The following is a 144,179-nucleotide window of genomic DNA, read 5'->3' as shown; positions in this document are numbered from 1 at the left end:
TAAACCTAGGAAACCCTAATTTAACTAGTCTGACCTCTACAATGCAAGGAATGTAAATGCAACTTCTACCAATGCTGTCACTACCTCTAACAACTGAAAATGCATGGATCTAAACTGCTTGCATCATGAAAGTTATGTTTTTGTATTTTTCTTTTAAGTGTGTGGAATGATGGTGATCTTGTGCTAACTAGGGTTTGGTTGTGCAGATGGGATGGAGAAGGAAGGAAAGCGTGGGATAGGTTGGGGAGGCTAGGAGAGGTCCCTAGGGATCCTTGGCATCCATCCACAGAGGTTCCTCGCATTCAGATGCTCAGCAACCGAGAGAGTGGCCTCCTACAGGATGGCTGTGGAGGATCCTACAGGATACTCTGTTTTCTACAGGATAGTCCTGTAGGTCTTCTACAGGATGTTCTGTAATTCTTCTACAGGATGTTTTCGAATTGGATTTTTGAGGATGGATGGTTGATGGAGGATGCATGGATGGTTATAGGGGTAGGATGGGGGTCTGAAGTGACCTAGGAACTGATGGATGGAGTGATGAGATGATATGTGGAAGGCTAATTTGGCTTTAAGGTAGTTGAGGCAACAATGGAGAAGAAGGTAAGGTTACTTTGGCAAAAGAGAAGATGGGAGATGAGCGAACAGACTTGGTGATGGAGGAGCTGATCTGAACGAGGCTCAGATGAACGAGGAGGTGATGAAGGTGATAGAGATGCCCTACACAATGCTTATTCAAACAAATCAATGAATTCTTGCAAACAAACCAAGTCCTAGCTAACTCAATCCAACGGTTAATGAATGAATAAACAACAGCCTTGTTTGAAAAGAGAACCATATACATCACATGAGAAAGAACATGCCAAAAGATCTAAATGCATACAAACTCCTACCAATCTATTATAAACATGAGAAGCTACTTGAACCATCAAAAGAAACCTAAGTAACAAAGCACGAATTAAATCTAAAGAGCAGATTTTATTTCAAGAACACAGCAAAGACACATAAATATAAACAAGGGAGGTACTGGGCGCTTGAGATGGGCCCAACCCCAAGAACTACAGCCTCCCAAGAGAGAGTTAGAGCTGGTGCAAAGCTGGATCCATCTTTATTAATCAAGAAATGAAAAGTTACATCAAAACTGTCCACAAGGAGAGCTTGAACATGAGCTGAAAGCAAAGCTACTCTATTGCATAAAAATCGAACTACAAACTAGCTGACTAATGGCTAAAACGAAATGACTAACTAGCTACAAAATGACTACCCACTAGCTAACCAAAATGAGGCCCCAAGCCCTCTTATTTATACAATTTGAGGACCCAACAGTCCTCCTAAAAGTTAGGGACTTGGCTGCCCAAGACTTGTAGTTAACAGCAGTCCTACTTGACTTGCTTGGCTGCCCTTGTGCTCATTGATTTGGTGGCCTTTGAACTCCGAGCTGATGGTGGAGAATTCGAGGTAAGGGCCCATAAATGAGGGGGACACCTTCCTACAAATCCTCTAGCTTGTTCTCCCACGAATTTGGCTGCCAAGTGCTCATTAAGACCTTCCATTTTGTCTCCAAGTTGACCAAAAAGGCTACACAAAGCACCCATTAGACTTGTTGGCATAATGACTAACCAAATTCACTCTATTAACACAAATATAATCAAAAACATGCAATAAACTAATGAGAATGGTGGATTAAGTCAAATTAGGAAGTTGAATGAGCCCAAATAATTGTACATTGTTGGGGCTCATCATCACCCCCCTACTGAAAGTGTTGCTCATCCTCTGAGCAACCAAATCTCTCCCCTTGTCTTTGATGGCCCTGGTGGCTTCCTTGGCTAGCATCTCGGCCGATTTCTCCTTTGGCTTCCCTCTTCTCAAACTTTCCTGTAGAAACTGTTCGCTGGCTTCCTGTAGAAACAGTCCTCTGTCTTCCTGTAGAACAATCTCTGTCTTCCTGTAGAAACAGACAGCACCACTATATCCTGCTTGGTTGTGGGCGATTCTCCTTTCAGCTGGGCTGTGGCAGCCTTCCTCTTCTCCTCCTTCCTACTCTTCTTCCTCACTGTTAGAAGGACTGATATATTTGGCCAAAATTCTTCATTTATTTTTGTGGCACATTCACTTAATGACTGTAGAAGAAAATAGGAAATGCTTAACTTCTTTTATGGAGGTGAATCAACTCCATGCCTACGTGCACACAACAACCTAAAATGATAACCATGGATAATGATGAGTTATGAATTCCCTTGGCATGGTGAGAGTGCTTCCTTTCCTTATGCTTTGGTTAGAAAAGGAAATGTTGTTGATGGTTTCCCCTTGGACTCAAGGAAGAATTCCTGGGCTGTGTGATATTAATGAACAACAATTCCTTGGCTTCAAGACTTTTGCTGCCCAAATACTCGGCTGTCCGTGTATAAAAACAAGACTTAGGTTTCCATAGAAAAGGTACAGAGCTCAATTCTCATCCCCAGTGATCATACAGTCAGCTCGGAAAACCAGATCTGCCTTAATTCCAGGAAAATTCATTTTTCTGGGGTCAGCAGTTCCTTCAGAATTGTCAGTTTCTTCATTACCAGCACAGTTGCTTCCCCGCAATGCTATAGAGCTCTGTCTAACCAACGCCAGGAGACCTTTCAAACAAGTCAAAGCCACAAATGGAAGTCTTTTAGCACATCATCCAATTGCAGAGACTGCATCTGCGGCAAACTTTCTATCTAGATCCCTAATATAGTCCTGAAACTCTAGCAATATTGTATGAATAAATGATTTCGTTGCAATGAGAGACAAGATCTCCAGCTTGATTGCTTGCATATGGCATGTATCAAAAGATTGCACGAATAAATCTTCAAAGAATGGCTCGAATAAGGAGGGCATTGCTGCAACAAATGCCAGATTTGATAGTACCACATACTGTGAGTCGTAAGAGGACCTGGGAAGGAACAAAAGAAGCTTCACAATTCTTCTCACATCCTTAACTGGAGCCATAAGCCAATGGAATCCAACAGCAGCAACAACGACCCCACTGTTTTGGATCCATAACAAAGGCAACGTGCATTGCAATAGAAGTTTCAAATCACTATGTAGCTCAATAGTAGGAATAGCATCATCTGACTCCGATGAATCACTGCTCAAGGAAGTCGTCCTTGATAACTTACGATGATCATTTCTCAAGCAGCTTGAAGCCAGGCCCTTTCCTTCCATTTTTTTTACCTTCCTCTACGTGAGAGGCACTGCTTCTGCCATATCCGTGGTTCATAAAACCCTCTGATGAACTATCAGAATTTTCTGTTTCAATGTTTAGTCTCTTTGAATAACCTGAATTGAATGTGGCAGACATTTTTGAAATTCCATGCGCTCATTAATTTCTGCGTGATTGTTGGTGGAGTGAGGTGGAAAAGACGTGCTGGCCCATGCAACTGTTCATGAACTGCAGTGGTCACTGATTGTTTTCTGCTTGAAATTACATCCATCAATCATGCTGCAGTTTAAACGGTCACCACTACCTGATTTCAATTTTCTTCTTGAGACACGTGTGCTCAGCCACCCACCGAGTGCTATGGAACTGGATGACGGTGGTCAGTCAGCTAGCCACCAATTCCTTTAATCCCGACCATCTCATTGTTCATGCAGTTTACGAATTACATTCATGAAACAGAGGAATTAAGTTAGTCACGTACCTGCAAGTCGACTGGCTGCGGTGAAGATTTTTGCTGCATGCATGTGTTGATCTTCATTTGCTGCATGTATGGTGGCTTGACTGATGATTTATGGCTGGTTTCCTTGTGCAGGTGTCCTCTGGCCAGATGCATGCAACAAGAGTTCATTTCCACGTTCAGATCTGCACCATGAAACTGCTGCCATTGACTTTCCACAGGACCAGAACTTCTTTTTGCCATTTCTCCCAAACGGAAAACCGGATTGAGCTGAAACTTGGTGGGCATGTTCCTACCATCATGATGCATCTCCCATAGCAAATTCGTGATCAATGGATGCACGGATTTCGAGAAAATTGGAAAATGGCTGAAGATTTCAGAGCTCGATTTCTCGGAAACCGTGCATCGGAATTGGCTGAAACTGCTTGGGTAGGCTACTATCACCCACGTACATCTCCCCATGAAACAGGTTTTGAAACGGATCCACGGTTATGGAGAAAATGCAAAAATGGTTGATGGTGATGGAGGTTGATTTCTTGGAAACCGTGCACCGGAATTGCATGAAACTGCTCAGGCATGTTGTCATCGACCTTGTGCAATCCCCCATAAAATGGTTTGTCAAATGGATGCATGGTTCTCAAGTTATGGCAAAAACAAATTCTGCTCTATGTGTTTTTGGCTTCAAGGCATTTTGCATGTGTTTGCATGGTATGACAAAATGAATTTTTGCTGTGATGCAGGTATGGAGATGATGGAGGATGAGTTGGAAGACTGCAGGAGGACTCTTGAACCTTTGAGGAAGCTACCATGCTTGCAAAACCACTTTTTGAAATGCATGCCTAGTTTCCCACAATTTCTACAGGAAGATCCTGTAGAAGCACAATGAGAGGCACAAGGAGGTGGAAAAAATGATGGATGAAGGCAAGGGATGGACACACAAGTGCTTGTAGGCCTAATCAATAGATTCCCACCATTAGATTCATTTTTGAGATTGAATTTGGCTCGTCCAAAGGTTCTACAGGATGTTCCCTGTAGAAATGTAGAGCATCCTGTAGAAAACACAGTTTTGAGGAAAGAAGCATAATGACATGAAAAGAATGATGGAAAAGGGGTGAGGAGTGGAAACATAGATTAGTGTAGGCCTCATGGACATATTCCAAGCCTTCAGGTCCTCTTTGGAGATCAATTTGGATTTTTTGTAAGCTTCCTGTAGAAGATACGAAATTTCCTGTAGAAGGCACAAAACTCCTTTGTCTTTGTTTTGAGTGATCCACCTGATCTACAATGTCCTTCTTGCAACCTGCAATGTCACTGCTGCAACATGAAATGGAGATTAGCTTTATTTTTCTTTTCTTTTTCTCTTTTTTTTTGAAAAACAACTAGGGCGCCTCATGGAGGTTTTCACCCTAATTGCCTGCCTTGGGCGCCTCCAAGGGAGGTTTTCACCCAAAGATCTTTTTCTCTTTTCTCTTTTTTCCAACCCATTGACCGCCTCATGGAGGTTTTCAATCAATGAGCCAATCTAAGGCGCCTCCGAGGAGGTTTTCACCTTAGATTTCTATTTTCCTCTTTTTTCATTTTTTTCTTTTTCTTTTTTTCTCTTTTTTTTCTTTTTCTTTTTTTTTTCTACCCTACCCTACTTGAAAAAAACAAAATCATTTTCAAGTATAAGAATACTTCCAATGGAGCCATGTGCACATCAAGATTAGAGACACAATGATGTGGAGGCTCGAAATGCATGCTCTGACAGGTATCCAGATCTCAAAGACCAAATGATCTGACTTTGAAGGGATCAAACATAGTTGAGGAAGAGAGTACTGCTGCAACTTAGTGACTGTCTGGAACCATGTCTCAATATAGCTTTGATATCCTTGGTCCCTTTGCTGATCTGTATCATTCTTCATGTCACTTTCTATCATGACTTTCTCATCTTCCTCCTTTTGCTGATCTTTCTCTTGAGTACATGGAGGATTTGATGGTAACCATGAAGGAACTCTCTCGATCTCTGATTCTGATCTCCTCTCTTCATCAAGTGCAATCAATGGTTCTTTGATCTCCTCTTTTGAATCTTCTTTTGCTGGGTGTGATCCTTCAATGCTTTCAAATGATCTCTTTTTTGCAACACTCTTCCTGAGCTTTGGTGAAGATCATTGGGCTCAAGAGGAGTTGTTTGGATATGTTGTGCCTCAGATTTGCAATGGGGTTGAGCTGCTCCATTGCATGGTTTTGGAAATGGAGGTACGGGTAGTTGAGTGGAGGTGTGAAATTGAGATGAAGATGGATGGCATTGTGGTTGGGTAGGCATTTGGGGTTGCCTTGGTGGAGGAGGAGGCGATGGTTGTGGATGAGCAGGTGGTGGAGGAAAATGAACGGGATGAGAGTTGTACTGGGGCCTCCACTCCTGATAAGGTGTATTCCACTGAGGCTGTGGCTGAGCATAAGAGTGAAATGAATGAGCAACTGGTTGGGCATAGTATGGATCTGTGAAGGAACAAGGAGAATATGACCAAGGAGGAGGTGTAGACCAGGAAGGATGAGCAGGGGGATCCCAAGAAGGCATGAAAGTGGCTTGATAAGGGTCATAATAGGTCTCGGGTGTCCCTCGTAGTTCCTGCTGGTAGGGTATGGGTCCATGTGGCCTCCTTTGGTTCATATGACAGAGTGATTCAGTGGCTCCCTTGGCTCTTTGATATGTAGCTTTGATTCTGGGCAAGGAAGGGCACTGATCTGTAGGATGGTATTCTTCACAGATGAAACACACTTCTAGAGAGTTCATTGGACATTCGTTCCAAGGATGCTTTCTAGTGCACCTAGGACAAAAAATGGCCAAAGCCCTCTTGGCTTCTTCTTGCTTCTTTTGGATCCGCAAGGTATCCAATTGCATGGCAAGGAACTGCCTCATATCACTCTTGAAATCTTTGATCTGATTTTCAAATTCATCTTTGGACAAGATGTTGCTCCCAACATCTCTGCTTGTAGCCATTTGCTTCAGAGGAATGTTTCTTCTTCTTCTCCCCTAGAGGTTCTTCAGATATGTCTTGATGTCCACCCAGGGGTCCTTTCATCACAGCCATCGAAGAAGAACGTTGGCTGTGTGAAGCAGTGGGGGTGTTGTGCAATCATTTTTCTAACTTATCTCTACTCCTACAAAGCATGAAATAGATTGAACTGCAACTAACTATCTTGCGAAATTGAAAGGACTAATCTATTTTGCTCAAATGAAATTGCAAGAATGAAATGCTAGTCTACGCTTGCGGAATTGAAATGCTAATCTACGCTTGCAGAATTGAAATGCGGAATTGAAAGGCTATTCTAGGAAAGCAGGAAATGCTAATCTATGAAAGCAAGAAATGCTAATCTAGGAAAGCAAGAAAGGCTAATCTACTTTTGCATAAATGAAATTGCATAAGGGAAATGAAGTAAACTACTTAGAAGAAGGTTGTAGTAGAAAATAGAAGAATAGCAACAATCACCAATACTCTGCCGCTTCCCCGGCAACGGCGCCAAAAAGATGGTGAGCTCCAGTATTGTAGCAATAATGCTACAACTCTTGGGGCTTCCTGTCTCTCATTTTATCAACCCGGTAGTTCGTACAAACTTGGAAGCGACGGTGCTATATGCACAAGTACTAGCTCTTGTCGCAGCTGTCACTTGGTCAGCTGGCACAAGTCCGCTAGGGCTCAAGCCAACTTCTATAGGTTCTCAGAAGAAGCTTGCTAATTGATGGACGAAAGCTAATCTCAAAGGAAAGCTACTTTACTTGACAAAAATGAACTGAAAGCAAATCAAAGCATGTAAACCTAGGAAACCCTAATTTAACTAGTCTGACCTCTACAATGCAAGGAATGTAAATGCAACTTCTACCAATGCTGTCACTACCTCTAACAACTGAAAATGCATGGATCTAAATTGCTTGCATCATGAAAGTTATGTTTTTGTATTTTTCTTTTAAGTGTGTGGAATGATGGTGATCTTGTGCTAACTAGGGTTTGGTTGTGCAGATGGGATGGAGAAGGAAGGAAAGCATGGGATAGGTTGGGGAGGCTAGGAGAGGTCCCTACGGATCCTTGGCATCCATCCACAGAGGTTCCTCGCATTCAGATGCTCAGCAACCGAGAGAGTGGCCTCCTACAGGATGGCTGTGGAGGATCCTACAGGATACTCTGTTTTCTACAGGATAGTCCTGTAGGTCTTCTATAGGATGTTCTGTAATTCTTCTACAGGATGTTTTCGAATTGGATTTTTGAGGATGGATGGTTGATGGAAGATGCATGGATGGTTATAGGGGTAGGATGGGGGTCTGAAGTGACCTAGGAACTGATGGATGGAGTGATGAGATGATATGTGGAAGGCTGATTTGGCTTTAAGGTAGTTGAGGCAACAATGGAGAAGAAGGTAAGGTTACTTTGGCAAAAGAGAAGATGGGAGATGAGCGAACAGACTTGGTGATGGAGGAGCTGATCTGAACGAGGCTCAGATGAACGAGGAGGTGATGAAGGTGATAGAGATGCCCTACACAATGCTTATTCAAACAAATCAATGAATTCTTGCAAACAAACCAAGTCCTAGCTAACTCAATCCAACGGTTAATGAATGAATAAACAACAGCCTTGTTTGAAAAGAGAACCATATACATCACATGAGAAAGAACATGCCAAAAGATCTAAATGCATACAAACTCCTACCAATCTATTATAAACATGAGAAGCTACTTGAACCATCAAAAGAAACCTAAGTAACAAAGCACGAATTAAATCTAAAGAGCAGATTTTATTTCAAGAACGCAGCAAAGACACATAAATATAAACAAGGGAGGTACTGGGCGCTTGAGATGGGCCCAACCCCAAGAACTACAGCCTCCCAAGAGAGAGTTAGAGCTGGTGCAAAGCTGGATCCATATTTATTAATCAAGAAATGAAAAGTTACATCAAAACTGTCCACAAGGAGAGCTTGAACATGAGCTGAAAGCAAAGCTACTCTATTGCATAAAAATCGAACTACAAACTAGCTGACTAATGGCTAAAACGAAATGACTAACTAGCTACAAAATGACTACCCACTAGCTAACCAAAATGAGGCCCCAAGCCCTCTTATTTATACAATTTGAGGACCCAACAGTCCTCCTAAAAGTTAGGGACTTGGCTGCCCAAGACTTGTAGTTAACAACAGTCCTACTTGACTTGCTTGGCTGCCCTTGTGCTCATTGATTTGGTGACCTTTGAACTCCGAGCTGATGGTGGAGAATTCGAGGTAAGGGCCCATAAATGAGGGGGACACCTTCCTACAAATCCTCTAGCTTGTTCTCCCACGAATTTGGCTGCCAAGTGCTCATTAAGACCTTCCATTTTGTCTCCAAGTTGACCAAAAAGGCTACACAAAGCACCCATTAGACTTGTTGGCATAATGACTAACCAAATTCACTCTATTAACACAAATATAATAAAAAACATGCAATAAACTAATGAGAATGGTGGATTAAGTCAAATTAGGAAGTTGAATGAGCCCAAATAATTGTACATTGTTGGGGCTCATCAGTAACACAAAAAGTAAACTAAGTATGGAATGTTAGGTGTAGTCTATAATCGTAAGTATTGGTGAAAAGAAAATGGTTGGTAGTGCCGCACCTCACTGTAATGCGGTTGGAAGAGTACCGCCAATGTAGGGGCGTGACACCACCCATGCTATAAAAATAACATAACCATCTCCAAATCTGAATTTTGGATTTGATGATCTCTCTGATAGAATTACCAGCCTGCAAAATCGCGCTTTAGTTGGAAAATGATATTTTTCTGAGATGGATGATTCGACCATGAGAGTTTGGCTGCATTCTAAATGGCATGTTCTTCTAGATTACATGCCTATGGTGGTCAAGCTGCTAAACGGTTGGTATAGTTTTCACTTCTTATGTCAAGATGACCTGGAGAAGATTCGAGCCACTCCTTGGGTAAATGGTCACAATTTCCTTGTCCTATACTCCTGGTACATCAGATTTAATCCTTTAAGAGAAACACCTCAGAAAAATCTAATTTGGGTTAAATTACTAGGGCTCCCCATAGAATTTTGGTTGTCGAAGACACTACAAGATATCGAGGACGCCATTGGTAAATTTGTATATGTGGATCACCACTGTCTGGGAGCTCCCGACAAGCGAGTTTCTTGGATCCTCATTGAAAAAAACTACAGGGGTGGATTTCCAGACCACATCTCTATATGCTGGAATGATTCATTGCTTACCTAATGTCTGGACTATTGGAGTGTACCCTTCCGTAGCTTGAATTTTCACCGGACTGGTCACCTATTGGCACACTGCCCCTACCAATGGTGTGCTCACCCAACTGCTGCAAATAGGCCACAACAAAACATCTGGAAAAGGAATATCTTCCAGAATTCTGGCTGCTCGTCACGTGGTGGCTCAGAGACTCCCTCCGGTGGGAAAAGTCCTCCACATCACTCAAGTAATCCGACCCACTCCCTTCTTGAAATCTCCAATCATCTCTCTATGAAAAAACAATCTAAATCCACGCATATTCTCACTTCATCCTCCCCTCCATCGGATGACGTGAACCTACACACTGCCACCACCCCTATAGAACAGACTAACCTCTATCTCGATTTTCCATCCCCTCCCACCAAATGCTCCACCCCAGCCTACCATAAATGAACCCCTATAAACGACACATATTTTCATTGTCCGGGCTATATCCCCACCCCTATTTCTCCTACAAATCCGACCTCATACAAGCCAAACCTCTCCTCCCCTATCACCCCGATTACAACACCCAAAAATTCGGTGGATAGAAATTTAGAATTTTTGCTGTAGAAAAAAAACCTAGACCTCTGATCCCTTACTATCCACAAACCCTCGAACCCCACATCACCACATATTAGCCCAACATCCAGTATGAATATTACAGTTTGGAAAAAAAGCCTAGGGACAGCCGACACTTCCGTGGCCACCTCCGTAATCCTATTGTCCCATGCCAATCGGAGGTACCCTCCCTCATTGACATCCCCATTGCAGAATCATCTTCTCGGGCCCTTGGAGCATGATAGCCTGCCAAATGGCCCAAATGACTTTTATACTTTCCCTGAATATGCGGGGGCTTGGGGCAGCTCCCAACTTTCTAGCCCTGAAGGAATTATTCACCACATACCATCCATACATCATCCTTCTTCAAGAAACAATGCACCCCACTATCCATTCAATTGCATACTTTTGTCGAATGTTTCCAACTTGGCACATGGCTGCCAGAGATGCTTTTGGGATATCTAGGGGATAGATTTCCATCTGGGACCCTAACCGTGCCCGGCTTTTGGCATTCTCATGTTTTGCCGACATTTTTCTTGCTGGAAATATTCACGGCTTTTTGGGTCGTATTCATATTCTCAATATCTATGCTCCTTTTCGAGACAGAGAACATTTTTGGCTTTAGTTGGTGGATTCGGATCTCATACATCTGCCATCTCTCATCCTAGCTGGGGACTTAAATTGTACTATTGGGGACACAAATGGTGCGGAGACCCCATGGTAGATTCTCTAAAATCCATCATCTTGGATCATAATATGGTTGATATCACCCCATCGTACATTGCCGCCACCTGGGATAATGGAAGATTGGGGGACTCATATATTGCAACAAGATTGGACAGTTTTCTCATACATGATATGCTTATTGAAAGACTTAGATTGGTATCTGTTGGAAATACTAGGAGGGGGGGTGAATTAGTATTTCTTTTTCAACTATTATTTTACGAGTTAAAACATTTATATTCATAACACAATATGAACAACAAGTATCAATGCTTTTATTAATATAATATTTGTAATAAAATAGATACAATATATAAGTGGTTGCATTCAATTGCCAAGCACAAACTTGGACTTTTGTGAGGCTCCAACCTCCAGAGCACCAAGTCTGTTTTTCCAAGGCAATAGTTATGCACTTAGGAGCACCAACTCCCAAGGATTCCAATCCTTTCAGTTTTGAGTCTCCAACCCTAACCTGGTTTAAACAATTTTGTTGTAGTTTTATGCTCCCAAGCCTGCTGAGCTTCTACTTCACTCCTATTATCCTACTTCTACTGCCTCTTCCTGAACTTCGGCTTCCTCTCACTTTGATTATACACACTTCAAAAAAACATTTCCTTGTTTTTCCTATTTCCGATGCCTCTGACTATTGGTTTCTGCATTCCGCTGGCTCTTCGACTTTCTCAATGCTCGCTTCAGATTCCTTTGTGTTGGCTTGTCCTTTGGCTTCCCGAATTTTCGGTTTCCTCTACGTTGGCTTGTCCTTCGGCTTCTTGAATTTTCAGCTTCCTCTGTCTCTTCGTGTTCACCAACACTTCAGGGACACGTTGATTCAACAACGAGGACCGAAAATACTCAGAGAAGACTATTGCACATTAAAAAAACTGTAACAGAGGCCCTTTTTAATAATAATGTGCATCCAGCGGACTTTATTATTTACAAAGAGATTTTATTGGAGGGATAATACCAACGAGGAGGCCCCACCTACCACGTCACCATCGCAATCACAATCGATTTTGTTCAGGTCTGCTGAACTATCGGAACCCCAATTATAAGCTTTTTGGCCTAAAAACCCCGAGCAACACAAATACTGAAATACACAGGAAATATATAAAAATCCTGACCAAAATGCTTAAGGGCGAACTTCAAAGAACTTTACACTTGCATCTATAACTGATTCGGGTCCAATCTTTATCGCTTCAGGGCTTTTCCTTTGTATTTCAATTTTTACACAGAAACCCGCCAATACACAGAAAAAGCCTTTATGCGCAGAACTTAAAATTTATAAAGTCTGGTTTATAAAACCCATCGGGTCTGCTTGTGTAATCGCAATCGGCAGTAGCATGTGTTATTGGCCCCGCTCCTTTGCATCGTGGCAATGCGATATTGTGATTGCTGATAATCGCAATCGCATGTTGCATGGCCCCGAGGGTCTTTCCCTTGCCTCGTGGCATCGCCAACACCGATTCGCCGATATATATGTATTTGCCACCTCCGATAGTGTATTCCAAAATATGCGCTATTGTCCGCCTCCAATAGTGATATTGCATATATATATATATATATATATATATATATATATATATATATATATATATATATGTATGTATATATGTATATATATATATATATTTTCAGCCTCTTTTAACTCTTCTGCCTCCTTTAACTCTTTTGTGGCATATATTGATCTCGATAGTGTATTCTTTGGCATACGTTGCTCCCGATATGGCTCCTCCTAAGCTTCGATAGCTCTGTTTTTCTCCTCTGATAGGTTATTCTTAGGCATATATGTATGACATATATATATTGCTCCTCCTGTAGCTCCGATAGCTCTGCTTGGCTTCCTCTGGCTCCTAGAATATTGCCATATTGACATCAATGACAATCTATGTCAACAATCTCCCCCTTTGTTATTGATGGCAATATTCTTCTTCTCTCCCCCTTTGACATCAATGGAAAAGGAATGCATACAGACTCCCCTTGTCGAATTGCTCCCCCTGTAGAACTGCTCCCCCTGTCCTGCAAGATTTTTATGAATGAACTTAAGTGATGCTAAAGAGATAACCCCCATATTTTGACGAAGATGTTCAAATTCTTCTAGAGGAAGAGGTTTTGTGAAAATATCAGCTATTTGTTCCTTGGTATTGATATATTCCAAGATGATGTTTTGTTCAGCTACTTGTTCACGAAGGAAATGATACTTGATTGGTATATGTTTGGTCTTTGAGTGCATCACTGGATTTTTGCTGAGACTGATAGCACTTGCGTTATCACAATAGATGGTAATTGGTCGATCTGTACGTATGTTGACATCTTTTAGAGCTTCCTTCATCTATAGTATTTGAGTACAATAGTCTGCAATAGATATATGCTCGGCTTCGACTGTGGATAATGATATAGATGTCTGTTTTTTACTGAGCCAAGATACTAAACAGTCTCCCAGGAAGAATGCATTTACACTAGTGCTTTTTCGATCATCTACACTTCTGGCTCAATCAACATCGGTGTATGTAGTTACAATCAATGTTAAGCTCTTAGGGTACCAAAGACTGGAATCAGGAGTTCCTTTCAGATATCTGAGAATTCTTTTTAGAGCTAACAAATGGGATTTTTTAGGAGCAGATTGAAATCTTCCCACCATTCCTACTGCCTGCATTATGTCGGGTCTCATAGCAGGTAAGTACAGAAGGGCTCCAATTATTGACCTGTAATGAGTTGCATCTACTGGAGGGGAGTCATTATTTTTTCTCAATTTTCAATTTGTGGTCATAGGTGTGCTCATGGGTGCACAGTCTTCCATTCCATATATTTTAAGCATGTATTTAATATATTTGGCTTGAGATATAAACTATCCTGCTCTGGTTTGAGATACTTGTAGTCCAAGAAAGTGAGATAACTCTCCTATCATAGACGTCTCGAACTCTTTTGACATGCTTTGAGAAAATTCGTGGCTCATCTCATCATTATTTCTATCAAAAATCATATCATCAACATAAACAAGTGTGACTAGTAACTTACCTTCATCCATCTTTATGTAGAGATTACTTCCTGCCACTCCCTTCTTGAAGCCTTGTTGTTGTAGATAATGATACAATCTTGCATACCAAGCTCTGGGAGCTTGCTTCAACCCATATAATGCCTTTTTCAACTTACAGACTAAGTCTTTTCCTTTTGTTAGATCAAGCCCTTTTGGTTGCTCCATGTAGACTTCTTCCTTGAGTTCCCCATTTAGAAATGCTGATTTTACATCCATTTGATAGATTTTGAATCCTTTTGAGCAAGAAAATACCAAGAACATCCTGATAGCTTCCATACGAGCTACTGGTGCAAATGTTTCTTCAAAGTCAATTCCTTCAATTTGTGAATAGACTTTGCAAAAAAGCCTTGCCTTGTTTCTGATGATTTGTTCATCTTCATTCATTTTGTTTTTGAATACCCACTTGGTTCCTATAATGTTTGTGTCCTTTGAATGAGGTACTAGCTCCCATGTCTCATTCTTCTCAATTTGGGACATTTCTTCTTCCATGGCTTTTACCCAATGAGGATCCTTACTTGCTTGAGTATATGTTTCTGGTTCTATTATGGATAGAAGAGAAATATAGTTTTTCTTTGGTGTACTTATCATCCTTCTTCGGGTTTGCATCCCTTCATCTCTATTGCCAATAATCTGCTCTTCTGGATGATATTTCTGGAGAAACTTCATCTTTGAAGGGGTATGAGGTCATTCTTTTTCCTCTTCTTCTTCTTCTTGATATAATTTCTTCTTTTTCAGATTCTTCTTCTTCAATGAGAGGATCAAGTTCATGTTCTTCAATTTCTTTTTCTGGAAGGTCTTCATCAATCTTTACATCAATGCTTTCTACTATTTTCCTTAGTTGATTATTGTAGCACTTGTAGGCTTTGCTTCGTGTAGAGTATCCAAGGAAGATCCCTTCATCAACCCGAGAATCAAACTTTCTTGGTGAGCCATCGTTGATTTTTATGAAGCACTTGCTTCCAAAGATATTGAAGTACTTTATTGAAGCAGGTCTTCCTTTCCATAGTTCATAAGGAGTTTTTTGATAATTTGGTCTTAATTGAGTTCGATTCAAGGTATAGACAGTTGTTTTGACTGCTTCTCTCTAGAATTTTGGCTGCAAATCTGTTGCTAATAACATTGTTCTTGCCATTTCTTGAACTGTTCGGTTTCTTCTTTCAACTACCCCATTTTGTTGGGGTGTTCTGGCAGCAGAGAATTCTCTTTTAATTCCATGTATTTTGCAGAATTCATTAAATTCTTTTGATGTGAATTCTCCCCCTCTATCTGTTTTGAGGAATTTAATCTTTGAGTCCTTTTCATTTTCTACGAGAGCTTTAAGATTCTTAAAACACTCAAATGTTTCAGACTTATATTTATAAAATATATCCACATCATTCTAGTATAGTCATCAACAAATAAAACAAAGTACCTTTCTCCTTGGAGTGCTTGATTTCTAGTTGGTCCACATAAATCAACATGAATGATCTCCAAAGGCTTTGATGTAGAGAACTCCTTGGTCTTGTGGCTGGTTCTGGTTTGCTTTCCATGTTGACATGGACCACATACTCCTTGATTTGGTTTGAATAGCTTTGGGATGTCTCGTATAGATTTAAGCTTGCTGATATTGATCAAGTTCTCGAAGCTTGTATGTCCAAGTCGCTTGTGCCACAGCCAACTTTCATCTGTTTGACTTAGGTAGCATTTATCTTCTTGAATCTTGTTTAGAATGTAAATGTTGTCTGGTGTTCTAACCCCTTTTTCTACAAGTTCCCTTGAGGAAGAGTTCCTTATTTTACAGCCTTTGGTGCTAAAGACAACATTATGTCCTTGATCACAGATCTAGCTAACACTCAGGAGGTTGTGCTTGAGCCCATTTACTAGCTGAGCATTTTGTGCTTTTCCTTTTCCATTGATAAGAGTAACAGTTCCCTTTCCAGCAATTCTGGCAGATCCACTTCCAAAGGATACGTTTCCTTCCTTCTTGCTCAATGAGACAAACTTCCTTTTGTCCCCTGTCATGTGTCTAGAGCACCCACTATCCACAAACCAATGATTTTCATTATTTTGAACATATAGAGCCAGGCCAAATTTATCCATGTTGGGATTCTCACTACTTGCTTTTCCTCTTTTGAGTGGGAAATTTTGTTCTTGGTTTCCATTATTGTATCATCATGAACAAATCATATCAAATTTGGTCAAGGGATCAAACGAATGGAAGGTTTTGATTTGTCCCAGCCTTTTGGGGCAATATGGTTTGATTATTTGATCCTTTAGCTTTGGTGTTTCACTCTTGCGAGCCATGCAATGTTTGGTTTGATGACCAAAGTTTCTATAATGAAAAAAATGTCCAAGAAAGATAGTTTTGTACCTGTTGTAGTAGCCACAATTTGAGTCAACTTCCTTCCTTGGAATTACTCCCGCTTCATTCTTTGGATTTGAGATGGGCCTTTGATGGAATACTGGTTTGTATCTGCTGTAATATCCATGATTCAAATCCACATTCTTCTTTGGAGTTATTCTCTCTTCATTCTTTGGATCTGGGATGCGCCTTTGATGGCATACTTTTTCTTCTTTTGGATTGCTGGAAAGTGCATTGGCATAACTTTTCACATTATTCTTAGTGCTTGATGATTCTCCTTTAAAACCTATTCCAGACTTTTCATGTTGAGGTTTTTTACTTTTTAGGATAGTCTCAAGTATTTGAGAGCTTTTCCAACCCTTTTTAACTTGCTCCAACTCATTCCTCAGAGATACTATTTCGGCTTCACGTTTTTCGCAAGTTTCTTATTTTTCTTTTAGCTTTGTTTCCAAGAGATCTTCTCTTCTTGTTTCCTCATTTTCTACCTTGAGAGAAATGATTTTATTCCGTAATTTCTAATTTTCTTCAATGGCACTTATTAATAGTTCATCTACATTTCCTTCTAGCCCAGAGTCATCATCATTTGTGAATGCCATGAATAATGTTTCTTGGCTTTCAACATGGTCACTTTCCTCATCTAATTTATTTTTGATGACTACAAATTCATCCTCATCAGACTCATCTTGCTTAGAGAAGAATTTCTTCTTATTGACCCCTTTCTTTTTGTATACCATTCTTTTAGAATTTCCTTCATCATGACTATCATGTTTATGAGGACATTTTGCAGCGTAATGACCTATTTTTCCACATTTGAAACAGATAAGAGGGTACTTAACTTTTAGCTTAGATCCTTTCTTCAGATTTCATACAAATTGAGCCAATTCAGATTCCACATCGGATTCATCACTACAGTCATTCCTTTCTTCCCCTTCTTTGATTTTGAAGCCTTGAATGTTGCATCTTTGGAGATTGGCCCACCTTTTCTCATATCATAGGTAGTGAAGATTCCATGGAGTTCATCCATCTTGAGAGTATCTAGATCCTTTATTTCTTTTATGGTGCTTATTTTGGAGTCAAATCTGTCTGGAAGAGATCTTAATACCTTTTGAACGATGGTACTTTCTTCAATGTTTTCGTCAATCCTTTAAGAGAGTTGACCACTTTAGCTAGTAGGAGAAAGTATGCTGCAATATCTTCTTCATCTTCCATTTTCAGACTTTCAAATTACCTTCTATGAGTTTGAAGCTTTACCTTCTTAACTTTTGAGTCCCCATTGTAAGCTAATTAGCTTATCGCACATTTCTTTGGCAGAGTTACAGTTCATGACTTTTGTAAACTCGGAATCAATGATTCTACTAGTGATGGAGTTCAAGGCTTTTGCATTTGCAATGTAGGCTTTCCTTTTGTCTTGATTTGTTGGAAGAGTGGAAGGAATTGGGTACTCATTTAGAATTGAATGTCAGACTTCAGGTCTAAGGGACATTAAGTAATAGGTCATTCTCTTTTTCTAGAAACCAAAATTAGTGTCATCGAACAGAGGAGGTCTTCCTGATGCTTCGTGATTTCTCATCATGGCTATGAATCCTTCTTCAAGCTGTTAGGCTAATATGAAGAAGCCCGCTTTGATACCAATTGTTGGAAATACTAAGAGGGGGGTGAATCAATATTTCTTTTTCAACTATTATTTTACCAGTTAAAACATTTATATTCAAAACACAATATGAACAACAAGTATCAATGAATTTATTAATATAATCTTTGCAATAAAATAGATACAATATATAAGTGGTTGCATTGAGTTGCCAAGCGCCAACTTGGACTTTTGTGAGGCTCCAACCTCCAAGCACCAACTTTATTTTTCCAAGGCAATAGTTCTACACTTAGGAGCACCAACTCCCAATGATTCCAATCCTTTCAGTTCTGAGGCTCCAGCCTTGTGGGCTCCAACCCTAACCTGGTAAAAACTGTTTTGTTGTAGTTCTCTGCTCCCAAGCCTGCTGAGCTTCTACATCACTCTCGTTCTCCTGCTTCTCCTGCCTCTGCCTGAACTTCGGCTTCCTCTCCCTTTGATTATACGCACTTCAAAAAAAACCTTTCCTTGTTTTTCCTGTCTTATTTGTTCTTGATGCCTCTGACTGTTGGTTTCCGCGTTCCGCTGGCTCTTCGGCTTCCTCAACGCTCACTTCAGCTTCCTCTGTGTTGGCTTGTCCTTTGGCTTCCCGAATTTTCGGTTTCCTCTGCGCTGTCTTGTCCTTCGGCTTCCTTCGTCTCTTCGTGTTCACCAACACTTCAGGGACACGTTGATTCAACAACGAGGACCGAAAATACTCAGAGAAGACTGTTGCACATTAAAAACACTGTAACAGAGGCCCTTTTTAATAATAATGTGCATCCAACGGAATTTATTATTTACAGAGAGATTTTATTGGAGGGATAATACCAATGAGGAGGCCCCACTTGTCACGTCACCATCGTAATCGCAATCGGCTTTTTTCAGGTCCAAAGAACTTTACACTCGCATCTATAACTGCTTCGGGTTCGATCTTTATCGCTTCGGGGCTTTTCCTTTGTATTTCGGTTTTTACACCCTTTATGCGCGGAGCTTAAAATTTATAAAGTCGGGTTTATAAAACCCATCGGGTCTGCCTATGTAATCACAATCAACAATAGCATGTGCTATTGGCCCCGCTCCTTTGCATCGCGGCAATGCGATATTGTGATCGTCGATCATCGCAATCACATGTCGCATGGCCCCGGGGGTCTTTCCCTTGCCTCGTGGCATCGCCGATATATATGTATTTGCCACCTCCGATAGTGTATTTCGAAATACGCACTCTTTTCTGCCTCCGATAGTGATATTGCATATATATATATATATATATATATATATATATATATATATATATATGTTTTTCGTCCTCTTTTAACTCTTCTGTCTCCTTTAACTCTTTTGTGGCATATATTTCTCCCAATAGTGTATTCTTTGGCATACCTTACTCCTAATATAGCTCCTCCTGAGCTCTGATAGCTTTGTTTTGCTCCTCCGATAAGTTATTCTTCGACATATATGTATGACATATATATATTGCTCCTCTTGTAGCTCCAATAGCTCTGCTTGTCTTCCTCTGGCTCCTAGAATATTGCCATATTGACATCAATGACAATCTATGTCAATAGTATCATCCGAAATTATCAGCAACTATATTTCAGACCATCGCCCTATCATTATCCATTGGCGACAACAAGACTAGAGGAGCAGACTTCCCTTCAAATTCAACAGAATCTGGTTAGAAGATCCTTCCTATGCCAACCTGGTAAAAAACACTTGGCTCTCTGTGGAAAATAACTCCACATCACATATGGGTTTGTTCTTAGACAAACTGAAAGCTCTTTGACTTGCAACAAAAAAGTGGGAACAGGAAAAAAAATTCACCTCAGAAGAGAACTCAGTGATATTGAATGAGAGTTGGACTTTATTAGCCACTCTATGTCTGCCCATATTCTCCATTCGAACACTAGATCCATAATTCAGTTCCTTGAAAAAGAAGAACACAAATCTTGCTAATAAAGGAGACGACATGGAAGCTAAAAAGCCGTGTCACATGGCTGAAGGAGGGGGACCGAAACACAATTTTGTTTCATAGATATGCAAATTATCGTTGTAAAAAGAACTTCATATGGGAGATTTTTTACTCTGATGATACAAAATTTCAAACGCAAGACGAGATAAGCAGGGCTGCTATGTCATTCTTCAAATTGGTCTTCACCCAGACTCCATCGAGAGGCCCAGAATATTTATTATGGGAGGTATCATGCTACCCTTTGATGTTTGGGGAAGAAACTAATAGAGAACTCTACAAGTTGGTCACTTCTGATGAAATTTATGGAGTCATTATTTCTTTCTAGGGTGATAAAAGTCCGGGACTTGACGGTTGGACTGTGGAAATATTTTCTCACTTCTATGATCTGTTTAAGTTTGACCTGGTAAACCTTGTTGAAGAATCCCGAAATATTGGATCGGTCTACCCTCACCTAAACTCTATGTACATCGCCCTTATCCCTAAAAAGAAAACCCCACACACATTCTCTGATTTTCAGCCCATATCGCTGTGCAACCTAGTCTACAAAATCATATCCAAATCCATTGCAAACTGTCTGAAGCCAATTTTGTCCAAATTCATCTCTCCACAACAATATGGCTTTCTAAAACACATGCAAATTCATAATGTTTTTGCTACAGCACAAGAATTTTTACATTCCATCCAGTCGAAACACGTTGATGCTGCTATTATGAAAGTTGATCTTAAAAAAGCATTTGACTATTTGGATTGGGGATACCTGAGACTGGTTCTCCACAAGATTGGTATTCAAGCACCAGCTATACACTGGATCATGGCTTGTGTCACTTCTGTCCAGTTTGAAGTTATTATCAATGGATACCCGACTTCATTCTTTAGAGTTGGTAGGGGTCTTAGGCAGGGCTGTTCATTATCGCCCCTTTTATTCATACTTGCAGTAGATGGACTTAGTCTGCACATTTCCGATGCAGTGGCCACGGGTCTCTTCTCTCCTTTGAAGATTGGAAGAAACATTCAGATATCTCATAGCTTTTTTTTGGATGATGTGCTCATCATGGGGCTTCTTAACGGGTTTGCTTGGCTACATTTATTTCAAATCTTTTATAGATTTGGAAATGCTTCGGGTCTCAAAATGAATCAAACCAAATTAGTGATAATGTATGCTCTAGAAATTTCTAAAACCATCACATATATTTCTAACTTATTTGGTATTCCTTCTTATTGCTTTTCATCTGGTTTGAAATATCTTGGCTCTCACTTAAAATCATGTAAGTAGAGAAATATGGACTGGCAATGGTTAGTTGACAGATACTTCCTGAAAATTTCCGGTTGGGAGAATAGATGCCTTTCTATGGGAGGACGCTTCACTCTGGTCCAAGCAGTGACAACACAACTCAATGTTTATTGGGCGCATTTGTTCCAACTTCCTACTGCCATCATCAAGAAATTAGACAGAATCACATCAAATTTTATTTGGTCCGATATGAAGCAGCGAAAGAAGTTTCATTTAACAAAGTTGCAACACATCACACTTCTAAAGAATATGGATGGATGGGGCATCCTCAATCTCCGCCGCTTTGGACAAGCTCTCCTTCTTAAATCCATATGGCGTTGGATTTTTGGAAACTGTATTTGGAGCCATATCATAAAAAAAAATATCTGAGGAACATAGACTTTAAAGTCTGGATGAGAAATGGCCATATCGGGAAAGCTGTTGGCTCTGCTATCTGGCACAGTTTCAAAAAAATTGAAAACACTTTTATTAATATGTTGGCTTCGAAAATTGGCACTGGCATCATATAATTATAGGTAGTGACCACATTCAAGGACTGTTAGACATCGATCCACTCCCAGACCACATCATAGAAACTCTTCATCGAAATGGAATCTTCTTCTAGCACCAAGTTATTTCTGCTTGGGAAAATGACTGCCCAATCTGGAAAAATGAAGCTCAACTAAATTTTTCGGGCTCTGTTGCGGATGAATTGGAAGCACATCTACATTCAATTGAGACTGGTGGGTCTCTACAGAGAAGCGACAACTGACTCAATTACCTCGAATGGTAAATTGTCGGAAAATAATATTGTGGTTGCTAATGCATACTATCAATTATGCTTTCTACAAACAAATCACCCAGGGGATGGATGGTTTGCTAAATTTTGGAGCCGTCTTCTTCCCATAAAAATAACAATCTTTCTCTGGCTTGTTTAGAAGAATAAGAATTTGACCTGGGAAAACCTCCAAGTGAGGAACTGGTCTGGCCCAGGTTACTGTGTACTATGTGGAAATGATGCTGAGGATAATACTCATCTCTTCAGAACTTGTAATGAGGTCTCCATTCTATGGAATCATTTGGAGCACAAAATTGGCCACCTGGGGCTGTACATTTGTGATATAAAGCTTTGGTTGACATGGTGGAGCAATCAAACTAGCCCACGAAGGCTCATCCTTGCCATTTTCATTTGGGAAATATGGAAATGGCACAACAACATCATATTCAACAATCATAGGGACCTGGAGTCGATTGTGCTGACGAGAATTATTCAAAAGTCAGAATCTGTTTTACAATCCACCCCAAAACAACAACCCACTCACCCATTGGAAATTCTGGAGATGGTATATCTGACCGATTACTTCGATAGGGCTTCACAAGATCACAAATGTGGATGTGGATTCATCATCCATATACATTCTGAGTTATCATACCATGTTCACTAGGGAGCTGGCACTAGAACCAACACAAAGGCGGAAGTGATGGATTTGTGGGGACTGTTATGGTTCACTAAATTTCTGGACATTCAAAACTTACATGTTTTGGGTGACTCCAAGATTGTCATTGACTACGTTGGTTCACATGCTAATATCCATAAATCCTCTCTACAAGGTTGGCTAAAGCAAATCAAGAAAATTTGGAGTTCCCTCAATAATCCCTCAATACAACACATTAGCAGGAAATTAAATTCTGAGGCAGAGATTATCAAAACTTGGTTTGAATACAGAACTTGATGGTTTTCATGTGATCATTAAAATGCAGGAGACATGGCACGAAGCTGGGATTTTCCCAATTCCTGGATAATACTTGGGTAACCCTATGCTGCTCCTAAAATTTTCCCTTTTTTTGAAGATAGGAAGATGAACAATTTACATACTATCTCTTTTTTTTGGTGAATTCTGTGGGAACACCTGAACAACTCAGATGGCTGTTTCAGCAATATTTTTGTATGATGATAGAAAACTCTATTTTGTATGATGTCTGAAAAATCTATTTGTAGTCTTGGAATCTGAAGACTTGTAATGAATTACTCCATGATTGAATATATAACTGCTTTTTTCATCTGGGAAAAAAAAAAAAAAAAACAAAAACAAAAACAAAAACAAAAAAAAAACAAAAAACAAAAAACAAAAAACAAAAAACAAAAAACAAAAAACAAAAAACAAAAAACAAAAAACAAAACAAAAAACAAAAAACAAAACAAAAAACAAAAACAAAAACAAAAACTTTGCATTTAATTGTGGATAGCAAAGATGAAAAACTCTGCATTTAATTGTGGATAACAAAGATGAAATGTTGATTTTTGAAAGGCCAATACTTGGCAAAGAAGCGCCAATAAAAAATAAAAAATCCAAATAAAATTCCAAAAACTGCACTAAGAATAAACCTCAGAGTCTCATTTGGCTTCATCACAACTCCATTGCGATTGATGGATGCCATTATGGCTGTCATTTTTGAACAACTAAACAAGTATGCTGATGATACAAAATAATTCATCCATTTTAAATTTATTGCAGTTAGCATGGTTGTTTTTGCAACTAGAAATCACTTCATAATATGCTTGCATGTCGACATTTGTATTCCCCGGAGTGTTATCAATATCTTTCATTTTTCAATGCTGCCCCTCACACATATTGCATAAATCTCCTTTGCTTTGAAAATAAATGAAACTACTCTCTTTGCCTTCAATTTTGAGTCTTCTGTTGTAAATAATACAAACACAAGGTTTTCTGCCCATAAATCTGAATGAAGAGGAGAAAAATGTTGGCCGTGTAAAGACCCAAAACACACAAGAAAAACCTTCATTGTAAATATCTTCGTTTTTCTACAATTTGGTTTTTAATTCTCTTTGTTTTGCAAATTTCATTTTTTCAAAGTACGAGAAAGAAAGGGAAATTATGCTTTCTGTAACTTTCACTCTACAAAACGTTTGTTAAATTGTGGATGAGGAAATCAAGAATTGATACTTGAAGTGGAAGAGGACTCTTGAAAAACTCCGTGTTAATTATGCCTCTTCCTATTATTCATATAGTTCCATTAAAACTACTTCTCTGGCATTTCGCGGAGTTGTTGATTCTTACAAGTGGCAGAGGATTTTAAGCAAAATAAATATGGAACTAGAGTCTTATTTCAACAAATCCTGGGGTTTGATTTTCAAAATCGTTCTTTTTTTAGATTGATGGGGATCGATGCTTTCCTTCACTAGAGTTTATTGTGCAATTCAAGGGATTTGATGTGTAATTTATGGGTTTTGCTGGAGCTTAGCACAAAATCCTTCACTTTTAAATATTTCTTCAACTTCCCACGCTGATCACTACTTCTTTTCTTCTTTACATAGCACAGAGCCTTACGTTCCTTCCTACGCAATTTTCTCACAGCTATTTCCTCATGGTTTTTTTTACGACTTTTATATGGCTGAGTAGTTCTGTGTTTTATTTCTCTGACCAAGGCTTCCTCAGTTCAGGTTCTTGTTTATGCAACTCTTTCTCCTATATTTATGTTTTCCTGCTTATTTTCTCCCTCTACGAGGGTGCTATACACATGCATATAAGTGCACATCGTTCTCCTCTTCTTTCTGAGCTTTAATCTAGCTGTGATGGTGGAAGAAAGACTTAACACAGAGCTTGGTTGGAGTTGGAATGGTGAATGAAGGAAATAACATTACATAGAGTTTGTTTGAATGCATTTTTTTTACCATTCCAACTCATATGTCACCCTGTGCACCTGTGCTACCCATGTGTCTCTACTGCGACTGCATTCATTCATTGCATGCCCATTTTTTTATATATATGCAATGATATATACGTCTTCATTCTTTGGTTATGACTTCACTCATTTCGTTGCATGCCCACCTTTGTTTATATATGCAATTATACATATGTCCTTTCATCCTCTCTGCTTTTATATATTGCATATATAGTTTTGCATTAGTCCTTGTCATTTTTTATATGCTCACTTCTTAATTTGTTTTTTAAATGACCATAGGATAGGTCATTTTAAAATCAAATTTCTTACAATGACATTAACTCTTTGTGGTTTTGTAGGAAAACTAAAATTCTTATGGCAAATATTAAGTCCTTAATCTTTGATAAAAAATGCTTATAGGATGATGTATATGGAATTATGGTAGGAAACTTATATGGGTTAATTTAGGATTATGGAAAAAAAAAAAAAAAATTAATGTAGGATGTTTGGTAGGGTAATGGATATAAATAGGATTATGATGAGAGTAGGATGTAGTTAATGGATTATAGATAGGAAAAATATAAGATTATGAATGTAGGTAGGTTAAATGTAAAGGATGCATATCCAAGTTAAATTAGTTCTAACAATTCTAGAATTTTTTTGAAAAATCAAAGGTTCTAAGAGAAATTTTTACACTTACCGTACTTATACTTCCATAATAGCTTGATGTCAATGCTAACTGATGATGTCATTTGCTGGTTCATTTTTGACTCATGATGATGGTTCTTCTAAGATAGATTGCAATGTAGACTTATTTCTGCTTCATGTTTTCGCATCCATCATTGATTCAAGATCTTTGAATGTTGTTGTTGTTCAGGTCCCTTCTGCAATTTGTACTTGGTGATTCAGGTCCCTTCTGACATGTATTTTTATATGTAGCATTTGTCATATAATACATGTTTCTTTTGAAATTTTAGGTCCCTAATATTTTCAATGATATTTTCAGGTCCCTTTTGACATATATTTCAAGTTCCTTCTTCAATTCAGCTGCTCAAGCTGAGTTCCTTTTGCAACTCCCCCATTGCTTATGTGAAGACTTATCCTCAAGTCTTGTATTGTTTTGGAGGGTTAATTCTGCAAAAGAAAACTACCGTAAGAGTAAAACAAAATAGAGAATTCACACATGCCAAACTAGTTGGTTTTCCTCTATGAATTCGAGTTTGTATTGTGCCACTTTCATGGATTTTCACAACCAAACTCCTTTATTATTTTTTTATCTTTGATGTGACTTGACATGTTACAAACTTGACTTCTTCTTCTGATTATTAACTTCATGTCTTTTGCCTCGACCTCGATCATGTCGTAGAGTGTGGGGTTGTTGGTCACTAACTAAAGAAAAGCTTCAAGAGTTTGAGTTTCGTTGGATGAACTCAACATCAGGTGAATTTTCACTTTGCTTTGACTTGAACATTTGTATTCATATTCTGAAATATGAATTTAAAATTGACTTTGAAAAGTACTTCATCCATGGAGTTCACTCCTTCATTCTTCCTATGACCTGTAAAAGCATAGCACTTGCCTGAAATACAATATTAAATGATGGAAGAAGAGAAGTGTATAGTCTATCTTCTTCCAAGAAATATGTAAATAATTACAAGCATTGTTTAGAAAACAAGTCCAAATATGATATACAAAGAAAATGCATTTGTTTACCCCTTGAGGAATGGTGGCCAACCTAGACCTCCTAGCGGTACTTTGCTCACAAAATCTTAGTTTTATGTCCAATTAGAGTGATTCCAAAGCCAAGTTGAATTGAATTCATATGGATACCTCCAGTATAAACAAGTTTTCAAAATGGTTTAAAATGATATGGTAAAAATTATAAGGAGTACCATGTTTGATAGAGCTGCTTGTGAATTGTTTACTAGACCAACAATTACTATTTGAAGTGTAACTTTTTCCTTAAATATAGGATTGATGTGATTCCACTTAGAGATTAAATTAGATTCTTTTTTTTCTTTTCTTTTTTTTATTTCCAGTAGAAACATATTTTAAAAATAATTAGGTTTGATATCAAAAAATTGGTGATGAACAGACCTAGGAGGTAGAGTTTTACTATGCTGATTTGAAGATATGCAATCACTAAATGTGGCATAAATTTTTTCATTTGACCTCCAAATGAGATGATTCAAATTGTTTATTGATCTAGACTTGAATATATATCTCCCATATAAACAGGTTTTGAAAGTAATATGATTTGGTATGTTAATTATGCCAATGACAAGTCAAGACCTAAAATTGTCACCATGCAGATTTTTTGAGAAGTAGTTAGTATTTTAAGAATAACTTTTTCATATAATAACCAATTGAGGTGATTCAAATTTATTTGGAAACTATATTCCAAGGGCTATCTTCCATATGAATTTCAAGTAAAAATGTTTCCATTAGACACCTCAAATTAAGGTTGTACTAACTCTGCCCTCAACATTTCACTTGAGACCTAGTTTTGATTTTGATCACATTTTTAGTATATTTATAAATATCATTGCTCTGCGGCTCACTACGGCTCTACAGCTCGGTGGTCTCTGTGGCTCACGTCTTGGTGGTCTCTGTGGCTCGGTGGTTTCTAATTGTGGTCTCTTCGGCTCAATACATCTCTGCGGCTCTATTCGTGGGGTTTTTCATTTCTCTATGGCTCAATTGTTCAAATACGTTATATCTCAATTGATAAATATCCCTGCAACTCAACATTCCCTGCGGCTCAATATATCTTCGCGGCTCAATCAAAGCTTGATCTAATCTTTTATTTCTACGGCTCATCTTTGCGACAACTTAGTCATAAACGATTGTTTTTTGCCATATTTTCTTGCCGCAACCACGACCGCAAGTTCTTTGGAGGGTAATTTGTACGCTGTCGTGAGCCTGGAAGCATAATATCAATGACATGCCATCCATGCATAAGGTTAATGGGTTAATAAAGTTAGTAAGGTTTGAAGTTACTTTAAATTTTGGCTGGGTTCTATATCTAACTTTCTGCGACTAGATCTAATCTTCTGCCTTATTTCTACGGGAAAATATGGCTCCCAGCTTTGCGAAAATAGCTGCTATCTCAGTTTCGTCTGCTTCTAGAGGGCAAGCTCCTGCCCATATCGTCAGTGAAGCCCCAGCTCCCACTGTCTAGGTGGTCCAGGCCTCACTCGATGAGGCTTTGAAGTTTTCAGAAAGTGCCCTAATCTGCCGGTTCAATGGTTTTTGGCCACGGTTGACAGCTCTCCACAATTGGATGTCGAAGGTATGGAAGCCTGTCATTTCTGATGAAATTAATATCTACCCCTGTGCTAGGGGTTTCTTTATAGTAGATTTTGAAAATCCTAAAAGTAGACAATGTATTCTAGATTTCGGCCCTTGGTTTTGGGAAAACTCAGGCCTATTCATGAAGCCATGGAACCCATTGTTCGACCCCTCAACAACGGTCATACCCTCAGCACCAGTTTGGGTGAGATTGCCAAGCCTACCCTTGCATCTCTGGAATCTCTCCTCGCTAAAAGCCATTGGAAATGCAATTGGGAAATTTTACTGCAGGTGCCCAGAAACAAAGGAATATGCTAGAACCACCTATGCACGCATCTGTGTGGAAATGGAATTCAGCGCCGGATTCCCAGCTGAAATAAACCTAACAAGTAAAGACTATGTGTGGAACCAGAAACTTGATTATGAAAGTGTCCTCTTCAGATGACGATCCTGCTTTGAGACAGGCCATCTAGCCAAAAATTGCCCAAAAGCATCACAGAAAAATTCTACTAGAAAAGACCACCACAGATCTACATGGTGGGAAGGAGCACAAAAAGAACACTACACTGTCATCAAAGAAGAATTCTCTAAAGAAAACTCTGAATCACAAGAAATCGGGCAAGAAAGAAACAACTCTCAAGGCAAGCATGGAGAAAGCCCCGTCCTCTCAAGCATCAACAATTATGAGGATTCGAATATCACACAAAATATATCTTCATTTAACAGCAAAGCAGATCTCCTAGACCAAACTTCTTCTCCAACTATCTTCAAAAGGACGAACACAATATATCGCGAAGCTAAGACACCAATGTCGCAAGAAAAAGAAGAGACGCAAGATGAAGGAAGTTGGAAGACCGTAGAGAAAAAAAAAGAAAGCTACAACATCAATCTCGCCAAGAAAGACGAGGAGCCAGACAATTAAAAACTAAGAAAAGTATAGGTCCGATAGACCATTTTGGTCTCAGTGGACGGTAACCGTTATCATTATCATTATTTGTGATATAAATTGAAAATTTCAAAATGGATTCAAAAACTAGATTTCAAGAGATATGTTAAAAAAAACATTAATTCAAAATGATCCTTTATGGTTACCCAAAATAGGATTGTTCTTACTACATTTTTCCATGTAATCCTTTCATGAGAATTTAAACCAAAAGTCTTATTGTGAAATCATTCTACCTATTTATTTATTTATGTTATTCTATTCTACTCTATTGCAGAAAAATAAATCATTCTTTCGAGTATAAGAGAATTTCCAATGCATCCATTTTCGTAACAAGATCATGAGTAAACTCACATCCAAATTCGAAAAATATACTTTAATAAATGTTTAGACATGAAAAATTATTTGATCATAAAGATTTGATGCTAGAGAATGTTGAAAAATGGAGTAGTGACCTAAAGATTAGTTGAAACCAATATTTAAGATGATCTTTGTTTGTTTGGCTCTCGTTAATTGTCATAACACAAAACTCTTCTTATGGTACTTGTTCAAAATCTTGTATGCACAAGGGATCTTGTGATATACATGCTAAAAATTCGTTAATTTCTAGCTCTAATGTTTGATCTTCATTGCATGTGATCCATGACTCATTCACTTCCTCACAAAGGTAGCTAGAAGAAAGTTCTAGATTCTCTTATTGAGGATCATCTTCATGGATGATTTGTTCCTCTTCTATATGTTGAAAAAAAGATTCTTTCCTAGTGACCATTCTAAATTGTGGACAAGGGTTTAAGAATATCCTTGTGGTGGCATACCCTCCTCTAAATGACTTATTTAACATCATTTTTTTAGATCTTGTCTTGCAAATGGATTTTGTAGTTATTTTTTTTTTTGTTGGAGGTTTTGTTTTGGAAATCTACTTTTCTAATTTCTATGTCTAAACATAAATAACCATAATAAAAAGTGTTTTTGTTTTTTTTTGTTTTGTTTTTTGTTTTTTGTTTTTTTTTTTTTTTTTTTTTTTTTTTTGTAAACAATCTTCCTAATTGACTATATTGAAGTATGCTTCCCTAGCAACGATGCCAAAATGTTGGATCAATTTACTATGCAAATTAACACAAGTATTTAATTATTAATTCATGTTTGTAGAACTTAGAAGAATGTCCAAAGTCTATGGATTCCAATGGTAGCCAATGTTAGAAGATGAAATATAAAGATTGAAAGAAATGCATATTACAAATATAAAATCTAATTAAGTAATTTCTGATTTACTTATGTAATATGTGAGGGATGGAGCTCCTAACTTAGGAAACTAGGTTGTCATTCCATACAATACTACTTTCATGAAGAGAAATCCAAAAGAACTAATTAACAATGGTTTATGATGCAAAAGATGTAAAATAAGAGGCTCCTAACTAAGGAGGATCAGGTTGTCCTTATTCATAATTCTTGCTTCAATCCAGAAATGTAGAAATAACTTCAAATAAGAAAAGGAGAATGAAATTCAGTTTTAGTTCAAGATCAAATAGAAGGGGAATTTAACTTAAATCTTGTGTGTCCCTTCATATGTAGATTAGAATTAAACCAATATCCATTTAGCAATCATCACACATCTAAATACATTTGAAACAAGAACTAATTTATGAAAACTATGAAAATTTAACCAAGAAGTGCACTTAACTTGGTGTGGGGGGCCTCCACCCTTGCCTTGCACACTTGAAGAAATATCAGCTACAACAACTTCAGTAAATTAACCAAGCATGAAAAACAAATTTAAATGAATCAGGTTCTTCAATTAACTTTCAGTCTTCAAAGAGTCTCAAAATCAAATTACATAAATTCTACATCCTTAAGCCTTCAATAGTCTTCGCTTAAATAGATAAATAATAAACAAAATTGACTAAAAAGTCTCTAACAACCTTCTCTATCCTAATTGCATCTGGTCGAATCCACCCATTCAGTTCCACAAAATTTGGAAAAATCCCAAAAATCACTAAAACTGCCCTATTTCCTAGGGATTTCATGAATCACTGGTTTTGTTTGACCAACTTTGACTGGGTCTGTTTAAGCTTGGTTTGACTGAACCAATAGGAGTTAGTTCAATCCTAGTTCCCAACCTTTCTAGAAATGTATTCATCTCATACCCAAGTGTCCTGCAAATATGACATCCATGAAGCCATTACAGGAATTTCTGATTCCGTCCAAAAATATTCTTAAAACCCAATTTTTGCAAAAATATCTAAAAATTGAAAAACATAATTTATTTGCTTGAATATGCATAATAAGGTCAAAATAAGGTGTATATGGATGGTATATGGTGGAAAATGATGTAAATTAGGTGGATTTTAATAAACAAAATTTGATAAAAAAAACAAGGGCCAATTGGCTTCAAGATCAACTATACTAGTCGCTGTTAAATTTTTGAACCATTTTCTTACCTCTCCACCCAAACTTTGGGCAAAAAGTCTCATCTTTACATCACTTTCATCCACTTCTTGAAGATCAAAGAAATCAATCATTTTGTCTACATGTTGTTGTGCAGTGATGGCACCACTGGCATCAAATTGAGGAATTTGGTTTGATAATCTTGGGGCATAGGATGCAATTGCCCAGGTAAGACCAAGGGAGCATAACAAGTTGCCATGTTGGGTTGAATAATATGTGAGCTTATGGGAGGTACAGATGTAGGAGTTCTTAAAATAGGTTGGGTCACTATCTGTAATACTATTGGAGAAGTAGTGGAGATTATGGAAGAAGTGGGACTAATTGATGCAGAATGGATAGATTGAGAGGAAATAGCAGATGTTGCAACAGTTAGGGCAGAAAATTCAATAGATTGTTGAACATAGGCTTCATGTACATCTTGATCAAATACTAATATTAGGTCTTGTAACTTGTTGAAGTTTTGGATGACTTGCTGATCTAAATCTGGTTCCACAAATTGACCATCAGAGATATAGGGTTGTAACATAGATTGATCAAGCATTGTTTCATCCACAAAACTTTCAGACTTAACCCTAAATAGACTATGTTCAAATGGTAAGTCAAACTGAATATCCTGTATAGTGACAAATTTCTCTAGGAGAGAGTTTTCCCTAGGTAGGGGACTATTACTTCCTTGACTTTCAGCTAATTTTTTTTTTCTAATCAATTTTTTAGGATCATCTAAAATATTGGGGGGGTTCTGGATCAAGATGTGATCTAGTGTGAACTCTTTTTGGAGCCAGATCTTAAATGTTAAACACACAACTCAATTATTTACACAACATACAGCCTCTGAACATTTATTTATGAAATTTGAACATTACTTTTCCTGAAATAAAGTTTTTTGAACTAGGGAAATGAATCTTTAGAAATGAAAGTTTGTTTGCTCCCCAGTATGGTCGCCACTATGTTATCACTTTGTAATTTATGAGGTTGTTAGAGAAATCACAAAGGTAACCACAAAACCACTTTGGAAGCTGGGATCTAGCACTACCAGCGTCAGAGAGGGATCTCTCTATCATATTTAGATTGGTTTTTTTTTTTCGGATATTAGGCTAGTTATTAAAGTTCAAGGTTTGATGTAATATTGGTTTGAATTGTATGGTTGATTCATGTATAGATTACCATTGGGCTATGGAGTCTGTGACTTAAAAGATGGATATGTTTCAATATTTTGCAGATAGATTTCACAGGGCAAGGTAACCAAAATAATTGGATTCTTTAATTTTAAATGAAGTGAATAAGAAGAAGAGAAAGAGTTTCCATTAATTAAAGAGCAATTAAGAATTCATTTACTTAATATCAGTTGAAAATATTAAAATTATTCAAAGCCAGAATCAAAGTGTACATCAAAACAAATTTCATTCTTCAACTTTCTATTGAATAATTTAGATTATGAAACACATAAGTATGGTAAACAAAGAATAATAAACACATCGATAGAGGCACTTCACCAATAATCTGACACAAGAATCTTGTGAAAGAGCTTTATGTATTACTAATAAGTCCACTAAAGTTCGAAAACGTACAATAGCTTTCTCAGATGCATAAACCAACCCATAATACTTCAAAAGGAGAAGTATTTATAAGTTTATTTACAAAATATCCTCTCATAAATGAATAGGATGTAATTTAGGAATTTATAAACTAAATATATCTCTAATTCACAAAATATAGGAAAACTTAAACTACTTGGGTTGTTGTCACTGTAGTTGTGGAATTTGTTTTTGATGTGGCCTTTGACACCATTCTCTAGAACTTGACACTTTTTCTTCAGTTGTAACGTAAAATTTCTTTTGGTCAAGAATTTCTTGATTTCTAATATGGTCTAGGTTCTATCTTTAATTTCCAGTTCTTACAACTCGTATCTGTTTTTAGAATTTACAAAGTTGATGAGGTATGTGGCTTCAGTTGGCTTGTCCCCAACTTTCCTCTAATTTCTTGAATGGCTTCTTTGGATTTTTGAATCAACTCCTTCTAAAAAATAATCTGTATTAATGGCCAGATCTCTGTGATTGATTTGTTAATGTCTACCCATATATTTTCCTTAGCCTAAGCTAAGGTATGATCCATGACATATTCCTTTTCCAATTACTATAACCTTTGCACCAATCTATGGGATTTCTGTACTTCTGCCAATTGAGAATTCTCAATTCTTTCTTTCTGTTCCTGTAGCATCCTCACCTGTCCTTGTAGTTTCTTGATTTCCTCCCCTTGTAAAGACATGTCTTCCATGGATTTTACCAGTTTATTTGGGTCATCAGAAGTTTGTGCAGGGGGTACTGTAGGTGTAGAAACTCTTACTGTAGCTGTTGTATTCATTGCTACTGTAGTCGATTTAGAATCTCCTGTTTGCACTATTGTTGCAAGAGGTACTGCATAAAGTGGGATTATAGCTAGTTGTGTACTATGTTCTTTCTCTTTGATCAGCTTGTCCATTTCTACTTCCATAATTAATCTGAGCATATCTTATTTTTGGCTCTCTGTCTCCCCTACTTATTTTTCTTATGGATCCTCGGTTTCTGACATTTTTAATTATTTTCTGAGTGTTGCTATGTTAGCATTCTTCTTCTTGACTATTTATTCTGTTGCCTTAACATTACTTGGGTCATATCCTATCTTAATGACCAAGTGATCCAAGGATTTTATATTATTTTCTTTTGCTATAGAAGAAGCCTTTTCAAGCTTTAATTGGGATTGAATATTAGTAAGGGACACCTGAAATTTCGAAGCAGTCATTGCAATACTTGGAAATGTAGAATAGATCATCTCCCCAGTCTACCTGTGCATGTCCATCTCATCTACAAGTTGGAAATCCTTTGTATCAAACTCAAATGTAGTTTTCTTATAGTCTGCTGCAGATTTAGGGTGGAGGACTTGTGCCTGCAAGAATTCCATCTACATTCTTCCCTTCTCAATGTTGAAGGCTGACAAGAGCCTATGCTGTGTAGAGGAAGTTTGTTTATGAAATTGGTCATAAGTGTTGACCTTGAGAAGCTCATTCCTATGTTTTATTTCCTTAAACTTGTTAAAGATACTTGTTTCCCTTTTCCCTTGGATCAATTCTGATGTCTGAGTTGTATCTGGAATTTCTTGTGAAATTGAAGAGAAGGAAGATCCTGTAAAGATGTTATCCCTTGCTAGAAACTATGGAGTCTTGAGTACTATAGGAGCTTTCCCTACTCCTTCTTTTGTAAAATCTATCTTAGGATTAGTTCTTGCCTTCTTAGTATACATTTTGAATTCTTTGGCCGAAACCTCTATGATTGAAGGAGAGTCTTCATCCCAAGGCCTTTTCTTTGTTTTTTCCCAAGGTGTGGGAGTTTGTGAAGTAGTGGGGGTCAACAATTGCTCCTTTGCCTCCTGTAGAGTATTTTCTTCCCACTCATCTTGGTTCATGTATTTCTCAATTTCAGGCCTCTAAGTGTGAACATATGGAGTGGTTTTTTGTTCCACTCTTAGTTTAGAGATCATACCAAATGGGTCATATGACCAAGTGAAACTCAAGGGAAAATTCATCTATTTTAGGAGGATATCTGCCTCCTCTCCTGCTTTCCTGTTGTTACAAATAAATGGTCCTATCTGAGCCTTTATCCTGAACTGTGATTTCTTTTTTGTTGATACAAAGTGGACCTCATCTGAGTATATAATTTGACTGATGTATTCTAAAGAAAATATCCTCATTAGGAGATACCTAGGCAATTTATAAGGTGGAAGCTCGCACCCATATACTCTTATTTCGGTGTAATTCTAGTATAAATACTAGTCACTTGTTCTAACCCGCTCACTTAGGTATAAAACCTTCTTAATCTCTACATTGATCCTAGGTAATATCTTACTACTCAACAAACATGTAGTTGGATGTATAAACCATCAATAAAGTCTTTGAAGTTGTATTCTTCTGAATTTATTCTGGGTATGGAAGTCCAAAAGATGACTGAGTATGGCTCTCCTTGTTCATTCAGCTTCTATACTACAAATGAGAATTTGTCTGCTTGAACAAATAAAAACATATACACAATAATAGAGGCATATCTGAACATTCCTTCAATTGGAAGCTTAAGGAATTGTTCATGAATGTTGTTAGCAAGGAAATGGTTGAAATTGAAAATTACTAAGGGTTTTTCTTCAGTGGAGAAAATGGAAAAAAAAAACCTAAAATAGGTTCATCTACCCATTCATCTAAATAATACCCTAGTAAACATGAGAGCATAGAAATAATTTGTTTAGTTTTGTCTGGAAAAATGGAGGGATAAGGTGGATTCTTTTTGGGGAGTTGGGCATCTTTAGGTAGGAAGATTTTGAAAATCGCAAATCTATGAGAAAAGGTTAATTTCTGATATAGTTCATTCAAGGATTCCACTAAGAAAGAAATAGAGGAATCATTCCGAGGGATTTGAAAAATCTGGTTAATTGACTGAGTGGTAATTGTGAATAGAAGTTCACCATTGTGGGCCACAATGGCTCTCTAGTTTGGTCAGTAGAAATATTGGCATTTGAGGAAAAATTCAGGGAAGTGATGGGTTTGGGGAAACATGTAGAGAGGTAAATTGGATTCCCAGAGGCCAATTTCGTCACTCTGGTCAAGGAAGATGTCCTTGAGCCAGATGTGTAATTCAAATAAATCGAATTCACATTTGGGCTCTAAGACTTTATAGTCTGTGTCTTCCAACAGGATATGATCAAGGTCAACTGCTGGGGGAACCATAAGATTTTCAGTATTGACAATGTTTTTTCTCTTGGGAGCCATATTCGAAATTTTGAAAGAATCTGGAAAAGTTGATGAGTTATGCAATTTACCCAAGAAAGCTTGTAACTGGTGGTTGGTGACGACGGGAAACTGGTGCTATGTCATCCTGGTTTCTTGTTAAGGTTCTGGAGAATTTACCTATATGAAGTGAATCAAGTTAATCGAAAGAAGATCCGGGAGATCAAACTGAGAAAAAGGCATAACCATAACGGATGACAAGTTGTTTTAAGCTCATGGAATAGTTCGTTGAAGGCGCAAGGCCATTGGTGGGTTTAAACGGCAATTTAGCGAGGAATTTAATGTATAACAGGTAGGGGAAACTATCAGACAGGTGTCGGGGAGGGATTAACGATGTAGGCATGGGGAACCGTTGGCGGGAAGGAGAGGATTATGCTATTTTCGAAGTGGGGGGAGGGTGGTATGCAATATTGAGGGGGGTGGGGTGCAAAAGAACGTGGGAATGGCACATTAGGTGGGGTCAGGGAGAGGAAACCACGTTTTCAGACCCCACCTTTGCCAATAAAGATAGGAAGGGCTAGGGGGACCGAAAGGTATTATAGACCATCAATCACAATCATGATTCAACACATATCATGGCTCGGTCCCGCCCTTTATCTGCTACATGACAAAACGTATTGTTGTTGTGATTTTTGGTTTTATAAGTGCCAAACTTAGGCCAAAACTTATATGGCTTTAAAACATTCATAATACCATTTTGATACTTTTTTTCTAAATTTTGAAATCAAGGAGTATCTTCTACCAACTAAGGGTGCATTTAAATGTGCAAACCTGTCTTATTATCATTTGAAGGAAATTTTTTATCGTAATCTAAGTTCTAACCCAAAACTTTAATTATTGATCCAACTTAAACAATTGGATGAATTTCTTCACCTATCTACCTAATTTTAACCAAGTTTAAACGATTTGGTTAAATTATTCTCTAGTTCTAACAACAAAAATTCAAATGTGTTTGACCATGATTATATTGTATGATTAAAACAAAGATCTATGATTGTGGCATTTAAAACAAGTTGCACACAAACCCTAATATATTAAGTCAAACAAAACTATTTTTCTTCTAGTGGCATTTGAATTTGCATCACTTTCACTCTTTTTTCTTTTCAAGGGGGTTGTTTTCATCTCTTTTTTTTATTCTTTTATTATTTTTATATACCCTCTTTTCATTTTTTATTTATATTTATATTTTTTTGGAAATCATTTTCAACATGCAATATTATTTACAATTTAATACATTGAAAGAAAATATTCAATCATCATTTGATCCTATGAATCATAGGACCCTAACACACATGTCAAGAACAAGTCATCAACATATAATACCAAAATGAGAGGCATACCTTGGATCATTTTTAAGTTCAAGTTTGGATCAACACTGCTTCTTGTAAATCCCAGCTTCATCAAGTAATCGTCGATGCGATCATACCAAGCACGAGGGGCTTGCTTCAATCCATAGAGATATTTCTTTAATTGACATACATGGGTCTTCTTGTCATGAACTTCAAATTGTGGAGGTTGTTCAACATACACTTCTTCTTGAAGAAAACCATGTAAGAAAGCAGTGTTCACATCCATTTGATGAAGAGTCCATCCCTGATTGGAAATAAGGGAAACTATTGAACAAATGGTTGTATATCGAGCCATTTTGAGGTCACCACAGATCTTCCCTTAGGTCTCGACACAATATCCCATACGTCATTTTTCACAATATAATCATATTCTTCGACCATAGTTCCTTCACGACTTCTTCAAAGGTATGAGGATAAGCTTGAATCATATTGCTTATAGCAACAACATATTCTTGGTACCTACATGGATTCTTGTTTTCCTTAAATGTTCCACAAGCAACAACATGTTTCTTGACATCTTGTAATGTGTACTTGAGTCAAAGTGGTTTCTTTCTTGTAGGCGGATTGTATGGAGGAGGATCCAAGGGGTCCATAGGATCCATGGGATCATTAACGATATCCTTCTCAAATTAAGGCACATATGGACCTTCTAGAATATCCATATCATCACTCTTGTCTTCAGGAGGAGGAGGCAGAGGGAAGTCCCTTGTTTTTCCGAGGGAAACATCTTCATCAAATGTTATAGCCCTGTTAATTTTAACCTTCCTTTGACTGGAAATATATATTCTAAATGCTTTAGAATCTTCACTATATCCAACAAATGTACCTTTTCTTCCTTTGGATTCTAGCTTGTTTCTTTTGTCTTTTGGCACGTGGAAGTACATGGGGCATCCAAAATCCAAAGATGACCAATATCGGGCTTAACACCTGTGAATACTTCCTCGGGGGTCTTGTTGTCCAAAGATTGATGCGACACCATATTTTGAACATATACTACTATGTTTGTTGCTTCAACCCAAAGGAACTTTGACAACTTTTGATCATGGAGCATGGCTTGGACAACTTCCATAATGGACTTGTTCTTTCTCTCAAGTACTCCATTTTGCTTAGGATTGCAAGGAACAATAGTCTCTTTCTTAATTCTTTCTTTCTTGTAAAAGTATATAAATTCATTTGAGATGTATTCGCCACAGTTGTAAGACCTAAATATTTTTATTTTCTTCCCTGTATGATTTTCAACCAACGCCTTGAATTCCTTGAACATTTCGAATGCCTCATCCTTGTGCTTCAAATAATATATCCATGTATTTCTTGAGAAATATTCGATGAAGGTGATGTAATAGATATGACCACCAAGTGAATGTACAATCATCATACCACATATATTATAATGAATGAGATTAAGGATGTCTTTCGTCTTGTTCTCACTGGAGGAGAATGGTCTTGTTGTCTTCTTTCCACTAACACACCCAGGGCATACTCCATCATGTTGATCTTGAAAATCGGGGATCCCATATACCAAAATTTTCAATTTTGGAAGAGCATCATAACATAGATGGGCCCATCTTCTGTGCCATAGATCGCTTCGATGATTTGTATTATGGACCATATCTAGAAGAGGTCTTCCAGTGACTCTATAGAGTCCTTCAAATATGGATCCCAATGTCAAGGCATTTTTCATATAGGATCCATCAATCCAAGTACTTTTCCTTGGATGAATGCAACCCTCATTTTTTATCCTCCAAAGTAGATATTGATACTAAATTCTTCTTCAATCCTAACACATACATCACAACATGAAGCAAAATAGATTCCCCAAAGTTCAAATGAAATTTGACAAAACCAAAGCCCTTAATGGGATGAGTGGTTTTGTCTCCAAGGATAATCTTCAAATAGGTATCCTTCTCTACCAAAATAGAGAGAACATCCTTATATCCATAGAAGTGATGAGAGGCTCCACTATCAACCAACCAAACTATCTCAAGTATACAGAGGAGATGAACTAGATAATGTGGAAATAAGAATATATTCAGAATGATTTGTAGCATTACTTTCATACTTGGAATTTCTTGACCTCTTTTGTGGATGATAGTTATCTTCATGATCATCGAGAGCGTCTATTCTTAATTTATTCCTTCTTCCATCTCTTCTTTCATATGACCTGTTGTTGTTAAAGCCACAATTATTATTGTAAGACCTTAAGGAGTTTATTCTTTGAGCATCTCCCTTTACGGGACTTCGGGACAATCTCAAGCATAATGACCCTTTCGATGAAAATTGTAGCATTCAAAATCTCTATCTTGCCTTCTTGAATCCTTGGAGTATCGATTGGATTGAGAAGGTATTCTTGATTTAGATGGCTTTCCCTTTCATTTCTTCACATTATTCTTATTACCTTGAGAAACGAAGGCAGTGGACTCACCTTCATTCGGTCTTTGAATTCTTCCTCTAGATCTCATCAATGTGTCCTCTTGATTGCATAGGTAAAGTAGCTCTTCAAAAGAAGGGATCCCTTCCCTATTGTTGATATAAGGGATGCACATGTCCCATGAAGAAGGAAGGCCACTAAGGGTAGTCATCACCAATTCATTGTAAGGTATAATTTCTTGAGCAGTCCGGAGTTGGTCCCTGATCTCAGTTATTCTTAGGAAGAATGATTGCACAGTTTCCCCCTTATGCAACTTAGACTCCTTAAGTTGATTTTTCAATTCCATTATGTGGCTCAAATTGTTCACTTCATATATTCCTACAATATTATCGTACATTTCTTTGGAAGTATTCAAGGATGAAATATAAACAAGTAGATGATCTCTTAAAGAATCAATAATAACCTTCTTAGCTTTAATCTCATATTTCTTATACTTGGATTTGGCAGCTTGAGGAACATTTTCTGGTGGTGATGAAATCTTGCTCTATGTATCTCGGGCTCGTCTTCACCTCAACTTTGATTCCATGCTAATTTGTCATCAATTGTTCTATGTTGCAACTATTACTTCAACAATATCGTATAACATCCAATTTAATAATTTCACTTCTTCAATTAACCAATGATAGTAGAGCAATGATAGATAGAACAATTATATAAATGCACAATGAAAGCTAACCAAGAGACAAGAGACACAATATTTGTTCCATGACCAAGGAAAAACCCCATTAGGGGGGAACCCTTTGCAAATCTTCTTCTAGTAGATTGTCTTCAAATGTTCAACAGAGAGAGTACATCATCCAAGATTCAGAGTCAAACTTTGACTAGCCAATATCCAACATTCAAGAATGCCAACCAAAGATCAAAATATCATGCAATAAACAAATATGGTCAAAGTCAACAATAGCGATAGAAGTCAATTGTCAAATGTCCTCTAATTGAGCTCGGTCAACAATCAAAAGATGCAACCTGATGAGTTGGTCAAAATTACTTGAAAACAATCCAAAAATTCCTCCTCAAACTTGGTCAAAGTCAAAGTTAAAAATTTCTACAAAACCCTAGTTGTAGGTCTGAAGTCAAAGTAGTCAAAATAAATAGATTGCCTCGGTTTGTGTGCCAAAAAACTTTAGCTGCCCAAAAAAATTGCCTAGCAAGTCAAAGTAAATGCATGTCAATGCTTGGTCAAAGTGTAGAAAAATTGCAGATTTCGACCTCCTGAAATTCATCCTCTTTTCAGCCCACATGTGTGAAAAAGACCCTACAATTATGAGTTGTACGAACTAATCAAATGAAGAGAGAGAATGATATGTGATGAGTTGATGAGGTACCAAATGAGGACTTGAATTGTATTTATATGAGATGGAGGAGGGCTCAATTTGTCTAATTGACCCTAAGCTGACCTTGACAGATTGTGCAATTGTGGGTTGACTTCAAAAATCCACTTTCCCTTATCTGAATCAAGTGCTTCAAAAGTCAAAATTGGTCTGCTCGAAGAGAGGAATCTAGACCAGTGGTTGGAATTTGTCACTAAGCTATCAAATTAACACAAAATCCTCCCAAAATGGGGAGATGTTATTAATATTGGATCATTATATAAGTTGTCATCTATCTTGATGCTTTTAGAGTGGAAACATTGGAAGAATCAACGTGTAGGAGTAGTTTTATCAACAAAACCTAATTTGTAGAATTGGGGTTTGAAAATATTCTAATGCCATTTTGAGGCCCTAAATGATGTTTTTTAGGGTGAAAATTTCTTGCTTAAGCATAGGACCTTATGATGTTGTTTTGATCTCATAAATCCTTCCAATTGTGCAAGAATCATGTCAATTAGAGTTTGTATGCAAAAGTTATGCTTCCTAAAAGTTGACCTACTTTGTTTGACCTCCGTGGTACGATTGGATGCCATGCTAGCCACCATTACTCATAGAAAAGGGGCTAGCCACATGAGGACTACAAACAATCAAACCTGACTCCTAGTTGGATATTAGGCCATGTTAAAACCACACCACTAGGAGGAAAAGGGGTTCTATTCTATTCGATTATATCTTGTTCCATAGTAGAGGAAAGCGAGTGGGAGTGAGACTGAGATAGCATAATAGAGGTAATTTGTGTTCTATAATATCCTATTATGCCATAAGTCGCAAGTGATTCCATAAACAATGCCTTCTCCTTTATACAGATATTTTTCTCTACAAAGAGAGGAGAGTATACCAACCTCGACTTCCAGTTGGGTTTTCTCCTGTAAGGGTTTCCCATAACAAATTCTTATGTTCATGGTGATTGGTGTGTGATTGTATTTTTTTTCTCTCTATTTTCTACATTTAGCTACTTAATACATAAGCAAAAAATCAGTGATTAACAAATCTAGAATTTATAGTAATTTAACCTTCATAGTATATATTTTAGTGTATTTTTATCATATATATTATGAAAAATTGTCTAATGGAATATCCGTGGTAGTCTACAGATTAATTCATTATGAAAATATCTCCATGTTTAAGTTTATTGGGGCCCACAGTAAAATATTCGTAAAATTTTTAACCATATTTAAGTTTGTATGAGTCCCCAATTTTGAAATGGTCCATTATGATCTTCATTAAATTTTTATAAGTCACAATCATAGCTTTTGATACAACCAAAAATTCACAAGAGTCCTCAGGTTTAAATGGTTCATTATGGTTTTCATCAAAATTTTATAATTGATCCAACTAAAAGTTTAGAGTTCAAATTGTTATAAAGGACAATCATAACTTTTGATCCAACCAAAATTTATGATTCAACCAAAATTTCACAAGAGTCCCCATATTTAAAATGGGTTGTTATGGTCTTTGTCAAAATTTTATAATTGATAATTATAGCTATTGGTCTAACCAATAGTTCAAATTTTAAGGGGGAATAATGATTATTGAAAATTACTTTTAATGGGACAAAATTTAGTGGTCCCATAAGGGGCATGGTATATTATAGAAGCGTTTCACTTTTAAAATGGTCCCTTTATGTTGGCCTTTGTGTTTAAAAGTGTTCATTATGGGTATTTCACATTTAAAACGTTTTATTATTGTATTTTTTGAATTTTAATAATTAATGGTTCTACTTTTTGAAGTATCGTTATTTAAAATCGCTCATTATAATTTTTGTCGGATTTTTATAATTGGTCATAGCTTTTGATCCAACCAAAAGTTCATAGAGGTCCCCATGCTTAAAATGGCCTACTATAATTTTTGTCAATTTGTTATAATTAATGGGGAGGCAAGAGCAGGAGGGGTGTTGTCTAATTTTCATGGAAAAAATGTTTTATAAGTCGCTTGGGGTCTTAACAACCCCTCGACAAATAATCAAGCTGAGTTCTTTGCACTATGGAAAGGTCTAGAATTAAAACCATCCAAGAAAATATATAAGTTATTAGTTTTCGACGGCTCGTTGATTGTTATTCAACAAACCATCAAAATTAAGGAAGCAATGTGCCAAGAGCATATCCCCACTCTACAAAGGATCTCCATAATTGCTCCACAATTTGAGTGCCTAGAGTTTATTAATGTGTATCGTCATTTAAATTTGGTGGTGTTGAGAAATATAGGGCATTAGCATTAGGTGATTTATCTTCAATTAGTGTTTGTTTGTGAATGCCTTTTATTTCTTTAGATTAGGATCTTCTTCTTGTTAGTTTATTAATGTTCTTCTTCATCAAACAATAACCATTGCATGAACATAAATAGACAAGAGACACATAATGTAGGCTATCAACCAGGGCCAAAACCTCTCACTCTTTGAGAGGAAAACCCGCACAAATTTTTCTTATAGAGATTCCAATTGACGAATACCAAGAACAAGACCCTTGACCTATTCGCCACTCCAAGACCAAGACACTAGTTCTCTGTCTTATGCTCTTTTATTGTTCTTAACTCCTATTACTCTTCGACTTTCTTAACATTGATATCATCTCTTCAACGAACTTTATATATACTAGGTATGGCACCAAAACATGTCAATGTATTGTTACCAAAATATGACCACTACAATAACACCGAATTACAATGATGCATCACTGAATAATAGCTCCTTCAAAGCATTGAACTGTGGCCTCTATATACCACCGAACTATGGTTTCTTGACCAACTTGTGATATTCTATTGTGGCACCAAGATTCTCCATATGAAGTTCGAATTTATGTTCCTTTGCTTGTCACTACCACTATGATCCGAATTACGTAAGTGAACAAAAATCGTTGAATACTCACCAAACTATGTTTCTTTGTTTAGAGCACTGAAACTTATGCTCTAAAAAAAAACATCTGAATCTCAAAGATAATCCACAATTCTTACTATTCCTATACGCTCTAAATCTCATTGATATCCGAACTTGACTTCCTGTGGAGATTTGAACTTGTTCACTGTAGTTACCATCCAAAAATCTCAGAGGAATCTGAACTCTGAACTGTGATTTATGCGAAGTGCCTTCACCCTATATATAGTGGTTGGTCAACATAAATAAGCTAACATGAGCCATGTGAACCAATGTGTCTCCATAAGGTAATGCTGGCATGAGCCATGTGAACCAATGTGTCTCCATATGGTAATGCTGACATGAGATCTTTACTTCATTTGGAGGCTGAATTCAAGAGAGGACTAGTGCTTGTTGTTGGAGGGCTTCTAGACAATTTCATAGACTCATACACATTGTTATATCCCCAAGAAGGGTTTTTCATACATGAATGGACTCTTTGACTTTAATGACAAATCCTAAGGCTTTCAATGGGAGCCATCTAGATAAAAAATCTTGCTCATGAAACCCATGAAGCAAGGCATTAAGAAAATAATTTTATTCTTTTCTTTTCAACATTTACAAATATCATAATTACATGTCATTATGAAGACCGAACCTAGTTACACTCTAAAACACTCCCTCTTAAATAGGGAGATATTCATAATGGTACTTGGTCATTCTCAATCTGAAGAATTTCTCATAGAATAATTCGTTTGGTAACCCATCTATCTAGCATCATATCAACTAGCATTGCCACATAGCAAGGCCTTGACAAACATCTCTCTCCACATGATTAGAGCACAATGTTGACGAGACCAATGATTCATAAACACCATAATCATTGTCTCTTAGGGTACATACTCCACCCGGGTGTTCAAAGAATATGAGCTTCTTTGGAATATTCTTATCTTGGATAGCCAATCCTCAAAGAGTATTGATCCATGACTACTCTTATATTGGATTCCCTATCTCATCCTCAAGAGTATCGAATGCCAAATGATTACCCAATCCTCCATTCTATCTTCCCAGGGGAAGACCAGAATGATGTATCTATCTCTCCCTCTCAGTTTGGGAGGACATATCAATTCCAATAAAGAAATGTACTAATTCCTACAAATGGAATGTACCTAAGCTCCCTCTTGGCTTAGGAATTTCCAAGTTTCTTCCAAGTAAAAAACTTGTTTTTAGGCTCCCTCTTAATTAGGGACCTACATCAGCTCCAACCAACTAGTTGAAGAGATCCTTCCTTCGATTTCCTGAATTTATTTGTCAAGGAGTCTTCATCTTTTGTGTCTTCTTCATAAGGAACATACCATCCATCATTTCATCCATGGGCCAGTCATGTCATTATTCCTTTCATCAGAAAGTGATCCATTAGTCTTCATCTAGCCTTGCTTCATGTCATGCTGCCTTCTTCATGCCATATTTTCTAGAAGGATCTTACATCCTTCTATATGGTCCTCTTGGAAGAGATCCACAACTCTTCCTTTGGCAGACCTGCATAACCCATCCAAATATTTGTTCAAAAATAAGAAATGAACACTTAAATCAAAATTACCTTTGTGATGGTCTTTCATCATGCAATCTTCCTGTTTGCATCAACATCCTGCATATATGTCGACATATCTCCCAAATATATCCATTTTCAAGGGTATCCATCTTTTTCAAACTTCCATCAGAGTCTTCATATCTTTTTGGGAGATTTCCTAGTCAATTCTTCTTGGTCTTCCAGATGTTGATTACTTTTACCATTGTAGCATTATCTCATGATCTCTTCCTTCCTTTATTCACACATTTCATTTTATTCCTAGGAGCTTCCAATAAGAGTTCCTCAATTTTAGTTAACCACCTCATACTTCATATGAGGACATATTATGTTGATTTCATCTAGTGTGACCCATTCCTCCTGACAACCTTTCAATGGAGGAGATTCCTTTCCTTTAATCATGCTTCTCAAGATCGAGCATTGATCCATGTTACCTACAACTATACAACATGACTTTATAATATTGAATACAAGCATACATATCTCATTTACCTTTAGGTCACCTAGGTTTCTTTCAGCAACTTCCTTGATTGAAAAGAGCTTCAACCCCTTGTTCTACTTCATCTCTTATGTCATCATACCATCATATCATGAATTCCACAAGTTGGAGTTCCTAATGAAACACTTGCTTCCACTCTAGATGGGTGAACCTTTTGATGAAGATTCCACCAACGAGTCTTGAGGATATTGCATATCCTTACCAAGCAGATATTACATTTTGATGTATGATGAGCCTTGTCCTTAATGACTTCTTCCTTTTCTTTAGTTTCCATTGAGGTTCTCAAGAGATATATTCTTCATAGTTTACTATCATACATCCTTCATGTTTCCTATGATGTCACAAGCTCTTACTTCTAATGCTTTTCCTCTTCCTTGGACTTCCTTCTTTTAGCTTTCTCCACTTCTTCGATGAAATGGAATTCTTCTCTATCTTTATTGTTATTGCCCTTCTTGAGTTTAGGGCAATCTTTCCTGTAATTCTCATAGCATTGAATCTTAGCTATGTTCTTCTTTTCTTTCGGCAAATGTCTAAATACTTCTTGCCCTCAAGCTATCTTATTCTATCTTGCATAGAAACCACAAGTTGTTGAATGGGATAGCCTTCTTATCCTCATAGACATTTGTTACCTTGTTCATCAGTTAGTTGTATGAAGATTATTTCATCCCCTTGCAATTGAGATCTTATGAAGATAACCCTTTATCCTTTGATACCTTCAATTTGTGTAGATCAAATCTAAGTGATGTGACCTTCTTTATCATATCTTCAGAGAATAGTTCTGCCAACTTATCATATATATCTCTTTGATATCTCCAATACTGCTATATGAGGGGACCTTTCATAAGAATCCCTTCCCATGTATTTTAAGGAGACCTTTCATTGATATGACTTCACTTTTGTTGAGGACTATGTCGATCCTCTTTTTCCATGCAAGGAATTTTGATGACCCAACCATCTTATAGATCTCCTTGCAAAACGAAGTCATTTTACCAAATTTGATTATAGAATGAAAGATAATTACTTGAAAAGTGAAGATGAATTCTCCAACTTGATCACTTTGATGGTGGTTGAAGAAGATGTATTAGTGCTCCTTTTGGATTATGTTCTTCCAAATGAAAAATCCATTCTTCAATAAAGGAGATTGCTTCTTTTATGATGTCAACACCTTTTAGATCTAGCTTCCTTTGTTGATGGTGATTGATGAGGATGTTTTGGTGCTTCCTTGGATGATATTCTTCAAGGATAAGGAGGGGATCCTTGCTGCAATGATAGGGAGATTTCCTTATAGTTTTGAAGATGATGATAATTCCTTCTTTCTTTCAAGATAATTCGACTTCTTTGGTAGTGAATGAGTGCATATCTGAAATGTTTCTAGGGTTTCAACTTTCTCCAAGATGATGTGATCTTCGTCTTTAAAGCACTTTGAGCTACCTTGCTTTGTAGATAACTTGATGAGGGTCTTTGTGGTCTTTTGATGATGACATTAGGATCCAACATTTTTGTTGGTGTAGACTTCTAGCTGCTTTGATTTATAGATCTATTTGCCTCGAGTAGAAATAAGGCTTTGGCCTTAATTATTTTGATTGATGATCGCAAGAATTCTTTTGAAGTAGACCTTCTTCTTTGATCTAAGGTTTGAATCTTCAATGTAGATCTTTGAACTTTCACTTTGATATCCTTCAATTTTTGCTTTGATACCTTTCTCGAGATTCGATCCTTGAGTGTCCCCTGATAAGATGCCCTTCCTTGAATTTGACATGTTAGCTCTGATACCATGTTGAGAAGTCTAGGGAATTAGCATTAGGCGATTTCGCTTCAATTAGTGACTGCTTGTGAATGCCTTTTACTTATTTAGATTATGATCTTCTTCTTGTTAGTTTATTAGTGTTCTTCTTCATCAAACAATGACCAATGCATGAACATAAATAGACAAGAGACACAGAATGTAGGCTATCAGCCGGGCCAAACCCTCTCACTCTTTGAGAGGGAAACCCACACAAATTCTTCTTATAGAGATTCCGATTGACGAATACCAAGACCCAGACCCTTGACCTATTAGCCACTCCAAGACCAAGAAACTAGTTCTATGTCTTCTGCTCTTTTCTCCTTCTTGACTCCTCTTCCTCTTCGACCTTTTTAACACTGAGATCATCTCTTCAACGAACTATATATATACTAGGCATGGCACCGAAAGATGTCAATGTAATGTCACCAAAATATGACCACTGCAGCAACATCGAAACACACTGACACATCATTGAATAATATCTACTTTAGAGCACTGAACTATGGCCTCTATATACCACTGAACTGTGGTTTCTTGACCAACCTGTGATATTCTATTGCGGCACCAAGATTCTCCTTCTGAAGTCCAAACTGTTGTTCCTTTGCTTGTCACTACCACTGTGATCTGAATTACATAGGTGAACATAACTCCTTGAATACTCACCGAACTGTGTTTCTATTTTTAGAGCACTGAAACTTCTACTCTAAAACATACATCCGAATCTTAGAGATAATCCACACTTCTTACTATTCCTTTACACCCAAATCTCAATGATATCTGAACTTGACTTCCTGTGGAGATCTGAACTTGTTGAATGTAATTACCCTTCGAAAATCTTAGAGGAATCCAAATTTTGAACTATGATTTATGCGATGTGTCGTCACCCTATATATAGTGGTTGGTCTTCATAAATAAGATGACATGAACCATGTGAACTGATGTGTCTCCATAAGGTAAGGCCGACATGAGATCTTTACTTCGTTTGGAGGTCAACTTCAAGAGAGGACTAGTGCTTGTCATTGGAGGGCTTCTAGACATTTTCATAGAATCATATACATTGTTATATCCCCAAGAAGGGTTCTTCATACATGACATGGACTCTTTGATTTTAATGAAAAATCCTAAAGCTCTCAATGGGAGCCATTTAGATAAAAACTCTTGCTCATGAAACTCATGAAGCAAAAAATTACAAAAATAATTTTATTCTCTTATTTTCATCATTTACAAATATCATAATTACATGTCATTATGAAGACCGAACCTGGTTACACTTTACAACATGTGGTTGATGGATTGGAAAAAAATGGTTCCTCGGGTAGGGAAGAATAGAAAAAAATCATGGTTTAATAAAATTCAACCCCATACCTTAAACATGCTCAGTTTCCTAATTTCCTTGAATGACATCCAGTCGAGGGTTGGTACTATAGTCATAATTCTCCTCGGGTTGTGCTCCCTTGTCACTCTTCATGATCTGTTATTGGCGTGTTTATTGAGATTGAAGTCGTTGAGCACCGACAAAAATTCAAATCTTGGCCACATTATTTCAAATTCCCTTCTAAGTGGTGCCTTCCTTGTAACAACTGACTTGAATTCACATCTATCCTCTGTCTGAAGTACTCATATTTATTTTGTTGTGGGTTGGAGTAGGTGGAATTTACCATGGAAAAGACTTTCTATCCATCGAACAAAGGTCTAGAGTTAATTTTGTCACACTATTTCTATTGTCAACAATCTTTCCATTCAACGAGCAAAGGTCTCGAGTTAATATCGCCACCCTATTTCTATTGTCATCATTCTACTCTTTTCCTTTTCAAGGATATGTGTATAGATTTGGATTTCAAGTCTCAGTTCCACTCGTGTTAACAACCCTATGTGGTTTATTTATTTCTAACTCAAATTCCCTTTGGAATCTATGGAGTGCAATTTTTTCCTAATTATAAATACTGGTTTAGTTCGTTCTATGTGTTTGTTTCCTATGTTGAAATTCGTTTGCAAGGTAGAATTTCATATCATGATAATTACTTGTCAATATTTTTAGTGTTCTTCTTAGTTATTCTTTATTATTCATCAAGCAATTACCATTCAAATACAAGAAAATAGAGATCATAGTGCATGATAAACAAGAGACATTAGAGATTAGGCAAGAGGCTAGGGAAAAATCCACAAGAGGAAAACCTGTCAATCCTTTCCTTATAGATTCTTCGTCAACAAGAGAAATCCAAGTCAAACTAATTAGTGATCCAAGTGCCAGGTCAGCCTTCCAAACTCTCCCAAGTTTTGTCCACAGAAATAGTTAACCAATCTGCCATATGCCTGTCATTTAGATGCCTTGTCCCACAAAGATATGTAGCTCATATTTCACATAAATTCTACCCTCCTTGTAGCTCGTATTATACAAAGAAAGTAGCCTTATTGTAGCTTCTATTACAGAGGAAGAGAGTAGCTTTTCTGCAGCTCACATTATACACTGAGATTAGCCTTCTTGTAGCTTACATCATACACAAATAGTATCCTTCCTTTAGCTCGCATCACAGAGAATAACCTTTATTTAGCTCGCATCACACACAAAGATAATATTCCTCAGATGTCCGAATTTTTCTTCCACAGATGAAGTACTGAATTGGTTGCCAAATGGTGGAGGATAGATGCCAATATATAGCTATTCATTCATGTGAAGAGACATGTCCTTTGGGTAGGCCAACTTGTCTCTCTGGAGGGCAGACTTGGCAACTTGGAGAGGCAAATGATACTTACAAAATTCAAATGTTCCTCTTTTCACAAGGGTCACGAAGAACATGCCCTTTTACATTTATTTTGACCAAGACAAAAAATGAAGAACTTGCTTGAAAATAATAATGATAATGATAATAATAATAATAATAAAATAATTTTTCTTCTTTTTGTTTTTACATGAAATACATATTGGTACAATGACAATTATGAAGACCGAACCTAGTTACAATTTCAACATCTTATCCATAGTGGAATACTCTGGCCATGACAAACTCTTCCAAGCCTTCAGCGCCTGATAACGATGGTATGGTTTTTGATAAAATTATGGACTCAAACAAGGCCTTGTTGGACGTTAGGCAAAGACAAGATGATATGGCAGAGAAGCATCGCTAGTCTTTCCAATTCTTTCTAGAAGCAAAATTGCTTCAACACCTCAACAGCATGGAACTCTCGTTGAATGGGTTTCACGAGGGGCTTTCTTCCCTCAATGCTCGAGTCACATTAATGAAAACTTTCACTGGTAGCACTGAATGTGGTCAAGGTGGTATTGGTTCCAGTTCAACTCAGGAGAAGAAGAAAGCCCATTGTCATTGAGGAGCCGATCCTCCCGACAATGGTCGAAGTTGAGGATGGACATTGAAGTTGTTTTTTTATGGTTCTCTCGTTTGTTTAAATTGTCTTATGTTTCCATGCAAGTATTGCTTGATCCTCAGCGCCTTTTGTCAAGTTATCAGTGACAACTTTTTTTGTATGTGAAAAAACTATAGTGCCAGGAACGGTTTTTTGGTTGTATGGGTAGATGAATGCTTTCATGTTCGACCCTCATAATATAGTTGTAAAGGTTCCAGTCCTTTGTTAATACAAAATCCATAACAGTTCCTTTATTTATTTTTTTATAATTAGTGATTATAACTTTTAAATCAACCAAATGTTTAAGGTATAGGTCAATAATACATAACTATTGTGAATTGTTTTTAATTGTCTTCAAGGGTCCCCACATTTAACATTTAAGTTCATCGTGTCTCTAGGTGTTTAAAATGGCTCATTATGGTTTTTGTCAAATTTGTATAATTGATGGTCCTCAACCAATTGAACTAACCCTTTGGGCTTCTTATAATTGATAGTTATAACATTTGATCCAACAAAAAATTCAAAATGTAAGGGAAATAATGCATACATATTGATAATTATTATTAGTGGAACAAATTTAGTGGTCCCATGAGGGGCATGGTATGAACACAATATGAAGGGCATGGCTAATTCTTTTTAGTGGTTACATTCAATTCGAGACAAATTGTTGATGGCGAATTCATTTAGTCAAAAGATGTTATAAGGTTGTCATCATGTTATTAAGAGTTCAAGTCATAAACAATGGTGGAAAATTGTAATTATAGCTAAATTGAGTATTGTTGAAATTTGTAGAAGGCCAAGTTTTGGTGTTAGTGAAAATCAAGACATTAACTTTGCACAAGTTAAGTTGTTATTGTCATCACATTAAGTTTAATCAACTAATGCCATTAGTACAAATGTGTTTAAATTGAACATATCGACATTAGACAAACTTTATATGTAGGAACAATTGAGTATAGAGAGAGGGTGAAAGAAGACACCAAAAGAAAATGAAAGATGGAGATGAAGATACCATAATCATGGTCCCTTGAGTGTGCAATGCAAAACAAAAGTGAAAATAGGTGACCCAAAATCATGGTTTGTAGTTAAAACAAAAGCCACATGTGAAAGTTGTTAATGATTAGTGATAAACCAAAAACCACATGTTCAAATGTTTGGTTCATGGTCATCCAAAAACTACCTTGTAAAATGAATGGATAGTGTTAAACTAGAAACCACTTTTAAAATTGAATGGTTCATGGCCCACTTGTTAAATTCATAGTTCATAGTACTCCAAAAACCATTTGTAATGGTTAAGGGTAAATCACTACCCATGATAATGTCGAATGGTCAAAGGTGAACCCAAACCCATGATGATGACAACAAACTAGGAAAAAAAACAAGATGTTTAAACACAATTTAAGGGGGAGTGATAAAAGAGCATAATATGCAGAAAAGAAGAAGAAGACCAAAGATGAATATGATGAAAGAACATTGAAGACAAAAGAGATGCACATATATTGAGAATGAAAAAGGATAATAATTCATAGTAGTAAGTTTTTGTTTTGGAGTGTTGGGGAGTAACTTACACTAGTTGTAATGTGAACACCTATATACCCTATTGTGTAGTAGTTGAAAAAATAAGATTGAGTTGTCTTTGCCTCAAGGAGGTGGCTTAAAATCATCATCAATGTCATTAGAGACATTAAAATCCTAAAATATGCATCATATAAAGAAGCAAGATGTGAGAAATATAATACAAATATTATGTGAAAAGTTAAATAGTACAACATATGTATTTTGTATGCATATCATTTTTCTCTCTCTATACATTTCATAATAATAAGTTGTTTTTGATTTTATATACATAGTGTAATATACAAACCCCTTGGTGGGACCAGTCACAAAAGATATATTGCTCCTATTTCTTCATACTGACATCTCTTTTAGGTGAACAATGAACCTACCTACTTTAACTTACCTCCATCATGAAAAGAATTGTGGAGTAATGTGCCCTCTCCCATCCTTAATCTAGACCAATACAAAAATATAAGTTTACAAATAGAGCAAACCCAACACCTTCAACGAACCCCCTAATCCTCGCTCTATGAATAATTACATAATATAATTGCATATCCAAGCTTTATAGATCTTTTGGCATCCTATTATTTTCTTGATTGAAATTGTTTTAGGAAGAGGGTGCTTCATCTTTTTGCCATTTTAATAAAAATGGCAAATAATGAGGATCTTCTTTTTAGCTCTTTTCGAAAGACTTGATTATTCGCTAATGAATGAAAATTTTAGCTACATGGGTGCCTTTTAAGGGTTAGTTGAAAAAATAATAAGTTTTTAATTATGTTATCTTCTAGTTATTTTAAAATCTCCCTCGTAGAACTGTTATTATTTCACTAACAACAACAAATGATCAAGATAACATTGTTTCTCTAGATAAATAATCATTGTTTCTTCGGTCATTTTCATGTTCTCAAATAATATTAAACAACCCAAGAAATGGCCTCAATATGTTCTAATGAACAATCATGAAATTTTAACTGTTTTCTAAATGAAATTATGCTGGTTCGAGATACTATTCTCATCCCATTGCCATTTCTTGGGTACCTTAGGTAAAAGCAACCCCAGGTCGTACCATTTCTACACACAAGAAGCATCAATGGTTCTCTTTCAGATATAGGGGAAGGGAGCAACCTTGACCAACTTAAATCTTTTTCCTAAATCTTATAACATCATTACTCATCATCCATATAAATATCAATCTTTCATCACATTTAGGATAATTGTATTTAGTCCATTGGGACGTTAATGGTCATTCAATTCCATTGTGGTTGCAAGCATTACATTAATAATAGTTTGTGACAATCCTCCTTGCTACAAGGGCATTACCATAACACGTTTCCCTGCCTGATCATACTTTTTTTTATTATTCTAATCATGATGTCACCAATGTTATCATAACCGAACTGGTAGACCCCCAAACCAGAAAGTGGCCAGAACTGGACTGGAACTAGTAAAAAAATTGGGCCAAAAAACCAGTCAACAAAAAAAACATAAAATATTCAAATTTTAGAGAAAATCATATATATTTATGTGCATCCATATGAATTCAAACCATTTATACACAAATATGAAAAAGATCTCATTTATATAGCATGTAAGGCTGCATGTAACCAAAATAACACTGAGTGCAATCCATGTCTGAACCAAAAATACATCAACAAACAAACTCTAGATGGCCTCCAACATCCAAAAAAATCATGCTACAACAAATACCTACATATCATCAAAATCATTGCCAATATTGGGATCGTCTTCAATATCACCTTCTAAAGATTAAAATGAGACAGAAAAAGCTTAACATGTCAAGTCAAGATTTTTTTTGAGTAATGGGTACATTTTTACTAGGTTCGTGACAAAGGAGTTTAACAATCAATGACACAAACATCAAGGTATATAGAGAGCTTGGTGCTCTTGATTAAATGCTAAGTCATATCCTTGTACATGAAAAAATCCAATGGAAACGTTGCAATCCCCCTAATCCTGAAATCCTAAAAATTGGTGAGTCTGATGTATTTTGATTGAGATCTAAAATTCTACTTTCTCCAAATGAAATCCAATGAGATCGGAACCACTCTCAAACATCCTGAAACAATTTATGATAATGTTAAAATTTTAAATAAAAGCATTATTTTAAAAATTTAACATTATCATTAATTGCATTGCAATAGTTGGTCCCTAGGCTTGAATATTAGGTTGCCCCACTCAACAATTATTGTTTTCTTTAAAAAAAAATTGCATTTGGAATCTCCTTAGTCCAATTGTATAAAACCGGTCAATTCAGCACAAAACTGGCCAGTTCGGTGAAAAAATGGTGGTTTGGTACCGAACTGGCCTTTTCCAGTTCCAAACCTCTAACCAAATCAGTTTGGGGGTCAAACTGGTTGGTTCTGCCAGTTCTGGGTCCAATTCTGATAACACGTGAAGTCACTAATTCAACACTCAAGGATAGGACATATTTATGCTTGCATGAGCTACAACTGCATTTTTATGTGGTTGACGATGAGATGTCTATTCTCTACTCCTATTTGAGTCATTATTTTGTGTTGCACGTAGATCTGATACAGGTTTCAGAGGGATACATGATAACAAACTTGTCCTCTCTTTTAATGCAAGTTTAGCAGTGTTTCACCAACAACATTCCTATGACATATTATTGTTCTTTTTCGGATGTGTCTCCTACGGTCGCAGATTATACGGTTATTCATCAATAGTACCTGTGTATCTCGATTCTTATTAGCCTTTTCAATTATCATTTTGGTCTATCCTTTACAAGGACATACGACTTTCCAGCATTCTGTTTTTATAGAGGGAATTAGGTTTCACGCAAAATAAAACTATTGCATTTATGGGTTATTTTCAATCCTGATCGCATTAGCAGCAATAGATGGTCAAAATTATGGTTAAAAAGTAGAAGATAAGAATATCAAATTAAGAAAAATGAACATATTTATAATTCTAGATAGCCCTAACAGGTTTCCCAAAATGTCTAAAGAAAATGAAACCATAACAAATTGGTTGCCCACCATCTACTCAGGCATTATGATCGAAAAGCATGATGAGCACTAACTTATAAGATGAATTCTTTAACAAATTTGAAGAAATTCAACTGTGACGAGACAAGTCAATCATTGAATCATCTACTATCTTCCATATGTTAAGATTTCTCTCCATTTCAATACTCTCATCAGTCCAACAATTTTTTTCATAAATTGAGGATTGTAACTCCAGGATATAAGGTTGACCCTCTGATCAGATCCGTTCTTCCACTGGAGTGGCCCTCCATTCTTTCCTTTCAAATATAGTTCCCCTCATGTTAAGAGTTGTCTTGGAGATTATCCAAGTCTTGAAGTGGAGGAAGGAAGAGTTGACTATGCATCCATTTACCCTTCTTAATACTTGTCAGATTGAGTCTTAGCAAGTGCATTGAAGTAATAAATTTCACTATGGTTTATCCTCTTATTCTACTTGTTGCATTTCATTCAGTTCTACTACTTTTCTGTCGTACGAGATCCACAGTGTTGAATCCCCATTGCGCCCTTCTAGAATCCTTGGAAACTTGCAATATTTGTTCAAGATCCATTTCCCTACCAGATCCCATGACGGGAAATCCTTTAAGACAAACCTGTGAACCTGCACCTACATACAACAGAGCATATATTGCAAACTCCAAATCACCAGGAATCAAACAAGAGGATGAAAGAAAGATGACATAAAACATTCACTATATTAGTACTATTTGAATTTCATTATATTTTATAAACTATATTAATTTATGCAGGTCTATATACTTTGAAAACCACTATTTTGTGATCCTAAAATCTTATTGCTTTGGCCCACATTTCACAAATGTTCTGTAATTTTTACTGCTGCGGTTGGAATGGAAGAGAACAAAAGTAAAGGAACAAAGGAATATAGTCATCGCAAGCAAAAGAATATAAGAACTCAAAACATCGGGTTGGATCAAAGGATCAGAATAATTTTTCTTGCAGAATTAGATCCGTCTCTTTCCAATATAAATATCACTAGCAACATGGTTACAACATAATATCATATCTATTTCAGTGTTATCACAAGATTTCTATTCTCAAATTTTGCTCCTGCTACCTTCCCTTGCATTTTCGAGGGCAAAGTAATGACACGTCTTTGATCACCCGATTCTACCAGCAATTCTGATCCTCCCCTCCACTGCACAATGCATACAAATTAGTGTGGGCTTAAACAGAAACATAGTAGTGATATTTTTTCAGAAAATTACCATAAAATATATTTATTCAGAAACATTAAGAATTTGACCTTCTTTCAAGGAAATCATCTGTATACCCAGTTCAAAGTCCCAAATATAATTGAATCTAGTTTTCAACTTCACCGGATTAAAAAGATGTTATTCTTTTTTTTAAATATATGCTTAAAATGCTTTTTGTATTATAGGTGAAATGTTGGGATCCTCCCTAGGGGTGTAATAAAGTGTTGAAGCCTGAAGGGCACATAGTGGAACAATAATACTAGAGGCCATTCAATGTGAGGTGGACTAGATCCACTTTATTATTAAATAAGCCCTACTGGTAGTTATTATTGAATAAATGCAATGGGGTCACATTAAAAAAGGTCCACTAGGTAGTTATGAGGTTGTTATGATTAGAGTATAAACAAGGAAGGAGTCTTCATTTTGAGATGTGTGAATGAATATTATATTTCGAGCTTAGCTCATTAGGAGGTTGCCTCCTTGAAGAGGCAAGTGAACAGAAGTGGATTCTTTCCATAAAAGGATAAAATGTAAGGTGTTGCCCTACCTTAAGAGTTTTGCAAGGAACATTTATATCTTATTCTTTGATATATTGTATGTGATAAGATACAATAAGCGGTATCAAAGCTCCTTCTTGGGCCAAAAGGAAGATTTTTTTCCCTAGTTTGTAGGTTTTCAAAGGAAAAAAGAGGGTCGCAACACTTAGAGCAATTCCTGTAGCTTTTCGAGCAAAGTTTGAAGAAACCAATTGTAAATATGAGATCCTCTCAGAAAACAACTGATTTGATTAAAATATATATGAATAAATTTTAAAAAATTAAAAAAATGTTTAAATCAATATTCAGCAAGTAAAGATATTGCTGATTTAAAATCAACTATTTTAGGGTTTTTCTTTGATGGCCACGTAGACTGCAGAGTTGATATCTTTTGACAGGGTGCTCAAAATGCCATCAGACCATTGCCATTTGATAGAGGAGTTTTGGGGGTTTGATTTGACATGTTGAATGTCGTGTTTCCTATCAATATCAAGTGCCCTACAGTGCTTGCAAATTTCTACTCTCGAATCCTAATGAATGTAAAGTATGGGCAATGAGGTGGAACATTCCATTGGAGGCACGAATGTTGCTAGAAAACGTTATCAAGGATCATTCTAAGCGATGCCAATAGATAAAAGATATCAAAGTGATACTCATTAAATCTAAGAGACCTGTACTATGGAGACAACAGACTGATGTTATGAAAATCGTGATAATATCACGATACGAAGAAGTTTACCCTCAACGATATTATTGCTGGTAAAAGTCGATGATATTTTTGCCAATGATAATATTGTGATATTATCATAAAAATTGTGATAATATTGCGCAACAAGCCAAAAAATGGCCTGTTGAATTTTCATTTGCACCCTAGATTTGGTCTATGGCTAACTAGGCACAAAAACACACTAGGAACCCCCAACTTAAATTAAGTACACAGATATATTGAGCCCAAAGCTCGATTTTGTTTTAGTCCATTAATAAAAGAATCACGGGGTTCCCATACGAGGGATCATGGCCCTTCAGAGCACTAGCACAACTAGTATACATAGCATACACAAGATAATGGCTTGAGGTCAGATCCATTAGATCCTCAATCTTCCCATCACATCAAAGAACAAATTCTTGACTTGCTGTAGCAGTAGCTTGCTTGCAGCCCTTTCTATCCTCTTGGCCCTTGACGTACCTGGCTGTCCTTTGCCTCCTTCACAAAGTGACTAGGGTCTTTTCTAATCTCTGTCATACAACTGCACACAATGCATCCAATCCTTCAAATACACTGCATTTATCAGCCTTCGAAACACTTCAGCTACTCACAGTTGATTTGCCCTTCAAACCACTGTATACTCAGCCACAACCTTGCCGTTCAAGGCTCCTTTTATGAACAAACTTTTGATATGCTTCTCAGCGCTACTTTTTCATAGAATAGTAGCCTCATTCAAACCCTTGCAAGATTCTCTAAGGCACCACAAACCTCACTGTTTGCTAATCTAAGGCTTTTCAGCCTTGATCTAGGGCTTCGACCCTCCCCCTGATCACAGTTAGAAGTCAACTAGCCTCCTCAACTTCAAGGTATTGGCCTTGTTTGTGTAGCAACTTGAGGCCTCAAGTACTCCTTCAGTACTCTTTGTCTACCCAAACAAGAGTTATTCCAAGCCTTCTCCAACCCTTGGCTTACTAGTGGTCACTTATCTCATTGCCCAAGCAGCCCTACAAATCTCAGCCCACTATTACCAGACCATTAGGCCTCTGCAAGACCCTTGATCTGTCCACTATAGCCTTTTTAGGCCCTCTACCCCCCTTTAATTTTACCGTTCTGCCTACTATACTGATTGTGATTAGCTTGATCCAACCTCGACCCTTCTTGTTTCTTTTCGATCTAACTTTATAGATCTCAGCCCAAACTCGACAAGCATCCTTTTGCTTCTATAGGAATTCTAATAGGTTGTACTAGCCCTAATCTATCCTCGGCCTTAGCTCTGGCTGCCCTTATCAGACATGAGGCTTGTACTTTTTTTTTCCGAGGAAAAAAACGAACTTTTTTATAAGGAATAAAAAAGTTACAAGCACATGAGTTAACATTCCAGAAACTTCTGTGATCTTGAGACCATCATCAGTCCTCAAGGAGAGAGACATACTCCCCTTAGAATCACCAAGCCAAACCAAAAAGAAATAAACTCTTTCTCGCTTACTTACAGCGCTGTGACGTTGCCTTTTATAGACAACTCTGTCAAAAATTTTGGAACATGACAAAATAAATCGTGGGCCTCCTTTTTAAAAAGGAAAACAACCCACTGATCTCCCTGTTTTGCAAATGTTTGTTTCCAGAAAAGCAGTCCCGAAACAGGAAATAGAAACCAGCAATGTTTACATTTGACCGAACAAAAACGGATATAAGTAGACTGTCTATAAACCCAAAAAACTGAAACATCTGATATTTTAAGAAAAGGTTAAGTGTGAGGAGGGAGATCCGACACACGGATCTGATCATGCATCTGTTCAGTTATCCTCCACGAATCCACAGCGAGCTGCAAACCCTCTTTAGAAAGCCTATCTGCCTCTTCATTCCTGTCCCTGTAAATATGATCAATGGAGAAAACATTAAAATGGAGTTTTAAGTTTTGAATCTCTTCCAGAAGCGGCCTCAGCATATAATTTTGACATCTATATTTCCCATTGACCCAGTTTATTACATTCAAAGAATCACCAAAGATCTGTACTGTGAAAATATTTCTGTTTATGAGCCAGCATAAAAGTAGTTTGAGGGCGGACAGTTCAGCAAAGTTGTTTGTTCCGGGTCCTAATCCCACAGCGGCTTTTAGAGAGTGAGAGGGGCTTATATGAATGGAGATTCCAGCACCCGTATTGTTGTTTTGAGCTGCCCCGTCGAAGTAGGCCCATGGAATTCCTTCCCTGATTCGCTCTTCCTTTCTGGGGGCTGAGTTCCGTGATTCTTCAGGTTCCGGGATACTAGACAGAATGGCTGAGCTTTGTATAGCAATCACCTCCGCTGGAGTAAGTTTTTCTCTGAAGATGCTTCTATTTCTAGCAATCCAGATACCCCAACAAATAATGGGGGGGAGATTCCTTAAGTTCCTCTCTGGGTAGTGGTTCCACCAATATTCCCAAGCTGAAAGAAAAGTATCCCCTTCCCATCTAACATTTTTCCCTAATAAATTTTGCATTTCTTCCCAAACTTTCCTTGCAAAAGGACAAGCAATGAACAGGTGAGGAATGGATTCAGAGTCTGAGAAACATAAGGGGCACCTACCTGGGCCCTGTTTGAATCTGGATTGTAGAATATCCCAGGTAGGAATTTTCTTTCTTAAAACACACCAAGAGAATAATCTTGCTTTCTTGGGGCACTTCAGTTTTAGCAGAGGTTTAACCCACCATTCTGGATTAACCCACCCTTTCTTCTTCATTAAGAAAGAATACCCCGCCTTTGGGGAGTAGGCTCCAGATTCAGCATGTGCCCACACCAATTGGTCCGGTCTATCCTGAATTCTAACATTTGATCTCTTTAGCTCCTGAAGAAAACTCCGCCACTCATTCCTCCACCTGGGGTCGATTCCTAACTCTTCATCTGATTTCCATGCTTGGCCCCAAATGGTTGACTGACCCAAGTTAGCAATCTGATTTAGACCATGAATCCCCTTCGAATCCAGATGAGCATTCAGTTCAGGAGAAAGAGCGAAAGATTCGTTGCAGCCCACCCAAGGGTCTCTTCCAATCCTTACATTTTCACCGTTTCCTACCTGCCAAGCCAGACCCTGTTCGATAACCTTGAAAGCCTCTACTGTAGCTTTCCAAATCACAGAGAAATTCCTGCCTTTTTTGTTTGGGTTCCTTATCCAATCTTCTAGGGGCATGGGATCAATATATTTTCGTTTTACTACTCTGGTCCATAGGTTCTCGGAAATGATTAAGCGCCAACCGGATTTTGCTGCTAAGGAGGTGCTGAAATCATAGAGATTTTTTATGCCCCATCCACCCCAGTCTTTTGGCCTTGCGATTTTGTCCCATGCCACCCAAGGAAGCACTGAGTCCTCCTTTGACCCTGACCAAAGGAATCTGCTGCATAGTTGTTTAATCTTGTGGAGGATGCCTTTTGGGATCCATGTCAGGGCTGCCCAGAACACAGGCATGGCCTGAAGGACTGAATTCACCAGAGTCAGTCTGCCTGCTCGAGATAGCCACTTGTAGCTCCAATGGGAAATTCTTTGTTCAATTTTTGCCACCAGCCAGTTCCAGTCCTGCTTTCTATATGATTGTGGTTTCAACCAAAAACCAAGATATTTGAAAGGATTCTCCATTTTACAGGCCTCGAAGGGTAAGTAAGATGAAATCAGGAGTTCCTCCTGTCTGTTGAAACCCTCCAGAATTAGCTGGGACTTTCTAGAGTTTATTTGAAGGCCTGTAGCTTTCAAGAACAGGTCAAGAATACTTTTAAGTTCTTTAATTTCATTTAAACTCCCATTTGTAAATAATAAAATATCATCTACAAAAAGGAGATGGGTAATGAACAAATTTACAGCAACTTCCAAACCTGATCTTTTGGCATTGGATATCAATCTGCTGAGACCCTCAGCAGCTAGGAGAAAGAGCAGAGGAGAAAGGGGACATCCTTGCCTCAACCCCCTTTGACCTCTGAAGAATTGGGAGGCAGCCCCGTTTATTAACACTGCGAAACTTGCACTTGAGATACACCCCATGATCCAGCTTATGAATTCCACCTTGAAACCCAGGTGAGTCAGCAGCATCCTGAGATAAGTCCAGCTGATTCTGTCATAAGCTTTTGACAGGTCAATTTTTAGCACAGCCCCTTTCGAGTTTGATTTTCTGATGCTATGAATGGTTTCCTGTGCCACCCCTATAGCTTCGTGGATTTGACGACCGTCTAAAAAACCAAATTGTTCCGATGAGATGCAATTGGAAAGGATCGGTTTCAGGCGAACCGCAATGGTTTTTGCAATAATTTTGTAGATGCAATTGCACAGTGAAATTGGCCTGAAGTCCTCGAAAGTTTTCGGGGCCTCCTTTTTAGGAATAAGAGCAATGAAAGTAGCATTGAAAGGGGTATAAACCTCACCTTTTCTCCTTGATTCCTCCACCACTTCCGTTAGCTCTTCCCCGATCAGCTCGAAAAAATGAGTGAAGAGTTCAACTGTCCAGCCATCCGGCCCCGGACTTTTGTCTTTTGCCATAGATTTAACAATACTTTCTACTTCCTCTTTTGTCACCTCTCGGAAAAGATCTTCAGCCTCCTCCCCCTCCACAAAACGAGGAAAAGCTTGAGCTGTTCTGATAGTTTCAGCTAAAGAAACCCCTCCTGGGTCTGAGAACAAAGATTTAAAATGATTCTTCCCCATATTTGACAAAGCCTCAAAGGACGAGGCTTCTCTGCCCTCAGGGTCCTTTAGCTTCCAGATTGTATTTGCATTTTTTCGGCCTTTTGCATAGTTGTGGAAAAATTTTGTGTTCTCATCCCCTGCTCTCAACCAGATTGCCCTGCTCTTAAGTCTCCATTCTTCCTCTTTGTCCAATAAGATCTTTGCTCTCGATTTCTCAAGAGTCACAATCCTTTCTTTTGACTCCTGTGTAGCATATGCATCCGCCTCAGGATCTTCTAGAGCTCGGAGTTCATCATCTATTTTATCCAAGACCTCATTTTGCTTTTTCCTTCTTTCTGATGCCCATTCTACAGTTGCTTTCTTTAGTCTTTTTAGATTTTCCATGAAGAGAGCTCCTTTATTTCCAGAAAAGTCTCTGCCCGTGTGTCTCCAAGTATTCCTGAACAGCTGGTTAAAAGACTCTTCTTGCAGCCATGAAGCATTGAATTTGAAAGGAGCTGCAGGTTTTGGGGGAGGTTTGGAAAGTTCTAAGAGAATGGGGAAGTGATCAGAATTTCCCCCTTCACCCACCCATTGCCTGAACATTGGAATATTGGAAGCCATCAAGTCACTGATTAGGAAGCGGTCCAGCCTTTTTGCTATCCTCTCCTCCCCAGTTCTCCTATTCCTCCAAGTAGGCTTGGCCTTTATAATATTTACATCTATCAGCTTGTGGGATAGGAGTAATTGAGCAAAATAATCTGATAGGGGGTCAATTCTGGCCGAGGGTCCCCAAGCCTCTGCATTCCCTAATGAGAAATTTAAATCACCTCCTATTATCAGATTTTTCCCTTTCATCAATTCTTTAGACATGAACGCGTTCCAGAAAGCAACCCTTGCCTGACAAGGCCCATAAACATTTACTATCAAGAAAGAGAAATCGAAATCTGGGTAATTAACCTCCATACCCAGCACATTGGGCATACCCCAATGGCTCAAAATTTTCAATCTGCCATCCCTGCAACCGATGGCAAGACCACCCGAGTGGCCCTCTGCATCAAGGGCTACAAAAGTCCACCCCGGGAGGAAAGATCTGAGGACTGGTTCAATATCTACACCCCTTCCCAGAGTTTCTTGAAGAAAGACCAGATCCGGGTTATAGCGAGAGATTAATTCCTTCAATGCCAGTTTTTTGGGTTTACTGGTTAAACCCCTGCAATTCCATGATAAACAGATCATTTTATAACCGCCTCAGGGGGTTTTGCTGCTCTAAGCGCCCCAGGAATCAACATTTGCTTGCCGTCAGCCACATCAAGTTTTGCTTTGACTTGGGCTTTGGACAGATCTGACTTCCTTCCTCTGCCCCTTTTATGAGAGTTTCTAGACGATGAAGGACCCAAACCACCCACTGGTTCCCCCAAATCAGGGAAGAGATCAGACTTTTTGCTGAGGGATCTAAGGTTATAAGTGCGAGCAGGGGTGGAGCCACCTGAGACCGGGATTTCTAGGGAAACGACTTCACAGTTCAGATCGATGGAGGGAATAGCGGCAGTTAATTGTTCAATGTTTGTACAGTCATCTTTGCAATTAGTAGTCAGAGGAGACTCCATAGAAGAGTGGACAATTTTTGAATCAGGAAAACAAACAGAGTTTAAAGGGTCTGATTGCTTACCGGATGGTTCATTAGCAACGGCATCAGTATTTCCCACAGGAGTCTTTTCGGCACCGCTCTGATCTTCGGCTGCTTTGATCGGGTCCCCTTCAGTCTGGGGCAGAGCTTCATCCTCCTGGGATTGTACCCCTTCCATGGGCTTGGCCTCTGAGATTTCCTTCTCCGCCAATTTTGTTTCTTCCCTCATGCTCCTCTCCCACTGCTCAACAGGTTTTTGAATCCTCCTTCTGCGCCTCCCCAAGGGGCAATCCCTTGCTAGATGTCCGTGCTCATGGCATCTGTGACACCTAAATGGTAAAAGTTCATAATCCAACAACTGTTCAAAGACATACTCTCTGTATTGCAAATTTATCGAGTCCACTAGCCCTTCATTTGGGTTCAGACGCACTAAAATCCTTGCCACTGCCCTTTCGTGTGTGTCTAGAAAAGACTTATCCGCTTCCAAGAACGTACCCAGGAGATTCCCGATAGAAGAGAAGACGGAATCCACCCAAAGGAACGGTGGAAGACCAGGTGCCCTTACCCAGACGGGGAATTCCTCCACCTTTTCCTTGGACGCGTCGAAGAGAGGAGACCACCTTTTGAAAAAGACTGGGCGTTTCCCAAAAGCCCAATTTCTTCCTTCAACCCATTCCATGGCTTCTTTGCTGTCAAACCTGATCATGAACCACCCTTTAACCAAAGTGGCCGTTTTGAAGGACTTTGCCGGGGTCTCCTTCCATTGACTCTCCGCCCATTGCTGTAGAAACTTGCCAGAGACAAAACGCCCCCTTACACGACCCACAAGCGTACACTCTGCCACATCCAACGCGTCCTCTACTTGAACATCCATTCCCAATAACAAGTTTCCTGCTATCCTTCTCTTTTTTAGGGATTTCGCCTTCTTACGCTTTTCCCCAACCCTTTCTCGTTCCAAGTCCGCCTCTCTGTCTATGCCTAAAAAATCTGGTACCCTTAGTGCTCCATGCACATTACTCGCAGAGGGGTTACCGTCCTTTCCTGGGGGGATATGGCTCGATACTCCTGCTGGGGTTCCTTCCTTGCCAGTAGACTGGCTTCCCTTCTCTTCCGTCCTTTCAGTGACAGGGTTTTGGTCATCTTTCCCCTGAATAGAAACCTTGCCAAGCTCGGAAAAGACCCCCTTTTTAACCGAAAATGAGGCTTGTACTTGAGACCTTCTTGAGGCAAATTTGCCCTTTTTCCTACACAGACAGCAAGCAACCTTCACTTAGAGACCCTTACATAGATTTCAGTCCTCCTAGCAGATGGTAGCTAGGGCAAACCAACCCTTCATCCACAAAACTTGTCCATTCATAGAGAACCACTCTTATTGAGTTGTCCTTAGCCTCCTTGCTGAGGCAAATCCTAGACTTGGCCTCTTGGATAGACTGCAACTCTTCTAGGGATCTGTGGCTAGGACCTTTAACTCCCTTCCTCGCTCAAATGAAGTCCATCTCACTTGCACACAATGAGCCTCTCCTTTGGCTCTATTTTTACTTTTCTCTTGGGTCATTTAGGAAACCTCTAGATCATTAGGGTTTTAGCCTCTCAACCCATTAGAATAAACAATTAGTTTCTTTAGGTCTCAAACCCATTGCTTTCGATCCAAAACCCCAACTTTGGGTAACTTTCCCAGCCAGTTCCTTTTGGTGGCTTTTCCCTATTGGAAATAGGTTCCGAACTACCCAAAATTCTAACACTCCTTAGTGAGGAAGGTATTTCCTTCACGCTTCTAACTCCATGGCTTTCCTTTGCATAGCCATACCTGTCCTCGCATGTGCCACGTCTCCCATTGTACTTGATCAAGATTTGACTTGCATGGTGCATGATTGTCCTCGCATGCAGCATGATGTTTCCTTGCACCGCCATGAATTCTCTTGTATGGTCCTATGACTATCCTTACATAGGCTAAAAACTCTATCTCATTAGGGCAGTTGAAAATCCTTCGCAATTTCCCACTGAGCCTACACAACCTCCACTGGTTCACTCTGCTTCTTGCACACACTCTGATCCACATGCCTTCAAAGTAGCTTTGATACCATGTTGAATTTTCCTTGGACCCTAGATTTGGTCTATGGCTAACGAGGCACACAAACACACTAGGAACCCCCAATTTACAAGCACTTTGCACAATGAAAATCTACAATAGGCTAAAAACTCTATCTTGTTAGAACCTAGAGATTCAAACTTCCATAGGGCAGCTAAAAATCCTTCGCAATCTTCCACTAAGCCTACACAACCTCCACTGGCTCACTCTGCTTCTTGCACACACTCTGATCCACATGCCTTCAAAGTAGCTTTGATACCATGTTGAATTTTCCTTGGGCCCTAGATTTGGTCTATGGCTAACGAGGCACACAAACACACTAGGAACCACCAACTTACAAGCACTTTGCACAATGGAAGTCTACAATAGTGAAATCAATTAAGTACACAAACATATTGAGCCCAAAGCTCGAGTTTTTATTAGTCCATTAATAAAAGAATCATGGGGCTTCTGTACCAGGGATCATGGCCATTCAGATCACTAGTACAACTAATATACATAATATACAAAATATTAGGGCTTGAGGTCAGATCAATTAGATCCTCAATCTACTCATCACATCAAAGAAACAATTCTTGACTTACTTGTTGTAGCAATCCCTCGCTTGCAACCCTTTATGTCCTCTTTGCCCTCGATGTACCTGGTTGTACTTTGCCTCCTTCACATAGTGATTAGGGTCCTTTCTAATCTCTGTCATACAACTGCTCACAATGCATCTAAGTTCTACTTCTAACCCTTCAAATACACTGCATTTATCAACCTTCAAAACACTTCAACTACTCACAGTTGATTTGCCCTTCAAATCACTGTATACTTAGCCATGACTTTGTTGCCTAAAGCTCCTTTTATGAACAAAATTTTGATATGCTTCTTAGCAATACTCCTTCACAGAATGGTAACCTCATTCAAACCCTTGTTGGCCTCTCTAAGGCACCACGAACCTCAATGTTTGTTGATCTGAAGCTTTTCATCTTGACCTAGGGCTTCGGCCCTCCTCCTAATCACAACCAGAACTCAGCTGGCCTCCTCAAGATCTCAACCCTATCTGTTCGGTAACTTGAGGCCTCTTGACCTCCTTCGGTACTCTTTGTCTGCCCAAACCATAGTTATTCTAACCCTTCTCCAGCCCTCCACCTACTAGTGGTCACTTGTCTCGTTGCACAAGCAACGTTACAAATCTCAGCCCACTGTTACTAGACCATTAGACCTTTGCTAGACCCTCAATTTGCCCACTATAGCCTTTTCAGGCCCTCGGTCCCCCTTTAATTTAACCCTTATAACTACGATACTAACTGTAATTATCTTGATCCAACCTCGACTCTTCTTGTTGCTTCACGATCTGACTTTACAAACCTCATCCCAAACTTGACAAGCCTCCTTTTGCTTCTATAGGCATTTAGACAGGCTGTAAAAGCCTTGATCTATCCTCGACCTCAGCTCTGGCTGCCTTTATTAGACCTGAGGCCTATACCTAAGATCTTCTTGAGGCAAATTTGCCCTTTTTCCTCCGCAAACAACAAGCGACCTTCACTTAGAGACCCTTACACAAATTTCAGTCCTTCCGGCAAATGACAACTAGGGTAGACCAACCCTTCATCCACAAAACACATCCTTTCACAGAGAACCACTCTTATTGAGCTATCCTTGGCCTCCCTACTAAGGCAGATAATAGAATTGGCCTCCTCTTAGACAAACTGTGACTCTTCTATGTAAGTTTTTGTAGCATTGAATAGGTGTTCTAGTCTTGATTTGTGTCTAAGAAACTAAGGAACACGAGATCTTCAAAACCTAGAAAAAATTTCACGAGATAAGCTTGCAAAACACCTTAATTAAATTAATTAACCATCATTTAAATTTTTCCTAACTTAGGAAAACTGGTTAATTAATAGGAATTAATTAAGGAAAGTTGAAGAAGCTCTAGAAACCCACATAGATTGAGTTTGAGACGATCATAATCGTCGATAACGATTTAATCATGGCCATTGGTGATCTAACAAGAGATTCTAAGAGCAGGTTGATGGGGATGAAGAAGACACACTTGAGCATAGTTGTGACTCGTGAGACATAGGGAGAGCAAGTTCCTTGGCAAATCAAACTATCCACTTGCAGAGTTCGAGCCAGAAGGAAAGAAGAAGAAAGAGGGAGCAGTAGTAGTAATTTCCGGTGGAGTTCTAGTGTCAAAGAGTCAACAACAAGAGGGTCGTATTATCCTCAGTGAGGTTGCACAGAGGCAGTGTGAAAGCTTTAGAGGGTAGTTTGATTCAGCTGAAGGGGAGGCCAGTTCAGGTGTTAGTGGTCGGGAAATTTCTAAGAGGCCAAGCAAGTCATCTCTAGAGGTAGAGTTAGGCAGAATAAAAAATTTGGGCAGCTCCACAGGTAGTGCGAGTAGGGCGTGTGTGTTAGGATATTCCGACACATAGGATATAGTTAAGTTCAACTTGGTCTAGTATAGAGTTAGGTTAGAGTTAGGTAAAGTGTGTTTCTTTACCGTTGTACATTTTGTAACTTACAATCCGACGGTCACGATATGTAGTGATCCGACGGTTCACTCTCACCTCGGTATTACCGACACTTGATCCGTGGCTTGACACCCGATTGGTCCATGAGTTCTATTTAAAGCGCATGGAGGGTCATTGTTCGTGTAATCTGTGCATGAGAGAAGCTTATGTAAATTTTCATTCTTTGATTAATAAATTGTCTGTACCCACGTTGGGACAGGCCGTGGACTGTTTCCCTCCTTGCACTCTGAGGGTTTTAACCACGTCAAAAATACTGGTGTATTGATTTGAGATCTGGTTGTGAGCGGTGTCCTTTTGGTATTCTTCTGTGGAACTTACCCTGTAAATTCCTACATGGTATCGGAGCTATTTGAGGGCCGCGTCCGTTGGTGATCCAAATCTGAAGCCGGTAGAACTGCATGCGGCTGTCGTTTCCTAGATCTGCTGTTTCTGACTGCTTTCGGGCCGAGAGGACTGCTCTGTTGCATTCGGAGCATCTGTTTCAGTGAGGAACCCCTTTCGTTTCACGCGAAAAGGTTTCCGGTAGCCCTAGCTGCGTCATTTTTCAGATCGGGAGGTATACAGTGTTTTTTTTGCAGTTTACTGTCATTTTCTCTCTGCTTATTTCGGTTTCGGTTTATTTAGCCTTTTTTTTCCCGGATCTATACCTTTCATTTCTGCGTATGCTCTTTGCCCTGCGACTCTGTGCGATCTGGGCAAATCAGAAACAGAAAGAAAGGATTTTTCTCATGCGTATGCTCTTTTCCCTGCACCTTAGTGTGATCTCGGAAAATCAGAAACATTGAGGAAAATATTTAGTTTTTTGGCTAAAGCTAACTTCGAGCCGTAAGGTTCGTTTTTCTTTGGATATTCGTGTTGGGTTTTGTGTTTTGTGTTTTGTAGGGGAAAAGAGTCTTCCCAAGGCAAGCACGCAAATCGAGGCCCCCCCCCCCCCCCCCCTCTCTCTCTCTCTCTCTCTCTCTCTCTCTCTCTCTCTCTCAAATCTTTTGTATAGATCAATTGGTTCAAAGACCTTTTAAGAGAGTAGAGGTCTTGGGTTCAAGTCTCCATTTTGTGGGGGCGGATTTTTTCATTCCCGCACATTCGCGCACTTTGCCGGCAACATCAACAATTTTTTTTCAAAAAGCCATAACTTCTTCATCCGGAAGCCTTTTTCAGAGCCGTTTTTTTTAAAACCGCCTATTTTTTCGAGATCTATCCATTGGACCACTCACTTTCAGCATCTTCAGCTTCAGTTGTTTTTCAAAAATGGAAAGTCCATGCCAAGTCATTCTTGACAGCACTAACTACTTCCAATGGGTCGCCTACATGGGAGATTTACTTAGAAGTAAAGGTCTCTTCAGAATAGCCACAGACCAAGAGAAGAAACCCAAAGATGAAGACAAGGCCGAAAAATGGGAAAATCGACAAGATCAAGCACGTGGCTTGATAGGAATGTCTGTTTCTCCTGATCTTAGATTCCACATTGCAGAAATTGAAACTCCTCATGAAGCATTAGAAAAACTTGCTAAAGTTTTTGGGATTAAAAATGAAATTAGATCCCATCAACTTGAAAATGAGCTGCTTACTTTGGATCCTAATAATTTTTCTTGCATTGAAGATTTCTTGTCAAAATTCAAGAACCTTAGATATCTCTTGGAAGGTGTTAAAGTTAAGAAAGATGATGGTAACCTTATTTATTCCATCCTCACTAAGTTAGGGCCAGCCTACTCTGTATTTGTTTCCACTTTCCATTCTACCAGGGAAGCTTTCATTTGTCAAGGCAAAGACTACAAGCCCCCTTCCTTTGACTCTTTTGTGATTCCTTAATAAGAGAACAAGAAAAACTCTTACACCTTGGTCTTCTTAATCTTGGAAACTCTTCCACAAAAGCGTTAGCCGCCCAGCAGTATCCAAATTCAAAGAATCCTAAGAAGTCTTATCCTCAAAGGAATGGTCCTAAACCAACTCAGCCTCAAGATGAAAGATCATTTCAGCAATATGATAAGCCCAATAAAAACAAATGGAAGAAGACTGAAAGACATTGTAACTTTTGTAATCGAGATGGCCACTTAGAATCTAAATGCTTTAAGAAGATGGAAGCCTTGGAAGCCGCAATGAAGAAACATAACATCCATCTGGAGCCTACTTCAACTTCAACTTCCGGAACGGCATTTTCTGCATGTCATCGTCAATCATCTCAGTCTAGTTATGCATTAAATGTATCTTCTTCTTCTTCTCATTCTCATGAGTGGCTCATTGATTCTGGAGCCTCTTGTCACATGGCCAAAAACCAAGCCATGTTTTCTTCTTTAAATGATTGTAACACCAAAAATATATATGTTGGTGATGATAGATCTCTTAATGTTGTAGGGACTGGAACTGTTCATCTAGACAATGGTCAGTTCAATGATGTATTATGTGTTCCAAACTTATCCTGCAACCTTCTATCTGTCTATCAGATAACTCATTCAGGTGAAGGTAAAATCGTTGAATTTTCACCTCATGATGTTGTAATCAAGGATCTAAAAGATCCTAAACAGATTCTAGCTACTGGTCTTGCTGATGATTCCAAAAGGTTGTATAAGTTTCACAACTTTGGGTCATCCCATCTTCCCTCAGTATTTGTTGCTCATAATGATGAAGTGAGCAAACTTTGGCATGAGCGGTATGGTCACTTAAACTATCGCTCCCTTCAGCATCTCTATAAAGAAAACATGGTGACAGGTCTTCCTATGGTATCTTGCAAAGATGGTGTTTGTTCCGGATGTGTACTCGGAAAACATCATCGGGACAGTTTTGACAAACGTGCCTCTTGGCACGCCTCAGCCCCTTTACAGCTTGTGCACAGTGATTTATGTGGTCCTCTTCCTGTTGCTTCATTCTCTGGCTGCAAGTACTTCTTAACTTTCATTGATGACTTCTTTAGACGCACTTGGGTATACTTCTTAAAACTCAAGAGCGAAGTATTTACCACCTTTTTGGCCTTCAAAGCATTCGTTGAAAAACAATCTGGACATCAACTTCTTAAGCTAAGAACTGATAATGGTGGAGAATATGTTAAAAATGCATTCATCACCTTTTGCACCGAAAATGGCATTCAAATGCAACATACTGTTCCATACACTCCACAACAAAATGGTGTAGCTGAAAGGAAAAATCGCACTTTAAAGGAAATGGCTAATTGTATGCTGCAATCTAAAGGACTCAGTCTTAGTTTTTGGGCCGAAGCAATTAATTGTGCAAATTATATAATCAATCGCACTCCTACTAAGGTTCTAGAGAATATCACTCCAGAAGAAGCTTGGAGTTCCATTAAACCAGATGTAAGTCACTTTCGTGTGTTTGGAAGTGAAGTGGGCCCATATTCCAGATGAAAAGCATAAAGCCTTAGAACCTAAGAGTGAGAAATGTACTTTTGTTGGATATTCTGAAGATGTAAAAGGCTATAGACTTATTCCATTTAAGTCCAAAAATGTTATCATTAGAAGAGATGTAAAATTTGATGAAAATAAATCGGCCTGCGAGCCTAGTCCGGCGGATGTGCCACCTCTTCCCATCTCTTCTATCTTTGAGAACATTTCTTCTTCTGATGATGAAAGCGAGGATGATAATCCTTCCCCACCTTCTCAGGATCCTCAACTTCCAAGATGGGTCCGTGCTACTCGGGATGCAGCAGGTGATCTTGCCGGTGATCCTACAGATCAGCGACGTACACGTTCTCAGTTTGAAAGAGCCTCTTCTTTACTGGCTCAAGCTCCAGTGAATCATGATCCTGACACTTTTGCAGAAGCTTCAGGCCATCCACATTGGGAAACAGCTATGAATGAAGAATATCATTCATTGATGACAAATGATACATGGGATCTTGTTCCTCTACCAAAGGGACGCAAACTTGTTAGATGCAAATGGGTTTACAGAACCAAGTATGGACCAGATGGGAAAGTTAACAAACATAAAGCTCGTCTAGTTGCTAAGGGCTTTTCACAGGTTGAAGGCATTGACTACACTGAAACCTTCTCTCCAGTTGCCAAAATGAACTCTATCCGCCTTGTTCTTTCCCTTGCTGCCTCTTTAAAATGGGAAGTACATCAAATGGATGTTAAATCTGCCTTCTTGCATGGGGACTTGCAGGAAGAAATCTATATGGAACAACCCATTGGCTTCATACAAACAGACTCCAGCCTCGTTTGTCGCCTTAAGAAATCCCTTTATGGCCTCAAGCAAGCTCCTCGAGCTTGGTATGCCAAAATGGATAGCTTTCTTTTAGAATCTGGCTTTTCTAGGTGTCATTCTGACAATACTGTCTACACCAAGAAAGTGGGCAACTCTCTCATCATCCTTGTTCTTTATGTTGATGATCTTATTCTTACTGGTAGTGATCCCAACCTTATAAACCATGTGAAGTCCAGCCTTAAAAAGAAATTTGAAATGACAGACTTAGGACACTTACACTATTTTCTCGGTCTTCAAGTCTTGCAATCCCAAGAGGGTATTTTCCTTTCCCAGTCCAAGTATGCTTGTGATATTCTTCGTCATTTTCACATGGAAGACTGTAAGCCAGCCCCTTCTCCCTTTCAGTCTGGAGTCAAACTTTCAGTCTCTTGTACTTCTCCTGAAGTTGATGCTACCTTATACCGTCAACTTGTCGGAAAACTCTTGTATTTAACCCATACTCGTCCTGATCTTTCCTTTGTTGTTGGCCTTGTTGCTCGTTTTATGCAAAACCCCCGTGAAAGTCATTGGAAAGCAGCTAAAAGAATACTTCGTTATGTTCGAGGTACAATACAGTTTGGGATTCATTACAGTGCCAAAGCAGCTCCTCTGTTAGTTGGTTTCACTGATTCTGATTGGGCTGGTGACCTTGATGATCGGAAGTCTACTGCCGGTTATGTCTTCACTCTTGGTTCAGGACCTATTACATGGGCTTGTAAGAAACAGGCTGCCATTTCTCTTTCGTCAGCAGAAGCAGAGTATCGTGGTGCCGTGGAAGCTAGTAAGGAAGCCTTGTGGCTTCGTCAGATCCTATCAGAGTTTGGCTTTGAGCAGCAGCATCCAACCACACTTTGGTGTGATAATCAAAGTGCCATTCAGCTATGCAAAGATCCAGTCCAGCATCAGCGCAGCAAACACATTGAACTACACATGCACTTCATCAGAAAGCTCATTCTTGACCATGTTCTTGAAGTGCAATATTGTCCAACGGATGATCAGGTTGCAGACATCTTCACAAAGGCTCTCACAGAGGCGAAGTTCACTAAACTTCGATATATGCTTGGAGTTCAGGAAGTTGTCACTAAGGGGGGATAGGCTCTAGTGCCTCCTTCCTTCTCCTATTGTGTCATATTTGTAAATCCTTCAATCCTATCCCAAGTTGTTCTTAAGGGGGGATGTTAGGATATTCCGACACATAGGATATAGTTAAGTTCAACTTGGTCTAGTATAGAGTTAGGTTAGAGTTAGGTAAAGTGTGTTTCTTTACCGTTGTACATTTTGTAACTTACAATCCGACGGTCACGATATGTAGTGATCCGACGGTTCACTCTCACCTCGGTATTACCGACACTTGATCCGTGGCTTGACACCCGATTGGTCCATGAGTTCTATTTAAAGCGCATGGAGGGTCATTGTTCGTGTAATCTGTGCATGAGAGAAGCTTATGTAAATTTTCATTCTTTGATTAATAAATTGTCTGTACCCACGTTGGGACAGGCCGTGGACTGTTTCCCTCCTTGCACTCTGAGGGTTTTAACCACGTCAAAAATACTGGTGTATTGATTTGAGATCTGGTTGTGAGCGGTGTCCTTTTGGTATTCTTCTGTGGAACTTACCCTGTAAATTCCTACACAAGGCATGCATAAAGACTAACACAGGGTCAATTCGAGTGGCCCAGATAGAGCCATATTTGGAGCAGGATCAATTGTCAGGTGAGACAAATTGTCTCACAAATATTTTGGCCAGATTATTTTGCTAGAGAATTGCCAATTTCGGCATCTAGATTATTGTATCAGTTTTTGCTACTGCATAATAAAATAAACCCTCATCTGCTGCACCGGTTTTCCCTTCGGGGTTTTTCTAGGGACTATTGTCCAAAATATTGGTGTCATTTTTATTGTGTGTGTGCATCTATTTTCTCAATTCTAGTTTATTTTACGCAATGTAGTTTTATTGTCAAGAATTGCAGTGTGATTTATTCGTTATTTGCTGTAACAAATAAACCGCATAATTAATCAATTAGAAGAATAAATTTTAGTTGCTGCAATTTTAAGGAAATTTTTACATGGTATCAGAGAATTGAAGATCAGATCGGAGGTTCAACAGCAAGAGGGATAAATTTTGCCGTTTCAAAGGGAGTTATGAGCATAATTTCTCAGATCTACGCAAGCCACCACGAAGTGCAACTTTGCAGAGGTAGAGGGTTCGATTTTAAGTTGCAGGTTACAGAAAAATTCGATCATCCTTAGGAGCATAAATTTGCAAGTTGTGTATTTTTCGAATAGAGGGCTCCAATGAGTAGATCAGTGAGTTCGATTTGGGTGCAGTTGGTTTGCAACTAGTCTAGTAGCAACAAATCAACACTAGGTGGAAGAGAAAAGTTCACATAAAATTATATTCAGGATGTCTTTAGTAGAAATCTCAGATTTTTCCAGTATGGCCACATAAAGATTCAACATTCAGGAGGCTATGGATTTGTCTTCTAGATTGGAGGATGAATTCGCTCAGATAGCTTGCCTCTCTAGCTCAACTTCATAGGGTGTCTAGTATATAGACAGTGGAGCGTCAGCTCATATGACAGGGGTTAGAGAATACTTCTCCAGCTATAAGGAGGAGCAAATGGACTTCCAGATCCATATGGGAAACAAGAGTAAATGTACTCTAGTTGGAGTAGGTACCATCAAGATTCAGAGAGAGTTGAGTGCAAGCACCAGTGTTACAGATGTGTTGCATGTGCCCGACTTAGGTATGAACCTTATTTCAGTATCCTAGCTACAGGATAAGGGATATGATGTCCACTTTGTAGGGAAGAACGTGAAGTAGATTGGAGTTTGGAGTCTGAAGCAACAAGTTATACAAGTTGTAGCTCGATTCTCTTAAAGGCACTAGTTAGCAACAACATCAAAGATTGCAGTAGTAGTGGGAGAGACCTAAATGAACTATGGCTTAGGTTAATCAGACATCTACATCATGGAACACTTAGGATGCTCAAGGAGATAATAACAGGTGTTCCAGAATTAGGCACAAAACATGATGATGTGTTCAAAGGGTGCCTACCTGGGAAGTATGCTAAGGCAACGTTCTCAAGAAAGTGACAATAGATCAAATGGTGTGTTACAACTTATACACCCAGACATTTGCGGTCCTATATCGACTAGATAAGGTACAAATACTTCATCACCTTCATTGATGACCATTCCAAGAAAAAATGGACCTATTTCTTGAAGACAAAGGATGAGGTCTTTAGTTGCTTTAGGGAATTTAAGGCTCTAGTAGAGAATGAGATAGGGAAGAAGATCAAGGTACTTCGTTCAAATAACGTATGAGAGTACACAAATACTGACTTGACAGGGTTCTGTGTGAAGGAAGGTATCAGGAGGGAGTGGACAACTCCATACAATCCACAACAAGATAGGGTAGCGGAGTAGAAAAACAGGCCAATAGTTGGGGCTGCAAAGGCAAGGTTATATGATTAGGATTTTCTCAAGTTTTTATGGGCAGAAGCATGTAACACAACTGTGTATATCTAGAACAGGGCTCCTCACAGGGCATTGGGGAAGATAAAACCAAAAGAAGTCTTCTTAGGAAAGAAGCCAGAAGTAAGTCACTTTAGAATCTTTGGCAGCATAGCTTACTACCATGTCCCAGATGAAAAACACATTAAGTTGGATCAAACTACAGAAAATGGGTTCTTCATTGGGTATAACGAAACCTCAAAGGCATACATGATCTAAATTCCTAGTCACAGGAAGATTAACGTGAGATGTGACGTGAAGTTCATGGAGGACATAGCCTTCAAGAGATCTCGCGAGTTGCCAACAGATGATCAAAATGAGCCAGTAGGAGCTCCATTGGTCCAACAACAGGGGCAACCACGAGGAAAACCACATAGACAATCACAAGGATCTAGTACAGTAACTAGTACTAGTACAAACGCAGGTGCAGGAGATCTTATGAGTTTGCAGCAGATAAAGCAACAGAGATAGGATGAGGAGTTGGTCGATCCTCCCACCACTAGTGGACGTACTAGCAGAGAAGTTCATCAAACGTTGAGGGATGTGAAGAAGTTTATAGGAGCTCCTAGGACGAACAAGAGAGAACGCAGACAACCAGACAGGTACCAAGCATTGGTGGCATAGGTTGTAGAACCTTCCAGCTATCAGGAGGTCGCACAACATTAGGTGTGGATAGATGCCATGGTGGAAGAGTATAGCTCCATCATGACAAATGATGTTTGGGAGGTAGTGTCGAGGCCTGAGGATAGGTCAGTTGTGGGCTCTTGGTGGATCTATAAGATCAAGTACGTTGCAAATGGTAGCATGGAGAAGTACAAGGCTAGGTTCGTGGCAAAGGGGTATGCACAAAAGGAAGGCATAGATTATGAGGAGACCTTCGCCCCAGTTGCCAGATATACTTCTATCTAGTTGGTTATATCTCTAGCAACACAAATGGGATGGAAGATTCACCAGATGGACGTCAAGACAACTTTCTTGAATGAGGTGATAGAGGAGGAGGTATATATAGAACAACCAAAGGGCTTTGAGACACATGAGAGGGGTACACGTGTGTAAACTGAAGAGATCTCTAGAAGGGATCAAGCAGGTTCCCAGGGCATGGTATGGTCGGATTGACAGCTACTTGTAGTAGATGGGATTTGTCAAAAGTGATGCAAATCCCAACCTTTACTATTTGATGGTAGGGGATGAGCCACTCATCCTAGTGTTGTATGTAGATGACCTCTTCTTGACTAGGTCATCAGGGGTCATAGAAGACTACAAGAGGAACCTGGCAACAAAATTTGACATGAAGGATTTTGGGTTGATGCATTACTTCCTAGCTTTGGAAGTATGGCAGAAGGACGGGGAGATCTTCCTTGGTCAAGGGAGATATGTTACAGAGATTATGAAGAAATTCAGGATGCAAGACTGTAAACCAATGAGTATGCTTATGACAACGAACTGGAGGAAGATCAATGCATCAGCGGACGAGGACATTGACCCAACCTTGTATAGACAACTTATCAGTTCCCTCATGTATATGGTCAACACTAGGCTAGATATCTACTTTGCGGTCAACACTCTTAATCAGTTTATGGTGGGACCCGAAAGAGTGCATTGGACAACAACAGGGCACATTCTAAGGTATTTGCACGGCACAGTCAAGTATGGATTGAGGTATATTCGAGGTGCAGGTGTCAGAGTGTGGATTCACAGATGCAAATTGGGAAGGCAGTTCAGTGGACAGGAAGAGCACATTAGGGTGTTGCTTCAATGTTGGATCAGGGGTTGTATCTTGGTGCAGTAGGAAGCAGAAGTCAGTGGCACTGAGCTCTACAAAAGCAAAGTATATGGCAGCCAACACAACCACGTGCAAAGCTATATGGCTTCGGAAACTGTTAGTAAGCTTGTTTAGTCGGAAATTGGAGGCGACTAGTATCTACTGTGATAATCAAAGTTGCATCACGCTCTCTGAAAATCCAGTGCTTCATGATAGGTCAAAACACAGACATTTGATACCACTTCATCAGAGATTGTGTGCAGTGTGGAGCAATCCAACTACAACATGTTCCCATAGAAGAGCTGGTTGCATATATACTCATGAAAGCTCTAGGGAGAGCTAACTTCATCTATTTCAAAGAATGGATGGGTATAGTGGAAAAACCTTTCAGTAGCAAGAGGAACAATGTTGGAGGGCGCTATCAAACCTTGAGAGACAGTTGGGCACAGACAATTACTCAGTAGACAATGCAGAGACTAGTTTGTTGAAAAGTAACTAGGTTCGGTCTTCATAATGACATGTAATTGTTATTTTTATATGATTAATCTAAAGAAGAAAAATAAAATTATTATTGTAATACTTGTCTCATGGGTTTCATGAGCAAGGGATGTTATTTTAGTGATGGCTCCCATTATCAGCCTCTAGGTTTTGTCATCTAGTCATAAAAGTCAATATTGAGTCAATGTCATGTATGAAGGCTTCTTGGGCATGGTACAATTTTATATGAGTCAAAAAATGTATAAGAAGGCCCTCCAAGACCAAGCAAAGACTCCTCCTACATGTCGGCTTCAAATGGATTAAATAATTTCCTCAAGTGACATGTCGGCTCACACCCAAGTCAAGTCGGCTTATTATAGGCTCCAACCACTATAAATAGGCATCTCGACCTATTTCAGAGATAGAATTTCAGAGTGATTTTCAGTGAAGAATTTTGTTGTGATCTGTAGTTGGAGGAAGTGTGAGAAGGGGAATGGAAGCCTTATCATCAGCAAGGGGAGAAGGAAGAAAAGCGAAGCTCTGTTTTAGGGTGATTTTGCTATCACATGTGTAGAAGGAGATTATTTTCTGCAGTAAGGTCGAGAGGAATTACAGTGCCCTTAGATAGTTGAGTTGGAAGAAGAACAAGTTTAAGAGGAAGCCAAGGCATGCTAGAAAGAGTCCCTATGCAAAGAAGGCCTAATTCAAGGAGGTCGAAACTAATGAAGGACGAGGAAGCCAGAGTTGAAAGGTAGCCGAAAAGAAGGAAGAAACATAAGTTTGACTAGTGTTGACTTGGGCTCTGAAGAGAAGCAGTGAAAGAGGACTTGTGTCTTGGTCTTGGTATTCGTCAGTTGGAATCTCTATAAGAAGAAGAATTTGTTCGGGTTTTCCTCTCAAGTGGGAGAGGTTTTGGCCTTGGCTAATAGCCTACATTCAGTGTCTCTTGTCTCTTTATGGTTTATGCATTGGTAACTGTTTGATGAAGAACAACACTAATAATCTAAGTAAAATAAGATCTCAAGTTAAGAAGTAAAAAGCTCTCACAAGCAATTACTAATAGAAGAGAAATAAATTAATTGCTATGCCCTAGATTTCTCAACATGGTTTCAGAGCTAAGGTGTCAAGTCAAGAAGGCAGGGTAGCTTAAAGAAGGACACATAATCAAATCACTAAAAGGATCATCAAGAGCTAAGGTAAAGATCAGAAAAATTAGTGTGAAGAGAGGCATCAAAAGGAGTATCAAGAAAAGTCAAGGCATAGAAGAAAAAAATGAATCTTCAAGTATGCTTAAGGACCAAGTTCAAAAGGAGTAATAAAAATTCCAGGCACAGATATTCTCAAGATTTTATCTCAATATAGGAAGAAAGAGACAGTGATGTTCATCTCTCTATACGGAATCAAACTCTCTCCAAAGTCAAGCAAAGTTTTAGGCTACAATATTAGCCTTTCAACAAAATGAGTAGATCCTCAGTCCATGTACTTGAAGGAATAGCATTTGAAGATCACCAAATTACTGTCTCAAAAGACCAAAAGCCTAATGACATAAAAAGTGACCCTCTAGACATTGAGGAAAAAGAAATTTTCAAAAGACAACAAAATCTTAGAACCAAATTTCTGAACAAGCTCAAAGAAAGATCGAGCTCCTCAAGAAGATCAAAAACATCATGTTTTATCACTAAATCTCTGTGGCACAAAGAGTGGAGAGACCAATCATTCTTGTTCTCTGTAACACGATCAGTCTTTCAAGAAGACTAATACTCATTTATACATTCTGAAAAATATGGTGTAACCAAGAAACTATAGGTAGAAATTTTGTGGCAAAGAAGTTTCATAAGCAGTCATACTATATCTTGAAGGAACACATGAAGGAGCAGGTTCCATCATAAGAACAACAATATCTTTGAAGACTCATTAAAAGGAAGGTCATGAAGATGACAAATAATCAATGAAAAAATACAATACCGTTGTGAAGAATCATGGCAGCCAAAGTACTGAGCACTATAGGTATACATAAGGTATGTATGATAATTTTTATTTTCAAGGGTCCATCATAAGATATAGTAGGGTTGAAGTTATGGGTTTGTATGTTAAGAAAACCCTAGTATTTAGAAATCCTAATTCTAAGGTATTTGTTCCCTATGATTTGATTTCTAGGGTTTGTTAGATTTCTAGGGCATGAGAAAAACTCTAGAATAACATAAAGGGAAAAGAGTATGATCTAAGGTTTGAATTTAAGAAACCCTAGAATGACCTCTTGATTGCATAAAACCCTAGAAAGGTAACTTAACATCATGTTTTGGTATCATATTTTGCTTGGGGTACTTGCTAAATAGTATTGCAGGTACAAGAAGTAAAAGATGGATGGGCTAATATTTTGAAAGGCATGATGAAAGAAGGGAACTATACGGATCCTTAGACACTACTCATAATATAGATGGATAGCACGAAGAAAGTAAAAGATGAAAGACCTCTACCATGGTTGAATGCATCTGAGTTAGAAGGCATCATGGTAAACATACAAATGAAGCAAGAGCTCGAACATCATCATAGAGAAGCACGAAAGTTGGTTAGAATCTATGAAAGTCAAGGATATAGCTCTTGGGAATCTCATTGAAAACACTAGTGGCAAGGTCATCTAGTGCAAGGTTCATCATACATCTGTCAAAAGGAAACATCTGCTGATGCAGATACTTTAGATCCTAAAAATTCTTTGATGGAATCTACATTGAAAGGTTCACCAATCATGAAGGGAAGCAAAGTTTTCATCAAGAATTCCAAACTTGTGGAATTCATGGGATGATGGTATGATGACACAAAAGTGAAGCAGATCAAGGGATTGAAGTTATTTCAATCAAGGAAGTTGTTGCAGAAAGGCTAGATGCCTCAAAAGAAAAATGAAGTATGTATACTTACATTTGATATTGTGGAAGTCATGTCATATGGTTGCAGGTAACATGGATCAATGCTCTATCCTGAGAGCATGATCAAAAGAAAGGATCTCCTCCCTCAAAGGAATGTAGGAATGCATGGGTCACACATTCACTAGATGAAATCAACATAATATGTCCTCATATGAAGCATGAGGTGGTATGAATACAATTGAGGAACTCTGATTGGAAGCTCCTGAAAATGAAATGTGCGAAGAAAGGAAGGAAGTGGAATATGCAACCATGGTAGAGGCAATCAACATCCGAAAGACCAAGAAGATTTGACTAGGAGATCTCCATGGAAGATATGAAGACTCTGATGAAGTCTGAAAAAGAAAGAGACCCTTGAAAATATATATCTTTGGGAGATGTGTCGATATGTATGCAGGATGTTGATGCAAACTAAAATATGTCATGATGAAAGACCATCACAAGTTAATGTTGATTTTAATGTTCATTCCTTTATTTCTTAATATCTGATGGGTTTATGCAGGGCTGCAAGGGAAGATCTATGGATATCTTCCACCATTGATGCAAATGTAGTAGGATGAAAGATCCTTTAGTAAACATGGCATTAAGACAACAACATGGCATGAAGGAAGGCCATATATGGACTGATGGATCACTTTACGATGATGACATGGCTGACTCGTGGATGAAAGTGATGGATGGTTGATGCCCTATGTAGAAGTCCCAAACATGAAGACTCCTAGATAACAAAAAGAAGTTCATGACATCGTGAAGAGAAGTTATTCAAGCATTTGATCGTCCTATCATCTCCACCTGAGAAGTTGTTGTAGGTCCCTAATTAAGAGGGAGCTTGGAAACAAGTTTCTTACTTGGAAGAAACTTGGAAATTCCTAAGCCAAAAGGGAGCTTAGGTACATTCCTTCTATAGGAATGAGTACATTCCTTCATTGAAATAGATATGTCCTCCCTAATTAAGAGGGAGAGATAGACACATCATTATTGTCTTCACTTGGGAAGACATAATGGAGGATTGGGTAAACATCTGGCATTCGATGCTCTTTGAGGATGTATTAGGGCATCCAAGATAAGAGTAGTCGTTAAGGACCGATATTCTTTGAGGACTGGGAATCCAAGATAAGAATAATCCTGGTGGAACACACCTTGAGAACCCGAGTGGGGTATGTTTCGAGAGAGACAATGATGAGGGTGTCTATACACCATTGGTCTTGCCAACATTGTGTTCATATCTCGTGGAGAGATAGTCAAGGCCTTGCTACGTGACAATGTTGATTGATATGATGCTATACATATTGGTTACCAATTCGACCTTCTTATGAGAAATTCTTCAGATTGAGAATGACCAAGTACCATTATGAATACCTCCCTAGTTAAGAGGGTGTGTTGAAATGTAATTAAGTTCGATCTTCATAGTGACATGTAATTGTTATTTTTATATGATTGATGTAAAGAAGAAAAATAAAATTATTATTGTAATACTTGTCTCATGGGTTTCATGAGCAAGGGATTTTATTTTACTGATGAATCCCATTGTGAGCCTCTAGGTTTTGTCATCTAGTCATAAAAGTCAATATTGAGTCAATGTCATGTATGAAGGACCCTTATTGGGCATGTTACAATTTTTTATGAGTCATAAAATGTATAAGAAGGCCCTCCAAGACCAAGAAAGTCTCCTCCTACAAGTCGGCTTCAAATGGATTAAATAATTTCCTCAAGTGACATGTCGGCTCACACCCAAGTCAAATCGGCTTATTATAGGCTCCAACCACTATAAATAGGCAGCCTGGCCTATTTTAGAGACAAAATTTCAGAGTGGTTTTTGGTGAAGAATTTTGTTATGATCTGCAGTTGGAGGAATTGTGAGAAGGGGAAATGAAAGTCGTATCATCAGCAAGGGGAGAAGGAAGAAAAGCGAAGCTCTTAGCTTCATTTTCTTGCGTCTGTTTTAGGGTGTTTTTGTTGTCACATATACGTAGAAGGAGATCATCTGCTGTAGTAAGGTCGAGATGAATTACAGTTCTCTTAGATAGCCGAGTTGGAAGAAGAACAAGTCTAAGATGAAGCCGAGGCAAGCTAGAAAGAGTCCCTATGCAAAGAAGGCCTAATTCTAGGAGGTCGAAACTAATGGAGGACGAGGAAGCCAAAGTTGAAGGGTAGCCAAAAATAAGGAAGGAACAAAAGTTTGATTAGTGTTGACTTGGGATCAGAAGAGAAGCTGTGAAAGAGGACTTATGTCTTCGTCTTGGAGAGGCAAATAGGTCAAGGGTCTTGGTCTTGGTATTTTTCAATTGGAATCTCTATAAGAAGAAGAATTTGTTTGGGTTTTCCTCTCAAGTGGGAGAGGTTTTGGCCCTAGGTGATAGCCTACATTCAGTGTCTCTTGTCTCTTTATGGTTTATGCATTGATAACTATTTGATGAAGAAGAACACTAATAATCTAAGTAAAAGGAGATCTCAATCTAAGAAGTAAAAAGCTCTCACAAGCAGTTACTAATAGAAGAGAAATCACTTAATTGCTATGCCCTAGATTTCTCAACATGGTTTCAGAGCTAAGGTGTCAAGTCAAGAAGGTAGGGTAGCTTAAAGAAGGACACTCAGAACCGAATCACTAAAAGGATCATCAAGAGCTAAGGTAAAGATCAGAAAAATCAGTTTGAAGAGAGGCATCAAAAGGAGTATCAAGAAAAGTCAAGGCATAGAAGAAAAACAATGAATCTTCAAGTATGCTTAAGGACCAAGTTCAAAAGGAGTCTAATAAAAATTCTGGGCACAAATATTCTCAAGATTTGATCTCAATATAGGAAGAAAGAGACAGTGATCTTCATCTCTCTATACATAATCAAACTCTCTCCAAAGTCAAGCAAAGTTTTAGGCTACAATATTAGTTTTTCAATGAAATGAGTAGATCCTCAGTCCATGTACTTAAAGGAATAGCTTTTGAAGATCACCATATTACCATCTCAAAAGACCAAAATCCTAATGACATAAAAAGTGACCCTCTGGAAATTGAGGAAAAAGGACTGTTCAAAAGACAAAAAAATCTCAGAACCAATTTTTTGAACAACCTCAAATACATTTGTTACATGCCTAAGAAGGGCTCTTCATACATGACATAGACTCTTTGACTTTTAATGATCAATCCTAAGGCTCTCAATGGGAGCCACCTAAAAGTAAAATCACTTGCTCATGAAACCTGTGAAGCAAGAATTACAATAACAATTTTATTTTCTTCATTACATCATTTACAAAAGTCACAATTACATGTCATTATGAAGATCGAACCTAGTTACACTTTTCAACATTTAGGGCTTTCAGTCATGTGAAAAATTGCGTCCAAACAAGGCTTACAGTCTGCAAAAATTTGATAAATTTTTTGCCAAATTTTGATGCAAATCGCTGTCAAAAATATTTGATTTTCTTTGCAAAAATATCCAAAGGTTAGCTATTTTAAAACTAAAGAAGGATCGAGCTTCCAAAGGCTTGTGGCTTAGTAGATCAGTGCCAAAATGCCTGTGACCTTTTCAGAAAGTTTCAATGAACTTTATAGGGTGCACATTTGTTTTTTAAATCCCCCACTTCAGTGATTTGGAAAGGACTTTTAGGCATGCGGCCTTACCGAAAAAAAATGTAGATTTGCAAAAAAACGTCAAACCCCAAGTGAGATCTTTCAAAAGATTTGGGAAAATTTGTCTTAAAAAAATTTGCAAATAAGGAACCCTTGAAAAATTTCGTATTTAATATTGAAAGAGAGGCCTCAATTGCTTGCGGCCTAGAGAGGAAAGGTTCAAGAGTGCTTGTGGCCAGAAGAGAGGCTTAGAAATAGTGGGCAACACTTCACAAATATTTCATTCTAGCCAGAGACCTTAGCTGTCTCGGGGATGAAAAGGTTTGACGTCAAAATCCTTTGATTTTCTTCAAACTTGAAGGGGATTCACCAACAAAATATAGTTACAAAGAGATCCAAGCCAAACCTAAACCCTCGTCTTCAAATCTATAATTAAAAAAATCAAGAAAACCCCAAATGGAAATATATACAAAATGAGCAAAATATATATGTTATGAATATAATTCATATAAAAATAATAAATATAAAGATAATACAATAATAATAAATAATAATTAATTAACTAATGGTTAGTTAGTTAGTAATGAAGAGGCATGTCTTACAGACATGACCATTCAGGGAAGAGCACTTGCCTAGGGTATGTAAGCAGGCCCTCATTCTCATGTGTAATCATCTCATATCTTACATCAAATCAATATACAACATTCAATATACAGTTACATGTCTTACAATGGACAACGGAAATCTTTAAAATACTTCAAAGACGCAAACGGAAATATTTAAAATACTTCAAAGACGCAAATGTCCATTGTAAGACATGTAACTGTATATTGAATGTTGTATATTGATTTGATGTAAGATATGAGATGATTACAAATGAGAATGAGGGCCTGCTTACATACCCTAGGCAGGTGCTCTTTCCTGAATGGTCATGTCCCTAAGACATGCCTCTTCAATACTAACTAACTAACCATTAGTTATTTAATTATTAATTATTATTATTGTATTTATATTTATATTTATTATTTTTATATGAATTATATTCATAACATTGCCTCTCTCTTCAAGAAGCTTTGTCCTCAAAGCTTACTGAGAATATCTTTTCGTCTCTGAACTTTCATCTTCGTTGATACAAGATGATATGATGCTCTGAGTGATAGACAAAATTGTCGTACTGAGAACGGATCAAACCATCCTAGATTAATCTTCTGTGGAATCTTTTGATCTCTGGAAATTTGTGATGAATAGTTATCGTAGGACTGGAGTATGCAAACTTCAGTATTCTTGGGGACATAAATTTGTCGTTTATGTTCTGAGTAACACTGGTACGTAGATTGATTGGAATGTCTTCCCCTGTGATTCGGATGTCGATAAATAATTCTTTTGGTTGGTCTTTCCCTTATCATGTTAGTGGTTGTTTTCTGATTCGCTTCAGGAGTTGTTGTTGTTGAGTTGGCTACTAAATCATCATTTGGAATGTCCATTGTTTGAACTGCAACTTCTGCATGTGTCCTCACTTCGGTAGGTCTATCCTCTACTTGAGTTACGATTTTCACTGGATTGGTATTTGTTTCTTTATCTTCAACTTAGACTGAAATGACTAGAGACTTCGATACTCCTTGAAGTTGTTCTAATTTGTCATTTAGTGATTTCTTGTCACTTTTAAGCTTCTTTATTTGTGTACGTAAGGCTTGATTATGATTCCTTAGACGTGAAAGTTCGCCATTTTCTGAATTGTTTACTTTGTTCTTAATATCTTTCTCTTTATTTTTAAAACTTTTTATTTGCTCTAATAATTTTTTATTAATGGTTTTTAGGCACAATTTTTCTTTTTCTTTTTCTGATAGATTCTACTTTAGTTCCTTATTAGAACATTCCTTTTCTTGTTTTAGTCTTTGTTTCTTAACCTTGGACTTTTCTTTCTGTGAAAGTAATTTCTCATTGTGGTCTCTTCATTGTTTTCTGTAGATTTTTCATGAAACTAATCTTCGAGACCTTTATATTTCTTTTCTAATGCTTCATTCTTTTGTTGAGGTTTTACAATTTCTTCCTTAATCTTTTTATTTGCGTCTAGGTATTACTTTGACATTCTTCCAAAGTAAACAACCTTCGACATTTTGGACAAAGTATTGTGCACTTTTTAAAAATCGACAAATATTGATCTTCTGTTTGACAAAATGGACATCTGGTCCAAAATATGGAATCCATAGTTTCTTTGTTCATCTTCGAATTAGACTCCATTTTCTTTTTCTTCAAAAATGGACTTCTTTTGTGTTCGTCGATGAACTTAGTTTTAATGATAACTCCATTTTCTTTAGTGAATTTGAACATCTTTATGGATTCTAAAAAAAATTGCCCTAATTTATTTTTTTAATAATATATATATATATATATATATATTCCTTAAACTCTCTTCTTTTTTTATAATTTTTTCTTTTTTCTTTTCTTACTCCATTTTGTTTTATTTTATTTTATTTTTAACTTTTTTTTTCTATATATATTTATAATTTATTTTTTTGAAAAGTTACAACCCTAGTGAAATGTGGCTATTCACCTCTTTGGGGTATAATATAAAATATATGTCCACTTATGTGCCTTTGACTCTGTTAATTTTCTCCACATAAAAATAAAACTTACCATTCACATAAAGAGATTTTGTATTCCTTTTGTTCTTCTTTTACCTTGAAAATACCATGGGCAATTACCATGGGTTGCTAAAACCACGAGCTTGTAAACTACTTAATGAAGAATCAAGATAATCTTATCTACTCTTCCTTCTCTTACGTATAGTTTTAAAGATATTTAGAAAGCTTCCCTTTTGAATTTATCATGCACGTTTTATCAATAATGTAGAACCTTTTTATATATGTGAATGTTCTCCTTCAAAATTTACATTGGACTATATTAATTTTTTTTTTACTAGAATAATTGAAATGTCAATGGCCAAAGGCCTTATTATTATTATTATTATTATTTGATTTGATTTTTCTTTTTTCTTGAGCCAAAGGCCTAAATGGCGATATGGAGAATCTCCAAACCTTGAGTAAAACACTTCAATTACACAACACAAGGTTAATGGGAGGTTGATGGCCAAAGGCTTGGTGATCAACCAACGTTGCTTTGATACTAATGTAATGACCAAAAGTTGTATACACAGCGAAAATCATTAAAATACTTCAAAAATGTAAATGTCCACTGTAAGACATGTAACTGTATATTAAATATTGTATATTGATTTGATGTAAGATATGAGATGATTACAAATCAGAATGAAGACTTGCTTACATACCCTTGGCAGGTGCCCTTTCATGAATGGCCATGTCCCTAAGACATGCCTCTTCATTACTAACTAACTAACCATTAGTTAATTAATTATTGTTATTTTTATATGAATTATATTCATAACAATATACAAGGGGTTAGGTCTATATCTAAAATTTATTAAAATTTACAAGTGCTAGATCAAAGGAGTATGAATACAACTCACCTCTTTGATCAACCAATAATAAGCTTTTAAAATAATAGTTCTATTCAATTAAAGCACAATAGAGAGAAAATGAATGAGATAAATAGATTTTTCCACAAGCAATGGCTAAGAAACCCTGCATAAAATTCTCGTTAGATAAACCTTTAGAAGAAAACTAAGCGGGTTCTTAGCCGAAAACCCACTAGCAACGTCCAAATCTAGAGTACTTCTCCAAATCCAAATACCAATGCAAGGTAACTATACACCAATAAATCTATAAAAGCAAATGGAAATAACAACTAGATTATTACCAATAGAAAATTTAAGCATAATGAATCAATATTACCATAGTCATGGGAGAAGAACACCACTAAGATTTATCCCCAAAGACTTGCTCTATTGATCATAAAATATTTCCTATACAAAAGCTTCAGTAGCCAATAGCTTGGTTTTGCATGTGTTACAAATCAGGAGCATTAGAGCTTACTTATATAGACAATGAGAGAGCTAGAACCCTCCAAGTGGAAAAAACAACTAGCTTGACTTGATCCATGGCTAGAAGCTTTCAAAAATTTCGAATCTTTGATGATGTTGCACAGATCTAGAGGAAAAATATTTGTTGCCCTTGATAGAAGAGCTGGATGGACCATATCTTGACCCTAGAGTGGTTTGGACTACTATAATATCTTCAAAAATATTTTCCTCAAAATTTTCTCCTTCAAAATAACCCCCTTGGACCAAAAAAATCGATTTTGCATGAGAATTTTTTTTTTTTTTTTTTTTCTGTCCCAACGAATTTCTTGTAGGACTTTTCTTGCTTGAATCATGAAGATTCCTTAACCTTTTAATTTATTTCCTTCTTGGGAAAGTCCACAACCTTTTTTGATTAGTTTTCTACTTTGAGAGAATTTTATTTTCTCTCATTTTTTTCTAACCATTTTCCAGCTAATTATTTGTCGTTTTTGCCAAAGAATTAAAAATATAACTCGAGAGGGGTTTAAACATATTTTTCCACCTTCAAAGTGTGTCTAGAAAGATAGTTTAGGATTTGAGGTGTAAATTTAAGTACTCATACCCCTTATAACTTCTATAAACAATGCTTTTACATCTTTACATCAAATGTTACTTAAAAATCCTATTCAGAAGTGGAATTGTGACAATTAAAAATTGACCTCTAGACACAACCAAATTTTTTGTGACACTTTAGACATGATCTAATATGACACCCAATTTTGCGACACAATATGATCTAGTAGACCAAGTGATTTGTAATACAATAATTTAGCCAATTAGCTTAAATTATTCCCAAATCACTTTTACACAAAACTCAACTAGAACATTGGGACTCACCTAAGACTTTGAAGACAAATTCCACCCTAGCTTTGGGGTGAGGTTGGAGGGAAAAGCTCTGTTGACCATCTGTGTTTAGAAACAAAAATGAGTCAATAAGACAAAAAACCTCCTAGGATGAAATTATCGCCAAAATTATAGGCTTACCTAGGTTGTTACATAGATTCATGGTCTTATTAGCATCATTTACATTAAAAATTTGCAAAATGGGTTTACAATAACATAAGGTTGATGGATGATGATCTCGATCCGTTGAAGAAAAATATGGTTCATCTGCTTCCTAAGAACTTTGACAAAAAGGGTGCAACAGACCCTATTAAAAATGTATCCATCACTCAAACAAAATCTTGACTTGACATGCTACGTTTTTTCTATCTTATGTTAATGCTTAGAGAGTGATACTAATGATAAAGATTTCAACATAGTCAATGATTTTGATGATATGTAAGTTTTTGATGTAGCATGATTTCTCTGGATGTTAGAGGCCATCTAAGCCTATTTGTTGATGTATTTTCGGTTTAGAGATGGATTGTTGTTAATCTTAGATAACAACAGTATGTTCTATGCTTTAGCACAATTTATTTCAATGTTCCTTTAGTAGCCCAATGACAATTTCCAATTATATCCAGTAGCAATCACATTAACTTAAATGTCAACTTCGTTCATGTGCGAAGAAAAGCCAATATGTTAGCTGATCATCTGGCGAATGAAGGAGTGCTATGTAAGGAAATCTATATTCGATACGGCTGGGATTCTATTCCCTCTAGTAAACTGCGTGATGATTGTCAACGATAGGCAGCGAAAGACATGGCGTACTTCCAGACCATGAATAATGAATAGGAGGAAGACTAGCGGAAGTAGGAGAGAGCAGAAGTCCTTGAGCCTGGTTGAAGTGCTGCAGTAAATCCTAATCGTCGATCTCACAGTCAATGCTTTCGTAAACAGCATGCTAGTTGAAGGGCCACAGGCCATAGGTTTTGATGGCCTTCGTTATCGAATGGATATCAGGTTTTAAAATGGTCAGAGGTTAAGTCTAAGAGCAGACCCGAAGTTTTATAGACCAATGGTTTATAATCTATATCGGCTCCATGAAGCGGGTAAGTGTCGCACAAGTTTCCGATGCGATATCATTGAGGACCGTCGAATCAAATGGGTTTTGATCAAATGGATATCGAGTTTTAAAATGGTCGAAGGTTAAGTCTAAAAGCGGACCCGATGTTTTATAGACCAATGGTTTAATATCTATATTGGCTCCGTGAAGAAAGTAAGTGTCGTGCAAGTTTTCGATGCGATATCATTGAGGACCATCGGATTAATTGGTTTCTTGATCAGAGAGAATATCAACCATCTGATTGAAGGTAAGATCGACGATGGAGATTGAGCGATAAGAATTGGGGAGAGATCAACAGTGTGAACACTTAAGAATAATGACCAAGGGTCTAATTTTGTTTTTGGGTGTAAGGTTTTGGGTTTTATTGACCCTATTGTTTGTTAATCATCAACAGGTCTGTCTTTTGTTGGTACTTACACTTGTAAAGAAGTGTATCATATGTAATCATTTTTTCGGTTAATTGAAGGCTCCACTCCTACTTGACCAAAAAAAAATCACATTAACTTAAACACATTGACAATATATGCAGATAGAACATAAAAACATGTGTAGAAGACAAGCCAAAACAAGAGGACACAAGATATGGTGAGTGCTAGGGACAAACCCAATATGGGGAAACCCTTTGCTCAAATCTTCTTATTATTCTTCAATAGTTCAACAGAGAGAGAGAGAGAGTACAAATATCAAATTAACTTGCCCAAAACAGTCTTGTGAAATGAGCAGTCTACATCAATCAACTGTAGTCCTAACCAGAAAGTCAACGGTGGTCAAAGCAACTCCAAAATGTCCTTCAAGCAGCTCAGTCAACAGCAGAAGAATTCGGCCTTCCAAGAGGGTCAAAGTCAACCCAAAAACAATTCGGTCAACCCAGTCAAACATTGTTGTAATTTCTACAGTCAAAGGTTGAAGTCAATGTTGAAGTCAAACCAATGAAATTGTCCTAATCACCTTGAAAATCGTGCCAATCAATGCAACCTTCAGAAATCAGAACTCTACCCTCCAGATCGAAGACAACGCATGGTCAAACAGTCCAAGGCCTTGTTCCCTGAAAATTTTGGCCTTCAAAATAGTTCAGAAATTCAGCCTCTTGCGACACGTGCGAAGAAGAGAGCCTATCCTTGAGCTGTACGAACCAGTCAAGAGAGGAGAGAGATGATGTGATGTGTTGAGATGATGTCCAAATGAGAGAGAGGTCACTCCTATTTATACACTTCGTTGAGGGTGAGAAGACACATCCATTGGGCTTCATGAGCCTACATTTGACTGAGGTTGACCTTGACAATTTGTGCATGAGAAAGAATAAATTCAAAATTCCATTTCTGCTTGTCAGAATGAGATGATCTTTATATCAAAATTGGACCTCTCGAAAAGAGGAATCCAATTGAATAATCATCTCCATCATATGAGTTGTCCTAAGGTGGAATTTGGCCATAGTTGTCAATTTTAACATTCCCTCTCAACTAGGGAGAATTCCACCTACCAATCAAACTGTCATCATGCCATCCTGTCATCCTAAACCATCCCTGTCATCACTGCTCTGCTCTGCTGAACCATGAAGTAATAATGAAGAAGTGATCGAGAGTGAGCCATAAGATCATACCACTCTCCATTGACTAAAGTTAATCTTTGATCCCAGATCAAGTTGTTGAACACCATGCATCCTAGTTATAGGGAGTACGGCAATAGACGATGTGTCCATTGGTAGTGCTATGATCCCTAGCCGTCTTTTCCCAACTCATTGGCCAGATGAGAGGTACTTCCCATGAGTCTCAGGCTCTATGGGTAGGATGTGTGCTGGGGCATCAGCAAGAGAAGGTGAACCACTCATCCTACTCATATGCCATAGGAGAAGGTGAACCACTCATCCTATGCATATGCCAATCGTAGGGAAAGGTGAACCACTCACCCTACATCCATGTGTCCGGGTAGGGGAAGATGAACCACTCACCTTACACACATGTCAACCATAATGGGGTATCACAGGGGAAGGTGAACCACTCACCCTGTATCCAATGCACCACTAGGGGAAGGTGAAACACTCACCCTATGGTCGCTCATAGCTCTAAGAAGCACCCCAAGCCCCCAGGAGTTCCCAGAGCTTTGTGTCCAACTCATACAGGACCCTCACTCCAAGTCTCTCTTGGAAGGTTAAGAATTTGACCTTCCCCAAAGGCTTCATGAGAATGTTTGCAACCTATTCATTTTTTCTAATGTGTTGGAGCCTTATTGCTCCCCGTTGTACCATATCCCGAATAAAGTGGTACCTAATATAAATGTGCTTGGAGCGATCGTGGAACAGAGGATTCTCTGATAGGTGAATCCCACTCTGGTTGTCGCAGAAAATCAGGGTGGTATCCAACATGTGCTCAAATAGCTCACTGAAGAGCTTCCTCAACCAAACAACTTCACAATAAGCCATACTCGCAGCAATGTATTTAGCTTCGGCGGTGCCTAGTGCAACCAATTTCTGCTTCCTACTCATCCAAGATATAGAAGCAAACCCCAAAGAGAAGCAACACCTAGACGTGCTCTTACGATCCACCACACTGTCTGCCCAGTTAACATCAAAATATCCATGTAGCCTCAAAATTCCGACAGTGCATCTCAGTCCAGAGTGGATTGTGCCCCAGAGATATCTCAAGAGATTCTTAGCATCCAATGAATGTGATGAGGCTCAACCATATATTGACTCTACGCATTCACAATGAAGCATATGTCAAGACGGGAGTTGACCAAGAACATCAGGGCCCCCACAAGTTGACAATACTCGGTAGGGTTTGCTAATTCAGGCCCAGCAACACTTCCACATAGCTTCTTAGAGTTGAGTTCCATCGGAGTAGTCACGGACTTGCAATCCACCGTCCCACATCTCTCAAGTAGCTTCACAATGTATTTTCCTTAAGAAAGGAAAATCTCAGCTAGCTTTTGCCAGACCTCCAACCCTAGGAAATAATTCATTAGTCTTAGGTCCTTCATCTCGAACTCAGAAGCCAACTCCCTCTTGCATTGATGAATGAGAGGGTCACACCTGTCAGAAAGAGATCCTCCACATAAAGGACCAGAATGAGAGGTTCGTCCTTTACAATCTTGAAGTATAGGTTCGGGTCAACATCACTCCTTGTAAATCCCAACTTCATAAGATAGTTATCGATCCTCTCATACGAAGCCCTAGGGCCTTGCTTCAAACCATAGAGGGTTTTCTTCAACCTGCATACATGTGTCTCATGATCTTGAACCTCAAACCCCTTGAGTTGTTCCACATAGGCTTCCTCCTTAAGCGAACCATGCAAGAAGGCAGTTTTGACATCCATCTGGTGTAGGTTCCATCCTTGCGAAGCAGCAAGGGCTATAATCGAACGGATGGGGGTATATTGGGCAACCGGTGCAAATATTCATCATAGTCTACTCCTTCCTTTTGAGAGAAGCCTCAAGCTACAAATCCGGCCTTGAACTTTTCAGCACTCCATGTTTGATCTTATAGAGCCATTTGGAAGTGACCACAAACTCGTCCTTGGGTCTAGGAACCACATCCCAGACATCATTCTTCGTGATCGACTCATACTCCTCGTTCATCGCATCCTTTCAAACTTGTTGCTTCACAACTTCCTCGAATGTGCAAGGCTTAGATTGTACAATGGTACTCATGGCAACAAGTACCCTTGTTACCTATTCGGCTTCTTGCTTTCACGAAATGTCCCCCTCAGTGCAATATGTTTCTCATCATCTTCAAGAGTATCTTTGAACCACAAAGGTCTTTTTCTTGAAGTAGAGGGCTCACTAGGAGGTGGATCAATGGGATCCATCAAACCTTCCACATCGGGCATTGGTTTATCAGACGAAGGTTCATCTTACTTTTTTGCATCAGCATCATCATTGTCCTTCATAGGGATAGGAAGATCTCAGACCTTTCTAAGAGCAAAATCTTCATTGAAAGTGACATCATGACTTAATTCCACTTCCCTTTGACCAGGCACATAGATTCTATATGCCTTTGAAGTTTCACTGTAGCCCACAAACGTTCATTTCTTCCCAAATGCATTTAGTTTGTTTCTTTTCTCTTTCGGGACATGAAAATATATAGAACAACCAAAAATTCTAAAATGAGAAACATCAGGTTTCTTACCAGTGAAAACTTCTTCAGGTGTCTTGAAGTCCAAAGCTTGATGTGGGAATCTGTTTTGGACATACACAGCGGTGTTGGCAGCTTCTCCTCATAAGAACTTCGGAAGACCTTGATCATGTAGCATAGCACGGGTGGCTTCTATGATAGTACGATTCTTCCTTTCGACAACACCATTTTGTTCAGGAGTATATGCAGTAGTGGTCCCTCTCTTAATGCCAACTTCTCTACAATAGTCTTTGAATTCATTTGACTCATATTCAGTCCCATTTTCTGTCCTCAATATTTTGATCTTCTTCCCTGTTTGATTCTTGACCTAGACGTTGAAAGAGCGGAACCATTTGAATACTTCATCCTTCTTCTTTAAGAAATAGATCTATGTTTTGCGAGAGAAGTCATCCACAAAAATTGCATACTACAAATATCCACCCAAAGATGTCACGAGAAACATACCTGATAGATTATAATGGACCAACTGTGGTTTGAGTTTCACTTGAGGGGAATGGTCCCCTTGTATGTTTTCGAGCTTCACATCCTTGACAAACACCTTCATCATTTAAGTTGAATTTGGGCATACCTGTGACCATCTTCCTTACATCATGTAAGGCTTTGAAATGAAGGTGAGCAAATCTCTGGTGCCATAATTTGGATTGAAGAGAAGTATCACAAGTCATTGCTCCCAATGGACTTCCTCTAACCTAATAAAGACTTTCAACCCTGAATCCAAGAGCGAATGCATCTCCTAGGTTCCTTTTCCAAACATGAACCTTCCAATCAATAAATGTCAACTTAAAACCTTTATCTTCCATCGCAGAAATAGAAACCAAGTTCTTTTTCAGATCAGGTACATATAGCACTTCTTGTAAGTGGAGGGTTTGACCTTGATTTAAATAAAGAGTAACAATCCCAATTCCTTTCACGGGATAAGTGGCATTATCCCCAAGTATAATCTCCATAATTGTCTTATTTTCAACCAAGTTTGAGAGGGCCTCCTTGTAACCAGTGAAGTGTCTTGAGGCACCACTATCAATCAACCAATGATCCAATGTATCAAGAGGAGAGGTGATGGTGAGGGCATAAATAAGATAAAATTCTTTTTGCTTTACAACATTAACTTTTTCATACCTGGAATTTCTTGACTTCTTAGGAGGACAACCATTTCCATTTCGAGCAGCGGGAGCATTCCTCTTTCCTTTGTTGTTGACCCTGTTGTTCTTTTGATTACCATTTCCCTTGAAGTTGTTGTTATTGTTGTCATCATCTATTGGAGTATCCTTCTTGTGAGGACACTCTTTAGCGAAATGGCCAAACCTATTACAATTGAAGCATCTCCCTTTTATTCCTTCTTTGAATCCCGGCTTGAACCATTGTCCTTGATTCCTTGGACCAACATTGTTCCTCCTCTTAGAATGAGCGGAGAAGGCGGTAGGATTGTTTCCATTTGAGGGCTTGTCTCTTTCCATCATCCTTATTTCTTCTTGAGTGCATCTAGCCAATAATTCATCAAATCCCGGAATCCTGTCATTGTTGAGGATGGTAGTGTTGAACACATCCCATTCTCTTGTAAGGCCTCCAAGTGCAATAAGTGTGAGCTTCTTGTCACCAATGACTTCTCCAATAGATAGGAGATCATTCTTGATCTTGCTAATCCTCATGATGTAGGATTGGTTGGACTCTCCTCTATCCATCTTGATGTCTTTCAACTTGTTCTTGAGAAAAAAACTTGATTTGCATTATTTACTTTGAACATCCCAACCAACTTGTCATAAATCTCTTTAGATGTTTCCAAATCAGAAACATAGGCAACCAAAGGCTTGTGAATAGAATCAACAATAATTTTCTTCGCTTTAACCTCACCTTTCTTGTACTTTGTTTATGCAGCTTCGGATGCATTTGAAGGAGGCTATGCTATTCTTCCTTTGACATAGTCTATGGCATCCTTTTCTTCCAATGTCAAATCTGGGGTCATCTTCCATGCATGATAGTCAGATTTGTCCTTAAGCTTGTCCTTGGATTTGAAAAAAGATGTAGTCGTCAATGGGACCAGTTCCAAGTCTTTGTCCAACAGTTTCTCTTAGTGATTGCTTTGCTTCACTCTTGCTTGGGCTTTGTCTTCACCTGAGCTCTAATACCATGTTAATTTTAGATAACAATGGTATGTTCTATGCTTTATTACAATTTACTTCAATGTTCCTTTAATAACCTAATGACAATTTCCAATTATTTCCAGTAGCAATTACATTAACTTAAACACATTGACAGTAAATGCAGATAGAACATAGAAACAAGTGCAAAAGACAAGCCAAAACAAAAGGACACAAGATATGGTGAATGCTAGGGACAAACCCTAATGTGGGGAAACCCTTTGATCAAATCTTCTTATTATTCTTCAATAGTTCAGCAGAGAGACAAATATCAAATTAACGTGTCCAATACAGTCCTGTCAAATCAGCAATCAACTGCAGCCCTAACATGTAAGTCACCGGTGGTCAAAGCAGTGCCAAAACGTCCTCCAATCAACTTGGTCAACAACAGAAGAATTCGACCTTCCAAGAGGGTCAAAGTCAACACAAAAACAGTTTGGTCAACCCAATTAAACACAACTGTAATTTCTGCAGTCAAAAGTTGAAGTCAACACTGAATTCAAACTAGTCAAACTGTCCCAATCACCTCGAAAATCGTGCCAATCAATGCGACCTTCAGAAATCGGAATTATGCCCTCCAGATCGAAGTCAACACATGGTCAAACAGTCCAAGTCAATGTTGGTCAACGTTGCCCTATTCCCTGAAAATTTTGGCCTCCAAAACAGTTCAGAAATTCGGCCTCCTGCCACACATGTGAAGAAGAGAGAGGTTGTCCTTGAGCCATACGAACTAATCAAGAGAGGAGAGAAATGATGTGATGTGTTGAGATGATGTCCAAATGAGAGAGAAGTCACTCCTATTTATACACTTCGTTGAGGGTGAGGAGACACATCCATTAGGCTTCATAAGCCTACATTTCACTAAGGCCGACCTTGACAATTTGTGCATGAGAAAGAACAAATTCAAAATCCCATTTTTTCTTGTCAGAATGAGATGATCTTTATATCAAAATTGGACCTATCAAAAAAAGGAATCCAATGCAATAATCATCTCCATCATATGCGTTGTCCTAAGGTGGAATTTGGCCCTAGTTGCCAATTTTAACAATTGCACTCGATGTTATTTTGGTTATGTGTACCCTTACATGTGAGAACTTTGTAATTTATGGACCTGTGGTTGATGAAGATTATAACTACTGGATGAATGATGTTATATGGTTTAATCCATGTTTTTATGTTTTTTATCACTAATTTATCATTCTACATTCTTTTGTTGATATATATGCATCAAAATATATAAAAATATATATTATATAAAATTCGCTCCCAAAATCGCTCCAGACCCGGGAGCTTTCGAAAATATCACTCCCTGCTCCTGCTTTTGCTCCCACTTCCCGCTTCCGCTTCCCTCCCAAGCATTCATGTATATAACCAAAGGCAGTCGCCAAACAAAAAAACAAGTCATTTTTTTTAATCGAAAAAGCAGCTACCCACTGTTGTACACTTATCGTATATCTGCCATGCACCTTACATCCATCGCTTGTCGCCATATAGCTTGCCATACATCAATCTGTCACCATTGAACAACATCTCACCGTACATTAATTTTCCATACAAGTATTTACAAAACTCTAATTTGTAGAGTTATACTCCAAAATATTTTGTTTGTTTCCAAAAGAATTTACGCGGAATTTTCAAAATGGAAACTCCTATAAAAAAATTCAATAGCTAGAATTTGGATGCCTAGAAAGTGAAAATCCAAATGTAGTTGACGAACAAAAAATTGTGAGGAATAGAAAAAGGGATGAAACAATTGTCTACAGATCCAAATAAATTACTGAAATGATGGAGCAGAAATGATAAAGCCAATCCTACTATTGGCCTTGCTCTCTTAGACTCTAAGTTGCATCATGTCGATCTAGAAAAATCATCCAAGAAATTGGGGATAATCTGATTAAGCTATTTGGGGCAAAAACAATGAATGCAAAGTTTACTCTGAAACTATAGTTATTCAGATTCAAGATATCTGCCAAAGTCACTATGTCTAACCACATAAACAATCTGATCTCTCTCATTAGACAACTAGCTGAAGTCAAATCTATGGTAGAGGAAGAGGATGCCAAAGCCATTTTGTTAAAAGTCTTTTTTTCAATACAATAATGGAATCTTTACTCTCAGTCAAATGTTTTCACACACTCTAGAAGACATGATTTCATCTGTTTTCGCTGAAGAAAAAAGGGCAACTACACACAAATAGGGAGATTCCTAGTTAAAGACAACACTATATCCGAAGAAAAGGTTAGGAAAGAGAACGACGAGTAAGAGCAGCGTTGAATGTTATCATTGTCAAAAAATAGTCATCTAGCAATTCACTACAAAACCCGCACCAATGACAATTTTAAAGGAAAGCTTAAAGAAGCAGCAAATGTAGCCATTGCCAAAGATCCACCCAATATTGACAGCGGTAATGACCTCTTGAAGTGGTATTGTTCATATTTTAAGAGGCCTTCACTTTGAAACGAAGGAGTGATGCAGGGGAGGATATATAACTGTCCAATAGCCTAGGATGCCAATAGACAGAAGCAACTATATCTCATTGGGGTTATAACATATGCATGAGGTGATTGTTGTTCAATAGTTCAGAGAGGATCCGAGACCTAAAAGTTTGGCACCATCCCTTTATGAGGGTTACAATATATTTCATGTGCAAATAATGTCCATATATGCTAGGAACTTGGATTACAACTGAGACTATACCTTTCAAAGAAGGGGCAGCTTGAAGGAGTCTTATTGGTCCAAGCATCACTTTCAAAGAAAAAAATCTAAAGAATGTTTAATTATGTTGTTTTAGTTTTCAGCGAATGTGTTTTCTTTCAGTGAATTTTGTTTTCAATATTGTAATCCTTAAGAGGGCATCACACCTCAAACAAATATATCAGCTAGGAAGCAAATCAGATCAACAACCTATTGTTGAGAAATCGGGAGGCTTGCATATTAAATTAGATTTCTCTTCCTTTGATAACTGCTTCTTGTTGAAATTTGATGACTAAAAAGTTTTCTGCAATCCCGACCTGGTTTTAGTTTCACCTTAATCACTCCCATTCAGTGAAATGCCCTTTCCCATAAACATACATTCAACATATAAAATTTTGGAAATGAAATTTTCAGATTAAAACACATGGAACCATCAACACATGTTGAAAATAAATATGGACATAAACAGACCAGCAATGCACATAAAAACACACACAGATTTTTGGTCAACTTAAACCCAGGCAAAACCCCTTCAATCTTCTCTGGGGAAAACCTATTAGAGAGCTCTTCAAATTTATTTATCTTTTAAGTTCAGGAAAAATACATTTGCAGACAAAACAAAACAACAGAATACAACTTATCTCTTCAGCCCAAAACTCCTTAAAAACCGTGCCCACTTTGCCTCGAATTATGTGCCCACTTGAAGCTAAAAATATGTATTGTATGGATACGAATTGTACTGTACGGATTCCGTACGCACTGTACATATTTCTGTACCGTTATACAAACTGTATGGATTTTTTTCTCAAAAACTTCTCTCAAACAATGTGCAGCTCACAGCGTTAAATGTTGTTTGTACTGTACCTTCTATTGTATTTTATGCCTAGATTTTCATGCCCAGTTTTGCAAAGAAATCACTCCTTCAGCTTGCTGCAACAAATTTCTCCTTTAGAACTTTCCTCCAGCTTTCAACCTCCTTTCTCCAATCTACTCATGAAGAATAAATGCAGTCTCTCTTTTCTTTCCCCCCTTTGTTTCCCTAAATGACTTTTGGGCAACCCTAAGATCTAATGGCTCAAATTCATTTAGATCAAGGGATGAGGATAAATGTGCATTTAATTCTCACTTTCTATTTTTTAACTCACCCATTAAATAAAGTACCCACATTGTACTTTGTCTAAAGTCACTTTTCACTTTAAAATTTAACATTGACTTTACCACTTATAAAGTCACTTTCACTTTATAAAGTCCCACTTAGGAAAATAATAATTTTGGACACTTTTCCCTAGGTAGAGACTAATCCATGGGAAACCACTTGTCCAAGGTACATTAAAAATCAACACTCCCTCTTACCGAGGAAAATGTTTCTCGCCACACCCATCTTGTCCCTAAAATGGACATGCTTGCCTCTTGGCAAGGGCTTTGTGAAAACATTGGCCACCTGCTCATCTGTTGATATATACTCCAACTTCATTGCCCCCTTCTGAACATAGTCCCTGATGAAATGATATTTGATGTCAATGTGTTTTGACCTGTCATGAAACACTAAATTCTCCATGAGTTTAATGCAACTCTGATTATCACAGTGAATAACCATCGGTCTCAACCCCTGATCAAATAGGCCATACAACAATGTGCGAAGCCAAATGGCCTCACAACTAGCCTGGCTAGCAGCCATATACTTAACCTCAGAAGAGCACAAAGCAACTGACTTTTGCTTTCGACTGAACCACGACACAACTGCCGAACCCAATCCAAAGCAACACCCTGAAGTGCTTTTCCTGTCAGAAGCACACCCTGCCCAATCTGAATTTGTGTAACCTACCAACCTCGCTCCATCTCCACGCCTATAGTCCAGACCATAATCAGCAGTCCCTTGCATGTAGCGAAGAATGTGCTTTGCAGCTACACAGTGCACCCTCCTAGGCTCAACCATGAACTGGCTAAGTGTATTCACTGCAAAGCATATATCTGGCCTCGTGTTGACTAGATACATCAATGACCCAATAAGCTGCCTATATAATGTGGGATCCACCAAACTAGAATCTGAAGCATGAAGCTTCTTCCAGTTGGTGATCATAGGTGTAGACGTGGGTCTACAATCTGCCATGTGAAATTTGCTCAACACATCCACAACATACTGCTCAAGGCCTAAAAGGATATGCCCCTCCTCCTGCCACACCTCAAGCCCCAAAAAGTAATGCATCAGCCTAATGTCTTTCATCTCGAACTCCATAGCAAGATCCTCCTTGCAACCACTAATCAGTCTCCTTGCAACAGTAATGAACAAGTCATTAACATACAACACAAGGATGAGCGGATCATCCCCTACAATAATGTAGTATAGGTTTGAATCTGCATCACTCTTCATGAAACCCATCTGCTGCAAGTAAGTATCAATCCTCGAATATCAAGCTCTCGGAGCTTGCTTAAGTCCGTAGAGTGCTCGCCTCAACCGGCATACATGGGTCTCCCGCCCAATTACCTCAAAGCCATGAGGCTGCTCAACATACACCTCCTCCTCTATAACTCTAGACAGAAATGTAATCTTCACATCCATCTAATGGATCTGCCAACCCATTTCCGCAACAATAGAAATAAGGGACTGGATAGAAGTGTACCGAGCTACGGGAGAGAAGGTCTCATCATAGTCAACTCCCTCTATCTATAAGAAACCTCTAGCCACAAACCTCGCCTTGAACTTCTCAATGTTGCCATCCACAACATGCTTGATTTTGTAGAGCCACCTGGAAGTCACAACTGACTTGCCCTCAGGCCTAGGCACCACTTCCTAGACGTTGTTCTTAATGATAGAGGCATATTCCTCCACCATAGCCTCTCTCCATACCTCTTGGCTGGTAGCCTCCTCATAGCTAGTAGGCTCAAAGTCAACAATGTTGGTAGCCTTGGCTACATAACTGCAAAACCGCTCAGGTGGCACACTCTCCCTATTCACCTTCTTCAGAGGAGCAACGGACTCTGCTTCCTTCAAGGTGTCTTGAAGCCACTTGGGCCTCCTCTTCCATGAAGAAGCTTCCCCATAGGGAACCTCATCCTTTGCCCCCCAGTATAGTGAACCTGAAGGTCTGCCAACTAACTCTGGTTTGCCTGTACCAGCACTTGTCCTCGAAGAACCTGTACTGGCACCTGTGCCTGTGTCAGCTAAAGTGCCATGTGAACTTTCTACCAGTGGACTTCCTAAATAAGTGCTCGATGAACTCGCCACTGGTGCCCTAGATGTCACTGACACTGAAGTACCTCCTGTACCAATTGATCCAAAACCCTAAGGTCCTGCTCCCTGTACCTGACCTCCCTGCTAAGGAGAACTTTGTGACTCTCTCTCATCATACTCCTGTGATCTCCGATAGGCCCTCTCCTCCTTGAACTTCACATCCCTCCTAATCACCACTCTCTGTTTAGAAGGAATGAAGATCCGATAGGCCTTTGAAGTCTCGTTGTAACCCATAAAGATACCCTTCTCTGCCATGGGTTCCAGCTTCGTCCTCTGCTCCTTGGGGATATAAGAATATGAGACATCTACGAAGATGTCCCACATGAGGCTTCTCTCCAATGAAAACCTCCTCCGGAGTCATATTCCCCAATACTCTGTGAGGACTCCTGTTCTGAAGATAAACAATAGTATTGCAAGCCTTAACCCACAAAAACAAAGGCAACCCCTGATCATGAATCATCGCTCTAGCAGCCCCAACAATAGCTTTGTTCTTCCTTTCAGACACCCCATTCTGTTGGGGGTTGTAAGGAACCGTTAACTCTCTCCTAATGCCCTCCTATGCACAGAAGTCAAAAAACCCACCATTGGTGTACTCACCACCATTATCTGACCTCAAGACTCGAATCTTCCTACCTGTCTGCTTTTCCACAAGAGCTTTGAACTCTTTAAAGTGACTGAAGACCTCGCCCTTAGTCTTCAAGAAAAATATCCAAGTCCTCTTAGAGTAGTCATCAATGAATATAACATAATACTCATAACCACCCAAAGACACATAAGACATACGACCACTAACATCTGTATGAATCAAGTCTAGTATACCTGCAGATCTGTTGTTGCTCGCTAGGAATGGTAACTTGGTGTACTTGCCCAAAGCACACCCTCTGCAGACCTCATAATGCTTGACACTGAAATCAGGAACTCCAGTAGTGATCTCCCTTAGTACTCTCAAAGCTCCATGATGCATATGCGCCATCCTCCGGTGCCATAACTTGCACAAGTCTCTATTGTTGGTGGTACTAGTGTGAGTGCTACCAAATGTGCTACTCACCAATGATCCTGTCGACTGAAAACTGAACCTATATAGTTTCCCAGAGAGAACTCCAATCACTTTGGCCAAAGTGATGGAAGCTCCCCTGGGATGCATCAATACCTGCCCTCCTGAGAAAGTGACGTCAAACCCCTTCTCCTCCATAGTAGACACTAAAATCAAGTTCTTCTTCATCCCTGGAACATACAAAACATCCATGACCTTCACAGTCCCCACACCAACAGTTCTCACAATGCGGTCATCTCCTAATACAATCTCAATATCAAGTGCCCTCTTTGCAAGCTCTGAAAAGAACTTTCGTGCACCTGTCATATGGCGAGAAGGCTCGTTGTCTATGTACCACACATTGGATGATGTACTCCTACTAGATGTAGAAGTGATAAATGCAAAGTCCTGGTCAAACTGTGAAGCAAACTGCTCCACTTCTATTGAAGGTACAATACCCTTCTTCCCCTTGTTCTTCCTCTGAGGACACGTAACAACATAGTGTCCCATCTTCTGACATGCCCAACATTTGACTTTGGACATATCCATATCTTTCTTCTTCTTCTCTCCTTTCCCTTAGCCCCATCTGATGAGGCCCCTTTCTTGGCCTTCCCTTTGTTCTTCCCCCTAGCTGTCAAGGCTACATCCTCCTCATCTGCTATATTCACCCCACCCCTGCCAGTCTTCTGTATCTCATGTTGCACACAATCATCCCATAATTTGTCCCAATTTGGAAGATTCTCCCTAGAGGTAACATCATCTCCAACGACCTCCCAAGACTTAGGAAGTCCCGCTATAACTACCCTAACTAACTCTGTGGGTGCAACTACCTCACCAATAGCAGTCAAATCATCACTTACCTATTTGACCTTGCCAAGATAATGAACTACACTTTTAGCCTTTGTCATCCTAATGTTCTTCAATTGTTCTACGAGTACCATCTTCCTTCTCTCATTGGTACTCTAATAGAGAGTGGTTAGAGTTGTCCACATCTGATATGCATATGTGTTTTCTCTCACCTGAGGAACCACATGATCCTTCACTCTGTCCATCAAAATCCTTTTTGCCTTCGCATTATTTTTCGTGAACTCAGCAAGGTCATCTGCAGCAGTAGGAGGTACAACCACTTGTGCATTATGTCCCAAACTGCTGCCTCCTCAAGCACTGTCTGAATTCTGTCCTTCCAGATGGCATAGTTGGATATCCCCTCCAGTCTATCCTCTATCCTTAAGAACATGGCCATGACTGCTATCCAAAATTTACAAAACCACGAAAATGGAGAAATGAACTTTCCAATACACCTTCTTGTCCCAAAAGTTCAGTCTGTGTGAAATTTCACCTTGATGTACCAAAATATCGGTTTGCTGTCCAAAATTCAGTTTGTTGTCCAAACCACTGTTTGTTGTCTCAAACCACCGTCTCTATTCAAACTGCAATTTTCAACCTGTAGCTCTGATACCATGTTGAAATTTGATGACTAAAAATTTCCCTGTAATCTCAACCCGGTTTTAATTTCACCTTATCACTCCCATTCAGTTAAATGCTCTTTCCCATAAACATATATTCAACATATAGAATTCTGGAAATGAAATTATTAGATTAAAACACATAGGACTGTCAACACATGTTGAAAATAAATATGGACATAAACAAACCAACAACACACATAAAAATACAAAAACTTTTGGTCAACTTAGACCGAGCCAAAACCCCTTCAATCTTCTCCGGGGAAAACCTGTTAGAGAGCTCTTCAAATTATTTATCTTTCAAGTTCAGGAAAAATACATTTACAGACAAAACAAAACAACAAAATACAAGTTACCTCTTCAGCGAAAATTCCTTGAAAACTGTGCCCACTTTGCCTCGATTTCCGTGCCAACTTGAAGTTGAAAATATGTACTTTACGGATACGGATTGTACTGTATGGATCTCGTATGGATTGTATGGATTTTCATATTGCTGTACAGACTGTACGAATTTTTTCTCAAAAACTTCTCTCGAACGACGTGCAACTCACAACGTTAAATGTTGTTCGTACTATACCTTCTACAGTCTTCCATGCCTTGATTTCCAACTCCTTCAGCTTGCTGCAACAAATTTCTCCTTCAAAACTTTTCTCCAGCTCTCAGCGTCCTTTCTCCAATCTGCTCATGAAGTATGAATGTAGTCTCTCTTTTCTTTTCCACCTTTTGTTTCCCTAAAGGACTTTTGGGCAACCCTAAAATCTAATGGCTCAATTCATTTAGATCAAGGGATGAGAATAAATGTGCATTTAATTCTCACTTTCTATTTTTAACTCACCCATTAAATAAAGTACCCACATTGTACTTTATGTCTAAAGTCACTTTTCACTTTAAAATTTAACATTGACTTTACCACTTATAAAGTCACACTCAGGAAAATAATTATTTTGGACACTTTTCCCTAGGTAGAGACTAATCCATGGGAAACCACTTGTCCAAGGTACATTAAAAAATAACACTTGTGAAATTTGTTGGCTTCTTATTAATTTAATTATGTTCTTCATCAAACAATTATCAAATGAAAAAACATGAAGATCGCAGTACAGAAGAAACACAAGATATAGGGCAAAACCCCTCCAAGGGGAAAACCCAGAAAAATTCTCTTCTTATAAAATTAGATCAAATTGAGATATCCAAGACCCAAGACTCCAACCTTCTAGATGCCAAGTCAAACCCTTCTTCTGCACAACAAATTTATCAACAACAAGAGAACAACAATAAATCTTCAACAAGAGATATGATAAGGCACAACTCCCACAAACCCTTCTTCTATTTCAGACTTCGACCTTCCTTCTTTTGCATAATTTCAGAATTAATCGAACAAATTGTGTGTGTTTAAATGATCTCCAACTTCCCTCTATTTATACTATCCAGAGGGGTTCAGATAGACATGTCCTTTGGGCCAAGGCCAACTTGACAGGGAGACCGACTTGGCATCTAGAGGGGTTTTTAATCCAAATTACATATTTAAAAATTCTTTTTCCTTTTTCTGTACAACAGGTCCAATAGGACTTTGACTCTTTGACTCAACAAATCCTAGAAGCATGAAGAACATACTTATCTAATAAAATAATAATAATAATAAAAATTAATTTTCTTCTTTTTTCTTTTGCATAAAAATATACAATGATATAAGTACAAGATCATTATGAAGACCGAACCTACTTACATTTTCTAACACTCCCTCTTAACTAAGGAGGTATTCATAATTCCAGAATCAGTACAAGGATACTTATGGATTTAAGGCCTCTGTGGTACATTATTTTCGAATTAGTCAACAGAGAATCCACAGTAAGAACAATTTTCTGTCAACGTTTCAAATCCCAACCGGGATCCATCATCAGGACAACTTGAATGCTTGATAGAAGAAGAGCAGAATATTAGGGTTAGCAACTCTTCTTGCTATCTTAGCTCTAGTTTTTTCGAGTAAAATGATTTCACTCCAGGTATCCCCTCCGTATAGGGAAATGATTCTGGATTTAAGGCCTCTGTGGTACATTATTTTCGAATTAGTCAACGGAGAATCCACAGTAAGAACAATTTTCTGTCAACGTTTCAAATCCCAACCGGGATCCATCATTAGGACAACTTGAATGCTTAATATATTCTCATAAGAAGAGTTGGATTGATAAGCCATCTTTAAGCATCAACATTATAACTAGCATTGTCAAATAGCATCATAGCAAGGCCTTGACTTGACAAGCTCGAACTTTGCACAAGATTAGAGCACAATGTTGGGAGGCATATATATGGACACCACCATAGCCTCTCAAGGCACATACCCCATCCGGATGTTCACTAGGTATGTCCTTCCAGAACTATTCTTATTTTGGATTCCAAATCCTCAAAGAATATTGGTCCTCTTCGACCTCTCTTATCTTGGATACCGTGTCAAATCCTGAAAGAGTGTTCGTCCACGAGACTACTTCCTATCTTGGATTCCCAATTCTCAAGGAGTACCAATCCCAGATGCTTATCAATCCTCCGTTCTCCCTCCCAATGTGATACACTAGACGTACAACGGTTAGTCCTGGCCTAGTACATGACACATATGGAGTATATGGTGTCCACCATCACTCTTTCTCAACCAGAGAGGAGGTCCTTACTCCTCAAATATGTAGGAGATTTCTTGCTCCCTCTTAATCAGGGAGACACCATCACAATCCTTGGTCTCATACTTCATCAACTACTTGTTCTTTCGTGGAGATCGTAGTGGTAGTTGTTGTTAAATTTTGCAATTTTTAAATTAAGAATTTTAGATCTTCAACCTTTAAGTGCAGACACTAATCAATAGCCATATAGAAGACAATCAATGAATAGTAAGACAACAGATTTGGTCCAAGACCAGGGAAAAACCCCACTGTGGGGGAAAACCCTTTAAGAATATTCTTCTATTAGATCTTCATCAAATGTTCAGCAGAGATACATAAGCAGAGTACAAAACCCTTTTCTCAATGACAACAACATTACCCCTTTTCAAACTAGGACAGATCTTCTAAAGTGTGAGATCTGATCACAAATGTAGAATAACAGATCCTTCAATCCTTCAGCAAAGATTACAAGTGCGAATAGGAGATCTGCAAAAACTGATACAAGGGAGATTTGCCACCAATGATAATACAAGATAGAGATCTTGCCAATAATATGAAATCTGCCAAACAATAATGCAAGAAAGAAATCTCCAGAAATGCGAGAGAGAAATCTCCACTAGATCTGCCAATGATGAAACGAAATAACAAGCTTCCAATAAATTTGCTAACAGTGAGAGAGATAAAATACTGATGCAAGGGCTTTATCACCAATGCGAAAGAGATCACCAGTGATGACAAAAAATCTTCCACTGATAATCAGAGGTCTGCCACTAATCAAACCACGCAGTTGTAGGTACACCATGATCAAGCAAATTCTCCTTATAGCCTCTTCACATGCTCAAGCAGATTATCAATATCAAAGTTGCCAAACTATAATATCCTTTAGAGGGTCATGTCAAATTCTGCTACTTGCTCCCTCTGAAGTCATAATTTCTTGCATGTTCTATCTTCATATTGCAACAATTTTCTGCTTCAGTTTTCAATCATCAATGCGTTCCTGGAATAAACTCATCAGTTGGAAGCTTCAATAACATCAAGGTCCTTGCAACTCTCTTTCCATCATGCTCATCATTATTAAGGAGTTATCATCAAGCATGAGTCTTGCTTTAGTTTGTTCTTCCATCCTTTTCATCTTGCTTCCACAATTTTGTCAGCCTTCATTATGTACTTGTAATTCTCACCAACAAGAACAACCAAGTGAAATATACAAAGACAAGAGCATGATGTCAATCCTGTCAATCTAGGGTTTCTATGAATTTTCAAAAGGTATTTCTCGGGTTCTAGTTACAAACCCTAGAAATTCTTTGATCTATAATGGCAGAAGTGTCCTCAGACACGTAATTTTGTTAATCAAAAAAAAAAAAATTACATAATTTGATTTACAAGAGTTTACACCCGAACATCCAAACACTCTTGCAATGAGCTATTTATAAGCTCCATGTTCTAACTACCTCTAATTATGGATCACTTATTAAATAACAAGTGTCCATTTACAATAAATGCTATTCAAACCAACTAGCTAACAAATCTCCTAAAATAGAGCCTAACATACGACACATTTGGAGAGTCATATCTAGTTATAACAATATACTAATTCTAAATGATTAAACATTCTAGAATAATAATTATTAATTTAATATCTTAAATTAATAATTATTTTAATTTAATTTTATAACCTATGATAAATTGTATTTTTGGATCACCTAACAATCTAACCCTTATTAAGGTTTTTATTTTTAGTGGAGACACCTAGTCCTAGGGATATGTCTTCAAGTCCTAGGTTTTATCTCAATCCAACTTTTGCTAGGGTTTAATACAAAACCCTAGATACCATTTCCCAAAAGCTAGGGATTCCTTAGAGGGAACAATTAGTTAAGATTAGGGTTTTTTGCTTCTAGGGTTAATCCAATCTGAGCTAGGGTTCAAAAACCCTAAATACTAGCTTCTATGGTTAATCCAATCTAAGCTAGGGTTCAAAAACCCTAAATACTAAGAATCTTCAAGACTTCACAAGTTTGCAAGGCCTACAAACCCTAGATTCTCATGATGTAAAGGAACAACTGCAAAACCTTAGAAAATCTTGACCCATAACATAAAGCGCAAATAAAAATTGTACATACCTTTTTCACCTTACCTTGTCTCCTCAAAGGTTTGATCTTTCCGCAATTGCGGTTGTCATCTTCTTTCAATAGAGATACTTTAGATCTACTGTCATCCATCATTATCAAATAGTAGATCAACTATCATCATTGTCATATAATTTTCTGCTTTTACTATCATGTCAACCATGCAACAAGTGTTACTGTCATTTTAATGCCATATCAGGATCACTATTAAGTCTGTTTTAGACTCCAGTCATAGTATCATGGTCACTTCCTCATTGCCCATCCTATTAACAATGTCATTGTTATCATAGTTACGTAGATCTTCGTCATCTTTTCAAGTCTAAGTCAAATTGATATGAATACTATAGTAGCAAGTTATAGATCAAAGTGTGTTACGGAGGGTGAGTGTGAGTCACTTCAAAATTTAGCAATGCCACTGTAGAATATAAGTGTGAGCCATGAGAAATGTGAGCCTCTATAGAATGAATACTTCGCCTAAAGTATTCGATATGAGTCTCTACAGAAAGATGGATGTGAATTTTAGAACTATATGAAGTTTCAAAGAAATCCAGGATCATCTTTTTGGGTCGGCTTGATAGATATAGTTAGACCTACAAATACAACAACTTTATTAAAGTCACGAGATAACTGTCATATGACCATTAATCAATACTACCGAACTTTGGAGTAAAGAATGCATGAGGGCCATGATCTACAACAAGTTGGTTATTATGATGCCACATTGTAATGTTACTGCCACAAAGAGAGTCTAGAGCATGTCAGTTGTTAGGATTGATCTCACTGTTGAGAATTACGATTTCATTGTTGAAGTATCGAGATCCCACGGTTAGAGAATTCGACCCATTTTAGAGTCATCAAAGAGATGCGAGAATACATAATGAAAATGCATTCCATAGATTACAAGGTACATATGTTGGCCATTACAAAGTATTCAAACTTCAGATATTAGAGCTTCAAAACAAGTTCGAGCCACCATGAGCAAGTCACACTGTGCAATATCAGAAGAACTATGGTTGGAAAATGATGCCATCTAAGAAATTGGATTCTTCCTCCCCCCTCCCTCGCCTCATGTCCCAAACCCCACGAATCAGACACAATTGTGTCTGATTCATGTGTCCAGCGTGCCCTGGCACGTGGGATTCGATGGGCACGTGGGTCGGATTCCAAGGGCACGCGAGTCCCGATTTTGGGACACGTGTCCCTCTAAAAAGTGCGTTGCGCGACCTTTAAAGCCCGATTTGGGCCGAATTCTCACTCATTCTTGAGTGTCTCTCTTGTTGTGGGTGTGTGGGAGCAACTAGCAAAGGGTTTGGGAGCATTTTGGAGGTGATTCAAGCAACAAGTGCATTTTGCTTCTATTTTTTTTGCATTTTTGCTACAGCAGTTTGCATGTCCATTTTTTTACAAGTTTATGCATTTTTTCTATATTTTTTTACAGCATTCATGGCTCAATCAAGGGCAATAGAGAAGGGGCAAAGGAAGGGGAAGAATGTCCCCATTGGTGATGCCCCTCCTGTTAAAATTTCACCAGGGTCTGCAAGTGTTCCCTCTATTGGAAGTGGGGCTACAAAGACAACTTCAAATGTTTAGGGCAGAATGAATTTAGAAAGACAACAGACTCAAGAAAGCAAATATCCCTTGTGGAAGTATGTCACAAGAGATCAAGGGCCAGGAAGCAAGATGAAGGGAGGAGGCAATGTTGCTTGGAAATGCAACTATTGCAACAATCATTTCAAGAGCACGTATTACCATGTGAAAGCTCATTTGTTGGCCTTACCAAGTTGTGGAATTGGAGCACGTACACAAGTGTCTTTAGCTAAGACAAAAGAAATGGAAAAAGAGGCCAATGTTGGTGTGGAAAGGGTGGTTGCTTCATCTAAAAAAAAACAAGAATGATGATCCCTTTCCATTCTAGAGGAATAGCAACAACAAATTTCCATTTGAGAGTTTTGGTGGGGAGTGTGGGTCAAGCGGCAAAAAGAAAGGCAGTGGCATTTGGTCCAATGGACAAGATTTTTTAGAGAGAGAGATGGGAAGAGCTTGATCTCACCATTGCATTATTTTCTATTTGAACTTCATATCCTTTAATGTTGCACGTTCACCATTATTTCTTGAGATGTGTCGAGCTCTAACTCAAGCAACTCCATCAAGGTATGTGCCTCCTGGGTTAGAGAAGCTTAGAACCACATTGTTGACTAAGGCAAAGAAAGAGATGGACAAAATGCTTGAGTCTATTAAATCAACATGGCCAACATCTGGGGTTAGTATTGTTTCTGATGGATGGATAGATCCAGCACACCACCCACTCATCAATTTCATGGTGTCTTCCTTGAATGGACCAGTTTTCTCGAAATCAGTGGATGCACTTGGACAATACAAGGATGCACAATATATTGGTGAGTTTTCATTGAAGTTATTGAAGATGTAGGTGTTGCTTCTTGTGTGTAAATCATTACAAACAATGCACCTATTTGCAAGGTTGCTAGCATGATTGTGGAAACTAAATATCCACAAGTATTTTGGACACCTTGCATTGTCCATTCCTTGAATTTAACACTTAAATCTATTGCTTCTGATGTGCCTTGGATTGGAAGTATTATTGAGGATGCATGGCATATTCGCAACATTGTACAAAATCATACAAATGCCATCACAATCTACAAGGAGTACACCCATCTATCACTGTTGAAGATTGTGCGGTTTGCCTCTTCATTCATCATGATGAAGAGGTTGAGGGAGGTCAAGACCATTCTTGGGGCCATGGTTGTTTTAGAGTTTTGGTCTTTTTTGAGAAAAACAGATCAAGCAACCTCAAAAAGAGTCAAGGACACAGTGTTAGATGATGCTCAGTGGGAGAGGGTAGATCTCACTATTAAGATCATGGACCCTATCATTGCTTTACTATGATTTGCAGATGCAAACCAACCCATCCTAGGATAGGTTTATGAGGGATGGGATTCCATGATTGAGTCTGTGAGGACCATTATTTTACAGAGTGAGTGCCTTGAGTATGAGACATAATCAGAGGCCTTTTTCACCACCATACATGATATTCCTATCAGCGGATGGGGTAAGAATTGCACACCTTTGCATTGTTTGGCTCACTCATTGAACCCAAAATAATACAACCATAAGTGGTTGAATGGTGCACATTCCCTCAGATTTCCTCCTCACATGGATGGTGAAATTTCACAGGAAAGGAAGGATGCATTGAGGCAGATATTTCAAGATAAAGCATCCCTTGATGAGGTGGAGGATGCCTTTGCAGAGTTTTCCATTGGCACTGGGCGATTTGTAGGCTATGATGTGATTAGAGACAGGGGGCTAAGAATCCCTATTCTTGGTGGGCAACTCATGGGGCAACAAGCCCTCCTCTACAATAATTAGACATGAGGCTCCTCTCTTAGGTGATTTCGTCCTCTTGTTGCAAGAGTAATTGGAGCACATATGAGAATTTGTATAGCGTCAAGAAGAGCAGGCTTGAGTAGTCCAGGGCAGAGACAATGGTGTATGTGCACACCAACCTTCGTCTTATTTACAGGCAGAGGGATGAGTGGTTGAAGGGAAAGACAAAGATGAGGGATGTCTTTCCTGATGATATGGGTTTGGACAATAGTGTTGAGTTGGCATTGGCCAACTCAATGTTGCGGGGGAGCGCCCCCCCTTGAATCACACCTGGAGCATGCTCTGAGCGGGAGCGACCTGGGACCGCAATCCTGCAAAACAAATTCACTCTCTAGGTTGATTTTGGAAGCGCACTCCCGCAAAAAAAAAAAAAAAAATCGCTACCTAGTTTTTTTCATAAAAATTTTGTCACAAGGATCTTCAAAATGCAATTTTTTTCAAAGAAACGAAAGCTTTTGAGTAGGGCAGCATAATATTCAAGCTTATGTCCCTAGTATTGAATTTGATATGCAATTCATGGTAATATTAAATTTTTAAAGTAAAAGTGACATTCTCTTTTATCTTTCATTTTCATCCTTACCATTACCATGAAATGTCTCAGGATGTTTGAGAGTGGTTCCGACCTCATTGGATTTCATATGGAGAAAGTATAATTTTAAATCTCACTCAAAATCTAGCAGACTTATCAGTTTTTCAGGATTTCAAGATTGGGGGGATTGCAATGTTTCCATGGGATTTCGTCATGTATTAGGGTATGAGACTCATATTTAATCAAGAGCACCAAGCTCTCTATGTACCTTGAAGTTAGTTACATTGGTTGTCAAACTCCTCTATCATGACCCTACTAAAAATGTACCCATCACTCAAACAAAATCTTGACTTCACATGCTACATTTTTTCTATCTTATGTTAATTGCTTAGAGGGTGATGTTAATGACAAAGATCCAAGATAGACAATGATATTGATGATATGTAGCTATTTGTTGTAGCATGATTTTTTTGGATGCTAAAGGCCATCTAGAGCCTATTTGTTGATGTACTTTTGGTTCATAAATGGATTGCACTCGATGTTATTTTGGTTATGTGCACCCTTACATTCTATTTAAATGAGAACTTGTAACTTGTGGACGTGGTTTATGAAGATTATAACTTCTAGATGATTGATGTCATATGGTTTAATCCATGTTTTTATATTTTTTATATCTAATTCATCATTTCTACATGCTTTTGTTGACATATATGCATCTAAATATATAAAAATTCGCTCCCGACCCAAGAGCTTTTGAAAATGTCGCTCTCCGCTCCCGCTTCCACTCCTGCTCCCAAGTAACCTTGGGCCAAGTTGGATCTTAATGACCCAGTGCTCACTGCTAGAGCCTGTCACTTTTGATGATGGTGATACTCTTGAGAGGTCATCCTCCACACCAGTAGATGCAAAGATTACATTGGATACAAAGGAGGAGGATGCAACAACAGAGAGCAGTGGTGACCATGACAGTGATGTTGATTTTGATGATGATTGATGCTACTTACTACCTTGTAGTTGCTTTTTATTTGCTATTTCTATTTGCCATTGGCATTGCTACTACCTATGTAACACATTTTGATTTTGATGACTTAATGAGAAAATTGCAGTTTCTTGTCTTTCTCCTATTGGATCATTGATGAATCTATCACAATTGTATTTGTATGCATAATGTTACATTGTACAACTTACAAATTTTAAATTTACAATGTAGAATCTAGATCTATGTCTGAATTTGTATCATGAATGAGAATTTGTGCAAGAAATATCTATTTAGTATTATTTTTTAGTATATATATATATAATGTGTCCTACATGTCCTATTCCGAAGGGTCTATGTGCCCATGTCAAACACTCTCATTTTCATCCTTTTACTTAAATTTTTAACATTACCATGAAATAACTCGGGATGTTTGAGAGTGGTCCAACCTCGTTGGATTTCATATGGAGAAAGTAGAATTTCAGATCTCACTCAAAATCCAACGGACTTATCTGTTTCTCAGGATTTCAGGATTGGGGGGATTGCAATGTTTCCATTGGATTTTGTCATGTACTAGGGTATGGAACTCATCAAGAGCACCAATCCCTCTATGTACCTTGATGTTAGTGACATTGGTTGTCAAAATCCTCTATCATGACCCTACTAAAAATGTACCCATCACTCAAACAAAATCTTGATTTGACATGCTACATTTTTTCTATCTTATGTTAATGCTTAGAGGGTGATATTAATGACAAAGATCCCAAGATAGACAATGATTTTGATGATATGTAGGTATTTGTTGTAGCATGATTTTTTTGGATGATAGAGGCCATCTAAAGCATGTTTGTTGATGTATTTTCAGTTCAGAGATAGATTGCACTCGATGCTATTTTGGTTATGTACACCCTTACATGCTATATAAATCAAAACTTATAACTTGTGGACCTGTGGTTGACGAAGATTGTAGCTACTAGATGATTGATGCTATATGGTTTAATCCATGTTTTTATGCTTTTCATAAGTAATTCATCATTCTACATGCTTTATTAGAAATTAGACATTTCTCGTGGCGGCAAGAGGCCCAAGCATTAGCAATAGATAATAGATTTACTTGTCTTTTCTAGTTTCTAGTAGTTTTTATAGCTATTGACTCTTTCATATTCATTATATTATTTTTGTAAACAATATATGACAATTTAAGTTTGAAGTTTGAAGTTGGCAATTATAACTCATTGGTAATGAATTATGAATATGATGTTTCGTGAAAGTTGAAAGTTGAAACAATTCATTTCATGTTAGATATTCTTTGTTATCGTTTGGTTACTTGGTAATGGTAATGGTTATAAGTACAAGCTACAACTTTAGTGATCAATGATGATAATGTTATATATCGAATTTTGAAAGCTTGAAACTTTAAGATTGATGAATCATGAGACTCGATATGTTGTATGTTACTAACTTGTGGATGTGGTTGATGAGGATTATAACTTCTAGATGATAGATGTTATATGGTTCAATCCATGTTTTTATGTTTTTTATGTTTAATTCATCATTCTACATGCTTTTGTTGACATATATGCATCAAAATATATAAAAAATATATATTATATAAAAATTCGCTCCCAAACCGGGAGTTTTTTAAAATGTCGCTCCCTGCTCCCACTCCCAAGTGACCTTGTCCTGGAACATCTGCCAAGTATATGGTGCAAATGTGGAGCCGCCTGGGCATAGTGAACCATGTGCATCATCCTCATCCAAAAGGTGGAACATGAGCAATCAATGAGTGACGTTGGGGATCCATGAGTACTACCTGCTATGGTCGAGGCCCATGGCTCTCGAGTCTCAACGCTCACCCTACAAATGTCAATGTGGCCCTCTAGAGGGTTAGGACCCTGTATAGGGAGACCAAGCCCCAAATGGAGATCCACCTGCAACCTTACATAAGATCCAATGTGTCCCCTTGCCCTCCAATACAAAAAATCATTAGAATAATCAAGTAAAAGAGCTTACAAATCATGGAATCAATGGGACACTTCATGGTGGCATGCCCTTCCATAGTGGACTTTGGCACATACAAGTGTCTCTAAGCTCAATAGAAGGTTAACCAAGGACCCTATTAGGTGGTTTCAACCTCTAAAGGGGGTGACATGTCCATGGTACATCCCTCAAATGGTGGGCGGCAATGATATAATAATGGAGCAAAGTGGGGATTAGGGGAAATCATCCAGACCACATGTCATGGTTTATAAGTACTACAATAAGGGAAGCCCACACTTCGGTATGCGAGTGTAGGAGGGAACAAATCGTGGTACATGAGTTACCCCGACCTTGTTTTTCCACCCTTTTTCATATGCCTTTTGTCTTTCATTGAGTTTTCTTCATAACTACTTGGGGCTCCAGGGGATGAGAGCATGATGTGTAATATGTAGCAGTGGATACCACTTTTAAGGTGGGGCGGTTCATCGCCCACCAGGGGTTGTGACAATCATGGGTTCATTAATGATAGAGGGGGTTCATCTAGGGCCCATAGGAACCAGGGTGATGGCCATGGATAAGGGGTAGAGCTCGTGTTTGGATTTTGCCCACATGCTAAATTTCTATGTCCCGACCATCTTTTACATTTTGTAGTACATTTCCTATTGAGAGTGGTCAAATTATGCTTTTTCTTTTCTTTTTAGCTGCATCAAATTCCGGGGCAGTGTTCCAGGCTAGATCCAAGGCATGGACAAGGGGAGGGGGAGGCTAACCCTATGTGGACCCGAATGGGGAAAGAGATGAATGGGGCTAAAAGGAGTGGAAGGGGAGTAATGTAGGTGGTATAGGCAAACGAGACCATGCAACAAAAATCGAGATTTCCCATGTAGTGCCATCCCAAAAGCTAATGGCCAGTAAAGGAGATCCCACAGGAGTGAGATACAAGGGTAACCACAAATCAGGCATTGGAGACAAGAATACAGACCTAACCCACTCTTTCCGCCGAATCTCCCCACCAATCCATACCCAAAAGTGCCCACAGAAAGTAAACAAAATTACTCAACCAAGCCAATGAAAAGTCATACCTTTGGGGTCGAGAGGCTTACCTTCAAACATACATTCATAACAGATGGGCGAGGGACCACATGGCTGGCTTAGGTGGCAGAGAAAATGGCACATTGAGCTATCTGGGGATTGCAAGAGGTTGTTGGCTGTCGACTAAGGACCATCTAGGAGAAAAAAAAATCTCCTATATACACTACTGACAGGTGGTGGGTAATAGTGCCCACTGTATACTTGGATCGTAGAAGCTTTCAAATAATGCACTCTTACCATGTTAAATTATCAAGACAAGGTAAGCAGATTTGCACTCCTGAGTCCTAAAGACTAAACCTTAAGTTAAAAAACAACAAATAAATGATGTTAGATCTACAAACACATAAATACAGAAAAATATAACATGTTTAATTTGCAACAATCAATCACATCAATTTTCTATAACTCTATAAAGAAGGAATTACGATAATAAACTCCAACAATCTAATCTATCTAGAGTAGTCACCATATGTTTCTTTTATCAACTAAGAGAGACCTGCAATTCATGCTCAATATAGGCTCCTTCAAAAGTGAGCCTTCCTAGAGAAGGCAAAACCCTAAACCTAGGCGTTTAGAATATTGTACCCATCCTGCATGTATTGTCTCATGCATGATCCCTGTTGTATCCCCTCTGTTTTTCCTAAAATGGTTGTATTGCAGAGGATTTTGGTTCATGGGCTCAAAGACTATTTGGAACTCTAGATAAAAATGGAGAAAGAAAAAGAAGGCAAAGAACAAGAGATGACAAAACATAGGCCTCCCCCCGCTTTTGATTTTAAATGGTTAAACAGTGGTTATTTATTGGGCAGATCCTCGTCCATCTTGGAGCGGTCTCACCTTGAAGAAGCTCTGGCAGGTTAACAAGCGTGATAGTTAAGCCAACACTTGCCCCCAAAAAGTCAAGGTCAAAAAGGTGAACTTGATATAGCAACGGTTATGATGGATTATGGGGGTTGAGCCTCGTCTCCAAACCCACCCAAGCACCCCCGCCAAAGGAAGATAGAGGGGTCCGCCACCTATCGGGCTAGCGTGGTGACTACATCAACAGTCGAGACCACCACCAATCGAGCGTGGCATGCGAGTGTGAAACTATTTAATGCATCACCCCACTCCTTCGCTCTCCACCCAATCCGACTCTGCCACATGACTTCTCCATGTCACTTCATCGTTTTCTTACCTATAAACCTCTATAAATAGACCGTTGCAACTCAAATTGGTCTATTTCAAATTGTTTTATTCCTTGCTACTCCACCTGTTTGCAACTTCGTTCACCCAGTTGTCAACCAGCGTAGGACTTCCTTGCGCCCACAACATCCAATTGTCTCTCATTACCAAAGATGCAAATTGAGACACCAAGCACCAAGAAAAAAACTCAGAAGAGGAGTATTGATGAGGCAAGAGATACTGTGATGGAGGACACATCCTCAGCCAAGAAAGAAAAACTACAAGGCTAGACTAAGGAGGAGATGGTGGTCAAATTGACCGAGAAGAACCTAGACTAGCCAGGCTTCTAGGTACAATTAGAGGATCCACAACAAACTGCCTCCTCTAGCTCAACTGAGGTAGCAATCCTGGATTCAATTGGAAGCACATCAAGGGTGGGCCCTAAATGGGAGGAAGGGCAACTGAAAGAGGAGAGGAACAAGAAATTCAAAGCTGAAATGTTTTCACAACTGGCCTCCCATTCAGTGCCATAACAAACCAGACTCTTGGCTTCCATGGACCCAGAGAGAAATCAAATGAAGTTTTCCCTTACCATCCTTCACTACAGTCCATTCCATCTAGACTGCAATTTAGGACAGTAGATTTGTCCTTGGACATGGCTAGTGTCCCTTTGTAGGACAAGATCAATTTGCACAAGGAGGCAGGGGAGATGATTTACATTGAGTTAAGCAAGGGAGCCTTGACCATTAGCAACGTCAAGAAGCTATTAGAGAAGGCAACTACTAAAATAAAGCAAGAGAAGGCCAACTCAGGAGCCCTCAATCTCCAATATGAAGGCTACAAGGAGTTAATTAACAAACCAAGGGTGGACCCAAATGATAAAGCTACCATTGATGCTATCATTAAATGCTCACAGTCAGAGATCCAGTCATTGAGGCAACAACTTAAAATACCCATTGTAGAGCATGTACAAACCAAAGAGTTGGCTCAGGTGGAAAATGAGAAGGAAATCCTAGCCAAGGAATTGATAGAAAGAAATAACGAGATGGTAGCCCTCAGACTAAAGGTAACAGAGCTACAACAAAAGATTGATTCTCACATTTGGGTTGTGGTTGTGCCAGACAACCCACAAAACCCCACTGAGCAGTTAACCAAGGCTCTCACAGATCTGCACCTATCGGAGAGCGAGCTTAAGAAGATTCAGATTAACTAGGACAACACCAATTACATGTTGTAAAACAAGAAGAAATAGTTGAAGTCCACCCAGAACAAATTAACAACAAGTATCAGGCGGCACAAGATGAGATTAAACGACTGAAGAACAGGTTGAAAGGAAACATGTCCCTCGTTGGATGTAGGCAACTAATCATCTCTGAGATAAGATATGGGAACACCTGAACTTAGTTGCAGAGCATAAAGTTGTAGTAAAGACCACTAAATTCTCTATCCTGTTGTCCAAGGAGAAGGATGCTAAGAATGTCAACACTGCTAAGAAATTTATCAAACACCTCAATGAGAAGCCAGTTGATGAGTTGAGGGAAATGGACATCATTGACAAGACAAGTGTGATCATGGAAGTTGCCAAAATGATCCAAAAAAAGGAAGCAAGGGATAAGGCTGAGGAATGTGTGAATGACTACCTCTCATGGAAATGGTCATACATGAATGACTTACTTAACACAGTTGAATCCCAAAATGATATCTAATATAATGCACTGCGTAAACCCCCATACTTAAAATGTGTGAATGAGCTGACAAGGTTTGTTAAAATTGGCAACTAGGGCCAAACTCCATGTGGGTCATCTTATTTATAGCAGCTGATATTTTTGTTGGATTCCTCTCTCCGAGAGGTGTAGGATTGATCTAAAGATCATCCGATTTCGACATGTATTCATGGAGATATGAATTTATTTGTGTTATGGGACAATTCGTCAAGGTCAACTAGCAACCAAATTGCCCCCACTTGTGCTCAACGTTTTAGTATAAAAAGAGGTGGCTTGCAAGTCATTTAGACACATCTCTTGTGATCTCTCTCCACTTGTCTTTGGGTTTTGGTGGGAGGTGAGATCTAAAGAGGATATGCTGCCCTAGCAGAGATGCCCTACATCTTAACCGCTTTCATGAGGAGAGATCCCTCATCGCAGTCAGGTATGGAGACCTTAATGCTGTCATGAAGGTGGCTTCTACAACGCAGTAAGGAGAAGCCTAAACGCTGGTCTAGAAGAGACCTATTTTCTATTCTAAAAGGGCTCCCATACGTAGTCCAAAAAGGAGAACCTATCCTTACCCTAGCCGCAATGAGGAAGTGTCTTAGCCACATAATTCTAGCCGTAGTTTTATGTGCCCTAACTACAGTCAGTTCAAGCCCTAACCACAGTCATAATGTTGGCTCTCATACGCTGTTCAAAGGGTCCTCAATCCGCTATCCTAAGGACAGGTCTATACGATGTTCCAAAGAAACCTAGCCACAGTTCTGTGTGTGCCCTAGTCTCTGTCCAGATGCACCTTAAAGGTTGGCCTTATTTCGCAGCAAGAGAAGGACTCTATGCTGCCCCAAACACAGTCATCAAAGGTGTTATAATCCCTATTTTGAAAAAGTCAAGGACGTAGTCAAAAGGAGGTCTTATGTGATGCTTGTAAAAGCCTAACACTATCATGGAGAAACTCTACGTTGCCTATACGCTATCATAGGAGAGGACCTTGAACGCTGTCCTTACGTAACATTGTGTCATGAAGAGTGTAACTATAGCCTAGTTGCTTTGCTATGTTGGAAGCCATAGCATGCAGCTAACGCTGGTAATTGGATACAATATTACAGTGTAGTGACGATGGACATGGTGTGATAGGTGACAACATGATGGGGGAAACATGGTGCAGACTGGTGCAGTAGTGCAGCACAAGGGATGCAGCATGATGTGAGTATTGCAGTATGCAGCATATAGATGACAGTGAGGATGGGTGTTGCATGGTGCAACATGGTGCAACACAGTGATGATGGGCATGGATGTATAGCAGCAACAAGAATGTATTGCAGCAACATGATGATGATGTATTGCAGTATGCATTTGGGTGCAACATAGTGCAATGAAGGGTACAACATAGTGCAGCATGAAGGATGCAGCATAATGATGATGAAGAGCAGCTTGATGGGTACAACACGATGATGAGGTATTGCTCAGTGATGGGAGCAGCATAGTGATAAGAGGAGCTCAGTGATTGGGTGCAGTACAGTGATGGGTGCAACAAGGTGATGGAGTCACCTTGGAATATCAGTTGAAGCAGTATGCCTTCACTTGAGTTCAGAGTAGCTACCTCATTATGTTATCTTCATGGTGAAGATCTCTGCTCTTATCTTGTCAAGTCAAAGTGTTGACTTCTAATGTATATGTACTATCTCTCTCTTTCTGCTGAACTATTGAAGAATATAAGAAGAATTGATCAAGGGTTTCCCCACATTGGAGTTTGTCCCTGGCTAGCGCCACATCTTGTGTCCTTTTGTGTTGGCTTGTCTTCTACGATTTATGTTTATGTTCTATCTGCATTTTACTATCATGCTAAATGTGATTGCTAATCTAGAATTGATATTGAGGTAATATGGAAAAATTGAAGTAAATTGCAGCAAGCATAGAACATACCTAAAATTAACAAGGTTGATTGCGACATTCAACTCTAATTTTGACCAGAGAACTAGAGCAAGATTGCCTAGCTGTTGGGATTGCCAAGGACATTTTCTACCATGGGAGCAGTATGAACAATTATTAGTTGCGGCCAAGAGCAAGGTGGACTCATCACATAAAAAGACTGCCACTCTCAAGGGCAGAACCATAGTAAATTATGTACAGAGAGATTTCCAGTCGCCATGGCTTGTGAAGACCTTGCTCGTGGCCAGGCCAAATTACATTGAGCTCACAAATTTAAGGATGGCTTATAGTGCTCTTATTCACACGCCCACACCAAATCTAGTTCTATGGCAAAGCTGTGATCAGCTAGTTAACCCACCACAAGTCCGAACAATGGAACCTGGGTCCACCTCAAGGGATCAAAGGGGTCAACAATGAAGACATTTTGTTTCGGACATCATGACAATTTCTTCTTTTGCAATTTTGTAAATATTTTATTTTCAAGAAAGGAATCAAGCCTATTATGTAATAGTTAGGACTGCTGGACTAGTTGCACGTTTGAACAACTGATTAGTTTAGACAGTTGTAACATTTCCAAATATTTTTGCAAGTTGTTATTATTTTGGTTCTCCTTATAGAATGGATGAAGAACTCATTAGTAAGGGTTCAAACTTTTTGTCTCAGAGGCTACATGTAGTTTTGAAGGTTAATGAAGAAGTTCTGGTGATTCCAAGAATTGAAATGTGCAATATGTAATTATGTCTTTGTTTATCATTTGATGTGTTTCTTTCCTCTCAGAAATTGTGTAATTGTAGCTGTTGGAATTCAATCTTGTATAATAGATTTACCTGTGTTATGTTATGGCAAATGGTACCTGTAATGTGTGAGGCTGAAAGCCTTAAAATGCGCTCCATGGTTTATGCATCTTGTTTCCTCTGTTTTTCATAATTCTACTGAAACTTAGTGTACAAAATTCTATCGCTAGCCCTCTGCACTGGGTTTCTCTCTTGCATTCTTTCTTTCACCTACACTGCAACAATTAAAGAAATTGCACTCTCTATGTGTAGGCCACCATAACTGAACGTTAAGTCTTTGGAATGAAATACTACCAATGTATAAAATGGAATTTGCCTCTGAGTAGGATAATTGAACCAAATTTAAATCATTTTATATTCAACTCTTGAGCAGAACCAATTCATCTTCAAGAGACACTAAGATGTCCTAGGCACTGGCCTTCTTCTCAACCCGGAGGTTGTCTCTAGGAGCTACAACAGTCCCAAATTTCCATGTAGAAAATAACTTCTAGGAATACAAAAACCACAAAAGCAGTGTGCCCGTCCTTATTTTAAGTCTGGAAAAGCATGCACTAGAATGCACGTATCTAAATATGGAACTGCTCCTAAAATAAAGAAAAACAAATTTATATATGTTGTTGATTTTAGAGATAATAGAACCCTGCTAAAGTTGGAGAATGCATTCTGCAAGCATGCACGTGCTTTCACCACATAACTCTCGTTAACTGTTGCACTTTCATTAAACCTGCCTCCACACCAACAACTACCAATAATGCACAGATTTCAAGGCTGAAAATCAACTCTGCAGAAGACATACACAGAGATTGAGGAGTGAATCTGTTGGATATGCCATGGAGAAAGAGAATACCTACTGAGCAATAGGTAAATCTAACACCAAAAACTCTAAAAGACATGGTTGTTGAGTAAGATGGTTAGAAAAGAACTTGACGATTCTTCAAAAAGCACATGTCATGTCAATGAAAGGCAATCGATTCATAGAGGGTTTGTGATGGAAGACTTGTGGAGGAGCACTTAGAAAAGGTCTGCTTTGGAATAGGCACAACTCAAACACCTCAATACTATGATAAAGAAGTTTGTATTGGTCATTGTTATGTAAAAATTAGTTAGATTAAATTTATTATTTAATTTTCAGTTAAATTAGACGAAAGGGCACGATCATAAGATCATGCCCTTTCCCCAAGGGTGTCCATGGCGGTATATAAACCAGGAACCCCATTTGTAATCATCATCATCAGTAATTTCATCTTTTAATAAAATATTTATACATATATTACTGTTTTTCAAGAATTTTCCGCATTATCTGGTATCAGAGCAGGTTGCTCCTCGATTTAGTGCTGCACAGATCAATTTCCGACACCGTCATTGCACTCCGCGTATCCGATACCCTGTCTTCCTCTACCGTCGATCGTGCTGCCCACTCTGACGTCCACTTCCATTAACTTCCGTCACGCTGTTTGAATCATAGCGTTAAAACTGTTGTCCGTACGATGTGCGGTGATCTCTGCAGGATATCTGCATTGAATCATAGCGTTAAACCTGCTATCCGTACGGTGTGCGGTGATCTCTCCGAAATATCTGCACCAAAAGAGTCGACAGTTAATGTTATCACCCCAAGAAACTCTCCTAGGTTGTAGCTCAAAGATGCTTGGAACATTACAAACTCAACTTAATGTTGGAAATGGATGAATGGAAGGAATGATGCTTGTTCAAGCCAGATAACCACTTCTACTATGCTTAACTCCAGACATGCGTGAACACCCCCAGACTACAAGGCTTTAGATCACCAATTACTCACAGTTTAGAGATTGGGTGAAGATGGAGAATATTGACCACACCAGCAGACGCACAAGACCTTGTGATGGCCGATTGCAACCAGTAAAGAGGTCTGCAAATCTAATTCCCTAGTGCACAGACAGGATGACAGCTCTTTGTCACTAAGTGAAAAGAACCCTGAAGAACACACTCACTGATACATGCAAGATTTAAACACAGAGGTAGGATGCCAACTCCTCTAATGCTAAACATCAAGAGTTCAGGAAAAATGCATATCAGGCACAGCCTAGAACAGAATACTAGAACAGAATAGAAATGGAAAGTGAGCAATTAACAGCAAAAGAAGCTTGTATTAGCTGAAAATGAAGACGAGACGCTGCAAGTATCAAAGCAGTTACAGTCTCCAGAAGTTAAACCTTACATCAAAACAACAACCATCAACCCCCATTACATCTTGTTTCTGGGTATATATAGAGTTCATTACAAAGGAACTCGGCCATTCTAGGTATGGAGGGATCATAATTGAACACCAAACGTTTTAACTGCTTGATGGAGTTTCTGGTGCATTAACTTGTTGTAGTGGATAAATTTTGATCTTCTCGGGTGCTCTGCTATCCTTTCAAGCGGCTGTAGTGTCCTTATTCACTAAGTCCCATAACTGTTAAATGCAGCCACTTACTCATGCTCGGTCCTTTTTCTTCTCTGCCTTACTATCTGTTAAAAGCGGTGGTTGAGGAACAAATGCAAACAGTACCGAAAACTGGTTATCTTAGTCCTTCGAGTGCACGGAGCAATTAAGAGACGTGGGCTTCGTAGCAGGTGGACGGGTTGGATGGAGGAATGAGATCAACCACCGGATCGCGTGGATAGGCAGTGGGGATCGATCGGCGGAGGGTATCAGGAGATACGAAGGCGGAGAAACGCAGGCCGTTGGATCTCGGGTGGCAGATCCAACAGTTATCGGGAGGAGAAAATGTGTAAGCGTTAACGGGCGGGGACAAACAGTTTCGGCAGTAAGCGGTATTGATCGCACCGCCGTGGACCATTAGGTGGTAATCGTACGAGGGGAAGCGATCCCATTCAACACATGACGCGTGGCGGACGGGGCAGGACAAAACCGCTTTTATCGCGAGTTAACATGTGGTTGGTTTGCAGGCGCGGGGGAAGCGACTGCCGTCCGATCACAGGGGGGATGATTGGACGGTAGGGATTTAACCATGCGGGTTTCGTTTGATGTGACAGGGCAACGGCGGATTAGCGGGAAACATCGAATGGCTACGGTTTAGAGATGAGGAAGGGTCACGGGAGCGCAGAGTCACGTGGACAGGGTCATATGATGATTTGAGCTCCACGCTCGGGGGCCTGAGGGAACATGGGTTTATGCAGGGTCTTAGAGGGAAACGGAGGCAGCGGATTATATGTGATTTTTAAACTTAGCACTTGGGGCTTAAGAGTAACAGTTTTCATATGATTTCTTGATAGCAAGCCCCGGGAAATGGAGGTGAAAGGAGGGTAGATGAGGTGGAGGGGAAGGTGAGAGCGACCAATATGGGCCTCCATTGAGCAAAACCAAGAACCAAGCCCACTTCTGCTCCTCGAACATCAGCAACATGTAACAGAGTTAACGGTTAAAACTATTCCGATTGCTCAAAAAGATGTAATTGTGGCAGGGGATGTAATGGTCCATACGATATATAGATATATATATATATATATATATATAGATATATATATATATATATATATATATATATATATAAGTTTTATATATATATAAAGTTAATTTAATTAATTAAATTTATTTTAATTATTTAAAAAAAAAATTATTTAAGCTAGCAGATAAATACATGCCTCGCAAACCCGCTTATGTAATACAATGTCATCAGTTAGAAATGTTATCTGCAAATATGACCAGTGAAGAGTCACTAGAAATACAAGATCTAATTAGGAAACATGAAAAAGTATTTCAAGACCTACCTATGAAGATGCCGCCTAATAGGGAAATTGAGCATACAATAGAAGTCAAGGCAGGATCAGACCCGGTCAACATCAAGCCATACCGATATCCACATCACCAAAAGATAGAAATCGAGAGATTAATCCAAGACCTTTTAAAGTGTGGAATCATCTCGAAAAGTAAAACTCCTTACGCTGCTCCAGTGGTGTTGGTAAGGAAGAAAGATGGGTCATTCAGGCTATGTATTGACTATAGGGGATTAAACAAAATAACAATTAAAAACAAGTTCCCAATCCCCTTTATCGATGAAATGTTGGATGAGCTACATGGCGCAAGGTATTTCTCAAAATTGGACTTAAGATTAGGCTACTATCAAATTAGAATTAGATTAGAGGACATACCAAAAACGGCATTCCGAACACACGAAGGTCACTAAGAATTTATTGTAATGTCGTTTGGATTGACCAATGCACCAGCAACGTTTCAAGCAACTATGAACGAGTTATTTCTCCCACATCTTAGAAAGTTTATGTTAGTATTTTTTGACGATATTCTAATTTACAGTAAAACTTGGAAGGAGCACTTGCAAGTTGCAACATTTGGACAAAGTTCTTACACTACTTAAAGAACACCAAGGAAGAAGTAGAATACCTTGGACACATTATATCCCATGAAGATGTAAAGGTGGACCCTAACAAAATCAAAGCTATAAAAGAATGGGCCAAACCTGCTAATATATCCAAGCTAAGAGGGTTCTTAGGTTTGACTGGATATTACCGAAGATTTATTAAAAACTATGCACATATAATTGCACCTCTAACAATCTTTTAAAGAAGAATTCGTTTCTATGGGATGAGGAAGCAGGAATATGTTTTGAAAAATTAAATGAAATTATGTCTAATGCTCCCGTATTAGCAACACCAGATTTTTCTAAACCATTTATCATTGAGTGTGATGCTTCCAGATTTGGTATAGGAGCAGTATTAATGCAACAAGGACATCCAATAGCTTTTGAAAGTAGGAAACTCAACAAAAGAGAACACCTCAAATCCACATACAACAAAGAAATGCCCGCTATCATGCACGCACTAGCTAAGTGGAGGCAATATCTTTTGGGAAGTAAGTTTTCTATTTGAACAGACCATAACAGTCTCCAGCATCTCCTTCAACCAAAAACACGAAGAACAACAAAAATGGATTGAAAAAATTGTCGCTTTTGACTTGGAAATACTACATAAAAGAGGTAAATAGAATGTAGTAGCAGGTGCCTTATCTAGGAAAGATGAAGAACCAACACTACTTGCAATTTCGGTTGCTATCCCTAAGTGGCTTAACGAAATTCGAAGTGAGTATGCCAAGGATCCAGAAATAACGGCAATAATCAATAACCTTCCCAACAACTCAAAATTTGAGTGGAAGAATGATATCCTATGGTATAAGGGAAGAATCTATCTAAATACAAATTCCAAGTTTAAGTTTAAGATACTCAAGGAATTATATGACTCACCGTCAGCTGGACATGTAGGATTCTTTAAGACTTACTACAATGCACGTCAATCCTTCTTTTGGAAGGGAATGAATCGTGATATTCAAAAGTATGTAGCAGAATGTGTCACATGTCAAAGGAATAAAAGTGAAAATATTATGACACCAAGATTACTTCACCCTTTAAACATTCCAAATCAGAAATGGGAAGAAATCTCGATGGACTTTATCGAAGGATTACCAATATCTGAAGGCAAGGACAAGATTTTCGCAGTAGTCAACAGACTCACCAAATATGCTCACTTTATGGCAATAAAGAAGTCATACTCAGCAAAAGAAATCGCTGAAATATTTTGCAAAAATATATAGAAGTTACATGGTTTTCCGAAAGTCATTGTGAGTGATAGAGATGCCAAATTCAAAAGTAATTTATGGAATGAATTGTTCAGCCATATAGGAACCTACCTAAATATGAGTTCCGCTTATCACCCTCAAACAGATGGCCAAACAGAGGTTGTCAATAAATGTTTGGAGGTCTACCTACGTTGCTATGCTACAGAAAAACAAAATAAGTGGGCTCAATGGCTACATCTTGCTGAGTGGTGGTATAATTCCACTTATCATACATCAGCAAAAAATGACGCCATTTCAAGCTCTATATGGGTATGAACCCCCGAAATGGAAGGCTCTAGCTATTGTCCAGATAATCTACCCGATGTTAAAGATCAACTAGAAGAAACCCAAAAAATCGTCCAAATATTAAAAGAAAACCTGAATAATGCAAGGAATCGTATGAAGCAACAAGCGGACCGTAACAGAATCGAAAGAGAGTTTGAAGTTGGAGAATGGGTATTTGTTAAGCTCCAACCATACAAACAATTATCCTTAAAGCAGAAAGGAAGAAACAAATTGGCACCAAAGTTTTATGGACCTTATCAGATCAACAAAAAGATTAGCCAAGTTGCGTATGGTTTAAGCCTTCCAGAGACAAGTCGTGTTCACAACGTCTTCCACGTATCTTGCCTTAAAAGGGCACTAGGTAACAATCAAACAGCGCAAACAACACTTCCATCCCTAGGTGATGAGGGGAGAGTCATTTTAGAACCAGAAGGTATTATGTCTACTAGAGAAAGAAAGCTTCGATATCGTACTATCAAGGAATATCTGATCAAGTGGAAGGACTTACTCGAAGAAGAAGCTTCTTGGGAGAATGAAGCGTTTTGTCAACAACATCCGTTGTTACGTATGCTTTGAGGACAAAGCATTCTTTCGAGAGGAAGGCAATGTTATGTAAAAATTAGTTAGATTAAATTTATTATTTAATTTTCAATTAAATTAGACGAAAGGGCACGATCATAAGATCATGCCCTTTCCCCAAAGGGTGTCCATGGCGGTATATAAGCCAGGAACCTCATTTGTAATCATCATCATCTGTAATTTCATCTTTTAATAAAATATTTATACATATATTATTGTTTTTCAAGAATTTTCCGCATTAGTCATGTGCATGGTCCAATATATAGGGTCATGGGCTATCGTATCTATACGGTCTTGTTTCAAGCAACTTGTCAATATTAATAAAGATACATGCAATCATTACATTGTTGATACAAAGATAATTATCAAAACCTTGCTGTCATACCAAATTCTAACTCTAGCATCTGTGTGGCATCTGTAAAAATGCATTTTTCTTTCATGTGTCAACATGCATGCATAAAAAAAAAATCCTTTGGAGCAATTAGCATAAAAAACTTACTTGGGACAGTTTAATTTCTGACTTGTCAAATCCTGGCAAGAAAAGGGTCACTGTCTTCTTGGTTTGGTCAAATGTCACTGATGATATGTTTCTCCCACTGCCATTGTTCATTGTAAGCAGTTTCTTTGCATCTGCATTCATATCTTTCAAGGCAATGTCCCAGTTTATTGTTGAATCCATTGACAGAAAAGGGACACTTGCAGTGACTAATGGGGAAAACGTATCATCGATTGACATATTGATTGATCTATAGGAAGGGGAAGCTGGGTAGAATGCACCAGATACATGAGCTCCAGCTTGAATTGCACAGCCCCAATATCTCAATGCAGCATTAACAGACATACAATTACTAGGGTCCATTACAAGGTAACAGGAAAACTTCAGCGGGTCTGCAAATGCCCTTGATCCTTTCTGCAAAATCCGTTGCTGTTTGAAGTTATCAAATATTAAAATAAAATTACAAACACAAATTATCCAACATATTACAGTCAACATATACCTCTAGCATTTTGTCAGCAGTATCCCAAATTTCGGCAGCGGTTCGCCAACCAGAATCCACTGTGCTGTCTGGCTTTAAGGAAGCTTCTACCAATTTTAGAAGTGAAGGTGCCGTAACTCTCCCTGTATCGGTCTTCTCAGCAAGGTTACGAAGATACCTCATGTACCATCTGACAGAAGGTAATTATTAGCACACTTGCAAAGACATTACTAGTAGTGAAAGTGCCTCACTCTTGGAGCATTATTTAGTAAAAGATAAGAACCACAAACTTGTGGCACCTGGATCTCTCTGCTGCACCAACCATTCGCAGGGTTTCTTCACAGCTTATTCCATCATAAATAATCATATCAAATTTGCGATCCAATTCTTTTGTATAGCTCGTGGTTCCTCCAATAAATTGTATCAACCTCTCCAAGGCTCCTACTGCTAAAACTGAATCCATCCCTGGGAGCACACCGAGTTCCTCGCCCACAACCTATTGTGCAGAATCATTGCTAGTTAAATGATATACTCTCATGTCAAAACCCATACTGATGTTTAATTAAGCATGATCATATAAGCTTTTCAGAAAGTACTCAGCATCTTCATTTAGCATCTATTAGCCTATGCTATTTCTGCTCTTGCTTCTACTCTCCACAGTTGTTTGCAGAAGACTAGGCTAGAAAGTAATTCTCTCGCATTTATACAGATACTGAAAAAGTAATCCTCCCTCTTTTACCAGATGGCAGATATACTGAGAGGGAATGGTATCTTAAGAAGTTTGCTAAATAAACACGTCCTTTACCCACCTCATCCAGAACTCCTTGGCTTAAATTAAGCCTAGCATCTGCCTTCTTTAATCGATGAAGGGGTTCAAGAAGCATCTACATGTATTTACATAAATCCGGGTCCAACAGAATTAGCATCAGATCTCCACGATATGAGTTTGCTCCAAATCAAACACTTCCACTAAATCCAGATCCAGAAGTAAAATAAGAAGAATCAACGACTAACCTTAGTGGATTCTAGCCGAACAGCTTGTAGGGTACCATTTCCTATAGGAGTAGGAGTAGCTCCAATCTTCTGACCAAGCAAATATTCTGCAGTTGGATCCTGAGACTGTATAACAAGGCACGTTCTTAAACCAGTCCTTGAATAGTACTGCATATAGTGCAAAGTGGGTTAGCGCTAAGCCGATTTAGAACGATTCACGGTGCACAACTTAACAATTCCTTGACATACCACACCATGGATTTGGATTGTCTTCAAGAGTGGAAAACCAGAATATCCACAAATATATTCATAAATAATAATTCAGGAAAATATTTTTGACCAGCTTGGATTTTAAATTGGATAGACTTCCTGCTCCCTTCCATGTTGCCTGAAAATCATGCTCTATGGTTGCTTTGCGAGGCTCATGCGGCTCACTTGCATGAAGGCCTGCGGATTAATAAAGGGAAGTAAATCTATTCCGTATCTCTTTTGTTTCCCCCTGTCTTGTTTTTCACGGGGATCTGCAGGAGGGTGGTTCATAGGAGTCTCGTTTTCGATTTTCAGCGCAGTGCTTTAACTCTTGAACAGTGTCCGTGCCAACATCCTATCTGATATTCAATTTTTGTACTACCATTTGTACCCCTTTTTAATGGAATTAAAGACTTGAGCCAAATACACAAGAGTGCCCACTGACAATGGCTGAACAAAGATGACAGGAAATGCATATTATCTAAAATATATTTCCAATCCGAACAGACCAAACTACACGCTACTACAAGTTTAGACGAAATATATGCATTTTATCAGAGATGCCTATGTCACCATCAGTGAAAAATGAAAAACAAAAAATAAATTGCCCTTGTATTTAAAATGACAATGGAAGAGAAGGCGGAATGGGGAACCTGAGCAGCAATCAGGGCACAGGCTGTTTTGCCTGCTCCACCTTTTCCGATAAATGTCACCAACTTGGCAGGCTTCTCCTCGGCTCTAACTTTATAAAACTTCCTCCACTTTTGGCCATTTCTCCAAATCCCTCTAGTGGCTGGAAACGTTGGTGTAATGGGCGAGCTTTTGAAGCATGACCCCGATGATAAATTACACTTCAGGAGAGATCCCATAGCTGAGTTATCCATTAGGACATAGAGGGAGTCGGGGTTTTATATTTTCTTCGTCTTTGCTCTACACGTGTACTCTCGTTTTAAAAGAGTGGACCTTGATAACATATAATATTCCAGTCTTACAAGATTGCTTCGCAACCACTCCTTTGACAACTAGTCTTATAAGAGTGCATGCATAGATATATATAGATATATATATAATACATGCGCATGATACATCCTCTCAGCTTGTTCATCCGGGTCTCCTCTTCAAATCTCTATTGGGATTTAACATTTCTTCATATTCTTCCGGTAGGTGTTTATGCATCATAAATTCTTATATTTATGATTTATACCCTCATGTTCATCCGGGTCTCCTCCTCTGCAAACCCTTTTCTGGAGTTTTCAGATTCCACAGTATTCTTCCGGTGGGTTTTGTTATTCATCAGTTCTCTTAAGAACTTGATAAAATATTAAATCTAAGCTTTCTCTATTATTTCTGTGGTTATTCGCCATCAAAAGATCTGATTATACGGGTTTTCGATGGCTGATCTTTTGAACCGTAGAACAATTCTTGTGTTTCTGTTAGGATCCCTTCTCCATCACTGGGTTTCCATAGAAGCAAGAACCCTTCACACAATAAACATTAAGCACCCGCAACTCTTCCCAGAGGGCTTTGATTGGGACAAGGAAAACCAGCATTTCATAGTGGGTTCTCTTCAATTTGGCACTCTTCATACAGTCTCAGATGCAGGTGTCGCAGAGGATTTTATCAAGGATAAAGATTATGCAGGCAAAGCATCAGTTGTGGGAATCAGAGTGGATTCTAAACGGAGCAGGGTGCTTGCTGTGATTCACAGGCCTGCAGACCCCAACGGGGAATCAGGGCTCAATGCCCTTGCAGGCTATGACTTGAAATCTGGCAAAAGGGTACTCTTTGTAGAGCTTGATCAGAATGCGGTGGCAAATGATGTAGCTGTGGACCCGTATGGGAATGCGTTTGTCACAAACTCGGCAGGAAATTTTATATGGAAAGTTACATTAGATGGTCATGTTAGTGTCTTTGCAAAAGACCCAATTTTTAATTCACAGGACATTATAGTAGAAGATGATTTAGTTAGGTTTTGTGGGCTCAATGGCATTGTTTACAATAAGAGAGGTGCCCTCTTGGTCACCCAGAGCAATTCTGGGAAACTGTTTGAAGTTGACCTTCATGATGGATCAGTTCGTCTTGTGCAGACCTCAAAGACTTTGCCTTGGGCTGATGGGATTACTGTGCGGAGAGATGGGGTAGCTCTAGTGGTTTCTCATCATACAGCATGGTTTCTGAAGACCCATGATAATTGGGCTGAAGCTACTATTGTGGATGAGGTTCCTCTGAATGCCTCCAGGTTTGCCACTGCCATAACTCTGAGAGAAGATGACAGGGCATATGTTTTGAATTGCTATTTGCGTGACATGGTGAATAAGATTGGCCGAGACGTATTCAGTATCGAAGAGATTGAGTTTCCGAAAGAGGCAGCTGAGGAAAGCGTATGGCTCATTTTGCTCTTGGTTGCAGGACTTCTATTTGTATTCTTTTGGAGGTTCCAGATGCAGCACTTCGCAAAGAGCTTGAGTAAGAAGAGAGTCTGATTTATTGTTTCATTCCATGTCCTGTATTATTTTTGTACTCTTTTATTTGCCTTAGAACTCGAGGGACATACCACTGTTCTGATAATAATCTTGATGAGCCTCTGGATTAGGGTTTGAAAATTATGTTGATAGGACTGTTTGTTCTGGATTACAAAATTTTTAGGTGGAGGGTATATGATTTTTTTGTCTCATTGTTTTCAAAATTCTAAGTGGGGTATGGATAATTATTAGATGGAGGGCATATGATTTTTCAAGCCTTACAAGTTTAGAATTTGAATGACATTATGATTTTTCAAGCCTTAAGTTTAGAATTTGAATGACGAGGTTTATTTATTTAAGTTTATGATTTTTAAAAGTTTAATTTAGTTGGGTAGACGGTAAAGATTTAAGTTCTATATAATATTTTCATTTTTCAAGTTTACAAATTTAGAATTTGAATGACATAATTATGTTGATAAGGATTTTTAAAATTTCAATTTAGTTAAGTGGATGGTAGGGATTTAAGTTCCATATATGTTAAATTTATTTTCAAAGTAATTAAGTCTTTTTTATTCTTCAAGATTAATTAAAAAATGTTTTATTAATAAATGTGATATGAAATGAGCTATAATTTTTTTGGGATTTGATATTGATAAGCCATTATATTAGCTCATGGTAACAAATTTCATGGTATTGTAACAAATTTTACCCATTAAAAATATCTATAATAAAGTGAAATTGAATTAGTATGAATTCCCTGTTTTGTTTTTCTAAATGTATATATGTTTAAATTTTATATTAATTCTTTTTATAATTATTATTATTAATAATAATTTAAAATGAAATTATAATTTAGTTAAATTTTATGATTTTTTCCCTTTAATTTTAGATGTATCATGAGGTAAGTGTTTTGATGTCTATTATGGATTTATGTCTCTTGATATTTATTAGCCATTTAATTTATATCGATGCGTTAGTTATTTCTATGACCTTTTATCTCGGGTTACACTTCAAAATAAAATTCATATTTTATGTTTATGTATTGATTATATATGAGTGTTATACTTAGTGATTTGACTAGCAAATAGTAGATAGGTGTACATACTCTACCCCCTATAGATTTGAATGTATGAGCTTTCACGAGGAAACACGTGCTTTTAACCATTAGGCCCACAAAAGAATTAATAAAATAGAAAAATGAAAATAGTTGGAAAAAAAGAGATGAATGAGATATGAAAAAGTAAGGACCTACCTGGTTTTTTTATTGCCCACCAACTCTCCCATGTCTGTTTATAATTAATTTCATTAAGAGCATTTGCTTTTGTCGGGATGTATATAGATCTATGAGTTGCATTATAATCAAAGATTGTCAAAATGAAAATTGAGCAAATCTTTAGGTCTATGGTGTGTTTAATTTTATTGTTGTGTAAATAACATGTGAATTATATTGCTCCCATTTTTGTTTTGATGTGTTGTTCTTAGTGTGTTAATGGTGTCAATTAAGAATGTCAAGGGGAAAATATTATCTCTAAGTTATTGTTGTTCTTGGTTATGTTTAATATGTTGCCTATAGTTGAATGTGGTTAATAAAGAAATCTTCATTGTATTTATGTTAGCTTTATTCAAAATTCTTTTTTTCTATTAAGACTTTGTATTTCAATCGTTGCTTTGTTATTTTAATGGTGGGAAAATCCCATATATATATTGTAGCTTTGTAAATTTGCTTCATATTTTATTCTTAGCAAATAAAGATTTCCAATAGCTCTTTATTCATCGTCTTCCATTTTATTGTGAGATTAGAATTTATGGTTGCCATTACAAAGTTAATGCAATCTTTTAGAGGGTTGCTAATTCCATTTTTTAGAGTGAAGGCACAAGTTCTCTATTTGCCCATCATTGCGCACATGTTCCAGCGTCATTGAAGACCATACACAAGTTGTACAAGTTGTACTATCATGTCTCCATGCTTATCATCAATCCTAATTGAGGTTGTACATTGAATTTGATCCTTGATGAAGTCGTACACTATAACTTGGTCTTTCTTGAGGTTATGTGCATCTAGAGAAGTTGTATGTCTCTTGCTTTTTCCAATTCTATACTTTGATCGATGGTTGAATAGTGGTTGACCTATTGTTAGCTAAGTGCATAGCTATCTTTAACTAAGTGGATAAGATATATGACCATAAGTGAAAAAGTGAAGAGGAGTTTGCTATTCAAATTGAATTTCAGGAATTGTTTTGTTCACTAATATAAATGGTAAGATTAATTGGAAATCCAAAGAGATGATGAGAATGCACTTGTATTCTAAGTCTTCCCTTGTGTGTTGTTCCTGTATTCACCTAAATGGATGGGATATATGGGCATAAGTTAAAAGTGAATATTACCTTTCCGGGGGAAAGAAGGTTTAAGAGTGGATTTGTTTTTGGAAGTAACATCTTGAAAGTCCCTAGTTTTGTTGATTGTCGCACAAAGAGTGGTGGGTTCAAATCCCTTGACCCATCCACATAGAGGTTCTTCCAACCTCTATATAAAAATCATCACCTATTAGGCCTTTGAGATGTTTGTGACCATGAGCACTAACCTCTGAAACTATGAAATATAAGCCTCCAGACTACCTGTTTGGTTGAGCTATGCCATCTATCTAAAATAAAGTTTTGAACCCTCACTGTCGAACCACTCAATAAGTTTCTGAGTGAACTCTGTGTATGAGGTGATGCTACCATGGCCCATAGTCACCAACCCATGGTACTGCCACTCACGGGCCTCACCATCCAAGTGCAAGGTGGTGAGTTTGATAACCTCCTCCTCTGTCATCTAGTTGAAAATAGGTGAACAATTTTTGTACCCATGATCGAGCTAAACATTTTGATTACCCATCAAAACAAGGGATGGTCACCTTCCCCAATGTTTTCTACAACTCTTGATTCTACCATGGGATCCTCTTAAAAGGTTTAGGTCTGCTCTTCAACTGAAGGTGGCAAAACTAAGTAAAATTCATAGCAGCACGGAAATCCCATCCCAATGCTTGGTACTGCTCCATATAATTTGCATAAGGGATCCCAAAATTATCCTACTCTGTTAAATCCTTTGTTGTCTCTTGTACAAACTGAGGCATATTGGATCTGGGCATATTACAAGCAGTCGAAGAATGGCTCTACAAATGGGTACGAGCATGGCTGCCCTCAGCACTATTGGACCCTTCTCCATTCAAAGGCTTCTTCCCAATGGAGGCCCTTATATTGGTCGCCCCTTTCATCAAGTCTACCATCTCTTTTTGGCCCTTAGCCAAGTCATTTACAACCCTGAGCAAGTTGTTGAAGGCTTTTTCCTCTTCTCCCATATATGGCCCTTTAATCTCAGGTGTTTCTTCTATCTCTTTCCCCTTTTCTGGTATTTCCTCACTCTCAGTTCAGGGATATCTTCTTTTGTAAGGGGAGTTGGTTCTTTGTAGGTGTGTCTCCTTTAAGTTATCCCTGTGTAGGGACTTTCTTCTTTCATGTAACCACTGTCAGGCTGCTACTAAACTCTTGAGCTCTCATTTTTTAACAACAACCCATGATTGAGCCAAGATTAAGGCTATGATACCACTGTAGAATTCCTTTTTAGAGAATCTTTGTTTTGTTAGGGAAATTTATGAGTTCATATTGAGTTGTTCAGTGAGATCTTCCGTCAAACAATTTAGTTTTACTATGTTGTAGGTAGTTTCTTATGATTTTAACTCAAGAAGATGATAACAGTAAGTAAAGAGTGACCAAATATGACATTCCAAGTGCTCAAACTAATTTATTTAGTACTAAAAAATTCACACAAAGCTGATATATATATATATATATATATATATATATATCTATATATATGTGTGTGTGTGTGTGTGTGTATATATATATATGTGTGTGTATATATAAACTTTAAAGGTGAAACAAATTGGAGCAACTCTTCCCATTATTCTTGTAAATTCAATATGCATTACACATGAAATAAAGGAGAGGATAAACTTGAGAATTTTTGCCACGATGAGACAACCTCCAATTATCAATCAAGATGAGGATTGGACCAACCACGCTATACCTAGGACTATCAGCGTCAAATAATGCAATGACACCATTGTTGACTAAGGGAAAGAGACTCCACGCACATATGAAAGGAATGAGTATAACCTAGCTCCACTCATTCCAACTCAAAGTGCTCTTCATTTTACAACAAGAGAGTCCACGACCTGTTCATATACCAATAATGTCACCCAGCAGAGACACAAACTACCACTTTGTTAATATATAATTCAACAAATTGAACCCCCTCTAGAGAATACCCAACAACAACGTACACGAGTGTTATGAGGATTAGACAAAGAGAACTCATGCCTTGGATAACAAAAATTCAACCCATAAATGATGCTTCGACCAACACAAGATCAAGGGCATTTGATTCCTCTTTCCTTTGAGAAACTTGACTTACCAGTGGTAACCTCCCACCGTATAACCCATGGAACTCATGTTATACTCCCTCTTCAAACTTGAACTCTAGAACAGTAAGTGAATTTGACTTGTGGGAAAAGGAACTCATTCACACTTGAGTCTAGTGCCTAGAATCTTTAATGGTCTTTCTTCCCTTAAGGAAAACTTTCAAATTTGTCCATGGCCATCACCTGTGAGAAATATTTGTAGAGAACACAATATTGGTGAATAAAATCAATTGATAACACCTCAATATCACAATATTCACTGAAAATATTTTACTTAATTGAAGCTCAGTGGTGAAATATGTGTGATTTCACTCTCAAATCCAACGATGTCTAATTTCAACACCGAAGTCAGCCATTGTGGCTAGGGTCCCAAAATGCTAAGCTTCTCCTCAAGAAAATTCTCTAAGAGCTCTTCTCTCCAAAACTCCAAATGCACAAATGAGGAGAGTCTCATCATTTTCCTTCTTTTATAAACTTAGGGTCACTTTGTTATAGACATTTTTGTGCCTTACAGCATTGAGCATGAAATGTCCATAATCTAAGGGATCCAAAGTCCCTAAACATGTTGTTCCTACCCCTAGAGGAACAAGGCTAACAAACCACAGCAATTCACAGAAGTTCTCCACCAGAAACTGCTCAAAAACAAGTCAATTCAGGATCATTTCAGTGGCTACACTAGCTGTTTGCGCTGAATGTCAAAGCCAACACTGACTACCTGCGTTGAATGTCAAAGGGAACACTGGCTACCTGCGCTGAACGAGAATGGACAAGTGGCAAGCTCATTTCTCAAGGTGTCAAAACCCAGGAAGCTTCCAAAATGACACTTGCCTCAGGGAATTCGACTGGTGATGAGTAAGAGGTTCCAAATCTCCAAGTGGAAGCAAGAACCTCCAAGTGGAATCAAGAACTGACAGAGGGAGAGGACACTAGTCAGATCTCAAGCTGACTCATCCTCTCTCCAAACATCTATATATGGATCTCTCCTCCATGAGATCTAGAGGCTGGAATTTTGTTATTGCAAAGAATTGTTGTTGGTTTGAGATTGGGATCATTGGGTGCTTAATGCTTTGAAGGGGGTGAAGATAGGAATTCCATTTGCTGGGAAGGAGATGCTGGATTGGAGCCCTCTAGGTTGTATCTCTTCCTGAACCTTGTTATTCATCAATAAAGCTATCTTGGTTTCTCCTATATGCTGATGTATTTTTGATGTATGAATGCATTAGTGTATTTGGTTTATTTCTAATCCTAAACTAGTTATGAATGTGAATATCTGTCTTTGTGTAGTGTTCTTCTCTTGTCGCAAGTAGTTGTTCTCTTGTGTTCTTGCAGGAACCCGTTGAAGCTGGACAAGCAAGAAGGCAAGTAGTTGTTCTCTTGTGATCTTGCATGAACCTGTTGAAGCTGGGCGAGTGAGAAGGCAAGTAGCTGTGAACTCCCAAAGAGAAGAGAGACCGGACCGAGGGACAAACGGAAGACACCGGTAAGTCTCTTTATCTCTCTTCTTTCACATTTCATAAAGGAAGAAACCAGAATAGCTGTCTCTGTTTGTTGCTAAGGCACTCTCACACCTTAGGTGGATAGGATCGTCCTGCATAGGCATTTTTCCCCACAACAAATTGGTGACTCCACTGGGGAGATTTGTTTAGTCATTTTATTTGTGTTTCTATCATTGTTTGTTTCATAGACTTGACAGCAACAATCGAACTGCATCTGCTTTTCCCGGATGCAAAGTAGACAGTTGCTGCTTTGATCCAATCACTGGACTTGTCTATGATATAAACAATGGACTCACAAATGATTTGATGATCCTTTGTGATAGATCTTAGTACCCCTTCAAAGCATCCCTTTGATTACACCTTGCTTGTTGCTTTTATTTGGCCTGAAACAGTGAATTAAATAGCAATCTGTGACCCAGAACCTGTGGGAAACGAGAGTTTCTCCTTCAGCGCAGACCCAGTGAAGGGATTCTGCATTTCAACGCAGGTCCCGTGAAGGCTACCTGCGTTGAATGTCAAAACCCCTGTGTTGAGGTTGCGCTGAACTAGTTTGCCCTTGTGCAGCTGGGGTTCTCTGCTCTGTTTTGCCTTGTTTTGATCTCTGATTTTTGCAGCTTATAACCAGCATAGGTACCAGTCTGATAACTCCTTTTCTCTGCTTAGATTCCGCCTCCTTTTGTACAAAAAGACTGTGAGTGTTTTTATGTGTTTTTGCGTCATTTACAGTTTCCTTTGCAAGAGTGAAATAGTCATCCTGTAGCCCTTGATTCAGATCTGTTGATTGTGATCTTAGAAGAGAGTTCATTGGCTGTTTGCAGATTGATTATACATTTACTCTTGCTTATTGGTTTGAGTTTGTCTCTTTTAAGTGTAGAAACAAGTATTCATTTCGAAAATCGTTAAGTGTTGTAATCTCTTCTACCCTCTCTGATTTCGAAAAAGTAAACTTGTTTGTATTTGTCATTTAAAAGCAAATTCAAAGTTGTACAAAAAGCTTTCTTTGTAGGCATCAATACTAAGAAAGCGGAAAACAAACACCTACATTGTGCATTTGCATCTTGATAGTTTGCATGTTGGATTTAGGAAAAGTGCATTAGAGTGTGCTGATTGCTCTTTGAGAAAAGATGGTGTCTTTCTTTTCCTTAGTAGCTAGGATTTTCAAAGTTGAAAAGATATAAAGCTTGCTTATCATCTTTAGACTGCATTTAGGAATTGTATCATACATCTCGTGGTGAACCTTGAAAGGCAAACTTCTAAAAAGATCAACCTAAAATAAATTGAATGAACTTAACAACGCTTTGCAACATAACGCACAACATAGAGGTCTAGGCTAGAGACGTGTTCCGGCGTCGTTAAGCCTGGTGACTGTCGATCTCGTGGATGGTGGGTGATTCCTCCTGAGGGACGATAGCGCCAGTACGGATTGTGCTCCCACGTACCGTCGCGTATATATTGGGAGACCCCTATAGGCATAAAACCTTTATCCTTAGGAAGCTGTGTCGGCTGCCCTACTGATCGCAATGCACTAAACACAGCATTCAGGAAGATCGACCGCCCGTACCCTAAAAAGTATTCTGCGGTTTTGCGAAAAGTTTGGCACACCCTCTGCCTAGAACTCCAGAGCAGTTCCTTTTGGCCTTTTTCAGACTCTATAACGGAAAAAGTCCATCCGAGCATTTGTCACTTCGGGCTCGTTAAAACATCGAAGGAGACTAGTGTCATCTTTAGCTTTTTCTCGACTCTTTAAAACTGAAAAAGCAAGTTGTGTCTAAAGTGTCGTTAAAATTTATTTTAAACGGAACAATCACCCCTTATTCCTACGTTGATCTTTAGGTTGAAAAATGGAGCACACCAACCAAGGAATTCCCCTTGGTGGAAATCCTAGTCCCTTCTCCTCTTGGGGAGATGTTGGTGCACCTCACATGGCCACATTGTCGCTTCCAGGACTGACAATTGGCCTGCC

At 38.4% G+C, this 144,179-nt stretch overlaps 2 protein-coding genes across 3 annotated transcripts; one reads left to right on the top strand and one right to left on the bottom strand.

Moving 5' to 3' along the window:
* Positions 1-57,308: 57,308 nt before the first annotated feature.
* Positions 57,309-134,786, bottom strand: LOC149174755 (P-loop containing nucleoside triphosphate hydrolases superfamily protein). 2 transcript variants are annotated; one of them, XM_089419401.1, is made up of 7 exons: positions 134,450-134,786; positions 133,569-133,715; positions 133,364-133,438; positions 132,854-133,050; positions 132,576-132,744; positions 132,077-132,502; positions 57,309-57,538 (listed from the first exon to the last, which is right to left on the bottom strand). In XM_089419401.1, exons 1-7 carry the CDS (start codon positions 134,678-134,680, stop codon positions 57,407-57,409), a joined length of 1,377 nt encoding a protein of 458 aa, XP_089275527.1. In that variant the 5' UTR covers positions 134,681-134,786; the 3' UTR covers positions 57,309-57,406. The 2 variants fall into 2 exon arrangements, with proteins under 2 accessions (XP_089275527.1, XP_089275528.1); XM_089419402.1 differs by having other exon boundaries at positions 132,077-132,487; positions 134,450-134,782.
* Positions 134,774-136,408, top strand: LOC149174754 (NHL domain-containing protein). Its single transcript, XM_089419403.1, has one exon. It carries the CDS (start codon positions 135,188-135,190, stop codon positions 136,277-136,279), a length of 1,092 nt encoding a protein of 363 aa, XP_089275529.1. The 5' UTR covers positions 134,774-135,187; the 3' UTR covers positions 136,280-136,408.
* Positions 136,409-144,179: the final 7,771 nt, after the last annotated feature.

Source organism: Pinus tabuliformis, chromosome 4_1 (genome assembly GCF_031772625.1).
Source record: "Pinus tabuliformis cultivar Carrire ecotype Pingquan chromosome 4_1, CPIR1, whole genome shotgun sequence".
Classification (NCBI taxonomy): Eukaryota; Viridiplantae; Streptophyta; class Pinopsida; order Pinales; family Pinaceae; genus Pinus; species Pinus tabuliformis.
The sequence above is the reverse complement of the archived record's forward strand: the minus strand, read 5'-3'. Positions and strand labels throughout refer to the sequence as shown.

Bases quoted from the DNA above. Each gene is read 5' to 3' on its own strand.
- LOC149174754 (XM_089419403.1), top strand. From the start codon at position 135,188: ATGGCTGATCTTTTGAACCGTAGAACAATTCTTGTGTTTCTGTTAGGA.
- LOC149174755 (XM_089419401.1), bottom strand. From the start codon at position 134,680: ATGGATAACTCAGCTATGGGATCTCTCCTGAAGTGTAATTTATCATCG. The intron at 133,439-133,568 runs GTTAGTCGTTGA...AAATACATGTAG, and splicing joins TTCGGCTAGAATCCACTAAG to ATGCTTCTTGAACCCCTTCA. The intron at 133,051-133,363 runs GTGGGTAAAGGA...TCTGCACAATAG, and splicing joins GCCAAGGAGTTCTGGATGAG to GTTGTGGGCGAGGAACTCGG.